General features: G+C 43.5%; 1 long non-coding RNA gene across 1 annotated transcript; it reads left to right on the top strand.

Annotated features, from left to right (window-relative positions):
* The first annotated feature begins 36629 nt into the window (after positions 1-36629).
* LOC126405298 (uncharacterized) lies at positions 36630-96065 on the top strand. Its single transcript, XR_007571566.1, has 4 exons — positions 36630-37250; positions 75744-75805; positions 93142-93206; positions 95207-96065. It is a non-coding gene; the product is annotated as an uncharacterized LOC126405298 (long non-coding RNA).
* Positions 96066-122691: the final 26626 nt, after the last annotated feature.

The raw sequence follows: 122691 nt of genomic DNA, 5'->3' as shown, positions 1-122691 counted from the left end.
CCCCCAATAAAAACATAAAAGGCCCCCTTTACACCCGGCATCAACATGTGTTTTTTGCGATAGGATTGCAATTGGATAGCGCTTGACCACACACACTTATACCGGGTATTGATATGCGTCTCTGGTGTCCACATTCAGATCCGTTTACTATCCAATCATGCTCTGTCCCGCTGACATCACATCCTCCTCTTCTCCTTCTGCAAACATTTCCAGCAGCAGACTACAACGAGGACTATTATTTTGATGACATTTCCACCATAGATTGAAGCATTAAAATCACCAGAATGCAGGAAATTAAGTGTTTGACGCTGAGAACTTCCTGGGAGGACCCCAGTGTGTCCACCCCAACGTTAAAACAAAACCTACACCCTTGCAAGCAGCTGCCCTACTGAAGTATCGTAGCACATTGACTTTTAGCATTAGCACTGGAGCTCCAAACAGGTTGCTTGCAGGTCAGTGTGTGTTGCAGCCACTCCAACTTTTGTAAATGCATCCCATGGGACCTATTAATAGACTTTTTCATTGAACACTTTTCTTGGACCTGTTTTATTGCACTTCTTTGTTGGATTTTTTTTCTTTTGCATTAGTATTGGACTTGCTGGAATATAGACCCCTTGTGTTTTCAGTTTATACTAGCTGTTACAACTTTATTCATTTTACACACGTATTTCTCTTTAAATTGCTTCCTCAAGAGATGTCTTTGACTTTATTCTTCCTTATGTGCTTTATTTAATTTTATTCAGTGGAACTAGTGACTTTGTGGGCGTTGCTAATAATAACAAGAGATAAAAGGTACACGTGTTGCACTGTGTTGTTTATACAGTTCACCACCCAGCTAATTCATAGTGCCGAGTCTACTCTCAAACCACCTCCATACTTGTTCCATGAGAAAAGGGTTGTTCCTAATGTGACCTATGGGTGGCACATGGTTGTATTTCTTCCACTCTGTCAGTGCTGCAGCTCAACTGTAGATATTTGTGCTGGATGACTCCAGAGAATATCACTTGGCACATACATACTGTACGATCACTGTTCCTTACTTTTTATTCAGACTCAGTCACTAGTTCACAATTCACACATTTAAAACTCTAAAAAGTTTGAATTTGGATTGTTATGTGAAACAAAATAATGAAGACATGCAGAAATCACTTACGCCTAAAGTTGTGAGTAATTTGCTGACAGTGGTCATAAAATGTGATGCAGACCAGAGTGCATGTTTTACATCAGCGTGTTCTGATCTCTACATAAACCATGTTTTTAACCCCAGTCATGTTCCATAGCTCAGCAGTAAAACCCATCTAAGCTCTACACACACTCACATGCACACATACATGCAGTCACACACACACACACACACACACACACACACACACACACACACACACAGTCCGCGCAACTTGTCTGCTCATCTGCTTCTGATTAGTGACGACATGAGCGATGCCAAATGGGAGATATGGATCTCATTCCTCTGCAGACAAAGCCTCATTCATTGGCAGAAAGCTCAGATGTGGGAAGACGATTCCTGTGACTTGGACCTGAGCCGCTCCGCTCCTTCTGGGTCTGATGTTGTCCTGCGAACAGGGGGTTGTACCACATGTGTTTGGACGGATCGAGGGATGTTGGATTGGACAGTGGGAAGGTGCACATTTACACAGTATACTGTATTCCTGTCTGAGGAGTGTAGACGGTGGGTAGTTTCCACAAGACGCATAAAGCCAAAGTTCATTTGACTTCTGACAAAGAAAGAGACACATTTTCCAGGAGGGACCAGACAAAGCAGATCCATCAGTCTCAACAATATATGTTACAAGGGGCAATTAGCTGCCTACATTATCTGCTCATGTACTTACAATGAATCTTTTCTATTAGCGTGTCAAGCAGATGTGTGTGTTTTGGATCATTTACAGGATCCCGCTAACCTTTTTATTCATCCTCCTGTTTGCTGATGTTGTGTTTGGCCAGCCAGTGGATATGTTCCATCCTCAAGCCAGGAGTCAGTGGCCTGCAGACAAATACCTGACAGCTCTAAAGGTGATGGCACACCTTGAGAGGACAGGCAACCTTTTGATGGCAGCTGTACCCACGAGCCCTCTTAACCGCTCTGTGTGACTCACTGTTGAGGAAAAAAACAGACCGGTGCCAAAGTTTGGGTGAAACTTCACCTTTGAGCTGCAATAAATATGACTAATACTCAAAACATTCAGAAAAAATCAAACACTGTCCTTCAAAAGCACACGTGTAGATACCAGAAGTGGGACCAAGTCATTGTTTTGCAACTCCCAAGTACGTCAAGTCTTTGCACTCCAGTCCCAAGTCCTAAACTTTGAGTTACAAGTCCTGAACAAGTCATAATGTGCTGTTAACCAAATGTCATGCCATTTTAACAACAGAGTACTTATACATTCAATTAACAAATGTCACGAAAGCTTTTAGAAATTAGTATTTATGTGTTAAAACAAGTTTGTTGGAAGCTGTGTCGCCATCTTTAACATTTGACCCAGGAACGTAATGTTAGTTCCTCATGGTTCTCTCCTATAACTTGATTGGATGCTGTAGGGTTGGTCCAAACAGTGTCGACAGTATTAATGTTAGTTGACTCAGGAAATGAAGGGATATGAATTGATTTGTGGCACATTTTTAAACAACATACTTTGTAATCTTAGGGCTTGGGAGAAGGAAGTATTTTCAAGTCAAAAGACTTTAGTCCAAGTGAAGTCATGAGTCATTGGTGTTAAAGTCCAAGTCGAGTTGCAGGTCTTTTTTTTTTACTTTATCAAGTCGAGTCTAAAGGGCCTGTCCCATTTCTACCCCTTAAATCTTCTACTTGGTATTGAGTGCCCTCGTCCCATTTCTACCCCTTAAATCTTCTACTTGGTATTGAGTGCCCTCGTTTGCGAGATAACCCTTGATAAGGGAAGTGAGAAATATTAGGGTAGAGATCTTTCCCTAAGAAATGGGACACCACTTCATGCAAATTGGCATGACCGACGTGTAGGCATATGTCACGTGTAGTAGCGACGCAAGATTCCAGTAGTCGTTGAAGTGTCAAGAATCGGTGCCTGGAAGTGGGCCTGTAGGCTCCCGACCTTGAACCTCTTGTCTCTTGTCAGTTGTCCTCAGATGTCGATTTGGTAAAGAAACACTGGAAACAGGCAAAGTCCGATGCAATCAAGTTTAATGTGTCAACAGGCTTTAACACATACAACTTAGTGAGTCAAACTCCGGAGTGTGACTGAAAAACTGTTCTCAGCGTCCTAGCTTATATGCTGGTGGAGATTCAAATGAGTCTCCACCTCTTTTTGCTAATCCTTCCTACTCAAGTCCAATTCTATTGGTGGTAAACTTTTCTTTGTGTCCAATTCTGATTGGGCCCGTTTTTAATGGTGTAATGCAGCCTGGAATTTCCCAAATCTTCTACCCTTATGTCTGGTTTTGCTTTCACTCTATTTTTAAAAAAACACGTGAATTTTGGGGACTTTCTTTATACAGTCCTCAGTGCTCTTATACAAAGTGAAACCAGAACACAATATGTGAATGTGTGTGCGTATTACAACATTTGAATGTGTGCTTCATACAATATGATTACATAGTCTGGTGTTATGAATACTTTGACATGTATAACAATGTTTTATCATATTCCGATGCAGATCAAGGTGTTTTATAGTGCCTTGCACATAAACATGATTATATGATCTTTGTCTCTTAATCAACTTATGTATCTTAACCTTGTTACTTGATTTGGACACAACTTTTACACTACATCGTTCAGGTTTGAAAATGCCGGCTACAACACTTATGTTGCGGCGTGCGCTATTTTCATTCTTCTCCCTCTGATGAATCAACGAAGAAGAAATGCTGGAAACAGTTCTGATCGATTTTGTTCGGGTAAGTCGATTTGTTTAAATATTTTGACGCTGTGTTCAACCGAGTTTCTGATGAGTTTACGCTAGTCAAACCATCTGTTGTTTGTATAGCCTACATTCCGATCGTACAGTAACAAATTGTTTTCCAAAACTTGCCAAAGTTGCTGACTTTGCAAGGTGTTCCGGGAAATTTCATTTTCTACTTTGTTGAAAGTGTGGGTCGGGGCTCCCTTGGAATCTAGGGTGTATTTTAAGTGTTGAAAACCACTTCCACTACCTCAATTCTGTTTTGGGACACCACTAGCCTAAACGTGAACACGCACAACCAAGTGCAAATGGGTATTTCTAGGGAGGTGTGGGTATTGGGACAGGCCCAAAGTCAGCAAAATTTTGACTCGAGTCCAAATCATGTTTCTTGAGTTTACACCTCTGTTTGATACAAACATGCAGTCTTTGTCCCTCATGGAATGATGTCACACATGAAGTCCACAGGGTGAGAAACGCAAACCAACACCCCAACACATTCCAGTGCAATGAAGTCCAATAAAGATCATATTCTGGAGTTTAAACAATGTTTATCACCTCAGCAGAACAAAGGCTGTAAAGCTCTTTACTGCAGTTGCCTGTGCTTTATAGTGTGCCCTGTCACTCTTGGTACAGTTGCTGAATACTACACTTTAGTCAAACAGGATTTTTCTCATGGAATTTAACACAATTTTTGAAAACATTTCCTTTTTAATCCACATGCTGTTCTCATTTCTCCGTTCCTAATTACACAATAGGATTATACTGTATGTTTGCAATTCAGTTTGTGGAGCCTGGCAGCATGTTCACCACGCTCAGGTTGTCGACCTGTTGTTCAACTCTGCGCTGGCGAAATACGTCATGAGTAATAATGTGTGTGATTGTTCTGTCTTTGTTCCTCACAGGTGTGCAGTGTCATCACTCTACAGAACTCCTAAACATTCTGATCTCAACAGTAACACTGCATCTGGACTCTATCGCTCCATCTCCTTCCCTCCTTTTTTTTCCTCCCCTCCTGTCTCTTGCCCTGAACCCAAAGAGCAATCTGCCCGCCAAAACGTTTGAGGGCAAACTAATCATAAAGTCATTTCCCCCGTCATATTAAGTGCACATTTTTTCAGGGGGATAAAAGGTCATTGGCAGATTTATTTCAGACCTGGGAGGCAGCTTGGGTGATTTTGGATCGTACTGCGAACCTCAACCACATTACACACTTGCCCAGAAACTCGCTCATGAGAATTGGTTGTGTGGGTTTTTGTGCATGTGCCTGTTTGTGTAGACACGGCCATGTGTTTTTACTGTCTTGATGGGTCCTGATCAACAAAACCAACAAAAGCGGTCAGAAGGAACTGCTGTCTAATGTTGAATGTCTTAACATGCAGTGTTACACAGTGTGTCATGTCATTCTAAGGTGTAATTCTTATTATGTTATTTCTGCAGTTAAGGGTTGGGCAAAATGATAGAATACGCGGTAAGTCAACAATGTTTGTCATCAGTCAAAGAATTTTCTGGAGCAAATATACTCAAGGATTCAAGGTTTCATTATTGTCATTACAATACAGGATTGAAATGTAGTTGTAGCCTTCTCCATGCTACACACATAGAAAATGTTTAAACAGATATTCAAAACATTTCAATTAAATTACAATAAAATTTCTGATATAATAGGTAATAACTTTAAAATAAATGTATCAACACATTTTTACCTTGAATGTCTTTTGCATTACATCTTTTAGCAGGACTGCTTCATGGCTATATTTTGCATCAGTATAATGAAATTGTTTTTTTGGGGTATTTATTAAACTAAATTAGTCGAAAACATCTCATCTTGTTTCATCTATAAGAGGTCTCTCAAAGAATTGTCTATAAAGAATAATAGACATTTTGAAACGTTAACTTTATCGGGATAAATCTGAATCACTGAATATGAAACTCAAAGTAATAAATAAATAAATATATAAATAAATAATGAAATAAAACTGAACAAATCTAACAAACGAACAAAAAAAAACAAAAACAAAAAGATTCTCAAGCACACAATGACATTAGCTTGACTTTGTTTAGAAGCCTTCATGCAAAAAGGTAATCAGCAATGGGCAATATTTATGTTACTTTATGGCATTAATTTATATTATTTTAATTACTTTTGAGTGTTTTGTAATTGATGTTGGACAGAAAATTAAAAAAATCAAATGTAATATGAAACAGGACGCTTGGATTGGAGTGTTTTTCTTTTTTCTTTTTCAAAATACTCAAAATACTTTATCCGTGATTCATTTAATACAAACAAGACTCTGTCCAAACCTAGTATACGGCTGGAATGTGTATGAATTGATAGAGAACTTTTAATTTGAAATGCAGGCTTTTGATTTGAAACAGGAAATGGCAGCATTTCACTCAGTCATGCGCTGTCTCAAATCGCATACTTCTGTACTTACACTTATATTTTGAGTGCATAAGTGCGTTCACACTGAGAAGTATGGAAAAATGCAGAGCACTATGAGTACCCGGATGGTGCACTCAAAACGGTCAAGAAGTTGAGTGTGGAACTATGGACACTTCTCGCCCTCAATGGTCGCCATCTTGGCTACGTAGTGGAAGGGGAGGCGGCTGGGGACTGTGTGACATTGAACGTCGCTGCATTGTAGCCTACAAATACATGTGTTTTTTGCACTAAGCACCACTATACTGTTGTCGGGTATAAGCCAGCAGTATGTTTATTGGGTTAATTTAGCAGTCTATGATTTGGTACCACGAACGATAATGCTAATGCTAATGCTAGTTTGCTAACTAACCAATTTGCAATCGTCATTTCTGGTAAGTGCCCAACGACCGTGTTTGGTTTGAGACGACACTACCCTGTCGAAATTTGTGCACTATGCCAATAAGTACATAGTGCACATAGTATACTACATGTAAGTGTACTAACGGAAGTTCGCGATTTGAGACACAGCAATGGACTCACAGACTTTTGCTCCTTTGCTTCAGTGCAATACCGGAAAAAAACCCATCTTGAAATAAACAACAATAAACTAGACACAGTCACACACCACGAGGGACCTGCTTTCTCCGGAGCTGTACCCACTGATCAGCTCCCTTCTGCTCAATTTAACACAATTCTGTCCTCTTCAGCTTCAGTTGGTGATGTACATCCCAGCATAAGTGGTAGAGGCAGCCATCAGCCACAATCAAAGCCAGGTCACGCTGACAATGATAGTTTGTAAAATGTCCTATTGGTGTAGATTAATTGACCAAACTGATAAAGTGGTCAACCTCTCATTAGGATGTATTGATGTCCCGATATGAGATTAGCTATACTGTAACAGAAACCCAAACAACCCACCCCTTATCATCACGTTATGCAGTCCTGAGTTGTTATGAATAATGCCACAGGGTTGCATTCTTAATTTGACTCTAGGGAAAAAAACACAACCAAAAAAAGAGCAACCAAGAAGGCGCGGTTATGGTTCTAAGACTGACAATCAAAGCTTGAGATTGAAACTAAGGTGTCATTAGGATGTCCCCCTAATTCCAACAGATACCTGCCGTATGTGTGAGTGTCTGTGCTTGTGCACATGGACTTTTCCTTCCTTCCTCACTGCAGTGCCAACCATCTGAGTCTTAGCAGGAACCTAGCGATGTAGCAAGTCAACTCGACAAGATCCGAGTACAGCACCACCAGGTTTTCTGTAATCTGCGAAAACAAGCAAATGTTTTGGGCTTTTCTCTCCTGGGCGCTCCCCTCCCTCTGCACCGCATGGAGCAGGGTTCATTTGAAAGGCGCTGTTTGTTAAGGCTTTAGCGGTTAGTAAGTGCTTCCTTTGTTTGGTGGGAGCGCAGAGACGGGGGGTTAATATCTCCCAGGGAGCGCATACAAAGAGGGCCTTCAGCTCCCCTGGCCGGAGAGGGGTGGCTAGATGAATGAGGCCGGGCCGTGGGGCAAAGGTGCCAGGGAGGGCACAGGAGGGTGGGGAAGTGCAGGGGGCAGGAGGCAGGGGCGAGTCCGGGAGGTCACGGGGGTATTAGAACAGTGGAGGGGGACGAAAAGGCTGCAGGGGGCAAGAGGCGGGAAGGAGGGTAGTTATCTTTTGGGTAGTGGCCATGAATAGAGAAGTGACTTGAAGGCTAGAGGTCACTATCAGTGTAAATGTAGGTTTAAAAAACCCCCTGCAAACTTGAGAAGAAGCATGGACAGATAAGACTGGGGTGATAACTACTTTTCCCACATTTCTCCTGTCTGTTTCCAGATAGTTTGATGCCCAGTGGTGCGGGTTTGGGGATATTATGTGTCCCTCTGGACCCCGTGGTCTATACTCCATTAGGCCAGGTGCCACAGGTGGCAGTTTGAGTGTAGTAGGGATAGTGGGAAGCAGCGATGCAATCACACAACTAGAAACCGGCAAGCTCTTTATGGCATCTAAACATCCCTGTGAGCCAGAGAGAGTAAGGTGGAATTTATACTTCTGTGTTGTATTGACACTGTACCTACGGCGTAGACTCTGTGTTGATGTAGAGCCTACGCCATAGCCTACGCCATAGCTTACACTGTAGCCTGACATGCACCTCCCCAGAAATGTAACTACACTTTGCGGTGAAGCAGACCTCCTGTCTTTTTTTGTAAGCTGAAACTATTTCCCTCAGTGGAAACAAAGCTTTTATTTACTTTTATTTCAGAGATAAACAATAAATTGTGTAGATACTAAAACCTCCACAAAAATAGCATTTTAAGTCTTGTGTGTAATTTATCCTTCGGGGATTTATATTTCATAAGAGTAGAGGAAATCTCCGCTTGTCACTAGGCTAATTTATACAATGTAAAATGCTAAACGCTTGTGCTAATAACGTTAGCATGTTGTATTCGTTTGGAAAACGTGTGAAGTATAAGACAGTTGTTTTGTTGGTGAACCTTTTGAGTTGTAATGGAGCTGAATATTGTAACGTTACCTTTGTCAAATGTTGCTGTTGTCCCTGGCTTCATATGAAAAGAGGAAAAGGTTGTTAGCTGCTAGGCTAATTTATACAATGTAAAATGCCAAATGCTAATAACATCAGCACGTTGTATTTGTGGGGAAATTGTGTCCGGATAAAGAGGCCGTTTGTGTACTTGTGTTTGAAATAGTCTCTATTAGGCAATATTTAATGTGTTTTTTTGGGTGTGTTTTGAATCAACTAAACTTTACAGCACTTCACAGAAACCTCCGCCGCCGACTAGTGTTTTGGAGGTGTAACTGCAGAGTGACACAGACACACCACTGCACAATTATAAATGCTCACAATGGCATAGTCGACGTGCCTAGGCTACGGTGTAGTGTGTGCCGCACAAGTATAAATCCTGCTGAATACATAAGGATGGTGACAAAGCTAGTGAGAACATTTAGAGAGTGAAAATTGGTTACATTTTTAAAATGTTAAAAATACCGTTAAAATGCTGTAGAAGTTATCATTTGAGAAATTATCTAAGTAAAAGTCAGATCATGTTCTTAAAAAAATCTTTAGGGCTACTAAAAAGTGCCTTTGTATTAAGTGTTGGTTTTCTAGTTTCATCGTCACTAAAGACCTCTTCTTTTTATTTTTGCTCCAAGTGTTTCTTTCTCTACTGTCCATTGCCCTCCACCTCCCTACATCTGCAAGTGTGTGCATGAGTGTTATTCAGTATTGTGTTTAACATGAGTGCAGAGTTTCCCAATAGAGCCTGATTGTGGAGGGTCAACGTTGCATGATGAAGAACAATGGGATTTCTGTAGTAGTCTTGGATCAGATTGATGCTTTTATTTCATGGGAATCGCTGTGTGCTTTGGATTGCAACATGTGTTGGCTCGGGTCATGATACAGATAAAATGAAAGGGGGAACTTGCCCATAGGGGTATAAGTCTCATTTTTTTTAGATTGGGATTTGGCAGAGGGAAACTTTTCAAGGTACTGATGTTGGATCAATAAGTCACAAGTCTCATTATATCCCTGGGTGCTTTATGCTTTTCTGTTATGTTTCTCCAACATTAGAGATAATGAACAAAACTCCATTAAAAGTGCATGTTAATAATTACAGATAATGTTTTCCAGAAGTACAGTTCATATTCTTCATAAATTATATGTGTTCATTACCTTGTATTTGATTAGTTTTACTCCCCCGCCAGCAGCACTGTAATGATGCGTATCTCATGTTGGATTGAAATAATGCCTGCACTGAATTATTGAGGGCTGCTTGTGAGGGCTTTGTTGATGTCTCCATCTCCTCTTCTCTGTCACAAACTCATTGAGAAGAGGGAGAGAGAGGGAGAGAGATCTGTCTCATTGAGCCCAACTCTTCCCACGGAACTCCAACTGAATTCCCGCTGCGTCTCGGGCCAAACCAATGGTCCCTTTGTGCCCGTCTATCAGAGTTCCTCTCTCCCCTAGACACTGCCCTCTCTGTGCCCTGCAACCCAGGACCAACTATCGCCTCTCCTCCTTGCAATGGGACTCTGTGGACTGTATCACCCCCATGACCACTTCAGCCAAATCTCAACAGGGTTCACTGCCCACCTCTGTCTACGGTATGGCTAATCTCGTGGGAAGATTTGTAGATGAAGTGGTGTGCAGCTACTGTGAGAGGTACTGTATCTTATGTAGCAGCGTGCTTTTATTTCATCAACAGTAAAAGGGTCGTAATGGCACTGATGAGTGGCTGTAAAGTTCCTTTCTTCCTGTAGCTGCTGTATGTATGCAACTTTTTGCCCAAAAGTTTACAACAAGCACTGTACAATTGTTGCTTTCTACACTAGGAATGCAGTATGTGTTTTGTCCACATACACAATATATTGTGAGACATGGTTTTACATCTATATCTGAATTTACGTTGTTGGCCAAAACACCATCGTCATATTACAGTTATCAGCCTTACATAGCCACAATAGATACATTACCTCATCACTATGCATCCTTCAAACAGCTGTGTATGAAAAATAAGTTGGCTTTTTCTTTCAGTTGCTTCCAACACAAATGTACACACTAGCCAGATCAAGATCTACGGTGGTAGTCTGGAAACACTTTCGCTTTTGTCCACAGTGGCCACTAAAATCAGCGCAAAATGAAAGTTCCTTGTAGATGCTTTAAGTCAAACCAGTCTCCAAAAATAACCTGCATTACAGGATTAAATGACTACGTGATCTGTTGTACCGATGTCTGTATCATGAAACAGAACATGCTGCCCCCCCCTCAAAGGACATACCCTGCTGCCATCAGCCTGTAACTGCACAACATCCTGCATCACCTTGACCGTCCATGAACTCTTTGGTCATGTCCAAAGCTATAGGGTTGGGCATTGTCAATCGTAGATGGCTGCCAGGCACAGGCACTAACCTCCAAGGCTGAGAAATGAAGACAGTGCAGGAGTGCTCAAAACTGCAGTTCATTGAATGGCCACTGAGTTTCCATATAACTCACCTATCCATCCATCCATTTTCATTTTTCAACACCTCTAACCGGAGGCGCCCAAGGAGCATCCTAATCAGATGTTGAACCCTCCAGATGTCTGTGCTCTGCACCCTATCTCTAAGGCTGAGCCCAGCCACTCCCCGGAGGAAACTCATTTTGGCCGCTTGTATCCGCAATCTTATTCTTTTGGTTACTACCCAAAGCTCATGACCATTGGTGAGGGACCAGTAAATTGAAAGCTTTGCCTTTCTACTCAGCTTCCTCTTAAACCATGACAGTCTGGTGCAGCGTCCACATCACTGTGTTCCTTCTCTCCTGTTTACATTTTAATAAGGCTTAAAATTATGGCTATTAAAGGGCAGGGCTACTTGAGTAACAGGCTGTCTGCGCCACTACAGTCCGATCCACCTCTCACTTATCCACAGCTCCACACTTTTGTGGAAACATGGCCACTTCTGGCTCCAAAAAACCCCCAATATGGCCATGGCAAATGCCAAATTCAAGGCTTCGTATAGTAGCCCACAAAGGAGTAGGAGACACTCGTGATGGCTATGTCTGTTATTTTACACAGCTTATGGTCAGTCGAAGGCCACTGTGCCCAACATCCTACTTTAAAAGCCCCTGCCCTCCCCGTCCACACCAACACTGGGGCATGGGTTTGCAGTGGTGCTAATGCCATTGATTATGTGCTTAAAAATGGACAAAAGATGAACTGTAGGATGTCCGATGGGCAAAGAGGAACCCTTTTTAACAACCAACTTTCTTGTCACCATCGTGCAGATTTGCCACTGCCACTGATCAGTACTGGCTCAATCCTGATTCTCTCTGTCCTTTTCTCAGTTCCTGACAGATGCTATTATAATGCATAAAGTTGGCAGTTTGAGGGTTGGCTCCAGTCTGGATAGTAGATGTCAAACAACGATGTCATCGTTCATCAGGGTGTTTCTGGTAGACATCACTCAACCCTACAATGAGCGAAATGACAGCTCTAAAATACTGGCCTTCCTTCACAGTCTTTCTTTAGTCACATTAATACTCGTAAAGTGAGACACGACAGAAAGTCCCAGTATAGGTTTCCGTCTTGAAATTACTTGAGCCAGAATCGCCCAGAAATTAAGTGTTTCTTTGATTCTGTTGGTCGCAAAGTATGATGTAACTCATTGTTAAGCTCAAATGCCCCAAAAGCTCAAAGTCATCAGGAAGTGATATAACTTATGTATCTCAGCATTATTCAAGACATCTCCACTCATAGATATTCCCAACCTGATTCCTCCTCAAGGCAACAAACCTGTCAAAGCACTTCTTCTGAAAGCTCCCAGTATCCCACCTTTGTGTCCCTTTCAGTTTCCCACCATGAATCTATTTTTATTGAAGTCTGTTTTTGCTCTAATCACCTTCTCTCCATTCCTGTTGACTTTCTTGTCTTTTTGTGAACTGTATTTTTTCCTTTTTTGTATGGGTCGCCATGGCAGCATTTCCCCCGCATGATCTCATCAAATCCATACAGCTTTAAATATGCTGTTCAACGCTGATTCAAAGCAGTTCTGTGAAAGAATAATATTTATTCTCTTTAATCCCCCTCTCCACCTCTACACATTCCCCCGCCTACAGAACTGCGGGAGTGTGCCAACAATAGCACCCCTCCCTTCTTCCCTCACTCCCTGCCGCCCACTCTGCTCACTCCCCTGGTCGTGCCGGCAGACTGGGGGGCAGGTGTTTGGGTTAAATGCCATGTCAGAGGGATAGGAAGTATGTATAGGAACCGGCTCAAAAGGGTGCAGAGACAGTTTAAAGTACTGGCATACCTGGATGGGAACATCTTTGCAGACAGATGCTCCGTCGTCTTCTAGATAACCAAAAGTTAGAGATATGCAAGCACTGATTCAGAGATATCACAGCTGTGGAGAGGTTGCACTGTGTAGTCTGCCAGATAAAACGGTGCTGAAGGATACCATAGGGTTTGACTGTTTTCCTTAGCTAAATTAATTTCCTCCAGGTGCACCAATGGAAATACTGAAGGGATTCAGTGAGTGATGTACCATAGATTTCTTTCCTTTTCAGTTACCGCACTCCTTATGTGGTGATGGCAGTAATAGATTAAGTTCTCTCGGCAAAGTGTGCAAAGTGTTTCGACATACGGCAACCCGCATACCAAATCCCCCAAAAGACATCTAGTGAAAAATGACTTTAGCAGTTCACATCAGAGTTATTTCATTAATCATTTCTACAATGTCGCACATTGTTAAAACTACTTTAATAGATGTTTTTTTATAATAAAAATGCGTCATAAATGCTAAACCGATATGACAACGTGGAAGGGCCCTGTTATCTGATGACCCTACAGAGTATTATCACCTGAAATCTGCAGCTCCCCTCAGCTTTACAGAGCTGTCTATCATTTTCAGCTCATTTTTGTTGTCTGGCCCACAATTTTAATGCTTTGGTTTACTCTCACCACTCGTATCGTCATTTTCGGCTGCAGCAGGCTGCTGTTTTCAGTGAAAAAAGCCACTGTACACTACCTGCACCGCACCGAACAGCAGACAGACCCAATTAGCGACTAGCAGGTGAAAATAATGGAGCATTTTGAAGCTATAAAGAACCAGATATCTTCCTCAGGAGTTGGTAGAGACTAAAAACAGAGGTAAAAGAGAGTGAATATTCGACTTTTTGGGCATTCATCAGGTGACCAGAAGAATAACTCTGAATAAATTATAATTTTGGTCCTGTATGCTGGATGTGTAAATGAGAAACTCTACAAAAAATTCCGCCATATTAACTTAAAGGAGCAGTGTGTAAGATTTAGGGGGATTTAGTGGCATCTAGTGGTGGAGATTGCAGATTGCAACTAGCTGAAACTTCTCCCAGTTAGAATTCCTTCAGTGTGCATTGTTCAGGAGGTTTTTACCTGGAGCCGCAGAGGTCGTCTCCTCACCAAAACAAATGGACTTGTGCCCTTTTTCCATTGTCACTCTTGGCTGTGCCAAGTAAAGCCATGCCACGTCGATTTGTGTTTTTTCTATCGTTAGTTTAGACGCGCTGTGCCACGCCAAGCCGCGCCCGAGATGGACCTTCTCCGAAGTAGGTCCAACAGTCAGGCCGCCTGTCCTCAAGCAGATAGTGATGACATTTCGCTGACCGCAGCCAACCCTGTTGACACCATCCCTCCTCCAAAGAAGCATTTGTGTTGCAACACTCTACTCAGCTCTGTCCGCAGGAGAACAGAGAAAGGCGTTTTTAAAAGTCTCTGTGTGTTCAGCTCTCAGTACAACTGAATCTCTGTGGTTTGGAGTTTAGTTTCTCTCCTGTGTCCTGTTTTTACTTTAGATATCTGCTTTATTTTACTGCTTCATGTTCGCTATCAGTCGTATTAGTTGTTTGAAGTTGCTGCTCAAAAAACTCAACATTTCCTTGTTTTGCTGCTTCACAATAAAAGTTTATCCATAACAAAATAACAAAGGACTTTTATTGGAAGAATCTGTAGGAAATTAAATGTGTTATTACTGAATTAGTGGAACTTTGTCAGCAGCTTCATTTCAGTAACAGCAATTCTAATAATAGGGCAGGGAGGAAATTGAAAGCAGAAACAGTCACAGTGAGATGTTGATGAAGAGCTGCAGACAACAGGCTCTTACCGCACCTTTGTAAACTTCTTATACCTGCCTTGCTGTGGAAAAACACAAGGAACAAAAATAACAGGGGACTTTAGCCGTGGATCAGCACTCTACTATTAAACGTCATCACTCAAGACAAGCCATCATCAGTTTAAGACACACCTTCAAGAAGGAAGCCCTGTTGTAATCGAAATGCAAATTCTTGCTGTGCTGAGCTAATGGCCCAAACCTAGCCAATCCATGACTGTTGAAAAGGGGTAAAGGTGAAACCAGTTAACACTTGAGTAAAGCAGTTTTACAGTACAAGTCGTGTTTATCCCGCTCTGTTTTAGCCCAGCACCTGCTAATGTGTGCTCACCTTTTTTCTGATCCAGATGTTACTATAAGCTGAAATTATCTGCAGAGGTCTCTTCCTCTCCGAACCAAATAGAAAAGGTGAGTAAAGAAAGTTAAACACCGAATAAAGCAGTTTCACATTTAAAAAATCAAAAAATGCTTTTTTGACACAGCTTGTTGCGGAGGGGCTGCTCACTAAAGGGGCTGAAGCAAAAATATGAAAACATTAATTTCGCTATGTAGAGCCAGTGTTTAGTTTGTCAAATCTGGGCTGCTGTAGAAACATGGTAGTGCAACATGGCAATCTCAGTGGATGAGGACCCACTCCCTATGGAGATATAAATGGCTCAGTCTGAGGTAACAAAAACACAACAATTCTTATTTTCTCATGAATATACTAAAAAACTCCATACTTATATGTTATATTGCATTTCTGCTAATGTATTTCCCTAAATCCTACGCAGTGGACCTTTAAAAGGTGTTGATAAGCCCATATTGATAATTTCTTTTATTTTGTAACCCCAAAAAATGGGCCAAAGAGCAAGCTTTGTTATGCTAGTAATGGCTAATTTGCCTTGAGCATCTAGTCCTATGCAAAAATTAGGAGTGAGCTACAGAGGTCTGACAATCTCACTTCTTTATAACTCCAGATTTTTGACTCAAATGACATCACCCAAGGCAATTTTACAGACTTCGCTCAGTTCCCTCTGGAGCCACAAAAAGGTTTATACAACGTTTTCACATAAACAGTAGCTCTCTCCAAGACCTGTAAACAAACTTTGATGTGTAAAGCCAGTACAGTTCCCCTTTGAGGTTAAATGACTAAAACACTTGGTAAGGTTAGAAAAAGATCTGTGTTCATGGCCATCCACCGCCACCTCCAAACTTCAGTTCACCACTTCCTGCAGAGCCACTGAATGTTTGCACTGGAGGTTAAATGTGCTGCAGAACTGTTCAGTAAGAATGCTCTTCCCAGAAAGTGTGCACTGAATACAGCCCTTAGTTTGATATTTCAACACACTGTCTTGTGAAGTCATTTTCTCTGCTCAGAGGGATGTTCTCTGGATGAAAATGGTTTTACAGAATAACTTTCCCTTCATTCTTGTGGTTAGAAATGCCTGGCACCATGAAATGGAGCATTATACCATGCATTATGATGGAGGAATCCAGCATGTCTCCAGAATGAAGTAAACAGCTTGGAAAAGCAAACACACATGCTCTCGTCCTTTCTCTCAATTTGAGGAAACTTTGCTCCCGTCAGGCAAACTGCGCTCGGGATCATTTTTCATCAGTGATACAAAAACTGAAGTTTGTTCAGGACTCCAAAAGGAGTGAGGTCATTGGCTGTGTGGTCAGGGAATGAAAGAGGAGATGAGGAGAGTGAGTTCATCATGACCTAGGTCTGCCCTGGAGCCCGGGACTTTGGTTTGAGGTTTGGACTGGGAGACAGGGAGAGAGGTCAGCCCTAGTGTAGTGGCACCACACTCTCCTCAGGTCTTGGCTCAGCTGTGGTGTACTAGTTGTGGTCCAGGTTGCTAACCTTCAGGAACTCTTGCTCAAGCTTTTCTTTATTCTCTTTGACTTACTGCTTAAGAAGGGGAGTTGCTCATACACTCGTCAGTTATAATGGTGGTAGTGTTATTGTAATTACATATGTATTTATTTGTTTTATTTTACATAATTGTGAATTAGAAAAGAGAAAAGTGCTTTCACTAAAGTGCAGGGCTCTGCCAGATGAGCTAATTGTAGCCACTCTAGACAGCTCTTGTAATTCCAGCAGACGCAACATAGCGTGTCTCAGAAGTGTCTCAGAAGCCAATAAAAATATGTCTCCTCTAATTTTGATTGGCAGCGGCATGTTGCACAGAGCAGATCATTTTTTCCTGCAAACAGGCACTGTATGTGAAGTATACATGTGATGTAATTATGAGAATAATGTATTTTCAATAACTTAAATACAACCAAAAATCTTCGATCAATGTCATTCAAAATTGGACTCTTAAAAGTATTAACTTTCACTGTAGGCTACAGCACAATCAAGTAGGAAATAAAAGTAAACACGATTAAGACAAACAAACAAAAAAAAGACCAAACCATTTAACTTCAGAGTCTGCCTACTTACTTATGGTAAAAGCACAACTATCAAGGAAAGTTGACCAAATCAACAAAATCTGCAAGTCTACAAAATCAGGCAGGCATGAATGCTGCCAGATGTATGACGGCATGTGAATGACAAAACAAAACTGGGACCATCGAGGGTTGCACCCAGTGGAATTATCCTATGCAGCTCCCTTACAGTTAAGATCCCAATGTCAAATCTTTTCTGTGGATTTCAGTTTTTAAGCCAAAATGTGGCATCAATTTCTTTAAAACCTGGGGCCCCTACCGGCCAGTTAAGAGGAGTGAGGAGTCTGCAGTCAGTGACGGTATAGAACAATCCTCTAAACAAGTTTTTTAACAATTATGAATCATTGCAACCACAAAAGGTCCTTGGGCATACAGTCCTAAATGTGCACACAGAACATGAGGCTGACTGGTCCAGTAGTTTGTGAGAGAACACATGATACCCTTCAGGAAAATGCCAGGCGGAGATCAAGGATACCTAAAAAATATGATTATTATGGGGCGTCCGTAGCGTAGTGGATAGTGCCGGCGCCCCATATACAAAGGCGTTGCCTTGCTGCAGCGGTCGCGGGTTCGACTCCAGCTTGCAACCATTTGTTGCATGTCATCCCCCCACTCTCTCTCACTCCCCTATTTCACTCTCTCCTGTCAATTAAAGGCAAAAGCCCAAAAAAATCATCTTTAAATATATATATATATATATGATGATCATCATGTCCTGAAGCTAACTTTTGGCTAAAACTAAAGCCAACTAATGTCCGGTCAAGACCAACACTGGCTTGACTGGGATAAAGTTATTCCGTCGTGTAGCTAGACTTTAGCGGACTGAATTGTTTAAATTCTGATAGTAAAAACACGTCATTTCATGGGGGTTGTGACGCTCAAAAAAATGTATCCACCACACAGAAGCAACAGAGTAGACTACAGCAGAGCCTATATGACGTCAGCACATGTTTAACTAACTTGTTGTGATTGGCCAGTGAGCTCACTCCTGGAAGTGAGGTTTCTTCTACACTGCCTTCCTCTGCCTCTGATTACCCTGATATTCTTACTCTAACCCTGCAGTCTCACTCCTCATGCTTACACCTAACCAACCCAACCAACGAAGGCACAAAGTACCAGCCAGTCAGAGAGAGGGCAGGGTGCCTTTGCTGTCCTTGATTAAAAAAAACTGGTGGCCTGGCATACACACACACGAATGCGCACCCCGAATGACAGGCACACACACAGAGTCGGTAAAGAGAAAGAGGGCCAGACGCGTGGTAAAAACTTTACAGATTTTTTGACGGTCCACCAGCCCACTGATGTGGCGGCCCACCGGGATTTGTCCCAAAATGCCAGATGGCCAGTACACCACCACTTTGTAGTTTATATAAGGAACCCTGCGCACGCTACATCACACTCAGTGAGGCACAACAATGGATTCACAGCACTGTCTGTTCAGGTGTCATCTCAAGACAGGAGATAGGTGTAATGTCTAGACCATAACCAAACAAAAGCTGAGTAATTAGCCATCCCTCACCCTCTCCAGGATTTGGCAGAGGTGTTGAGTATATAGAGCGCGATCACAGGTGGAGGAGAAAGGTGAGGTTGTGTGAGTTAAGTGGCTGTCAGAGCTGTCATGTGGACATTAGCTGGATTAGTGTGAAGAAATTCAACGAAGAATGCATCCAGTCATTGTACCCACTATGTTTTTACAACTATTATGAATGTTTATAAAGATTGAATTAATCTGTTTAATCTGTGTTTGGGCCCTCTTTGGATGACACAAACACTCAGAGTCACACACCTTTTACTCATACCTGCTCCCACTGCAACACAGCAGCTCCTCACCTTTGTTTTCTCCCCTCCCTCCCTTCTCTCCATCTTCCCTCTCCCACTCTATCCCTCTCTTTTGCTCTCTGCTGCTGTAAAGCCTTTCCGTGACTAGCTGTCATTAATCTTCCCTCTCTAGGGGCAGGATCTTGACTGCATGCCAGCAAGCGCTCATACAAAGCCAAGACAGCCATCCAAAAACAGAGCCGCTTTTCTTGTTTCCAGAGCACCACGTAGCTCACACTCACGCTGCTGCAGCCCTTGGGGCAACGCTGCTCCACACAACAATGGAATGACTCTGGATGCAGCTTCGCATATCACACCTCTGCTAATATCCATACATTTAAATACACATGCAGGCATGCAGGCTGGGCGTATAAACCCCCTTTTTTTTTTTCGCCTTCTCACACAGTACCTCTCTTAAAAACACTCACATGTCAAGTATTGTTTGTTTTTCCAAATCTAATTTTAATTTTTGGGGGTCTATATTTTCGCATACTTTCTCACTAATACAACCATCAGAGTCTTGTTTGATTGCACTCATCAGTACCTGCAGCCCGAACAGCACCTGCAGCAGCTTCCATGTGGGAAAAAATGATTATAGTTACTACAAGTACATGAGTCAGTCAACCACTGTTGACATTTAAGTCTGATATTATCAAACCATACACACCTATGTAGCATAATAATAGTGTTTACAAGAGGGAACTCGTAAAACCAGAATACATGGAATTCTTTCTCAGGACACATCAACGTTTTAGCAATCGCTGTTGAGCACGTATTTTTCTGCAACAAAAAGGAAGTTCATTTAGTTTTAATTAGTTTGTGTTGTGTTATATATTTGATAAGTTTGTTTGTACTTGTTCGCATACATGTTCAAGATCAGAGTCTGTGTGCCTAGTTGTTAATCTGCATTTGTCGGTCGCCTGGATGACTCTTTGACCCAGAGAAACCACGGGTCACCTGACTGTCGCGCTCTCCCAGCAGTTAGCTTTGACTGGTGTTCAGTAGGTGAACCAATCCTCTGCGTCATCCTCAGTGTGTTGGCAGCAGACTCTGGACTTTGTGTCACAGGCAGCACATCACACATCGCAGCGCTGTGGAGACGAATGGCTGGTGATTTCAATAGCTGCCCCTAATAAAAATGCAGATCCTTCGCCATCATAAAGAGCTACTGGGAGGTTAACAGTCTATTGTTTGCACTATAAATGTCAGTCAACGGAGAGAGATGAGAAGGAGAGTGGAAACCCAGCTGTGTAGCAACACCTTTTGTGTGAACGTTGTCTTTAGGGGGGGCTTAGTGTTGCTTATGAATGGGCTGGATCCTTCTTTGTTATCTTATCACAAGGCTGTTTTCAAACCTGGTCCCCTTGGTTTTTCCTTTCCTGTGAGAAGAGATACAGTGATCTGCCAAATAAAAATAAGGGGCCACCAGCAGTGGGTGTGCTGCAGGATCTCCTTTTAACAACAAGTGCCCCATTCAGCCCCCATCGACTACTCCAAAACACACACATACCTACCCCCCTTAGAACGCATCATGCAACCTCTACAAGCCACCACCACATACTACTTAACGTACCCACTTCCCTTTGCCCTCAGATCCTTTGTAGCTCCTTCGCTTCAATCTAGCCAGACCACCGTGCTTTCCCTCAAGAGTTCCCCACCTCTTCAGTGATCCAACCACAGGAACTATGCACGGTTTACACCTCTGACTAAATAAACATAAAGTGATTATAATGTCGATATGGTTCTGAAAAGCTTTCCACTCTTTATGGGTTTGCTTTTGCTCAAACCCACATTGTCTCGCTATACGGGTGCACAGTAACGTGCTGTGGGCATACTGCGGATGATGGGAAATATGTTGTGTAGTCGCAGCCACTGGCAGGCTTACAGATGTGTTTTAGGACATTTACTTTAAAGAATCCATAGATTGATAAAACACTGGCTGTAAGTGCAACATTTTTGGCACTGCTGTCGGCTTGAGACAATATTTGTCTTAAGACGTGTTACTTTCCGTAGCTTTGACAGCCGTCCAACAGACTCAAAGTGAACAGTTCCGCGACAGTGCGAGGAATGATTTAGACAGCTGCTGTTTGTCGCTTGTGCCCTTCAGTTTTATCTTTAGAAATCTGTATGCAGTGTGAGTCTGCACAAAGCTTTTGTTCTCTTGAATAACTCTGCAGCACAAAACCAACATTAGGCACGTCAAAAGTTGCCATTAACCCAGTTGAAAGAGCTGTCATTGTGTCAGTTGAGGAGCTGGATACCCATATCATGTTGAGTTAGTGGTGACATAAATGTTAGACACTCGCAGGGATTTCAGTCTATATGCTCAGGACAGGAAGGATTTACATTCACTTGTGGATTCAAATGGGATTGTAATGATCCTTTCCTAATATGTGCACTGATGTGCACACAATAAGTGTGGTATATCACAGTAATTGCTCCAACTCCTGAAACACAAAGACGAGATAAGCCCCATGTAATTACTTCTTTTTAAGCGAAGGACTCGCTAATAAAACCCCCCAAAATATTTTAAAAGGGATGTTTCTTTCCCCCGCACTCCGTGTCCTCAGCCTCAAGGCGTCAGTCAGTCAGCCGTATTTCATTGTGTTTGTCTGGAGGGGGAACACATTAACCTGCCTCGGCTGTCACGCTAGCTCCCAGTCGAGTGAGTCAGCGTCAGCAATCGTAGTTGGACCTCAGCATACCATTCTCACACATCAAAGGGAGGCTAAAGTGACTCCATACGCTGAGCCTGCGTGGTGTGGTATTCACATATTCAACGCTGCTCCCTGACCAGTTTAATTTAAGCTGCTCCTTGGTACAAATGCATTGTTGTGAAGTGTGACCTCACTGCGTTGCCAAGTAGAGTACAATAATGACAATATAAGAGTTAATGCTAATCATACTGGATTAGCCAGTCAGAGAATCCCTTTATTGTTTCTTTGAAGTGGTTGTTGGATGTGTTACCTGTGGGTGTTCCTTCATAGCAGGAAAAACAGAGATGACAATCCATTCAGATGTCACACAGCAGTAACTGGCATAAGCAGTTGATGACTGTTTTGCATACAAACAAACCGCAAACCAAAAGCTACCAACACTCTGGCCTGGTTGGAGCAGTTTTATGATTTCTGATAGTGATAAATCAGCCCAGATGTGAGGCTAAATAATGGCTTCTGTGGCTGAACTCTGTCTACTTCATTTTTGGGCAATGTTTGGTTCGGAGTATTTCTTATTGATGATCATGACACATTTGTTCCTCCAGCAATGTCACTGAGTTCTTGGATTTTACGGCTGAGCTGTGAGAGCCACTATAAACATGTTAAATGAGCCATACATGAGGAAGGTATTGTAATCATTATGGTATTGAAAGAATTAAAAAGAAAATTGTGTTTATTTGCTCAAATAAAGTAAATCAATACCACACCGATCTACGAAATGCTCCACAGGACCTGAGGACACTGCATGGCATGTGTATAAGTCCACCATTTCTCCTAAATAATATGCAGATGGATGGAATACGTCAAGCAATTTTTTAAAAAGACTATTTCACACTTTTGTTGCTGATGAACCTCTATTCATTTCAAAGCTGTTTTTTCCGTGCTGCTCTTTTCTCTGCTAGAGCGTGCCAGGAAGCTGCCATTGTATTCCAGCTCAACCCTGTCATTAGCTGGCTGGGCTGCGGGGTGTACTGTTTACAAACAGCTGCCTGGCATGACCAGAGCGAAAGTGACACACATGCTATGTACTACAACACACCCTAAACTTGTCTGTCTCTGCCTGCGTGACTCGATGACATTTCTCTGCTGATAACAAAAGCGATTGCATAAGACGATTGGAGCAAACATGTAGTGTCTGCTGCTGAATAAAATAACGGTTAACAAAATAGAAAAACTGTAACAAATAACATATATAATTGTAACATGTATTAATTATAAAATTACATCGGCCCTCCAACTTCCAAAAGGCATCATCTGTAATACACTGGAAATCACTTAGAGTGATCAGGGTTCCTAAACAAATGATAAATGACTCATGGTAATCAAATAGTGCGATGACAGTGGTCATTTTGTGTCCTTTCATACATGACAACATATAGAAAACAATGTTAAAAAACCTTGGTAATTCTGTTTTATTTACTTTTTGTACTTTACTCCTGTACTTTGCCAAAGTTGCAACCTCTGGGGCTGAACAATGAAGCCAACACAGGAAGTGTGAAATACTGCAGTTCCTCTAATGGCCACTTGAGGCTGGCTCCAGAAACCAGTCAATCCCCATTGACCCCCATGTTAAGATGCCCAGCTTTACAGCAAAAATAAACATGCATTTACATTTTATTAAGGCTTAAAGACTTATGACTTTGCCTTGCTGATACCCATTCTGTGGGGACAGCCCTCCATTCCGAAACCCCGCCGTTCCGAACCACCCCCGCTCCGAAACTGATTTTCAAGTCCATATCGAGTTTCCTGCGTCAAACACTGCCGCCCGCTCTCCGGCCATACAATTCTGAAATTCGTTGTACTACAAAAGCTTCCAATGAAAGTTCAACTCATTGTTTTTTATTGAAAATATGTCACTGTCTTCATTTATTATGTGTAATTTCGCTAGCAGCAAACACATTTAAAAGGAGACACTTGTCAAGTCTTTTTACGCTCGCTGTCCATGGTGCTGAAATCCCCGCTCCCGGGGATACGTGTTGTCCCCCCACTCTGGTCAGACAGACTACTGATAATCTGGCTTCTGGTTGGAGTAAATATATTAAATGCATTTATAAAACGGAAAGGTGAAATCAGTCAATCTGATTGTTTCTTAACTGTGATATAATGAGCATATACCCACGGCTACAATTTTAAAGCCTTATCACAGCATATCACCAGCTAGAAGCAACGATGTAGGCCTATCCATGACAACAATAAGCCGAGTGGAGCTGTAGTTGCAGGGGGAGGCTGGTCGGAGCGGATCTGTGATTGAGTGTGCGGCTGATTGGAGGTACCTCTTGACGAACTGGGGGCGTTGTCCCCAATATTCCGAATAGCGGGGCCTTTAGAAAAAATGGGAAACCCCGCCATTACGAAGAATGGAGGTCTATTTTCGGAAAGGCGGGGTGTAACCCCCTTCTGCTCCCAGCTGGCTACTTGAAGCTGGTGCTGCATGCACATTGAAGTCATGAGGAAAAAAGTTAAAAAATGTACTGTCCTCGAAGCTCATAACAAAATGCCAGAAAACAAACCAACAAAATGCAGCAGTCAGGGCCCATAGGAAAAGATCACTACTGACATGAAACAAAAAAAAACAACCTCCAGGGCTGAAAAATGAAGCTATCACAGGAAGTGTCAAAGACTGTAGTTCCTCTAATGGCCACTTGAGGGTGGCTCTAGAGGCCAGTCAATCCCCAAATACCCCCTATGTTAAAATTCCCAACTTTACAGTGAAAATGAACATGTTTACAACCTAGTAGCTAGTATTAAGTCTTAAAGACTTCTGACGTCGCCTTGCTGATACCCTTCTGCTTCCAGCTGGCTACCTGAAGCTGAAGCCACATGCACGGTGAAGTCATGACGGAATAAGAAAGCCATTTTTTATCAGTTAAAAAATGTAGTGTCCTGACAAACCACCAAAAAAAACGATCCAACTTGATGCAGCAGTGAAACTTGGTGTTCCTCAGGCTACCTTTTGTAACAACAGTCATAGCTGCTAGTGATGGAGACAGAAAACAAACGCGCACAGAGAAAGCACTTGTGTTTGAATCCGCACTCAGGTGGACTGATGATGGCCAGTCACGTAATGACTGTTTGAAACAGCTGTACTGTATTTTGAAACGGGTAATAAAATTCAGTTAAATAGCCAAGCTGTCAGTTTAATCACTTTATATTCTTGTAATAAATGTACACATGTCAATTAGATGGTAATCTGAATGAGAAATAAAGAAAAAAAATGTGGCTATTAGAATCTTCCGGATAGAGATGAATCACATGATCACTAAAAGCTGTTTCCACTGTACTGTGTTTTATGGCAACATGATCTCATTCCTGTCATATTTTAACACTTGGGCAAAAGCCCCAGGCATCACTATGATGATGTCAGGGTTTAGGTTTAAGCAACCTAACCCCTGGCACAAGGTGCTCAGTCTTAAGCACCAAAACTACTTGGTTAGGTTTAAGACACCATGAACCAACATCAAAGAACTAGTGCTGATGAAGGCCAATTGTTTGCGTCGCCCCACATCGATTGTGTCTTAGCTAAAAAGATAATGCTTGAGTCTGAGTGCTTGGCAAAGACTACAGCCAACAGTCGACTAGCACTTGAGTTCTGTGCGTTGTGGGAGAAAATAACTTTCCGTATGAGCAGGCGGCAGTAGTCTGTATTTGTCATTCAAAAAAAAAAACCAGAAGACTGACTTTAATGAGAGTGCATTCAAGGCGCTAGTTAGCCAGTTAGCACATTAACAAAACAATCAGGTGTTAAAGGAACAGATAATATTTAATGTGCACCAGCGAACAATAGCTCAAACACTTACGAACTGTGTCTGCTAAAGAGCTCAATGGAAGAAGTTGTGATTTTGAGTTTCACACAGGATCGCGTCCTGGTCTCCTGGGTCAAAGTCCTGTGCTTGTTGAATATCCATATCTGACACCAAGGGCCACTGCCTGAGCAGCAAGTTTTGATGGCCTGGGAGTGAGACCAGGCTGTTTATAGATACATACTGATGTTTTTTAACCATTTCAAGTAGGTAATGAAAAGAAGCAAAGGTTTCTTTATCACCCATGTGGTACGAATTTACAGAGAGAGCATTTTTCATTGTTACGTTGCCATGTTGTTGGTTCATCTCTAAGCTCACCTTGCGGTGTGAGGACGGACAATACAGCTCTTTCACAGCACTGACCTAACTGTCACACCTTATATCCAGGACATCCATTGGCTTCATGAACAAAAGCAATTGTTCCAAATGAGAGCAGCGAGTGACAGAGATTAACTGATCATGAAACAATAGACTCAAACAGGGCACAGCAAGTTTGAGCTGAAAGCTCAGAATACATGGAACAAGAGGGAAAGTGTGGCAAAGTTAAAATATAGGGAATTATAAAAAATTGGGTGAAATTGAGAGTTTCTATTGTCTGTATTTGGATGAGAGTGTTTGCGCCTGCATTTACGGGTCCAATGACAAACAGCGGAGACTGTAATAAATATCCCTTTATACTCCCACACCAATTGCTTCATATTCCCGATCAAACAGCCCCTTTGTCTCAGTGTTTCGTCCGCGCACGGGGAAACACTGCACTGCAATGACGAGACGCAGACAGATTATCTTGTTTGAATGGCTTTTCCAGAGCAGCAGAAGGCCAGCACAACAATAGGTAACTTGTTGTAGGCACAACAAATCTAATATTCATTTAACATAGCCTTACCCATGGGGGCTGCCCATGCTGGTACAGTAACTGTTTGTATTTGCATAATACACTCCACCTCAGCAGGGCTGCTAATTGGGCTGGTTGGAGGGAGCCAAAAGGCCCTGATGAAAGAGAGCAGTGGCCACAATTATCATAGGAGACACAACAATGTAGGGATTGAAATAATTTCTTTTATGCCTGCATGGGACTCTCTTCTCCTCTCTGACAGGCTGACTTTTCCAAATAAAGCGAACAGGAAGGACTCAGCTGAACTCCGAGCTTAGAAAGTAATCTTCTAAATCTATGCTTGTATGTGACTGAATCTTAATGAACTGCATACAGGGACAATGCAATATGTTTGGTAACCAAGCAATCTGAACTTGTCTGAAATCCCCACGCACTAACTTAACCCTCATGGGTTTGTCAATAGGCAGCACGTGGGTATTTGTGCAGACATGTATCCATGTGCGGGTGTGTGTTTGATATTGCTAACAAGCTACAAAGATCCTTCTCTGCCCATACATTCGTTAGAGGCTGATTGAAGTCATATGTGCTGCTGGTAACATTGGCAGAGAGGTTTGTATTTTTCTCTGCTTGGACATGATGGTCGCCCATGATGTGTCAGAACCAGTCAAACCTTCCCTCAGTCTCCGCAGTAAGAGCCTGAGAGCAGCTTGAGGGATGTGCGTGACTGAGATTGGCATTGGAAACAGAGCTGGAGTTCACAGACCAGATTTGGGCTTGTTTTATTACCTTCTCTCAGTGTTCAACATCTGTTAGATCACAATCATTCACACGCACCAATAAATATTTTGGATGTTATTCACACATATTGTCTTTGTGGGAGCTGTACTGAAAACCATGTAGCAACAACACGAGCAAATTAAAGGTTACATGTGATTGAGACGTGCTTTTATTGTTGTATGAAATGCATCAATAAAAAAGCTGAATGAAGCCAACATATTCTCATGGCTGTAAAGTATACTTTATTATACAAAGACTATACAGTATGCAGCACCATAAATTTACATTGTCATCAATACCAAATCCATTTTGTTAAGGTTTCTTGGAGGTAAGGAGGATGTTAGATGTCAAAAGCTCAGAAAAACTGTTAAGCGGACATTTGAGTTGAATTTCTTGTCTCACTGTTTCCAAGAACAAAACTGAACTCGGATGCTGAAGTTTATGGACCGTTTCTGACAGATTGTTTCCATTTTGTATCCTTGAGAGATGCAGCCCACCACACTTGATTTTACTCAAACCTTTCTTTTCCTTCGGAAGCATAATCACCGTAGGCAGCCTTTAAAATCTCAGAAATCTCTTGTCATATGTTGTTAACAAATTGGCCATGTTTAGGCCTATAATGTTTTTTGAAGGCTCCATTTTCACTATGAGACTTATAGTTTCATTATGGGTGAAAAGAATAAGCGGGAGCAGGGGAAATAAGAAACAAAAAAGCAGAAAACAAACAATGACACCCTCTAACTTTATACTGAGGGTGCTTTCAGCTCTAGAGTTGTCTTTCTTTGGTCCAAATCAGGGACTCATTTTGTTACAAAGTTGCGTAATTGCCTGGTGGTAAAAGACTCCACTTGAGTTTAACTTGGTATTCATGACTTGAGACTCGATTCGAGACAGATGAATCGAAAAGACTTAACTTTTTTGTATTAAATATTTGCATTTTTCTAGATATTGATAAGTTACGTTTTATTTTTGAAACATGATTGGGTAATTTAAAATGCAATGTGTGCAAACCTGGCACACCAACAGAGGCCAAGGCAGTCCAAAAATAATAAAAATTGAATCTAAGTATTATGTTGTTGATGCAGGTAGTAAGAAGAGAACCTTTGTATGCATGGTCTGCAGCACAAAAATAAGTGGTGTGACCACCAAAACATCCAACTTCGTCCATCACCACAACACCCTCGAAGAAAGGTACATGAACGTGTGTTTTTAGCTAACTTAGTAGCTTATTGGTTCGTCTAGAAAGCTGACGTTTGACCAGGTCATCAGAATTTCATTTGACTTGTCTTGCTTGACTTGTAGCAGAGACTCGACTTGACTTGCTTGATTCTCACCACAGTAACTTCAGAGTTGCTGAAGAGTTGCTGAAGAGTTTGAAGGCTGGGACTCCAGACTTGCTTGTGACTTGGACCTGTGTGACTTAAGCCTAGTTCACATTACACGATTTTCACAATGATTTTGCATCGCGGAGAGACTATCGTAATCTTTTGAGTGTTCATACCTGCCGACGTGTGTCTCTGTCAGCGGGAGTCTCGCCAACTGCGTTACGACCTGTGTGTGCACAACACAAGGTTTCTCCCCTGAGCCCTCGCCGACAGAGCCCCAGATAACGCGGTGACGTCACCAAACTTGGAGACGACACATCATAAAGGCATGGATATTCTTTATTATCCTGGGTCCAAACACAACGCGCTCCCCTTGATCCTGTGGATGCTGTCATTGTTGTTGTTGCTTGCCGACTGGCTTGTCAGTGTTGCCAGATCTTGGGAGAGAAACAAGCAACCAGGACTATGGAAACAAGCCCAAAACAAGCGACTGCAGTCAGACATACTATCATGCGTTTAAATAACTTATTAGACGGATATATATAGAGAAAGGTGATGTTTAGAGAGCAAGCCCAAATAAGCAACTCCACTTTAGAAACAAGCCCAAAGTCGCGACTAATAAGTGGACCTGGCAACCGTGCGGCTCATATTTCTTCTGTCCTCCTGCGTGCAGATGTGGGACGTATCCTGCTTCTCATTGGCTGATGCTCTTTGTCAGTCGTGTCACACTTCTCCAGTTTTCTAGCATGCCAGATATCCAGTCCCAGTCTCAGATGAGGGGGCGACTTGCTCGTAGGCTTGTTCACACAAGAGGACTCATTGTGGCAGATTATCTGCTGACTCACCTCCGACCCAAGGTGGCTCTCAAGGTCCTCTGCGACGTCAAAATCGCGGTTAAAATCGTGTTATGTGAACTAGGCTTTACTCTTACCTTTGAATGATGCCAAAGTGGAGATAAGGTTTGGTGTATATTAAGGGTGTAGCTAAATCACATTATTTTGGTCCTGGTAAGGTACAGGCTTTGGTCACAGGTTAATTTTATTCAGTTAAATGAAACATACTAGTTAATTTTGTGACAGAATAATAGCATTTATTTTTATTCAATTACACAGACATCCACACTTTTGCAGGACAAATATTACAAATGGTTCCAACCAGGTTTGAAAGTGCAGCAAAAACTCAGACGTTTAAGTTCACTAAGACAGGAAAAAGCATAACGATTAGAAGGTGCAAGTAAAGCCTGATGGTAGACCAGTGTTTCCAGTCAATCAAAAATTTGGTCAGTCACTGAGCGACAGAGAGAGAAATTTCATAACCTTCATAGGAAACAGGTGCTGAGTCAGTGAGGAGAGGAATGTTAGAAGAATGGGGAGGGAAGGATAGCGTGTCTGTGTGTGCATATGTGAGAGAAAGAGGTGTGTGTGTGTGTGTGTGTGTGAGAGCGAGTGTGAGTAACGCTGAGTGGAAGCCAGGGGAGGCGAGGAGAGAACAAGGGGAGGAGACTCTCTGGGGATTGCGTGCGGACATCAAATGTTTACCTGTAACAAAAAGAAAGGGGAAGGTGTAGAAGGAAAAAAAGGAGAGGAAAAAAAGGCCGTGGTTTACAGGAGTGGGCGGGGACCCAAAGCCTAAAGCATGAGCTTCGCACGCAACTTAACAATACTACCTTTATGAAGACTGTATTGCGTTAGTCAGTGAGCACACACACACACTCACACACGCTTATTCACGTATGATACCGCTGGTGTTGCACACACACACACACACACACACACACTGAACGATGGCACTTGCACTGCACTGAAACCCTGTAAAAGAGGTGTAGAAAGCGTTCGTGACTTCCAGATAATGGGATCAAAGAGGCTTGGACTCTTTTGCGGCCACACATTATACACCAAATGGGACCAAATAACCGACCCCATCTGTAGAACAGCTGGAGTTTCTGTTTGACAGAAGGGGTACTTGTGTGTCTATCCCAGCTCAACCCAGAAAGCAGAAACTTCTGAAAGCAGATGTTCAGCATTCCCTCTCGTTCCCCCACCCCGACCCTCTCTGCGGTTGCCCTGTTCATTTTTCAACATAATTGGCCAACAAATCAAGACAAAATGAGAGTCAGCCTTTGTTGTGGAAACCGCAGAGAGCCCCGGTGATTTACAGACGGTCGGCTTCTCTCTTGCTTTCTCTCGGGGTCTCTGTCTGACTGTCTGTCTCCCGCTGTCTCTACATCTACAGTATCTTGGCTCACCATCTCAAGGTTGCCTTATCTGTTCCAAGAACAAAAAGCCTGGAAAAGCCTGGGCTGGTGTACGGCTGAAAATAGATTACTTAACAATAGTCACAACATGGGTTTATATTTAAAGCTCTCTATTTCTACAGACCTTTACACATCTTAGCTACCTCTGTGTGCATGTGTAGAATACTATTATTCCTCATTATAAGCTTTTAAGTTCAATTATAATTAACAGTGATTAAATTGGGAATGTCATATATTGAATTTGACCAGTAATGACGTGCATGCAAGACAATTATAACCAAACACAACCTTTGTCCTTTTGCCAGCACTTTGCTTCTTCTCTTTGACTGGGAGTAAAATCTGTCAGTCACAGCTCTGATTGGCAGCTTGCGTGTAAAAGGCAGAGTTTTGGGGATTTAGCCTGGGGCGCCTGCGGTCAGCACAATATGTGTACTATAAATAATTTGACTCTGTATGTCGTGTGATTGTGTGAGCAGAGAGAAAGAGAAGGGAGAGGGAGAGAGCTACACACACACACTGGGCTCAGGGCTTCCTCTCCTGTGAGCGTCTGCAGTCAGAGCGCAGGTACAATAGGGAGCATTGTTCAGCTGGCAGGCCCCTGCGTGCCGGCTCCCCCTCCGTACCTGAGCACAGAGACAGGTGTATTTCTCCTAGTCACGCATAGCCCTGCCACACTCCCAGCTGCCTACACACAGGCTGCCACTGAGATCACACACACACACACCTAGGAGAGCATCTACAGACAAAAGCTGGCATATACCTACATGCTGACTACAGGCACTGCTTTTACTCCTCACAGTAGATCCCTTATGTGAACTCTTCATATTCACCTTTCCTAATTCAACGTACAATACAATGTACAAACTCCAGCTGCACACTCACTATGTGGTATTTCTCCTGCAGGAAATTATTGTTGTTATGTTTACAAGGTGTGCTCTTTGACACAGAAACCCAATAAACTGAGGCACCTGCAGGTCGAAAAATTCTCATGGTCGCACCAAAGGATCCAGGAAGGGTGTGTTTGTCCAAAGAAATTCCCCTTTTGCCCAGCGCAAGAGTGTGTGTGTGTTAGGGTGGAAGGAGGAATGAGTCACACATATGTCAGTGCTAACTGCACAGCCAGTCCAGGCCAAAAGTTCATTTAATTTCTCCGTAAGTGGGAAAACATGTTTGAGTAAACATGAGAACCCCTGTTAGTTTGACACCCTAATGCAGCGTGAGAGGGTGAAGGCGTGAAGGGAGCGAGGGATAAAGGAAGTGATTTTTATCAAAATCTTTACATTACATTTGAATGTGAAGAATTACATAGTAGTAAAGGGGGGTTATTGATTACATGGCTTCCTTTGAAAGAGCTGACTCCCTGAGGTGCTGGAAGGACTCCAGCCCTATCAGTCTCATAGCACAAGAGGATTAGCTCTTTATCCTGGGTGACTCTAAAGAAAAGAGGTACACGCCGCATTATGTCTTATTATATAGAGCAGGCACAAGCCATTTTTTCTTTTTACCCGTTTTCACATGAGTAATCTTTCCCCGCGTCACTCTGAAACCTTGCCGTGACCCCTGTTTAGCTTCTCTTCGCCCCGTTCCCACGGAGAGGCCAACAACCTGACGGAAGCCGGCACATTGGCCGTACATGAAATTGAGCTGCCAACATGGAATCCAACCTCAGGTTTCCTGGCTGATATTTACCAAATTAATTCCCAGGCGGATGTAGAAATAATAACACCCGTGAAAAGTGGGAAAACAAGGAGGGGAAACCAAGTGTGGTGGGCTAGTGAGCGTGCGGTGGGGGCCGTGCCTGTGAAAGGGCATGCTGTTATTGGGAAATACTGGTCATTTCTCATCTACCTCTCAGTTTTCATGACATCATCCAACCCCTGCACCTAATAATGCAGCTCACATCATACTATAAGATGGGCTGTGTAGGTAAATAACGGCAATACGGCTTGTATTATTGTAACCTTCTCTGTCTTTCGGTCTCATAGGCTCTTGCTCTCGATCCCGTCGCTGTAGCTCGGGCACTCAGAGCCACATAAGGAAACATTTGTTCCCAGTCTGGTTGAATAGAGCCTTGTGTTGGAGGTAGTCAAAGAGATACAAGGGGATAGGACATCCAAACAGTCCAACACAAGAGCTCTGCTCTGAAGCCCCTCTCTGTCTGAGCCGGGCCAGTAATGAATGTCCTCTAGTCTTAATCACTCTCAGAGCACACACTGGAGATATGACTGACTCCATTGTCCTCCTCGCTATGTTATGTATGTTGAAAGCAGAAGTCATAGAGGTCATCGCTTCCAGTAAATATTAGATTTGTTTCACCGCCACCAGGTGATCCCTGCGCCGCTTGCATGGCCTCTGTCCACAGAGTGCATTTCCACATGCATTTTTTTAATGCTGCATCACACATGTTACAGTTGTGCATCTTGATATGTACGCCAAGCAATTTTTTTTTTTTTACACAGCTTGAAGATTTACAAACCCTCTCTTTACTCAGTCAGCCTTGTTTCCCCTGGATTCTCTGATGCATTCCTCCTTTTCCTCCCATCTGTGCGAATGGTTTTGTGCTCTCTGGATATGATTATCCATGTCACACCAATCTGGAAAACATTTGTGTGCACATTAGCACATACCTACAGACACACACTGGCGTGAGTAGAGTCATGGAGGAGGAGGATGCAGAGTAGATACATGCACACATACATGCATGCCTGCAGACACACATGCATTATGCACATACACACATTGAGAAATAATGCATTTTCACTCCAGTTGCCTGTGGTTGTGAGGCGGAGTGATCGCTGAGCAGGAGGAACTGCCGTCTCCCTCCATTGTTTACATTCATGACATTGTTTCAGATAAGAGATCATTACCTCTTAATTACCTCTACAAGATAACTGCCCCTGCTAATACTTTAATTCAGCCTTGATTAATGATTAATGAGCCGAGGGTGCAGAACGGCTTTTGTGCAAGAAGCGAGGTCAGCACAGTGAACCAGATAAAAATGTGTAACCTTCCTTTTTCTTTCTTTCTTTTTTCTCAAAAGGAAAGAAAAAAACCCTTCACACAGCAGCGGTGGCTTAGGAATGCGAGACAGGAATGCTGTTGAGTTACTATAAAGGGGGTTTGATCACTGAAAACAATGTCTTTGTGTTTTCATCCCCAGCTCTAGTCACGCAATGCTGTGTGCGCAAACCTCCAGCAACTTTTCAACCCCGGCACACAAGAAAGCCATCAAGTACCTGCAATTGACAGAATCGCGTGCAATTCAGGTACTCCAGGATTGCACTGGAGCACGGCCAAATGGGGAGCGAAGGAAACGGTGGAGTGGAGCTTCACCTGCTTTAAAGTGTAATACACACTGTGTCCTGTGATTGGAGATCAGCAACAGTGGTGGAGTGGAGGGTAAAGCCACTTTATATAAATATTCATATATGGCATAAGTTACTACATACATGTAAATTATAGGGTGATAAAATGTAGTTTGTTGCATGCTCTGTAGGAAAAAATAAAGTAGATTTCTTAGATGAGGTACCCTTTAAATCGAAGTTTACCCACTTTACCAAAATATAAAGAGTGTTCTTTTTGATCACTGTCAGCCATACTACATCAATTTAAATGCAATAATTCACACAGTCATACAGTATGTTCACAATGGTTTTATCATAGTGGAATTTAAAATGACACACATGATCAGTTTAGTTAATTTCAGTTCTCTCTAAACAGTCTAACACATGACAGACCCATTAATTATGCCTTATATCACATTTAATGAGTGAAACTTAATTAAACTTTACTTCATTTGTACTGTGAGCTCACTGCTGTTCTAATTTTAGTCTTCAGGGCTGCACTCCGTTCCCAGAAATCCACTCCTTGTTTTGAGCTTTAAGGGAAGCTATGATCCCAGAAATACAAGCAAGCCTGGAGGTGGTTAGGACATGAAAGTGAGGTAAGAAAGACAAGAGATTCATTCATGGGAAGGTGATTCAAGGCACCGACATCCCTGTATCTCTGCATAGCGACAGAAGATCATTATTACTCACTCACACAGCTCACACAGGGCTCACACGCAAACCTGCGATCAAACTGACAGATGATGATTGATTGCAGCAAGATTATAACAGCCTGTATTCATGACATAACAACTTATGTGACAGTAACAGATAATAATACTAACAATAATGATAATAATAATAATAATAATAATAAAATGCTGTCTTTTTTTTCTCTTTTGATTTGTGTATTGCACCTTATTTGTGTTGTATGTTTTTAAAGAGTAAACAATAATAATAATAACTAATAAAATCGTAACTCTAGGACAAAAAAAAAAAAAAATTAAAATGATTGATATGCCAGTAGTTACTGAATGAGCACAGATCCAGGGTCCCCCCCCATGGCCTTTACATGCAAAATGCCACTCATAATATATATGCAATCATACAGCAAAAGACCTAAAAAAGACCACACAAAGACACAAAATAACTTAAGAAATGGGCAAAACAACCAAGAGACACTAAAATGACCAAAAAACCCCACAAAATTACCTCAGTATGACAAGAAATAACACCAGAGAGACCCAAACATCTACAAAATGACACAAAATAACCACAAAGAGACACAAAATGACTGAAAAAAAAAGACAAAATTACCCCAAAGAAGCACAAAACAACCACAGGGAGACACAAAATGACCACAAAAAGCTTCAAAGGAACTGCAAAGAGACATAAAAAAATTAAAAATGGGCAAAAAAACACACAAGGAGACACAAAGTGACTGTAAAGATACACAATATGACACAAAATTTCCTCAGTATGACAGAAAAATTACTCTAAAGAGACACAAAATGACAAAAAAATTACAGCAAAGAGACACATAACAACCACATAAAATGACCACAAAGAGATGCAAAGGAACTGCAAAGAGACACAAAATGACTAAAATGCACGAAACAACCACAAGGAGACACAAAGTGACTACAAAGAGACAAAAAAACAACCAAAAAAGAACCGAAATTACCTCAGTATGAACCCAAATTACCTTACAGAGACCCAAACATCTACAAAGAGACACAAAACAACCACAAGGAGACATAAAATGACCAGAAAGAGATGCAAAGAGAAACAAAATAACTAAAAATGGGCAAAATAAACACAAGGAGACACAAAGTGACCAAAAAAGACAAAAGAATTAGCTCACAGAGACCCAAACATTTACACAATGATACAATACAACCACAATGAGAAACAAAATGACCACAAAGACACACACAAACCACAAACAATGCATAACAACTACAGATGCAAAACCACGCGCACATCTGTGTGGCTTGTTTCTGTTTAAGAGAGGTGGTGGGGCCCTTTGCATATCTGTGCCCAGGGGCCCATTGTCTCATTATTGTCCCATGTTGCTGAATTGACTCAATGCATTTTAATGTAAGTGAAAAATTTCCAGTCACAGGCAAACATGTTTGAACCTCCAACGTGAGCAGAATTAATTAAACAGTACTTTCATATAATGCCACTATATTATAATATCATTCAATGCAGGCTTAAGCACAGTGTTTATATTTTGTCTTTTGTCTGTTTCAAAGTGTTTAGTCTGGCATTAATCTCCTCTTCTCAAATATTTGGTCGCAACAGCAATAAACTCCAAGTACCATCATGCTTTGCGCGCCTACGTTGGCTGAGAGCAGCATGTGCTCCGGCGCTCTGCTCCAACTATGGCTCAGTGCGGCTCAGGCTCCTCACAGGAGCGCATCGTATCGGCTGTGGAGACGCTGCTTGGAGCTCCAGCAGAGACCAGAGACCATCACTGCGCTGGACCACAGGGAGGAAGCAGCTTCTTTTATTGCTTATCGGAAATAATCACACTGATCGATCCGCTTTATTTGGTGAAGCGGAAGTCACTTTACGCACGGATTCTGTGGACGCATAAAGTGGATTAAACGCTGCCGTTACAGCGCTGACACACGTGGAGGAGTTATTATTATCATTATTAATATTATTATTACTGGGAAAACTTCATGATGGCGACAGCTGACGGATTCAACACCCCAGCTGTGAATCCTCCTGGAGGATATGAGGAAATACAGCCTCTCACACGGGATGAGTGGTGTCCATGCCTCCTGCTGCCCAGGTCCTGCTGCTGGACAAGCCGTCTGTCGGACACACGAGTCTCTTGGGATACTTCGCGCGTGTGGCCAGTGTCATAGATGGCGAGCACCATGATTGTTTTGGAAATTTCTAGCGGTGGATTTTGGCACAAGAAAAAAAGGAATATCCTGGAATATATTTTGAAATTGATGCTCAGCAGACGTGCAGCAGTTTGGATAATGACATCTCCGCATCCAGCAGGTATGTGAGAAAAGATAATTACTTAAGACTTCTGTCTGTTTGGCTGTAAAGTGTTTATCTGTCAGAAATGTAGGTTGTCATTTCTTTTTGTTTTTTCTTTTATTAGGGGGTTTGAAGCTTGCAGCATAGTCAGTGCGTCCTGGGGTTTTCCAAAAGGGTCCCAGTTGAGAATAAGTCAATTTCACTCAGTGTTATTTCACAAACAAAATGAAAACGTTCAACAATGGCTGTTTGGGCCAAAGGTTCTGTCGTTATCTCCCTACACACCCATTTGGCCTACATCTCCACTACCAAATTACACTCAGCAGTCAAACTCTCCCACATGGGGTTCCTTAGGACAGCTTTCACCAAGTTAGGGTCCCATCTGTGCCTAAAGAGGGGGGCGTGTTTGAGATAAGAAGCCTGGTCAAACCCCTGATGTGCTCCACATGTTATTCTCTGGGTTCATTAGGTGTACATCTCTCATCTTTAAACGTGACTCCAACTCACTGTATCCCCCCTTTATGACCTGACGTCACCATACACCTGCAGTGCCAGGTGTCCGCAGACCATTCACAGAGCCATGACCTGTCACAAGTCGTGAAAGACCAGGTGCAGCAGAGCAAACAAACAGTGTGGGCACAGTGACCATGCAGTCCACCCACCTCTCTCACAGTGACTCCATTCAGGTGAGAGTAAATCTGTCTCCAGAGCTGTGCCCCCGGGGGAGGGCTGCCATGTGAAGCGGCTGTCAGTAATGGCACATGGCATGTGTGAGAGATGGCTCTGGGCTGTGGCGAGTGCGTAGGAAGATTTGGATGAGGTGCAGATGCTGCATCTGAGCGGAACCTGCAGGTGCATGTGATCTCACTTGAAGAACAGTGTTTGTACCTGTTCTGCTTGTGACACAGAGGCATTGCATTCATAGTGGGGTGTGTGTTCATGCAAGTTATCTAATGAAGCTCCCACCTTCCTCTTCCTTCACCCCTCAGCTCCGTCCACTTCCTTAGCAATGAAGAATTCCATCTATTGTTGGGGCAGGGGACAGAGCCCCACTATATGTCTGCATACAGCGCAGAGCACAGATCGAGCACACCCCCTTCCCCTCCAACTCAGCAACCACCCCCCCCACACACCCCCTCCATTAAAAATCTTCTCCAAACAAGACCCCCTTTCTCCACTGAAGAGGGACCCTCTGTCTAATGCCAAGTGACTCTCATGGCCAGCATTGACGGTGGGACACTTGCTTCACAAAAGGAGCTGAAGTGTCAAATAAACTCGGTCAGAGCCCCCGACACACAAGAATTCCTTTATCTGGCACCCTGGGAGGCAGACAAAGACAGACTTTGTGTCAGTGAACAGGCCTTGACTAAACACTGGGGCTTTTTTTTTTTTTTTTACTCCTCTTCTCACAACTTCTGCCTCTTCTTCCTCCTCCTCCTTTTGTCATTTGAACGGCGGAGCGGGAGCATGTCTGTTGACGTGACCCCCGCTCGCCCAGCATCTGTCCTGCACACGGCCAACATCACCCCTGTGCTGCTGTGTAAGCGCCGTGCAAACACAGATACACCCCTGCACGCCCACTCCAACAACACCCGCTTCTCTCCCTCAGACATCAAAGCAGCCGGAATATTTCAGTAGATGTTTTTTGGATACTTTTGTTTATGTCTTGGGGGATAGCTGAGAATAGCAACGCAGGAATTCGCTTTCTCACAGGGCTGAGTGTGCTGGCTGAGCCGTCATATGATATGCTTGTGGTGAACCGCAGCAGAGAGCCATATACACACCAGGGTCAGACTCACTTAACAACCCTGTATTTACTCCACTCAACGTTTCCTAGGAACTTTCTCATCACTTGCAATTCTTTGGGTGCAGAATCAGCTGTATTGTCATCTGTTTGAAATGAAAACATAATGAGCTAATATCAGAGCTCCTCACACCTTCAGGTTTGATGTTGTTTTTCCACAAGTTCTTAGATGATTACCGCAAGTTTCCATTACCTTAAAATGTTACCTGGATGAATCAGGTGACACACACACTTCAGATAAAACAGATACACACTCTTTCCACACCATGCAGAGATTCTCTAGAGCTCTATAGTCTGCTCCTTGAAGTTCAAAACTAAATCTGTATGAAACTGAGCCCAAAGTGCTGGAAAATGACCTCAGACGACGTAGCAGTAGCACCGAGTTGTGGCCCAGAGCTGGAGCTGGAGCTGGCCCCTGTGATAGACATGTGCATCAGGCCCCCAGGCATGCTAATACAGGCCTGCCAGAGAGCGATAGTCCCCAGCACGGTGGTTAAGGTAAACAGATCGAGTTGCTGTGGTCGAGCGTGTTAATGGCGTGTTTATGAGCTTAAGTTGAGTGGTGATTTATCATGTCTAAACTCCAGGCTCACCTTGGGTCCTTGGCCTTGATCGAGCCCAGTTTCTGCTCTGTGTGTGTGTGTTTGTATGTGACATTGCACACAGGTGACAACGCAGACCGAGCAGCGTGACCTCCCGGTGAACCGCGTCTCGATGTCATGACCGTTTCTCGCCCGCTGAAGGGAAATGGAAAGCGATAGAAACATTTATTATGCATTAATTACACCTTGTTTTTACAGCGCAGTGTGCCCTCGGCGTTACCTCATCAGGTCTGCGGGGCTCGGGGCTCGAAGTGCAGGAAAATATCCCTCCATCATTAGTGTCAGATAACCTTTTAATGAGCTCCATGAGAAATATCAAGCTGTAAAAAAGCCGTTGTGTATCCTTTCATATAGAGCACCATTTACACTCAGCTTGTGTGTGTGTGTGTGTGTGTTTAGAATGGGCTCTAAAGTTTGTCTGAACAGGGGAACTGTCATTTATTAGTAGTGCAGGAACAATGGGGAGCTTGTCTCCGGGGTGGTGGGGGCCAGAGGGGGGCCAGAGGGGGCCGGTGGAGCCAGGGGAGGGTGGCCTGAGATTGGGCAGCAGCCTCTGACCAAGAACAAGCCCCTGTCTGATGGAGAGAACTGCTGACCCTTCCTGAGTAAAATGGCACCTTTGTTTCGAGGTGTATGTGTTTGTGCCTATGTGTTTATGTGTGTGTGTGTGAGAGAGGGAGAAGGAAAGAGGTTTTGAAAAGCTGGGAGCACTTTTTTTTCCTCAGCACTTTGGTGATTTTCCCTACGTTTGTGTTTTTCTCTCAGCTGCGAGTTTCGCGATACATTCTCAAGGAACGTGTGTGAGAAATAGGGGCAAAATTTAATTAGTCATTTGGCACAAAATCTACATCCTGACATGCAGAGAGGTGTCCAATCCTCCCATCACAGAGCAAGCGCCCTCAGCAGTGCACAACAGCGTAGCACGTCTGTCATGCTACACAATGCTACAGACCGATATGATGCTATGACACCAGACCACCGCTTCAGACTAATTAGCTATTTTGTGTTTTCCTCTGGCCTGTTGCCACAGTCTGTGTGGTGCTTTCTTCCGACTGGCCTCCAAACAATTGTCTCCACTCTCTAATGATGCTCATGAGGGAGAGATGCTTTGTTTAAACAGGGAGAGGGGGGGTAAAGGAATAGAAGGGAGGAGGGAGGAGGGAGGAGAGAGGAGGAGTAAATGCTGGTGGGTAATAGCAGCAGATTGCTGATTTCCTACAGGGAAACCACAGCTTGCATAGAGGGTGGCGTGTGTGTATGTGTGTGTGTGTGTGTTATACCGCTTTGGGAGTTATCAGGAAGTGGGAGGCTGAAAGAGACAGACAGCTTGTGCTTAAGTGAGAGTGTGGCAGGGTGCTTTAGAGGAAGTGGTGAACATGAGTGGGGGATTCTTCAAAAAAGATGCCTCTGGGTGCAACACTTGAAGCTTGTCCTCTTTGATAAACCTCCTTCTGCACCTGGTGTTTAGACCTTTTAACTGAACTCCCCCTCCGTATGTCCCGCCACTCCCGATTGGGTGATAAAATCTGGCACGCTTTCCCCTGACTTTCATTTAAATCCTGCTATCCCTCCTGTCCTTGACCTCCTGTGTAAGCACAGTCTCACCAAACTGAAGTGAATCAGAAGAAAGGAAGCATTGGGGAGATGGAGAGCGCAGAAAGGTGAAAGGAAGATGTGTGGAGGACAGGCTCTTTTCCCCTCCGCAGCACGCCTCTCGACACACACAGAGCAAACAGCAAAGACACACAGTGCAGCACAGGAGCATCTCTGTCGGCCCGGACGCAGACAGACAACACTCCATTCAAGCTCCACTCAGCCACAGGAAGGCTGCACGCACCACCCACCTCTCGACAAGGAGACTATGGATCTGCGGAAGAGTAGTGAACAAGAACAGAAAGTCTGCGAGCCACTGTGAGGATGTGCAGTGTAGAAATGTAGCACAGGGTTGACTCACATGCACAATACTGAGCAAGGGCATGAAATGAAGCTCACTAGCATGGATTTTTGTGTGTGTGTGCGTGTGTCTATGAAGTCCCCAGGTGTGTGATAGTGAATCTCAGGTGTCCTCTTGGTACAAAAAACAATTTTGGTTTTCCAATGCTTTAAATACCAAACATTCCTTCTCCCATTTTCTCTCAAACTGACCTCACTTCTTCTTTTCCATGCTCTCGTTTTGGAGGGAAAATTCCTCCCTTTGTGTCCCCCCTCTCACAAATGTCACATTCCACCGAACCTGTGACCATATTCGGCCTTTGCTTTGCTGGGTGTGGGTCTCCACGGCAACGCCAACGCGTTTCAACGAGTCACACCTACACAAGTAAGCCATCCTCATTCAGGGTCCCCTTTTTTTTTTCATTCGATCCACTCTTTCACTCCTCCTCCCTTTTCTTTCCTTCTCAGTGGGGAGGATAAAGGAGACATTTTCAGTGTGAAGAGGAGCGTGAAATTTCCTGTGTGACCTCCCCGGGACACGGCAGACCACCAGGCTCCTCAGACGACTGTGTGTGTGTGTGTTTGTGTGTGTGTGAGATCCGTGTGACGCATGCTGAGGGCCTTTAGTGGCGTGTCTGTTTTTATTTGCTTTGTTCAGAGGGGACTGAACGAGGTGGCGTTACACTCCTCTTCACATAAAACGTGCAATTAAGTTGGATTAAGTGTCCTGACATTTAGAAGGCACACACAGATGATCGTGTCACATAAAACTCTGTAGGCTGTGGTGACTGGGAGGCAGATGCTCCCGTGTTAAAGGCTCTCCCAGTAGGCCTGTGTGCTGTGTGGCTTCAGGCTGTCAGTGTCCCTGACCAGACGCACAGATAAGCACAGAGAGCCAAAGTGCTGTAATGACAGCTAAAATGACTGGAGGCTGTCCAGACGTCAGGCTGTCATCACAGGGCATCACTCATTCAACAGGCTGGGGAAAGAGACTCTCACGCTCCTCTGTGGGCTGTCGCTCATTGAATTTGTGTCAAATTAAAGATGATTAAATTGGTATGAGCAGCTGATGGGCTTTATGACAGTGAGTTATATAGTTTATAGATTCTGTATAAAGGAAATGGCAGTGAGTAACAGTGGCTGTTATAGTGCAGACTGTGGTTGTTTGTATGCATTTGTTAGACTCTCCTGCCCCCTTGTGGACAATATAAGCAATGACGGAATGAGAGTTTACTGGGCTGTAGTTCCTCTGTTGGCCACTAAAGATCTGTGGTGCTAATTGACAACTTTAGTGATTTGATTAAAAAAAATGTCACTAATGCCACCATTCATAGTAATACAGCAAATAAAAATTATGTATTGATACTAAATGTATTATACTGTGAACTTTTACATCCCCAACTACTGTAAATTGTCTTAATTCTATTTTATACAGTGTCTTTGTTTTTTTTGCACTGTGTTTAAATATAATGCACCAAATCATCATCAAGTCAAATTCCTTGTAAGCAGAAGTTACTTGGCAATAAAACAATTCTAATAACAATAGCTTATAGTTACTCAGAATATAATTAAAATTCCTATTTCAAGCTAAATTTACATGTTGGTGTCTTAGTGATCCATCCATCGTTTGTAACTGCTTATCCCAGGCATGTCCAAAGTCTTGGCCGGGGGCCAATTGAGGCCTGCGGGACGAATGTTAACGTTTTATAAAATATATTACATATGGTGGCCTTGGTGGGCGGCACAGTGGTGTGGTGGTTAGCACTGTCACCTCACAGCAAGAGGGTTTCTGGTTCGATCCTGGGTTGGGGAGCCCCTCTGTGCGGTGTTTGCATGTTCTCCCCGTGTCAGCGTGGGTACTCCAGGTACTCCAGCTTCCTCCCACAGTCCAAAGACATGCAGGTTAACTGGTGACTCTAAATTGTCCGTAGGTGTGAATGTGAGTGTGAATGGTTGTCTGTCTCTATGTGTCAGCCCTGCGAGAGTCTGGCGACCTGTCCAGGGTGTACCCTGCCTCTCACCCAGTGTCAGCTGGGCTTGCACAGAAAGATGATTTGTTGCACTTTTTGGATGTAATTTTTGTTGTTGTGGTGGTTTTAATAACCCATATGATGTGAGAAGCAGATGGCCCCCAGGTATTTTCACATTATCTAATATGGCCCCCATTCAAAATAGTTTGGACACTCCTGGCTTACCCTATTTTGGCTCGCAGAGGGCCAGAGCTGATCCTGACAATGGGCGAGAGGCAGGGTACACCTCGGACAGGTTCATCACAGAGCGAACACATAGAGACTGGCAGCTGTCACACTTACATTCACGCTTAAATTCACACCTAAGAGACAACCAGGAGAAACCCACGCTAACATGGGGGAGAACATGCAAACTCCACTCCCAGTGATATTGGAAATACAACATCCACAACTGTTGTTTTAATGAATTATCAGTGACTAACAAGAAATAATAATAATAAAAAACATAATCATCGTTTATTGAATAGGTGCAGATTTATCCCTCACACATATTTACACTTCAATGAGTCAGCTGCATATGAAAACATTAGAAAATATGTTATTTCCCTGTTGCTGCCATCTCTATATAAACCCTTACCTCACTCTGTTTCTAACACCAACTACTATAAGATGTCCCATAGATGTCCAGAGCACAGAAAATAAGAACATGATAAGAAAATACAGACAGAGGGCAGAGTCTCTGCTGGAAAAAAATACATCAGCACACACTTCTAGTGGGTCATAAGTGATGACTGAGAGGGATCACTTCCGTATGAATCTCTACATTTTTAGGAAAATCCTGCATAGTGTATCTTTATGTCTCACAAAGTTTTAAAACGTATCTATTAAATATCACTCACGTTTTCATTTTAAACCCATCTACTATTCTAAATGTTATTAACTATAATTAATTGTAGTTAACTCTTACATATTTGATCAGACTTTTGTTTCTCACCGTCTTCAATGAGGGAGGAAAATAGAGTTTTATTCTGACATGTACATACATTTCCAGTTATACTGAAAATAGAAAGTAAGCTGCTCGACTCAAACATGCACAGGATATTAAAACAGGTTCAGAAATTGAAATAATATTTATAGCAATGTAATAGTTATATTATGGGTAGGTTCATGTGTTCCCTTGTGAGGTGCATCAGTTTATAAAATACATAAAAAATGTCTAGATAGATGTATAGATACCACATATTTTATTAAGAGAAAAACATCTATCCAAAGTTTTCCACAGCATCACAGCCAAGCTTTTCCATCCCTCTCACTGCAAACCTATAGCAACAAAAGCATGTCATTGTCTTCAATCACCACTAGAGGTCAGAGTTTGATCCTTGTCTGGAAACACATAGGACTCCACTGCTTTACTGCAACAATACAGTGGTTGTCAGATCTTACAGTATATTATTTCCTTAGTGTCATGAAAGAACATTTTTTGTGTGTCACATCACAGTGAAAACAAATTTAGACCACACAAAGTTTTTTCATTTATGTTACCTGCCTGCTTTTTTTTCTGCCCTTGACCATTGAATGCAAATAACAGAGCTTCATTCTTGGTGTGTACACTACTGCACTACAGTTGACTACATTACCCACAAGGTGTCGCCCTTGCATAAGGCTGTGAGCAGGTAGAAAATGTCCTCCGCAGTACAGAGAGCAGGTTTCTGCTTTTGTTTCCTTAGATATCCACAGTGATGATTTGCATTTGCCCATTCAACTTGCCACTGTTTACAGTCTATTAGAATCTATTACTGACAGAATTTTGTAGAATTAGGGTGCCCACTCGCTCACCTAGTAGAGTGGGCCCCCTCATGTACAAAGGCCATGTCCTTGCCACAGAGGCTGCAGGTTCGATTTCAACTCTGGCCCTTTGCTGCACGTCTCCATTTCATGCTAGACTTTCCTATCAAAAATACCAAAAAAATAATCTTAAAAAAAAAAAAACAAGAAAGAAAGAAATTTGTAGAATCTCTCTTGCTTTGCTAAACTTACTTCACAGATTGCTTTATGGCCTTTTTTCTAATATGTTAAGCTGCCATCACAGGTACAGTTCAATCAGCATGTCTCGAAGTCTCTCCAGTGGACCAAAGGTTAGTTCCAACTTTACCCACTAGATGGCAATGTGGTAGCATGAACTACATTTCCCCCTCTTGAAAGTAAAAGCTACTTTGCATGTCGGGGTAACCCTGTGATCTCTGGAGTAATGGATGTAGATTGGCATTATTATCTTCTTATTGCCCCTCATTCTAGCTCATCTCCCTTTGAAGATCAAAGTGACCGTGTGCCTCTGTGTGCACCGACACTGATAAACCCCGAGTGAACTTCAATAAAGCCAACTGTTCACTCTGTACATCTGTCGCTCCTAACCCTTCTCTGGCCTTGCAAGCTGAAAACGCTGTTGAACCAGCAGAGGCAAACTGTTGTGGGGCACTTCGCGTTGATTGCTCAAAGTCAAAAGATTTCAGGATTATTTCAGCAAAGTTGGGGATGTGATTTTAAATGTATGGTGGTGTGGCTGAATGGCAATGTGAAGGACCATCAGCAACCAGGCTGGCCATTTGGATCATGATACGGAAACTTGGCAAGGCTTTTGGCTCACTGTTGGCTTCACTCCTCCTCTGTGAACTTCCGACGTTGCAGAACACAGAGAATGAATGAGAGAATGATACAGGTGACATGGTGAAGGAACAGGTGGGGCAGCTTATGACTGGTGACAGTAATAGCAGAGTGTAATGCCACTTAGAGTTTAGTTCCCACAGGTGTCCTGAATGTGTTTAAGGCACATGTTGGGCACATTATGTACAGGACGCAATTATTGTTTGTTGTTTTATACATGTGGTTGAATTTACAAAAGGTGCAAAAAGTTTTCTGTGTGTTCAGACCTTCACTGCAAATTCAGCTCTTCATATCCACTGTGAAATTTTGACGGTTGCATGTCGTCTACACCTGATTCAGCTCCCCTGAATGAATTTCCTCTTAAATATCGAATATCACAGTTTCTTGTAAGAGCTCTGTTGCTAATTTTGGAAGGCCCGCTCGTCCGTTTCCTGCCCGCGTGTGCACTACATTGTTGAACGCTGACCAATTCGTGTTCAGCAAATCAGATTGCAGACTATGTAGTTATTCAGGTTCTCATCAGGTGGAGATTATGGGAAAGAGTGTCATGGGAAGAAGTTGCAATCGCAGGTGAATCGTTCATCTGTGTGTTGCGTTACCGTGTGCACATCCGGTTTGTCTGATATAAATGTCTTCACCTCACACTCAGTTGTGCATCCATATCGCGTGTCATGTGTGCACATGTGCAGGAAGGCATTTGTGTATCAGTAAAGTGTGTATGTACTTTACACACGTAGCCACACCTCTTGCACTAGTACAAGTGTATGTCAACTTGTCCAATCTGCAGCTAATCAGATTGCTCCTTTTGGGTTTGTCACTAAGGCCACCTTGAAGAGCTGTGCTACCAAGTTGTGCACACACACACACACACACACACACACACACACACACACACACACACACACACACACACACAGCATAACCTTTGTAATATTTCATACGCTGTGTGCAGTTCCTCCGGATCCCTCTTATCTGCCTTCCTTTCTGACCAAAACCAAAATCAAATCCAAACTTTGCTCTTATCAGAGCTGCTGGCCCTTATTTGCTTCTGTTCCTGCTCTTTTTTTTTTTTTTCATTTCTATTTATTCTCAGTGAAAGTGCAAGCTTGCCTTTGTGGAGAGTGTGTTGACATTAGCACCTGCGTCAGATCTCATTCAGTGGCAATTGCTAAGCCGCAACAGAAATGCTTGCAACACTGCTCCAAGCTGCTTATCGTCTCCATCTCGTCGAAGCTTTTCAGAATTACTCATCTCTTCATAATAATCGATCTAAATCCTTCAGCAGGTTTTGATAACAGCTACCGCGGGCTAGCCGAGCTGAGAACCTGACCAGACGTGTCCAAGGCAAGCAGGCAGGCAGGCAGGCAGGTACTGTGGGAGTTCACTTGCCTCCAGGGAAGACGTCCATGTTTTTCCCAAGCTGTTGTTTATTGCAGGCAGTATGTGGAGGCATGGCAGAGCGGGTAGAGTGAGCAAGTCAAGGTGGCGCTTCGGCAGAGATACAGAGGAGGAAGTCTGAGTGTTTTATCTGTCTAGTCGATGTCTACTGTTCGTGTTAATCATCAACTCCAGATCCTGGCTTTCTGTACTTTGCAGGCAAGCGAGGCTTTAGGAAAATATTTGTTCATTAGCTGCATTTTTCACATTTCAAAACCTCAGAGTGCATACGCAGGCTGTTGTATTAACCACATTTTTGCAGCAGTGCAATAAAGCATTACATGGTGAGCCTTTCTCTATAACTGTTCCTTATGGCTCTGCGTCTTTGCTCCCTGTGGTTGATGTTAATGGGGTGTTGTTAGTGGCAGCAGCTCCTTTACAGGCCTTCTCAACGTACGTAGCACCCCCACCTCTCTCCACTCAACAGCTTCACCCTTCCACACTGGGTAACCTCTACTGTTACACTGGGCCTCTGTGGGTAACATTGGCAATACCTCAGTTAGAAACCAGGGGAAATCCTAGCACAATGAAAATGAATAACTACGTCTTCCCCTCGTGCCACCACCCCCAGTCGTAGCTGCAGCTCTCAATCAGCAGCGGGGTGCACGTGTATTGGGGCATGGGCAGCTGTGGAGAGGGAGTCTGGAGCCCGACTTGTAGAGTAGACACATAGACACATGTGCACCCACACACAAACACCAACTCACAAACACGAGGAGGACATTAGCAGCGGCGAGCGGCTGTTGTAAGCTCTGGTTTCACTGTGGTGCAAGGAGGGGAGCTTGTGTGAGGTGGGTACGTATGTTTGTGTGTGTTCCTCCGTTCCGTTTACAAAGCCTGCACTCCTCCACTGTAAACTTTGCCAACCTAGTCTCTTCCAGACATCTGTCTCTCCCTCTCATACACACTCACATATGCCTGCGCCACCTTCTCAGCTAATCCCCAAGTCCATACAAGCTGCAACTTGAAATCCAAACCCAATCTGTGCATATTAAAACGGCTAATCCACCTCCAAATATAATTACTTGTACAACTGTGACATTTCTAGAATCAGGATAAACTGCATAAAGTGTGTGTTATGTGCACTGTGTGGCCTGTTAAAGCAGGGAGGTGTGTGGAGGTAGCTGGTTTCACATGTTTACTGTTACTCAGAGGCTTGGTGTAGAGCCTGGTGGCCTTGAGGACAGGGCAAAGGTCGCTCAGGTGAGGTCGCACTTTTCCACTCCTTCCAGATTTGCGGCGCCATGCGTCAGACCAACTGGCCTGTGCTCTGGAGGGCCGAGTCCGGTCGAACCGGGGGGAAGAGGAGGGGAGCAGATTGAGAAAAGGTTTTGGAAAATGTGAGTGAAGTGGTCAGGGACCTGGTGGATACTGATGGCAAGTTTCCCTCCTGCTAGCTGCCAGCTTATCGACTTTAACGACGCGAGCGAGCGATGGCCAGTCCCTCTGCCCCCTGGGTCTCTGTGTCCTTCATGCCCGCCAAGGCAGCAAGAATGGCAGCAGCACACCAATAAAGCCCCACATGGTACTGATTGAGAGGTATTAAAGTTCCCCTTCCCTTGCTCCATTCACTGCATCATGACGATCAAAGAATTTGGAATGGCCCGGCACATTTGATAATCTTTGTGCCTCGAATGCCTCGGTGTACATTTCTTTAATCATCTAATAAACAGGTTTGCTGAAATAATATAAACGCCATCCTCGGGCTAAACTGCTTTTCCGATCAACAACTCTAATTTAACAATGAACTTTTTAACCCTTGTTTATGTGAGACCTTTACTATGGGGCACTGCAGGGCAAAATGATTTGCCAGTCCCCTTCTTACTGTAATTTTCATCCCACCTTCCCTATCACCTCCTTTCCTCCGCTCTGCGACGGAACTGTTATGGAAGGAGCTCCAGGGGCAGCATTCATTTAAGAGTCAGATATAAACAGGCATTAAAAGGCAGCGTGGTCTTAATTAGCAGAAGCTGCTCGTATGTTTGGCGTGATTGTGTAATGTTTATACTTCAGTATGTGTGTGTGTGTGTGTGCGAATGAGTGAGTGTGTGCAGTGCACGCTGTGTCAGGCCACCGTGCTAATCACCTAGCCTGAGTTTTATTGCCCTGTGCAATGTTGTAACGATGCTGAAGGGAGACGGACGCTTGTCACAGTGACATTGATGACTGATAACTGTTAATGTCACCAAGAAGTGTAACTTAAGCTCTTGTGGCGACTATTTGTGCAACATTACCTCACAAAAAATGTTAGAAATGAGAAATAAGTGTCACGTATTTGTCTTTTCTCACAAACATCTTGCAGATTTGCAGAGGCTGCCATAAGGGTTGCTTCAATGTGTAACTCGGTTTTCATATTGGATGCTTGTTTTGTAAAAGCAAACAAAAAACACATGAGCTGGCAGGGTTTGTGAGGCAATGTAGCGCAGTTTAAGCTGCGGTCTTTGAGTGCAAACTCTGTGCATGTGCGTGTGCCAAGCCCAGTAGTGTACCCATCAAGGCTTCCTCACCCTGACCACATTGTCTCAGGTCTATACCAGGGGTCCTACTGTGATTATGAAAATGAAATCCGCTCCTCTTCCATAGAACTACCTGCGGCTTTCCTGTACAGTAAAGCAATGACACTTGGCCCAGTCATAAAGGAGCTACAAGAGCCATAAAAACACCTTACGATGTCTGGGTTTCTGTAGCCAGGCCATTAAGCTGTAAAGCCCTATTGTAAAAATCTAGATTGAGCCGATATAGTTGAAGGGAGTGCAGCAAAGATGAAAAGGGCCTCGCTCTGCCATACTTTCATAACCCTACAGTGGGCTTGGTTTTACCGGTAAGCACACGGGAAAATTCTTTGAATTCCCCGGCCTCACACCCGCTCTCTACTTTTGCCGCCCTGCAGCCAATGCGTCTGGCTACATGGGCTTGTTTGTGGTGCGTTTGACGTCACGGAGAGATCAATTAGTTCCTCAAATGAGCGAGTTGTTGCCCCCTCCTCCCTGTTTAAAAATATATTTTACTTTATAGTTTGTACATTGGACTGAATATGTAGATAAGAAAAAGTATGTGGGGCATTGGGACATTTAACCTGACACACACACACTAATATCCAGCTACCACTGTCTAGGTGGGCCGGATCACACACCATACTGGAAGCCATCCACATGTGTAAGTTTGGACGCACCACCCTCCAGCTTTTCCTTTGTCCCTCGCCTCCTCTATCTATCTTTCTATAATTGTGTCCCAGACCCAGACATGTCCATAAATAAACGGGGTCTCCCTCTCCTCAACCAGACCCAAGCCATGTTTATGTTCAGGCCTGTGCTAAGGGGGGGCATCTGGACCACTGGGCCTGCCTCACCACCTCTCTCCAGGCTCAGGTGGATTCAAGATGTGCCACCAAACACCAGCATCTGCTCGGTGGACTAACATAGGCTTAAAACATTACCACAGGGTCCCTGGAGATATATTTTTTTAAACATTTATTGAGGATTAAACAATCCTTGACTCATAGGCTGCACGTTTTTCTTTTAACACTTTGCAGTCTTAGCACAGAATTTAAAAGCAAAACACACAAGAAATATAAAGATACAAGTGCTGTTAGGGTCTCTGCAGTTGTACAGTTATTTAGTCTGTACCCAGAGTACATTATTTAGTTTTGCAAATGCTCTCGCAAACATCTTTTCCTTTGCAATTACTCCAGAATACAAACTGTACCTCTTGGTGAGGAAGGCATAATCTTCCAGTTCCTGCTTCAGTCTTATGCAATCTGTAAAGAAAATGAGAGAAATCTGTCATGACAGACAGTGGAGGAGATTTGAGGTTTATTTACATTAGCTGGATGTGGTCTCCTGGTCTTCATTTCATTTGGTCCAGGAGCCAGGCTATTAAAACTAATGAACACTTATTACCCCGAGTTGGATCCTGAGCTCCCTGCTAAACATCCCTTCTGTAGCTGTTTGTTTTACTTGTACCTGATTATTCAAACAGAGCAGTAAAACATGTGGCTGAGCCTTTGCCTCTGGTCTTTACAGGTAGTCTCATAAACAGTCTGATCTATGATACGTGATTGGACATGAGAGCCACAGTTTTTATATGAGCAAACACGGGTGGTCTTCGTTTTTTTTTTTTCCTCACTAATCATCTTGGACCGGATCCAGCGTTTTATTTAAGGTGCAATCTGATGTTCTATGTGTCGAATGCTTGGGATATTATGTTGTTGTTCGAAAAGAAAAACACATTGCAGTTTTTTTTCACAAAGCTAAATGTCTGTGTGCATTTTCGTGTCCCTCGTCTTGTTGAGGGGATGACAGATTTTCTTGGAATGCACAAATGAAGACATCTGCTTTGCAAATGTGACGGCAAATGGAGACTCCTCAGAGCTCAGCTGAAACACAGTCTATTGTGTTGTGATGTTTAATAGTGCTGACAAATATCACAGTGTGTTTTTGTATCTGAGAATTTTATTGCAGATGTAAAAGAACATGTTTAAAGGTCCAGTGTGTAGGATTCAGGGGGATATATTGGCAGCAATGGAATGAAATATAATAAGTATGTTTTCTTTAGTGTAAAATCACCTGAAAATAAGAAGTGGTGTGTTTTTGTTACCTTAGAATGAGCGAGTCCTTGTCCACAGAGATTGCCATGAAGTGCAGCCATGTTTCTACAGTAGCCCAGAACGGACAAACACTGCATCCATCACTGTTATTAAAAGCAACTCTGCAACAAGAGCATCAGAAAACAGATTTTTTTAACATGAAACTGCTTTATTCGGCAATTATACTGATTTAAATCACCAAAGGTGAGCACACATTAGCACGTGCTGTGCTAGCAGCTCTTCTGCAGTATCCTAAAAAACTAAAACTAAAAACTAATTTATAATGTCAAACTGTTTTATTCAGTGTTTTTTGCTGATTTTAATCATCTGGTCTGGTTGTTTTGAAGAGGAAGACGCCTTTGCGGAAAATTCAGCTCATGGTTAATGGTGCGTTCGTTTTGTACTCTGAGGTCGGAAGTTGGAAGTGGGAATGACATCACCTCTGAGTTGACAACAGTTTTTGCATTCTAGTTGACAACAGTGGACAAGTCGGAAAAAAACATGGACGCCCGCAAGAAAGCCTTTGTTGCCCTTGCACTTTCGGAGTATAGACAGCTTCATAACCATCATGCACTCCAACTGATGAACGCAGCAGATGAGGATGACCTAATGTAAAACAAATAAGATGAAATTGCTATAAACAGTACTTTGTTTACTCACTATGTATGTGACCGGCAGCCATCTTTAATCCGTAAGTCAGGGTTGATGCGGTTGCTCCGAGTTTCCCAGTTGGAAATCCGATCTCAGGGTGCGTTCGAGTTTAAACTTCCGACTGGGAACTGGGAATTTCCGACCTCCGAGTACAAAATGAACGCACCATATTTCCTCCTGAGCAAAGAACACTGAAGGAAATCTAGCGTGAAGATATTTCAGCCGGTTGCAATCTGTAATCGTCACCTCTAGATGCCACAAAATCCCCTAAATCTGACACACTGTTCCTTTAAGTGTGCAACATTTACTCTGTTCAGGAGTAAAATACATGCCCCTGTTGGATAAGCTTACATTCTTATAAGTTTTTATTTTAAAAATGCACAGTGCTTCTAGTTTACAGTGTCAGATCTGCCACTAGTTTCACCTCATGGCCTTGTTATCATGGTTTCAACACCACCAGGATTTGCTTGCTTGATGGCTTTATAATTGTTTGCTGATCGCCAGGTGTCAGATTGAAGATTACAGCCACAACTGACAGATGTACTCGCTACTTTAAGTGTGTGTGTGCATACATCCACGTGTGTTTTTGTGTACATGACGGCTCCGATGTGTCACTGTGGATCATTAGTGGCATTAAAGAGTGTTAGTGAGTGACACATGGTGTGTGTGTGTGTGTGTGTGTGTATGTATGTCTCTCCCCTCGTTGGGACCTTTGTGCTGCATAAATCAGCCCCGAACAGCTTGGGTATTGTCGAGGGAAGGAAAGAGCCCTTTCTTCTGACTGCTCTCCCGACACTTGCGGTTTTTAATATGATACGTGCATACGGAAAGCATGGTCAAATAAACAGCGTGTTAAGTTTCCCCCGTGTCTGTACCAATCCGTCAAAAAGAGATGCAGCTCAACTTTCATCCTCCCTGCACCGAAACCCCTCCCACTGCCCCTGCAACCCCTGTCATCCTCAGCTGGAATTTCCCTGGAGTCAGAGTCGGCCATTTGTTTAAACCTAATAAAATATTGTTAGAAGGCATGCCACTTAATGGCACCTTTGTTTGTCAAGTACAAGATAAAAGAAATGTGCGCCTTTTGAGAGAAAGGGGAAGAGAAAGTGGACTTGGAGTGATAAGCCTGAAAATGAGAGGCAGATTGAGAGAAGGACAGAAAAAAACCCTTTCCTGTCTGCTTTTCTGCCAGTGACATTACCTCTGCACCCCTGAGGAGGAAGCATATCAGCCCTTTTTTTGCTGAAACCCTATATGGTGAAATTAAAAGGTAGGGCTTCACTGGCTGCTATGTCTAGGTCAAAGCATGCTAACACTGTTGTATTGCATTTCACTTAACATGCTATCATTGTAAAAAATCTGTAATTAGATATAGAACACAAGGCACCACACCTATAAATCTAGCACGATTATAAAGGCCTGTGTTGGCTTGATACTCGGACTCCACCTACGTCAGTGGCACAGCTGGCACTCTGTGACTCTGTGTGTGTGTGTGTGTACTCTCAGGTTATAGACTATATCAGTCCCTGTTGTACTTAGTCATTCTGCAGCTTTGCTCTAAAGAGTTTAGAGATCTCACAACAGCATGGAACCTCCTTTTACAGCCCGACCTTCCTTGTTTGTACCGAAAATCATCGAATATGCTGGCAACACTGCAAACAATGGAAAGAACAGATTAGAACATTATGGCATGACGTGATGACAAAATATTTAGTACACGAGTGGGCCCTGGGCAGCTGTGTAAAGTAACATAAAGAAACAGAGAGCAGGAGAGATATGGGCCAAACATTGTGAGAGAACATCGAAGGCATGCCTGTGGAAAGAGTTTCAGGTCCTCAGAGTGTCTTAACTGTAGCTACTGGTGGAGGAAATACTGGATCCTCGCTGCAGGGGCCTTCCTCTGTTCTCTCCTGGAGAGAGGGTGCCTCTGAGAGTGCCTGATAGCACACGTTTTTCTTGGATGCCTCACAAAGTCTTTCCTCCGTCTCCTCACACATCTGAAGACATATTTTTATCACAGGACAGATGACAGGGGTAATCCTTTGGTGTCGTGCCCCAACTGACCGTTAACTTCCTCTTTTTGTTTTGGTTTCCCTTTCTTTCTTTGCCCCCCTCTTATCAGCTAATCCGTCCCTGTATAGAACGGTCAATTAAGAAGCTTAGTTGATAGAAAACGAGACCATTTTGAATGCTTTGAATGTGTGAAAATGCAGTGAAAAGGGGGGTTGTGACTGGCCCTCCAGCCGAAGAAAAGGGGGAAATGGAGCCTTTTTGTTGGAATTCATTTACCAAAGGAGAGTGTGTGTGTGTCGCCTCCGAAAGGTTAGACACAGAGCGTTGAAAAGTGGCAAAAAAAAATAAAAAATGAGTTCAGAAATCTCACATCCCTGGCTGATTTTGTTGCACAAGTGGTTCAGATTAAGGATTTCGGACATCACAATCGCACACTTTGTAACTGTAGCATTGCTGACCCTATCATTCCTGAACTTTGTTGCAGAAAAAATAGCCCAGAAGCATCTTGCACACCAAACACACACACACACACACACACACACGGTTTCTGATCTGCTTACTAAGATTAGACACAAATGATCTGGCTTATGACGCAGCAAAAATGTGGTTAAGATCCATAGAATTATGGTTTTAAAGCTTGTAGCCATCTACTTTTGTCTCATTAAGGACAACACATTTCGCAAGACTACTTTAACTAGTTGAAGAGTTTTTTTCAATTAGTAGTAAATTACTTAGTTAAATATCCGGTGTGTAAGATTTAGGGGGATTTAGAGGCATCTAGTGCTGAGGATTGTAGATTTCAACCAGCTGAAACTTCTCGTGGTTAGAATTCCTTCAGTGTTTAATGTTCAGGATGTTTTTAACGCAAACCAAATTACCCGTAGAGGTCTCTTTCTCTCCCAAACCAATTGACAAAGTGATTTAACCCAGTAAAAACCCTGAATAAAGCAATTTGATGTTGCAAATCAGTGTTTTCCCTATGCTGTTTGGCATGTCGCAGACGGGCTGCTAGCCTAGCACTTGCTAATGAATGCTAACCTTTATTTTTGATGCAGATATTTGGGAGGTTTTTACCGAAAGCTGACATACTTTTTAACAAATGGACCTAATGTTTGTTTAAGCCGGTAAAAGACTCTAAGGGGCTGCTAACTTAGGGGGCCGATGTGAAACATGAAAATGCAGTTGACCCTATCTAGCGCCAGTGTTTAGTTTGTCCATTCAGGGCAACTGTAAAAACATGGTGGTGCATCATGGCGATCTCCGTGGATGAGGACCAGCTCCCTATGTAGATAAGGCTCATCTAAGGTAACGAAAACACTACGATTCTTATTTTCAGGCGATTATACACTACATAAAACATTTCTGTAACACTTGAAGGCATTTTAAAACCGCAGTCAGTTGTTCTGTGTGTTTTATCGAATGTATCTCAGTGATAGCTAGCCATGATTTGGGCTGGATCTTTTCTTATCCGTCTCAGACTTAGGAATTTATTCTCAGCACAGACTTTTTTTAGCAGTGCAGGTACATTTAATCCACCTTAAGTTGACTGACTGGCAGGCCATTTTTTGCTGTGAGGTTTTGAGATTCGGCTGGGGGTGAAAGAAATGCTTTCTGTGTACAAAACATAAGCGAGATGTGCTTTGGAACAGACTCCGTGCTGTGCTGCTGGGAGAGGAGAGAAGAGGTGAGGGAGAGGGGAGGGAAGGAGGGGGGTAATTGCCACATTAAGGGGAAGGAATTCAAAATAAATTTAATCTCCCAATCCCTTTCACCCCCCAAGAGGTTTACAGTGAGCATGCTCCATCTTGTTATGAGACACAAGGAGAGCACACAGAGAGTGAAATGGAGAAGGGGAGAAAGAGGGCGAGGTTCTGATCGAGGTAACCGACTGGCTCCTAACCAGCGTGAACTTGTGTGGGAAAGGTTCACACAGAAGAGGGCAACTTTGTATGCAAAAGCCGTGCAGCCATCTCTGAGCTGGTTGTGCCCGTGTTTGTGTATGTGTGAAGTGGCGCTGATGACCTTTGCTGCCAAAGCCGCATTTGCATTTACTCTTCTCTGTCGGCACCTTTCCCACAGTGCCTCACTCTGTAGCTGAATAGTGTCATCAAGACCAAGGGGCATGTTTTCTCCCTAACCAAACACACCACACTGGCTAATTGCGCTGACTGGCACATCTTCAAGAAAAGGAAGGAGAAGTGGAGGGAGTGTGGACATCATTAAAATCCGCTGCTAATGTGTTGGGTTGGTTTTAAAACTAGGGGGTCAGAGGATGATTGAAAACCAGACGTTAAGCTAACCGAAGGCTTTCTTAAGCACAAATTATCCCCTGTGATGTCTTTGGGTCCCATTTTTCCATCAACTAGGGACTTGCTGAATAAGCACTCTCTATCTTGGAAGTCACTCCATCCTGTTCTCTTTTCTGAAAATAACCTCAGGTGAGTGGATCGCTCCAAAGCCGCGGTGAGGCTGTGTCAGCTCGTGAGGTGCAGAAGCAGGGTTAAAGGCCCGCCGGATTCTACTGTATGTCATCATGTGGTTTGGGCTCTCACTAGGACATATGGTGCGGTGTATTTTTATAATGTAATCATTCCTCCTCTTGCAACAACACCGTTAAAACTTTCTGCATGCTGGGGCAAGAATTCAGTCAAGAGCCCTGCTGACCCAGACACAGCAGAGCATAAACAATGGAGCTAAGGCCTTGGCAACACACACAGCACACATGGACACACAACAGCACACACCTTGCAACTTTTGTTGCTGCCCAAAAGCGGCTTCACTTCCTGAGTGTCCAGAGTAGGTTTTGTCTTACCATCTTTTTCATCTCTTTATTTGTCAGTTATTAGTTCAATCACAGGTCAGTGGAGCATACATGTGGGCTCTGTCGAGTGGTTTTATTGGTGTGGTGTGTTTACCTGACCAAATGTAACCTGTGGTATTCTGAGTTGAGTCATCCGCTGTCAAGGAGGGACGGCGAGGTCAGCTGAAGTTCTTTCCTGCAGGAGCTGTTTAAGTGACACTGATTTGGCTCTCAGGTAGTAAAGATAATTAAGACAGGTTGCACAAGCCTATAATTATGGCCTCTCCCTATGCGTCACCCATGTATATTGTCTCTCTTTATCCTCATTATCGGCTGTAAATATCTATCTACTGTATGTTGCTGAAAACCAGTTTAGTGCTGCACTTAAGATATTGTTTGTTTCTGGTGTTGCTGCTGACATTCGTCTTCTCAAACTACCTCTTCAACTGAGACAGATTTAATTATCAGCCCCCCCTTTTCATAAATGCTTCCTGTAGAAAGAAATGTCACCTAACCTGCCACTGTGGCACTGAAGGATTGACAGCATGATTAAATGGGATTGTCTTCGCTCCAGCTCAACAGGGGAAACAACAGACTTAGTTTCAGGGTGCTGACAGGCTGATTCGGTGTGATGGGGTGCCCCGCGGATGAACATGCCATCCCCTCGGCTGCCGGGTGAACACTGTTCTCTGTGTTGATGGGGACGACGGGCACACAGATCACGTTTCCAGCAGAAGCAGGAAGTGAGAATTGGATGGTTCCTCTTACCAGGCCCCTTCTTTCCTCCCGGTCCTACACAGAGCCAAACTCAAACCATGTGTGTTCTCACCCTGTGGACCTCCGCATACAGCCAGCTTGGCTGGCTGGTTGGCAAGTGCTGTGGTCTTCTTAACAACATGTGATCTCAGGAAACATTCAGCCCCTCCCTTGTGCCATTGTTATTTGAATCCCTCCTCTGTGTAACTCCATTGGGCTCTCTTGGGGAAAGTGGTAAGCGATTCCTCTCTGTGTCCGGTCTCCAAAGACACACCCCTCCCTCCCGCTTGGAGCTTTCATTCAAGGTTAGGCACACGATGGATGTGATTGGGGAAGTACAGTAGTCTGTCCCCAGGGCCAAAGGTCATTTCCTGACACTCAAGCTGCTATGGGTTAACTAGGAGCAGATTAAGAAAAATAGCTTAAACTCACTGTGACAATAGAGGAATTAGCCACTGATGGTGATGTAGTTACACAGTCATTACATAAAACTGATCAGTATTTGTGTGTCTTAAGCCAGGGGAGACATTATCATTACAAAATATTTTTTTCATTTTACACACACATACATAGTAATATGAAAAAAAGGCTTTTTTGATGTCTTTATTTTTCTTTCCATGTTGGAAAAAGCACCTTTAGCTCTTGAATACCCTTTGAAACACATCACTCCTCACTCTCAATACACACGCATGAGATACACACCGAAGATACAGAGCACATGAGCAAAAACAGGCGGTGACCATCCCCTGCCGAGGTGATATTCGTGCTCAATGTAGGCAGTGCTGAATGTGACACACAAACGGTTGTATTTGTTAGATAGCTTGATAGCTCACTAGCTAGCAAATGAATGTTAGCCACCTTGCTAATAAATACAGCAAATTATGATGTCATCAGTACTTTCTTTTTCTTTTGTCCAATGTCTTTCTCTCGACTCATTGCCAGCCAGGAAGCATCTCTCATCTGGGCCAGTTTGAATTTTTCATGGCCAGTCATACAATATCGGCCAGTGTCTTCTCCATCCTGGCTCTACAGCCAATGACAGTCAAGCAGGGTCAACTACACACACTTCTTCAGCAAAGTTGAAGTCTGCCCAATGGGATTATGCAAATTTGCTCTGCCACTGAAAGCAAATGTTTTATTCGTCCCTTCGCTTGCATTAAATTGAAGTGACCAGGAGCTGAATACTCGGCAATGTTCATTTTTGCAGGTTTAGCCTTACGTGATTAGCAATTGTGAAGGATACAGGATCAAAACACCTCACCGACTTTGCCTTAGTGATCTGTTTCAGCACAAACACACTGTATCTTTGTCTGGTGACCATTTGTGCGCCGAAGCCCATTGCCTTGCGATACAAAGGTTATGTACAGTGTCGTTAAAGTCAGAATATTCTAGTCATTGGTGGCATGTTCTGGCATGTGAATACCCCTAAGATGAGGTATTTATGTTGATGGAAAGCGAGGCTGTATGAGGCTGATTAGGTGAAATACCTGTCTCTGCTCTCAATCCTTCCACTTCAAAACGGCTGTTTACAGAAAACAGCGACTGATGAGGGGATAATCTGTCAAAAATATACGTGCCACTTCTTTCTTTCTCTTGGTCTTTCTCTCGCTTACTAAGAAGAGAGTGGGAGAGAGTGTACATCCAAATTTACAAAGAAAAAACTTAAAAGATATATATTCATACAAGGGTACTGTGTAGGTATTTGTGCATCCTCTGTCAAGCCCTTTGTGAGGAATTGTTCAGGCCCTGCTCCTGCCGCGTTCCTCTCCCCTGTCTCATGTGAAAGTCACCCCTGACCCACCTCCCGCCACCCATTTTTTTCTAATGAGACACATTGTATGGACACCTGTGGGCTGCCATTTCCACTGGGGGTGGGGGGTTGAGGGATGGGGGCGTGGCAGCGTTGCCAGCTTTTAATCGAGACGCGTTGACTAATCGCCCAAGGATTAGCCTCTTAGACAAGGCCTCTTTCATTCTGACACTCCATATACCGCAAAGACTCTGCGTGGAGATGGAGAAGGCGGGGGAGAGTAAATTTTTGGGGGGCTGGGGGTAAGTACAGATGGCATACTGTACCTGGATGTGCTTTGTTTGATCATGCCTGAGCCCTCTGCATGTACACACACACATACACACACCCACACACACATACACACATATCCTGAGGCTGGATCTTTCCCCAAGTTCTCTTCCTGGAGACAGCTCTGCATATTTCTCACAGCAATCACATACTGTGCCTCTAACAGCCTCTGCCCTTGTGCTGTGTGTGACAGTAAGCAAAAACTGACAATAGCAGTGCTTAATTCATTTTGAGCAACAAAACCATTGTACCATCTCACTTTATGCCTCTAAAACATTCTCCTCCCCGTACTGAATGAAGATGACATGTTTTTCGGGAACGTTGCCCTTTCTTCAGCCCGCTTACAAACAAACACACATATGCGCACACACACACACTCGTGCACAGACGCTCTCTGAGTGAGATTGAGTTTAGCATGCCGTGAATGGTTTGTGTATGTGTGTTTGGGAGTGGGCTGTGGACCTGTATATTGTTGTATGTAAATGAAGCGGGGAGACACCGTCGGGGCTCTGCGCCGTAGCTCGAACCTGATGTTTCCCAGACCCCTCTGCTGTATATTCAAGGGTTTGATGAGGTCATTCATAACACACAGCACATAACACGCACATACAATTTTAGGCACAGAAATAAGGTAGACACAAAGAAGTAAGCTTTGTTTCGCACATGGACTGGGTATTGGTACTACTGACCAAAATAACCCAGTAGTATATCAACCTCTCCGGTCAAACTATACCTCCATTTGATCCTTCTTGTACCTAGATCTGGAAAGAAATGACTGTTTGTGGGGTTTTGCTTGCAGCCAATCACAGCAAGAGTTCTTTTTTGGGCTGTCCGTCTGTCCCATTCTCGTGAATGTAGTATCTTAAGAACACCTTGCAGGAATTTCTTCAAATGTGGCACAAATGTCAACTTGGACTCAACAATGAAATGATTAGAATTTGGTGGTCAAAGGTCATTGTGATCTCACAACCTAAGAATTGTTATACAAAGTATGACAAACATTCACATGAATGTCTAATTGGATGAAATGCTGAAGTGACAACATTTTAATTCCAAAAGGTCAAAGGTCATCCTGACATCATAATGCTCTGCAAAAACACTCCTCTAGCCATTATTCAAAACCATTACGTGCAGGAACATCCATATTTGGAGCGTTGTCTACTGTTATTGCTCCATCTGAGCCTGGACAGACACTGATGTAAACTGCAACTTGACTGGTTTGCAGAAGCATACAATCGCAAGGCGGTAGTCCTAGTTTCACACATGCACTACTCCTGGAGACCTTTAAACTGACTTTAAAGAGTAAAATTAGTAGAGTTCCCCTTTAAGACAGACTTTACAAATTGTGAAACTCTCACTTAACAGAGAAAAAGATGATGTCCAAAATCCGTTAGAAAGCAGAATTAAATTTCCAGTGAAAAGGGTCTCAGTTCTCTTTTTGTCCTCAAACTACTAATTTTATACATGCACATGCCATTGCAAAGCATGATGCAGTTACTAATTTCCAAGAAAAATCCTTCATGGTCAGGGTCCTTGTAGGAAAATTCACTGATATTCTAGATACCCTGCTTTTGTTCTCTGGGAATTGAAGCCTGTAAGGTGTGACATGCTGTTTTTCAGGATTCTCCATTTGCACAGTTTGCCTCTAAAGCCTGTTCAAGTTTCACACACCTATCAGAGGAACCTGCTACACACTAAGCCCTCTCTGAATAGAACATGGTGCAGAGCAAGCAGAGGCCCAAGACAACCTTGTAACATGACAAAGGAGGGCAAACACCACAGTGATTGTTGTCTTTTTCAAAGGCTTCTGTTGGGTAGCACGTCCCAATGGTTCCCCATTGTTCTGTCGATTGACTCTGACTGAAGTGTCTGTTTGCACTGAGCAGCCCTAAACCGGTGGGCGGAGATCATCCAAAGTTTTTCTTGTGTGTGATTTGTCGCGGTGACAGCGTTTTGTAAAGGTCACGCATGTGTGGCAGGCGGGCTGGGCTCAGGTGTGCAACGTCAGCCACATGTTTGCTCAGTGGTCTTATGTGTTCTTTCAACCGTTTACACTCTCAAGTTGCCCTCGCTCGAGCAAACAGAGATGAAGAAACATGCAAGGAGGAAGACATTGCGGTTGAATATCAAGCTCGTAGAATCATCCGCTGAGCCTGAAACTAGATTAAAACGTTCAATTTCTTTTTGCTGAATTTCACCGTTCAACTTCTCACGATTCATTTCTCCATACTGTGTTTGCTCTTGAATACATACTGTGGCCTGTTGTTTGTCTAGTCACAGGAGCAGCCTGGAAGCAGCTGCCAACCTGGCTCTGCAGGTTGTGTGCTGTTTCACTCAGCCGGTGAAGAAATGATAACAAAGGAAATAAATTAAATAGCACTAAAGCATTTGCGGTCAGGGAGATAGAAAAGTGAGACATACTTTACCGTGAATGGGAGGGGCAAGGTAGAAGCTGAGGCTGCAGGATATGAATAGGTGTGTGTGTGTGTGTGTGTGTGTGTGTTTAGATATATGTGTGTGTGCGTCTGTGTGTGTTAAAAGGCTGTGTTTACGAAGCTGGGAACTAAGTGTTTGGCCCTCCAGGTGTGTGTGCCGGTGGTTGTTGGGGCTTGTGAGGCCCGCTGCGGAGGTGGCTACGTGACAGCGGTAATGATAGGTTGTGGTGGGTGAAGACATGAGTGTGTGCGTTGCTGCAGGCAAGCGTTAGCTTTGCTCCTGATGACATACACACACACACACATTCATACACACACACACACCCGCGCACACAGTCAACAATGTACCTTATATCAGACTTCACATCCCACGCAGCGTGAGCAATTAGACACATGACATTAGGACGAGTGAGCACTTGCCAAGTGAGGAGGGCCAAGTTCTACAAGTCTGGGGTCAGATGATCCTCAGCCAACCAGCTCCGTCTAAAACGCAGGCTCTTAAATCAGGTGATGGAGGGGTCAAGTTCAGGTTGAGCTGTAATCTAGCAGAGGAGGTCAAGAGCCTGTGCCTGTCTGATTGCCTTTGACCTGTTGACTTAACAAGATAATCTGTGTTTCTAGCTCCTTGGGGTGCATTTACACCAAGTATGGACAATTTACTCAGTCTTTGCAACATGTACATAATGAGAACAATTCCATTTTGAGCACCAAGACTTCCTGAAAAAGTGCACCTTTGTCATCTTCTTTGTGGTGTGTACAGTCAGACTGACACTTAAAACACACCAATTCCACAACACAAACCCCATAATCAGTAAGTTGAAGTCTAAAAGAAAACTTCCCCCCAAAGAATGACCATTTGTACATGTATAACAACCATTCACCATGTAGTACCTTGAATTTGTAAGGAAAACTTTGTTTTTCTCGCATGGCTCCTTCATGAACGGAGAGTCCAAAAAAGGCAACCACTCTTCATGAATTGAAGTAAACTGGATCCACATTTAACAACAGCAAAACTATATCAAAACATTCCTTAACAAACTGTCACACAACTTGTGCAGTATCATCCAAGTCTCATTTATCCAGTCATATGCTCAGTAGTCTACTTTTTGGTAATACCTTATGAAACACTTCTGCATGCAAGTAGCATGTCCTGAGCGTGCTTCGGCATGAGACTGTTACTGTGCAAAAGTGTTTTACATCTTAATGTTTTAGTGAAAATGCACATGTTTGGGAAGTACTGAGCTTACGACACGATAAATGAGACTTGGATTATACTGCACACACTGTGTGATGACTCCATTTACCTCAATTCATGAAGAATGCTCTCTTTTTTTGGATTCTCCGTTCACTGTGGAGGCAGGCGAGGGAAAAAAGAGAAACTTTTTATCACATGCTGAACTTGTGGTGAGTTGTTAATATACAAATGGTCATTTCATGGGTGAAGTATTTCTTAAACGTGATTTCAAGACCATAAAGAACCCAGAAAAGTCCATAGTTAAAGTTTCCTAACTACCAGAAAGGCTGCCCAATTCTGTTCAATAAAAAAGTAACTTGTGCATCCATATAACCTTTGGTTTCAAGCCCTGTTTCAATTTTAATTGCAAACCCCTCAAAAAAATAAGAATATGGTGCAAAGTAAACATTCATATGTGGTTTGGCTCAATGAAAACCAGTGTGACTGCACCTTAAGATGAACAGTTTGAAATTTACATTTGCCTCCAGAGAATGGTGTTTTGAAAGATGACATTTAAAATAACTGATCAGATTTTATGGACTTAATTTCCTCAGAGCTAAAATGTCGAAAATTACTTTCCGTAGAAGCAGCTTCCAGATCAGCACTAACATGCTCTTAATAGACACTGAAGGCACATGAGCTCAGCTCTGCAGATGTTGAAATTAGTTTCTTGTTTTATGACAAGCACATACCTGGAGCTCATTAAATGGGATCTTCGACACACTACCCTCTCCTGTCATTTACAGTAATGTGCAAAGATAATAGTGGTGCTCGACAAAGATGCTCATTGTTGTGGCTTGCAGCGAGGCCTTGCATCTCAAGGAAACAGAACTCATTGCGGCTAGGCGCCCCACACAATAAAGCTCTCAGGAGGACCTTTTCAGTGCCGGGGCGTTCCACTATGGTCTCACCACTCCGGCCGCATCCGTTTGCCCGGTTCTGCGCTCCTCTGTTCTGTTACACCGCAACATTTAAAAACACACACACACACACACACACACACACACACACACACACACACACACACACACATTCACAGAGGAGGAGAGACAACAGATGAGCTATTGTCTTGTCTTACATAGGATGGACTCAGAACTACTCATGTCTGCACGTCTGATCTTAAAGTATGAGCTGTGGTTTGGTGTAAGACGGTTGAGTTGCTGCTGCTTTATGTCAAGATGACTCTTTAACGTGTCAGCTACCATTCAGCCTCTTAAAAGTAAGATGTGTAGAATAATGACTCGGGAGACAAACGATTTTTAGAGAGTCCCCAGTCATTTTGAACGTGGCAACTTGCCACATACCATGCACAGGAGCGAAGTAATAAAAATTGACTCAGTGACAGATGAACAGTAGGCAACCTCTCGGCCGCTTTTGTCCACAAAGATCAGACTCCATTGTGAGGTGCGTCTGTATAAATCCTTGTGAGATTATTTTTCTATTACATTTTATGTTTTGAATTGAACTCTAATGGGGCTGAGTTCAAAGACGTGAGGAGGATATTTCCTGCTGTCTCAGGGCTTAGTGCTAGTTCAAAGCCTTCCAACTGTTGACAGCAGCTGGTCTTCTCAGGATCTCTGACTTTGTCCTACTGTATAAAAAAAGCTACTACTCAGCTTTAGTCAATCCCCAACAGTACAACACTATACGTCCCCCCATGCACTGTAATAGAAAGCTTTATGATTTAGACAGTATTAAGCTGTCTGGAGAGGTATCAAAGCTTCCCTCTTCCATCTCTGACTCTTGTTGTTTCTCCTCAGTTCATTTCTTTTCCAGTCCCAGAGACGGCAGTGCCCAGAGGCAGTGTCAGTGCTTATATTTGTGATTTTGTTGGCAAAGGAACAATGGGTTAGTTTAGGCAGTGCATTCCTGATTATTGACACACTTTGGTATGGAGGAGGATTAGTGAGCGCCTTGGCTTTCTGATTCTTCTGCGCTGGCTCGTGAGCAACACCTGGGTGTATCCATGACAACAGGCATCACAATGAACAGTGATTTCGCCACCAACCGGTTCGACAGAGAGTCTGTGGCGATGCTTGTGCAAGGAGGGTCACTTGAGAGTGGAGGAGTGGGAAATGTTTTCTTGACGCAAAGCACAGAGTGAGTCCTTGCAGAAGTGCCCAGCTACCTTCAGGATTAATTTTCCTACTCTTAAATAAAAATCCTAAAATATTTTTATGCACAAGTTCCCTATCCTGTATGTTCAGTAGAAATACTTTTATAGGGTGGAGATGGCGGTTTATGGTTTCTGCAAGAGGAGCTGGTCCCATTCTGACAGCCCTGATTACCTGAGTCCGGCTAGCCCACATGTGGTCTGTGTTGAGATGGCCCGATAGCTGGGACTGAGGCAGCATTGTTAGCCAACAAGCAGTTTGCTGAGGGTCTCTTAATGACCTGCTCCTCAATCTTATCAGCAGGAGCCCACAGGACCCATATCAAGCATCCTGGTAAAAACTTCCACTGACATCACGGCTGCTAGGTTCTACCCCAGTTACGTTTTCACCTTTGAGAACCTGCTACTTGCTTTCACACAGAAGTATTAATGAAATGAAACCACATATTGTCTTGCATCATTCGTGGTTTGAATGGACTCTGTGGAAATGTGTTCACGTAAGGAACGTGTTTTGTAACATTACCGTTTCTCTTAAATCTGATAACTCTGTTTATGAATTGAAACCCAGGATGTGTAGTCTGAAGACCAGTTTCAAGATTACTGTTTAAAGCTCCTGGTCTTGTCTCGAAGTTGACCTAATTTTCTCTGTGTTGTCTCAGACAAAGACAACTGCGGATTTTATTTCAAGACCGGTCAAGAACATAATTGCTGGGATATCACTGAATTGCGTGTCCAAAAAGGATGTTGAATAAAGATGGTTAAGTTAATTTCAGTTCTTAACTAGAAAGCAATGGAGAATTCGCATACATAGAATTCACCTCTGCAATGCCTTTTAATGACTTTATCAACATTTCTCTTGGTACAGTTATACACATGTACTCTATATGGCAATACAAGAGGAGAATGATTTGTTTTCTGTGAGTGTTTTAATGGGAATGCGGATCTTTCAGATCACTTTGAGGAGTACCTATGGTTTGCATGTTCCACATTTTTATCATAAGTGTCTCGTGCAATTTGGGACTCACGCTGGTCTGTTCTTGGTCTTGACTTAGTCTGCCCTACCTTGGTCTTGGCCTTGACTTGGTCTCGGCTCCTCGAAGTCTTGATCTTGTCCTCTTCTGGATACGCTGATTTTGGTCTTGGTTTAGATGGTCTTGACTACAGCCCTGGATGCAAGTAATGTTGGATTTCGAATCACCAAGGCCTATCTCATTGTTAGCATGACACTTTTTTTTTTTGATGCATCGTAAATTATGTTTGCTTAAATTTAAAGAACATGCTCAGTGTATGTTCAGTCCTGGCATTTTTCCAGGAATATTTTGGCAAGAAACACTTAAGTTTGATTGACTACTGCAATATGTCGAGTGTGGTTGCATTCCGGAAGAATAGAATACCATTACATCGTTCTCATTTATGTCAATTTTTATGAGTAGTTAATTAAATTCTCCATTTTATTATCTTTCACATACCATGTAGTACAATATATGGGAAACATAAGCCTCTCGAGGAGCAGCTGCTGGGGTGTCATGTTCAGATTTCTCGTCACAGCATTTCTGCTCGGTGTCTAAACTTCCCTGCAGGGCTCAACGTTGGTTAGTTACTTGCAGTGGAATTAAAAAGAAGTTGTCTCATTCTGTATCCATCCCTGAGTGGAAGACAAACCTTGAGAATAAGCTGTACTGTAGATGTGATACTGTGGATACAACCACGTGTCCAGAAGAAAACAGTGTGTCCACATAAAGTTACTGTCCATATGTACCAGAGGTGACTGTAGTCTACAGCAGAAACTTTATCACAAACTTCTTAGACTGTGTTACTAACGAGCACTGATAAGTGAGGTATTTAGGGCATTTGACTACCCTGTCATGTGCAATCAGAGGTGATACTGCTTGGCAGGCCAGACAGCTGACAAATACACCAAGAGGGGGAAAACCCATCAGTTTGGAGCCCATTTGAGTGTTTCCAACCCACTCACTGTTAGCTCACCTGGTGTGAAGGAATAATGATTTCTAATGATGTTTTTAAAGATTAGAATTTTCCTGTACTTTTACCTTTCCGAAGTTTGGCCTCTCTACAAGACTGCCGAGTGTTGGTACAGGAGGCCCTGTTCAATAACACTATCCCATGAGCCTACAATAATCATGCACAACAATGAACATCATTGCTTCTTCTACGCCCTGAATGAGGACAATTTGCACAATAAACCTCAAGTAATTACAGGATTAATTACATGTCAATAATTGTATCCGCCAATACAAAACATTTAGTCCTACCTTCTGTCTACCTGCTTATTATTTCTGATGTTTACGATGGTCTTGTCAGTATGTCACAATGCAGCAGCAATAAAAGAAATTATAAACTAAGAGACTAACATAAACAAATACATCCTCCAAAGCATTCAAACACTGAGCAGATCACCTGAGAGTAAGCGTGGGTGGCTGCTGAAAATAGCGCCTGAGTTTGCGAAAGAAAAACAAACAAGAAATGTTCTTCCTGATAGCTGAGATGTCAAGGAGACATAGTGTAACTGGAAATGAAGGGCTGAGCAGAGTGGAACCAGACCTAGCCTGTTCAGGAGCCCTCTCACTCACAACAAGTGGTTTTGTTTGGCACTGTCCCTTTTGTTGACACTGTGAGGTTCTCATGCCTATTAGGTTGCTGTCTGCGAGCGGGCACCGTGATGACATGCCCCGCACAATGCCATTGGCTGGCACAGTGTCATTGTCACATTATCACCTGCTTGCTCGACTGGAATTGTTCTAGACGGCTCGAGCGGAGAGGTGCACAGGCTTTGTCTTTTTGCATTCTAGTGTTACAGTATCAGCGGATGACATACCTGTGCTGTTTAGTCATTGTATCGCTGTGACATCACTAACATACCACATTTTTTTGTGCAACTTAATGTAAAAAACACCTATTTTCTGTCTTCTCAGTCATCCTCCCCTCCTGGGTTTGTAATCGGTGTGTTAGCCTTGTCATGCCGATGAGGAAGTCTTGTAATTTTTTTTCTGATGGCTCATCCCTGTGTGGGCAATTGGGTGTTGGCCCTTTTTTGGAAACAAAATTCCCCTCCTGCCAATAATGAAGAGTGTTACAGGCTTTAACTGTGATCTTATGGTGAGAGGCAGCGTGGGAAGTTTGGTGAACTTCCTAACCCCACGCACCACCGCAGCACATTGACCCGCGTCACGTGACAAAGGAATGCTCCGCATCTTTTGTTTTAACACCCACCACACTCATGGAGTTGAGAGCAATTTTGCATACTATAGAATGATCACTAGCTTGGCATTTTGCCTCCCCATTCTCCTCCAGTGTTATTCCCAAACAGGATTTGCAGGCAGCTCTCTCCTGCATCTTTTAAATCACTTCAAGCGCTACTGAAGCCTTTTTCACCCAAAGCGGGCACCAATCTAATGGCATCATTTGGGCCTGCACACATCGAGAGAATCAACCCCTTTTTTTTCTATGCTTAAGGTTTTGTGAACAGAGGAAAACAAAAGGCCGGCCCAATGAAGCGCATCTTTGCTGGCAGGCTGAATAGAGGGGCCCCTTTCATGGCTGTTTATGAGCACCCCTCTTCAAAAACACACATACAAATCACATCCAGTTCTCCCAATGGCTCCTCTGATACGAGGATGATGGCAGGGAGGGGTGCTGGAATCTTGTGGTGCCTCTCTCCCCTTTCATATGTTCCAGTTGATGGATTTCCACCCAGCGTCACCCCAGCTTTACTATCGGATCCATCGGTTTGTTTTCATGGGTTGAATCACATGTTACATAAGAGCAAGATGAGCATCTCTGCCGAAAACATCATTAAAATGTTTCACGTAACAGATGCTGGACAGAAGGCAGGAAAAAAGGCAGAGTTATTAAACTGTCTGTTGCCTTCGGTGCTTCAGAATGTGAGATGCAGTTCATGGGGTAAAGTGTCTATCACAACACTGTGCAGCATTTTGACTACCATGGAAGTGTGCGTCAAAATATGAATAAGGGCTGCAATAGGTATTTTCACAATCAAGTCATTGGCAGCTTTTTTAATAATCTATTAATGTTTTAATTAACATTTAATGGTTCCAGCCTCTCAAACGTGAGCATGTGCTGCTTTTCCTTATCTCACATTATTAAATTGTGTTTGAGGTTTTGGACTGTTGGTCTGACAAAATAAACAAAATAAGTTAGGAAAAAAAGAGGAAGTAATCTCAGGGCTGGGCAATATATCAATATTATATCGATACTGTGATACAAAGCTGGATCTGTCCCAGATTTTGGATATTGTTGCATCATAAGTGTTGTCTTTTCCTGGTTTTAAAGGCTACATTGCAGTAGAGTGACGTAATTTTCTAAACTTACCAGACTGTTCTAGCTGTTCTATTTTTTGATTTCACCCTTTTAGTCTTGATTTCCTTATTACTGATTATTACGTATCAAAAATCCCATTGTTTAAATATTTTGTGAAATCACAAATTCTCATCCCTACAGTATTGTTGCAGTATCAATACTGAGGTACTTGGTCAAAAATATTTTGATATTTGATTTGTTCTATATTGTCCAGCCCTGAGTCACTGTATACTCTGGGGGATTATGACTGACATATATTTAAGTTTTCTCATGTTTTAAAGAATGATTCATAGAGCGATTTATTAAATAATTATTTTTTAAAAAAGAAAGAAAATCAGCATATTAAACAGTAATGAAAATACTGCAAGTGCTGCCCTAATCTGGTGATTATTTTTTTAAATTTAATGTAGAAAATGTTAAAATGCCATTCTCAGTTTCCCTGAGCTCAATGGGAAACTTTCGGACTAACTGTCCAAAGTCCAAAGCTATTAATCTTACAATGATGTAAAACAATGATGAAAAACACCATAATTAAGAAAATAAAATTAGCAAATTGCACATTTTTTGGTTGAAATTTGAAATGATTTAAACAATGAATCCAATATCAAAATAGATGCTATTTAATTTTATAATTTAGCTTTAATTATTGCAAGCAGTGCAAGCGCTTTAGATAATTTCTCCTCATATTTTGTCCTGTCTCGTCTGTAGGCCTGTTGATCAGTAGTAACCGGAGGGTTTGGACTTAATTCAGAAAGCCTCTCAGCATGAACAAAATATAGTTCAAATGCAGCTTTCAACCAACAGCAGCACATGAGACAATAGGTTTTATTGTGAGCGACGACTACGTGCTCTCAGTGTAGTTACATCTATGACTAAAGGCGCTTGCATTTCTTAATTATGCTGTTTCCAAACTGCCACATTGTTTCGCTGGCAAAATGTCATACAGTGCTGTCAACATGTGATTTACAGTGTTTCAGGGTCATTATAAAAGTCTTTTGCTCAAAGGTGTAATTAAGTCCAACTGTAGTGCTGTGTTTTTATTGGCTGAATTATATAATATTTTGTAAGGCTCATGATGCAACAGCTGCTCAAAAATTGAAATTAATTTCATCTATCCTTCCCTGAATTCTGTCAGACAGTGTTTATAAAATGAAATATATGAAATGTGTTCTGTGTTAGTGTGCACATGCTCATACTCACAAGAGTGAGCGAAAGAGCAGGCGAACTTGTGGATGCATGCCTCTTTCCTTGGGTCAAGTATGAAGGTCAGAGAGCTGACAACTTCTGAACAGATTGCAAGTCATCCCACCACGAAGTCGATCTTCTTGTAACTACCTTTTCCGCTCTGTGTCATATCTTGTTCAACAGGTAGAGGTTTGATGGACAGGAGGAATGCAGGCGGAGGGATTTGTTTTGTAATGGCAGTCTATTCTTTGGGTGTTCTTGAGCAAACAGAGCGACGCTATGTCCTGTTTTTACGGGTTTCACACGTCACTGTTCAAACTCTCAAACAGGCTGGTCCCCAAGAGTACATGCAAGAGAGCAAACAGTGCTCTAATACTTCACCACTCTGACCTTCTGCTAACTTGATTCACACATAGACAAACACACACACACCTTTTACTAATGCAGTCAAACCGCACTGTGCAAAAGGATCTGCGACATGTTCGTTTTAATCTTAGGTTTTTGTGGCTTATTTCTTGCGCAACTGAATGAAATAAAGCAACAGAGATGTGGATAACGTTGATGTGAACCAAATCTGACTTTTGTTTTCCGATCAGAGCACTTTAGCCTCGGAGGGTAAATAACATAATAGTGTGGATCCACCTGATGTACCAACAGTCCAGCTCCAGTTTACAACTTCAACAGTTTTTCCAAAATATTTAAAAATAATTGTATTTAATGAATGATTTTCCATATCCGGAAATAGCTTTGTTTTTTAATGCAGCACGGGTCTCATAAACATGGGTGGTGGGAGCTATATGTCACGTTTAAGTAGCGTACAAGTGGCACATTTCAGGCTTCGTGTGCCGTCCTAATTGAGTGCTACTTTAATGTGTTTGGGTCAAAAGCATGGAAAGAAAACAGTGGGAATTCTGTGGGAAAGTTTAAAAGCTCATAAAATGATGGATTTCCAAGTGCTCCCTTAATCCCAGCAAAATGTATTGAAACAGTACAATGTCTATTTTTGTTAATGGCATGGAAAAATATAGAGGAAACGTGTAGTGCTCCCTGGATGGTGCGTGCAACTGTGTGTCTCGGGCTGATTTAGTTTATGTAAGCATGTGTGGAATAGTTAGGTGCGTATGAGTCTGGACTTGTGTGTCACTGCAGTGCTGCCGAGCTCCCTGCCATGTTGTCCTTCTGTACAAACAGAGAGGGAACCAAACAACACCTACTGCTTCTTTAGATCCCTCTGCGATCCTCTCTTTACTGTTCTTTTCCTTTCCACTTGTTTTAAATCTGCCTCCGATATACGAGACATTCCTTTGTGGTTGTGTAACGTGATTTGAGGCGAACAGAGAGAGGGCGAAAGAGACAGACAGAGAGAGAGAGAATGAGAAAGAGCGAGAGGTTTGTCTTGCCGGGTTTCACGTCCTACTGTGCGCTCATATTTCTCAGCCCGCTTCACAGTTGTGGGTAGCTGGCTTATCGTTGGCCTCCCCAGCTCTTTCCGTCATGCGTGGCCTACGTTAATCTCTCTTGTGTACTGTAAACCGCCCCTAATAACCCTGCACACGATTAAAGCAAACATCTTAATAACGGCCTGCCTCATTATCAACTCACACTGGGAGAATGAGTGGTTCGACCTCACCTCTGTAATCACACATATGTGGCTCAGAAACAAGCTGGAGAACAAGACAGCCTGCTCATTTGGTATCTGATACAGAAAAAAAAAATAATCACAAGCCTGTGAGCTTGTCTGATTTTCTCATTTTCACAATTGATGTGATTAAATGAAGTAATCGTTGCTGATGAATCTGCCATGTGAGCATAATTTTATGCTGTTTATGACGAGACAGGCTGCAACAATGAAAGTGAGGCGCAGGATTGAATGTAGGGTGTTGCTCTAGAGGGTGCTGTTTACTGAGGAAATGTGCTTTCCTCCCCTTGAACCTGCTGCTCTCTCTAAATCTTAATCTTTTTACTCTGTGGAAAACATCATGTTTTTAAAATAGTGAAAACAGTGTTTGAAATTTTCTGTGCTATTATCAGATATTTTGTTAAAATTGATGCATCAGATTAGATTCAACTCTCAAGGGAAAGTGAGATATGAAATATAATAAAGTTTCTCAAAGGACAGATTTTTCAGTGTGTGGTATTGTGCTTCGAGGCCTCTCCGATATGACATTAGGCCATTGTAATCCCTCTGTGTGTGTGTGTTAGTCCTCCTCACCTGTGGCTCCCGCTCCACCCACACACACACACACACACAGACATACAAACGCTCGCAGATGTTTACACAAGCTTCACGCAGCCAACAAGAGCAGATGATGAGCTGTCACTCAGACCTCCACTGGCAGAACGGAGATGGGGAAGAATGTGTCCGTGGCGATGGTTACACCTGTGCTGTCTGTGGTTTCCTGCGGCGCTATTGCAGGGTGTAATCCCTAACATCGCCCGTGTTTATGCTTGTGTTTTAGTTACAGGCCTGATACTCGCATGCTTTAGAGCTTAGATGGGACTTCTGCTTCAGTTACTCCTCAGCCTGGCCCAGGGGCATCCTCCCCAGCCTGCCACACACAGGCTCATCCCCGGCATGTATGGATACAGTAAACAAACACGGTAGCTTTCTACATGTGTCATACATCCTGAGTTACCTCCCTGCACTGTACACACAGTCAAGTATCATAGAAACTCCAGTTAAAGGCTTTTTTTTAAATATCAAACTAGACACTGTGCTCTGTTTAAAGTTGTTGTGTAAAAAGTAATTTATGTTCAAACTCTGTTCTAAATTTAGAAAGTGCAAAACCATATTTTTCTGTTGATCTGGACTTGGATTGCCATAACAGGATCATTTACAGGGAACATTTAGTTGCGGTTGTTTCCTTATGTACTCGGAGTATTTGAGGAGGTCTTTTTTTGTTGTTTTATATGGTTTGTATTTCGTCATGAGTGACGCCGGCTGCACCACTGAGGTCATAAACGGGGAGGAGAAAGTTCTCAGTGCCAGCAGCTGAACTCACTTTTTATTTTAGTAAATATGCTAAATTTAGAGCTCAGCTGTGGCCAAAAGTTCGTCCCAAACTCCCTGAATGACACACCTTTCGAGAAGTGACTCTCAACATCTGCTATTTTTATCATAATCTCACTTTCCCCCCCTTTGTTTTTGTAACTTTCTCTCCTTTCTTTTTCTGACAGACGCACTATAAATGATGCAGTCCTGTTTTTCATTTATAAGATTTGTTGGGTGGATTATTACAGAGAGGATCCTAATTCCCACTAAAGGAAGGACATGCTTCAGCAGTGTTTATGAAAACACTGAGCTCTGACGTGAGTAGCAGTGGAGAACCAGTAACAGGTCCTCTCTGCTTACACACCCTCCTTACACCGCTGCCCAGTGAAAGGTCTGCTGTAATGTAATGGTGGCATTTCAACCCTTAAAAGCAAGATGGCCAATTGGATAATGGGATTCGGTTTGCCATTCTGGGGAGCAAACCAAGCCGTGACACTGCATAAAGTTCCCTGTGACGGCTTCTGCTGACTGAGACAAAACCTTACACTACATAAAGTCTGGCCTGTTATAAGTACAGTATGGAAGCCTTGTGGTTCTTCTTCTGTACAGCGTGACATTGATGAGATCCACCCGTCGTCTGTCTGTTATTTCTGTCCCTGACCCATTATTGTCAAACGGCGCTCTGCTCCACTGTAAAGTGGTCAGTGTTTTGGAAGCTGGTCCTGTGGGTTGAGGCTTTCAACCGTTTTCCATTCGTACCTCATATTACATGCTCTAACAGTGTTTTACCTAAATGAACCCAGCTGAACAAATGGAGAGTGAAGAGTTAAGCAGATATAGCAATGTAATACTATATACTGTAGGTGGTGTGTGAAGTGACGTTTGCCCTCTTTTGATTTTTTTTTTTTTTTTCTCTTTCACAGTGAAGGAATCCAAATTCTTGGAATGAGATGTCAACCTTTAATTGCTTCCAAGGGATCTTCTGGTGAGTATATATATGTTTCAAAAGACTGCAAATAGTCTCAGTGTGCTTTTGGTGCCACAGTGTTAAAGTTCTCTCCTGTTCATTTTTGCTATGTCCGTGTGCTTAACCATGTGTCCCTACTGGGCAAGCATAGCCTACGTTCACATTACAAGCAAATGTGGCCTAAACCTTTTTTTTTTTTTTTTTTTTTGCTCTCATGTGACACAGTTAGGATTTTTTCAGAGTGTGGACACAGAAATTGAGGTTAGCGTTAGTTCAGGCAGGACACCAAGCTCAGCTCACATCCCAGCTACATCAGCTGATCTCAAACAGCCCATAATAACTGATGGAGCAGTTGATTGATGGAAGGGAGTCAGCTGATAGATCACATGACTCCTTTCAATGCAACCAATTGGCGAATCTTATTCAGGGCGCCCTATTTAAACTGCTCTGGCCTCCCTACTGTTGCTGCTTCCTCCTTTGTAACCTGCCTCCGCCCCAGCTCCTCCTTTTCATGCTGTGTCTGACTTATCAATGTCATTTCTGTTTGTCATTGATGCTGCTCTGTTCTGTTCTTTGGGGTCTTTGCTGCTGCTCTCCCTGCCTTAGGCTTTCCAAGTAGGCGCATGGAAGGGCAGGGAGGTTTGCCCTCTCTGCCTGACGGCTTTCTACGTAAGCGCGTGGAAGTGTGGAGAGGTGTGGTCTCTCCTCCATGGGCTTTCCACAGTGGCGCATGGAAGAGGTTTTCTGCGTAGGTCTAGGAAAAGCGAAGAGGCCCCAGAACAGAGCCATACCGCCTAATATAATACCGCTACTACTACTACTATAATACCGCTGTGTTCCTGACTGAAATCCATTTTTTCCAATCAGATCTGGGCCACTTTCATTAGTGGTCCTAAACCCAGTACATATCTGCTGTAGCTATAGTGCTGCTGCGGTAGGCTGCCCCAATCTCCAGCCAATACTGAGGCTTACTGTCAGATCCTTGCGATCCTTGAGTTCTGCCTTGTCACGAGGTGGTGACAGCTATATTGTAATAGCCCTGGACATTGTTAAGTTCTGGGGATACTGTTCCTCTGTGAAACCCTCAACTACGCGGCCCCAGCACTCCCGATTCCTCCCGCACCGACTCTTTTTCCACAGAACTACCAGCAGTAGCTACTAATAGAGCTATACGGCTTTTGCATTCCCTCTGCTTCTCACCTTCATGCCATTGTTTTTACGGCTCATAATCCTGAAGCTTCAGTTGTTCGGAAAATGTCCCATTGGACCAAAAGCCCATTTTACTACAGCTGCATACCAAAAACAAATACATTCCTCCCAAAACTACAGATTCATTTTTCCAACCTTCGTCATTCTGCATAGTAATTAGCCATGTGTTTCTGTTTGGGAGATCGGCGTCTATGAACAACTGTCATTTGAAATCCGTAGCAATTTGTTCAGGAAATGAAGCTTGCATCGCTAATGTAATGTGTGTGATGTTATTGGTTGCATGTGAGGCGTTTCAGGGCATTAATCTCAGATATGTGTCACTTCAAACACAAATGTGAACAGCACAGGCAGAAGGATCGGATGTGGAGAAAAAATTGGAACTGAGCATCAAGCCTTGTAATGTGAATGTAGCCTTTGTTGTCATAGGGTGATGTTATGTCCTTATCTCCAAGCTTTTCTTACCAGCAGTGTTTTACTTTGCAGCTCTTGCGGCTGACCCAGATGTGCTGAATGTTTTCACTATCTGTAACAAAGCGGACGTATGCCAGAGACTTTTAGTGTTACTGTGGTTTAGCCTCATAAAACTGATGCAACTTTTAACCGTTGGCACAACTGGCAGCCAAATGTTAATTATTTAGCTTAACATGAAGAATTTAGACAGAATTTACTGCATGATATTTGTTGTGGTTTACTAAAGAGATTGTTCTCATCCTCGACATGGCATTTTAACACAAAGCATTTAATCACACTGCTTTTTAAAGCCACAGCCATTAATACTGTTTTGTGACTGTGCTGTAGCCTGCGGGACTCAGTGTACTTAGCCCCTCTCCCACATCCCATCAGCCCCGCTCCCTCCCCACTGGTGCCCCCTATCCCTTACTCCCTCATTCAGCTGGTCCACCCTCTACCAACCAGTGTGCGCCTGTCAGCGTGTCACCCCAGGGTGATGCCCCTCTCTCAGCCCCTTGGGGCCCTTTTGACTCCGCAGCACTCAGTGTTTGCCCAATCATTTGGGAGCCGGATACGGGGATGAATTGTTAACTACAGCAGGTCAGCCTGTGCCCCACAACCCCCGGCCCTCTCTGCTCCCCCCCGACCTGCTGTTGACTCATCTCCATGGCAATGGGGCAGGAATTTGTTTTCTCTCATGTGTCTGCTGCCAGCCAGCTACCCGCCACCACCGCCTCCCCCTCCACTTCTTCTCTTCATCCTCGCCGCCTCTGAGCGCCCAATCAAGAGGCAGCTGGAGGGAGTCACATGGTCAGGAAGTGTTGAGGGTGCATCCCACTGAGCGAAGCGGTGCTGTCACTGGAGCTTTGCTCTGCTCGGCTGGGAAAGAAGGCCTTAGGGGGAAAATGTGTGTGATTTGTTTGGTCGGAAAGTACAGTCATCAATGATTTCCTGAGCATACAGACGTTTTTAAACACAGGCGATCAGAAATGCACACACACATATACACATACATACACACACACACACGTTTTGAGGAGGCTATGTGCAGCCATGTGGTTTATAATGTGCAACTTATTACAAAATACATTATATGTAAGCCGTCTAAATCCTCCTCCTGCAGCCATCATGATGGCCTTAGTTAAAATAATTCAATTTCTGTTTATTTTTGCAGTGCAATGATTAAGAGAAACCCCAAACAGAGCGAGCCTGTCATATACATTATAGTTGTGTACCAGTCTATTTCCACGCTTCACATAGCACGGTAATACAGTACAAAGAGACACAGAGCCCCTGCATTCCTCTTTGCTATGATTTTGTTATGAAAAATGCTACATGTGGCTCTCTGAGATCAAACGTGGTCCCATCTTTTTTGCTAACACAGTTGTGAGCAGTTTAATTCCCACCATTGTCTCAAGGTATCGACGAGCTCAAGTGTGTACATGTGTGAGTGTGTTTGTGTGTTTGCCTCCACACGCGTTATTAGCTTAGGGCAGGTGAGTGTTTGCCTACCCGTCTCCCTTTATGAGGTGAGTGTTTGCCCAAGGAATGCACCACGTCCGATTTGTCATTGACTCTTATTGTTCGGCTCATCCAACTGGTGCCTTGAGGTTGAGTTGTGCTGTGCCCTGGCAAGTGAGAAATATGTGCTTTCCTTCCTCTTTTTTTTCTCTCTTGTATTTGCACACTTTCTTGGATGAAAATGTGACTTGGTGGAAAAGTATTAAGGATGGTAAATGCATTCAGAACGAAAATGAGAGGAGTCCAGACCTGCATCGAGCAAAAGTGGAAAGTGAATTATTAAACATCACGATCAAGTCGAATGTCACCGATTTCAGAGAATTTACAAAAGTTTTGATGAAAGCCAGAGTTTGAGCCTGGCTTCTGCTCCCCATCTGTAACTACATGGAACGTTCTTGTTCTGGACTTGGGTCAGTTGAGATAGAAAATTACACAAGTCGTCACTCTTCAATTATGCATTATGCAAACTGAAGTGAAAAAAAGAGACAAAGTGTGACGTTATTGAGGGGAATTACTTCTAACCAGGCACATCCTGTAGATACATATGAGCCCTGATGAGCAAAGTTGGCTCCCTCGCTTTGTGGTAATGAGGAAGCCTCAGCAAACTAATCCCTCCCACTGCACTCGAGTGGTTAACAGAGTCATAACAAATGGCATGTGCAGCTTTTTATGCTTATTTCCAGAGAGATTAAATATTCGACATCACAAATAACAAGATTTTTGTTTGCGTAGAAGTCGTTATGCGTGGAAGTGTGCGGATTCCTGTGGATATCTGTGTAAAAATGTACACATATAAGTATATTTGAGTTTGCGTGCATGTGTGCCTGCGTGTGTTTGTGCGGCTGTCGTCCTGTGCCACCATCTGGGTGGTCCTCACGGCTGGTTTGATGGTAATCCCCCTGTCCCATAAATCAGTGTCCGGGCTCGGGCCGGGAGCTGATGCTGTGTGACCAGTGGAGCGAGGGGCTTGAGGCACTAAGCCGAGACCCCAGCCGCTGCCCCGGCCTGGCCTGGCCACACGTCAGCTCTCCACACCACCTTTAAAATAACTCGTCATGCATGGCTGACTTCGGGAAATGGCCTCAGCTCCAAGAACATACGAGCCACCGGCAATATAAGCCGCAGTAGAAATGGAGGGCACTCTCATAAACTCTAGCAGCAGAAGATAAAGTTTCATGACTTATAACCTGAATAGTTTGTGACTCCAAAGCCTCTCCCTCAATATGCTGAACTTTGTCATTATGCATATTTTTTTTTTTGCAATTTTCAAATATTATAAAAATGTATTTACGAATAATACATTTGTTTGTTCCAACTGGTGGCTAACAACTCAAAGTGACTTTTGATAGCCTTCGAGAGAGCTGCTTTTAGTTCAAATGTTTCTGTCTGACTGAAAGTGCTAAGATTAAAGCCATATCTTAGTCTTTGTAGGGCCTGTACTTCTCTCTGAGAATGAGGAGGGAGGATGAAGGCCTGTCCGAGCTGTCTGGCTTGCATACAGCTCTCCGCTGAGCTTTTATCTAGGGAGATTGGTTGCAGCTCTGTCCAGACCCGACTCCCAGGGAGTGCACAGTCCTGAGACCTGTGGCATTAATAAAGATAATGCTGTTTGGAATAATAACAGTCAATTCCGCCCAATAGAGGGGAGAGACAACAGAGTGTAGCGGAATACAAAAGAAGCCAAGATGAAAGGCTGAAAGGTAGTCGTGTGTACCTCTCTGGCTCTCTCGTGGGAACTGATGGAACCGTTATCAACATGTTCGCACACAAACAGCACTGAGAGGGACCCTATGCCGATTTTGACCCTCAGGTGCCATGACGCAGAAATGCAATTTGTTCTTTTGTCTGCCAAGATCACAGAGGGAGAGCAGTGACTTGTCTTTCTTTCATTCTTACTTATTTTTTTTCTCCCTTACTCCCCTCCTTTTCATTCTCTCTGTTCCCCATTGCCTTCAGTGAGTGCAATTTAGTTTGATGAGCAGGTGGTCTTTTTTGAATCTCACAGTGCTTTTGGCTCCCACCTCTGGCGTGTGGGGCTTTCAGTTGGAGTCAGTCATGTAGGCCAGGATTAGAAGGGTGGAGGAGAAGGAGGAGGAGGTCCAGTAAGAGTCTTGGTATTGGCGACCTCAGCGCCCTGCAGTCAGAACCATGCAGAGTGCAGATTGAAAGAGTTATTTTGTTGCTAAAGCTCTCAGCCGCACCCCAGATGGCTTTTGTGCGGGCCAGGGACATGTTTGGGGACAGGGTTAAAGCAACAGAGTCCTTCAGGCTTGGTGAGTCTCTGGGCTCAGCAGGTAAAGCACTGTGGGCCAGACAGACTGAGAAGGCAAAACGTTGTGGTCTCGGCACTTTTCCACCTTGAATCTGAACAGTGGACCGAAACAAAATAAGTGGATTAGAGCAAAGGGAAGACATACTTCTCAGCACACCCACATACACACACACACACACCCATATACACAGTGAGATTAAGGCCTCCGAACATCCACCCAAGTTAAGATTTATTGGAGCATCTCATCTGAGTCACATAAGACAAAAGAGCTGGTAGAAAAGGGAGTGAAACGTGCTGCGTATGCATTTCCAGTGGAAGCCCTTTCTCCCCTTGCACACTATTTCCTGGTAGCAGAAAACAGCACCTACTAAATTACAACCTGCTTTCACTGCTTTACCTTTGATCTCAGTTTCATCACACGCTGCTAATTAACCAACCCTGTTAGTACTTAAAGGAATTTATGGCCCATTACTTTATCTGTCCAACATTCCTTTGCAATAATCTCCATGGTGACGCCTAGACAAGCAATCAATATTTTGTCAATAATGCTAAACAGGTGTGCTGCTCTGCTTTCTGTCTCATGTTGACTTCTTGTGTCGTAAAAGCCCTTCTGCCCTTGAGCATGAGGACTTGGGTATAAGCCTGTCATTGGTCGGTTATTTTAGACATTTTCAATCCCCATCGCTATCTGAAATGAGTCTTGCTTTGCCAGACGTACCTATGCACTGCGTTCATTTTAACGCCAGGCCTTACCTCTCCATACGCAAATGTTCCACCAAACAAGTTCCCATCCATTTTCCATCCATTTTCTAACTGCTTATCCTCTTGAGGGTTGCGGGGGGGCTGGAGCCTATCCCAGCTGACAATGGGCGAGAGGCGGGGTACACCCTGGACAGGTCACCAGACTATCGCAGGGCTGACACATAGAGACAAACAACCATTCACACCTACGGACAATTTAGAGTCACCAGACCCTCTGTCCAGACCCGGCTCCCAGGGAGTGCACAGTCCTGAGACCTGTGGCATTAATAAAGATAATGCTGTCTTTGGACTGTGGGAGGAAGCCGGAGTACCCGGAGAGAACCCACGCTGACACGGGGAGAACATGCAAACTTCACACAGAAGAGCTCCCACACCTGGGATCGAACTGGGAACCCTCTTGCTGTGAGGCGACAGTGCTAACCACCACACACACATTTTCCCAACCTATGCCGAAAACACACCAAGAAGCGACAAAGTTTGGCCTGTGGCAAGCTGCCATGTAGTGTCTATGGAAAGCTGTGGCCATGTGATTCTGCTGCAAAGTCTGTCCAAACTAAAAGTTGGGGCTAGTTTAACTTTTAGTGGTAAATTGCAGCCAAAGAATACCCGCAGCCAGTCCGTAAGTCCGTAAGTCCAGTGACTCATGTGACAATTTGACCTAAGTTACAAAGACATTTCTTCCCACCTTTAACACATGAACTCTCCTCTCAGTCGAAGAACAATGGAATTATCACGGTAAGCCACACTTTGCCGTGGCTTGGTGTGTTTTTTAGCATTAGTGCAGAATTATGATGGGTTCAGCCCAACCTTTCTCCAGCCCTGGCTCAGCAAGAGATAGAGCTGGCTGTACGAGACAGCTGACAAGTAGTTTAATCACTGCCCATGTTATATTAAACTGCATGTAATCATATAATAAATTCAAAGGTAACATTACCTTTTCAAAGAATGAGATGTTGTTTGTATTTTCTTAAAACAAGACCATTATTTAACCAGCATATTTCCTCTACATAAACAAGATATAATCTACTGTATATGTCTTTAATTTATGCTAACTGTTTGCTGGCTAACTCAGCATCACTGTTGACTCAAAGTTTTGTCAGAAGCAGCTGTATATGTGTCAGTCACTGGAAAATCAAATAGTCGCCCTACTGAATATGGCTAACAAGAAGTCAGTGTCAGAATGAGAAATGTTTTGGTCTGAATGTCAAGCAACAGACTTTGAGGTCTCAGCTGTAAATCAAAGTGTGAGGGGTGACTGGGTGGACTCTTCTGTTTGCCATTCTGGGTTTGTCCCCCGAGTGTTTGTCATGGAGGTTTCGCAAGTGGCCGTTTCTACTTGCACTGATAAACAGCAGGGATTGGATCCAGACCCTGCTGGGTTCTAGTTGGAGCCCCGGGGCCTGTAACCACACAGACCGGGAATGTTAGTCATTTGTTTATTATTGGTGATATTTGCCCGCTCCTAATCCCTGGCTGGATTAGCCTTGATGTGTTCCTCATCCCACCTTTTTCCACCGTTGCAGTCCCTGGCATTTACACAAGGAGTTTTGCATGTTTTGTTAATGTGTGCATTGACAATATGCACACACATGTGCATGCAACGGCGTGCTTCTAGGCTTGTGCGTTGATCCATGGATGTGTGTTTGAGTGTGTGTGCCATATCGCATGTGTCGCTGAAGGATGTTTGTAATCAAGGGAGTTTGACAGATATCCCCTCTAACTCCGACCCATGTAACTCTGTGATCAGTGTCAATAGGAAAACTCTGGTACTGTGGCTGACTTTTTATCCCATGCCAGGGCATCTTGCTCTATGGCCGTGCTCGCAGCTGAAGTGCGTGTTTGGATCAACAGGGCTCCAGAAAGTGTTTTCTGACATTTATTTTCAAACGGAAACACACAAAGAGCCTTATAGGAACCAATTAATCAAAGATGCTGAATGTCAGCGTGGCGTCATTGGAAATCGGAAATTACTGATGTCATGAGGCAGAAGAAAGTGATCAGAGTGGTGCTTATGTGTCTGTCCCGTGTGTTGTGAAACTATTGGCCGGGAGTCACCTGGATCCGGGAGGGAACAGGCTTTACTTAGCGGACCTAACTTGTTCGGCGTGACCTTTAAAGAGCTGATCCCTAACACTACATAAATCTGTTTCCAGTTTCAAAACACGACCACGCACATACACATTAACATGCCGTGCTCTTTTACCCGCAGTGTTTTTGTGGGTGTGAAAGTCCTGCAAATCTGCACAAACACTTAGGCCCTGCACAAAATCCCTTCTCCCCCATTCCTCCCACAAGCATACACAGAAGAAGATACGCCAACGCGAGAGTGACAGACTTATTCACGACATAGACATGTAATTATCTATGTTTATGTGTGTGGGCTTTGAGGCCAAGAGGTTAAGAATGACGCTTCATGAATTTTTAGAATACTTGACTCAAACTTGTCTGGGTGAGAGTCCCATCTCACTGCAGGGAGCAAAGTGTACTTGACATGATTTAGGGGGACTCAAGTTTCAAATGAGTTAGGGCACATCCAAGTCAAGTCACAAGTCTCTGTAAGCAAGAGTGAAGACACAAGTGGATGGCACAGCATTTGCACATTCTCATCTCCAACCTATAGTGATTTTATAGAGCTAGGTACAAGTCATTCTCAAGCCAAAACTTTAGGCCTTTGCACACCAAGCCTGTATTTTTTTATCTGATAAAATAGTTACACACAGAAACCTTGCACACTGAGTGTACTGAGTTATATTGTTATATTTGTTGCGACAATATGCATTACAAGACAAAATGTAAAAGCACCCTTGCTTCTCTTCACTGGAGGCAGCTCCTCTGCTGTTGCCTCTTGTTGCCTGCGTCTGGCATTCGGCACTGCGGCAAGGTGCTGACCTGTTTTCCCTTTCTGTTGCCACACTGTCGCTCCCTGTCCCTGGCTCCAACAACTCTGAACTTTCACCCAGGAGGCTGGTGTTCACTTCCCCTATGAATGTAGAGCCAAACCATAATATTTTTTTCTAAACTTAACTACATGTGTTTGTTGCACAATGAAATGAATGTAAATATGCGGCGTTTTATCGATGATGTAAGATTATTTTTGAAGAAGACTGTATGCATCTAATTAACGGTCCGATTTTTGAAAACCAGCTTGAATGAATCAAGCTCAGTAAACCCCAAAACAGTGTCTGACCCTCCCTCAACATCCTTTCTTTACCCTGCACAGAAAGTGTTTTTACTCCCTGCACATGGAAGCTGTCCAGCTGAAGCGGTCACAGCTGAGCTTCATGGGGTGTTGGTTAATTGGCAGTTTTTGGTAAGTGCAGTTATGCTCCACTATGCATATCTTCCTCAATGTCCCTTGCACTATTTGCCTTTTTAAAGTGTCCTTTAATTGGCTGCACAGTCACAGTCTCCTGCTCGAACTGTCCCCTGTGGTACCTGAATGTGGCCTATTTGACCCTGAGGCCCTGGGGTGAAAACCTCATATTTGGCAGCCAAACCCAATGAACGTTGACCAGATTTTTTTCTGCTTTTGTTTTCAGTCTCAATCTCTTTTTTTCTCAACATCTTTAATAAGAGTTTTGAAGGTGATCTCTTTGCATAGAGACAGTATTTGGGCCTCTGAAAAGCAAAATCCGCTCAGTTTCAACACCTCCTCATAATCCTTACCTAGCCTGTGTTTTTGTGAGAGTCTGCCAGCCTCAGTCAGGCAGTTCTGTCAACATGGTAACATGCCTGCCTCCTCAGCCCCAAAGAAAGGCCTCATATTTGGGCTCTAGAGGACCCTGACTTGTCCATCTGATAGATCTGGCCACAGCTTCTCCCTACACACCAGCCACTTCCAACTGGGCTGCATCAGCAGTACTGAAAGACCTGAGAGTACTGTGATCCCACCATGGGGTGTATGGCTGTGGCTCCGGCTGCACTACACTTTAATCCCCTTCCCTTTTAACCACAATGGGAAACATGTGCTTACTCTGTGTAGGGTACAGGCCCACCATGGGAGAGGCTGTTTACTTTCACTCTAAAACTAACATTTCACAGCTCCTGTGACCACTACCTCTACTGGGTTAAAAAGGTGATAGATGATCATTTGGTTGCATTTTTGTTTGTTGCTGCTGCTGAGTAGAACTGTTTTCTCACTTCTCATATAAAATCTGACACGCAAATGAGTTCTTTCCACATTATGGTCAAGAACAGAGGAGGGGTGAGCTGTCGAATTTGTCCTATTAAAGAGCGGCTTCGTGTAACTTTATTATCCACTTAAACTTCCATTTCCAAATGCAGCGTATGACACTGATGATTGCACCTTTGCCTCTTGGTGAGAGAATTTAGCAAAACTGGGAACTGTGCTTGTCAAAACTATACCCTAAACCAACATAATCCACCATGTAGGATTTTTCCAGATGTGGGGAGTGCATCTCATTGCTTTAGATTTCAACACCCAGAACAGGAGTCTAAGGTCACGGTATGCGTCCGTAAAGTTGTGTTCTGTTTCCAGTGGTAAGACAGTTGTTTCTGTGCAGGCAGGGAGCTACAACAGAGAGATGCAGTGGTGTAAAACAGCAACCAGTGGACATATGCCAACCCAGAGGACAGGAAATGCACTCCAGATGAAGATACTACATTGTGGTTTACTTTACCGGTGTGTGTGTGTTCAGGAATGTGTGCTATAGGACTGACCATATGTGTCTTGAGTGACATCACAGCATTTCCAAATCCTTTTACCCACTAGATTGGCAGTTTTTATTTTCATCTTTATCAATTCATTGATTGTTTATCTTAAACAAATGTCAAACACCCTCATTAGCAGAGCCCACATTGCTCCTCCTGACTAACAGAACATAAGGTATTTCATTTACAGTGATTCAAAACAGACTGTAAATCGTGTAACCAGGAAACGCTGCTGGTTTTACATAATTTCAGTCAGGTATAAAAATCAACCTGCAGAGACTTGAAACCTGCTTGTCTTGTTACTGTTGTCTGCAGCTGCTCCACAGCACTGCAGCTGTACAGTATAAAGACAGATACAAATTTCACATAGCGGCTGCCGGTGTTGCGTTATACTTTTTGAATAGATAGCTGCACAAGTAGGCAGAATCTGTAGGTGATGGGACAAGATCTTAGTATCAGAAGTGTTCTGATTTCTGTTTGTAGTCCAAGTTGTATCAACAAATCATGTTTGAACAGGAGGTAACAGTCTGTATAGAGAGGTGGATTGCAATCTTGGAACCAATCGGCTATTGTCTGATAAAGAGTTAGCTTTATATTATCTTTACATGCAGATATCCATTTAAAAAGATTAGCCAAAATGACTGGTGCATGAAAGAGGAAGTCTATGCCCGGATATCCACTGGCTACACCGGACAAGCCCGAAATATTGGTTCTCGCTTTTTTCTCACCAGGCGACAGCCGACAGGTTCTGAGATTGGTGTTGCATTCACTTGCTGTGCTGTCATAAACTCCTACCCACAATATACAAACATGGATGTGCAAAAAAGGAAAATAAACATCTGGTAATTTTTAGCATTAAAAAGTTGTTGTTCAAAAACCACTTTTCAAACCTCAGTTGTAAGGGTGGGACCTTGAAGGCACCAAGAAAAAAACCTTTGCACATAACAATGTTACTGTGTCAAAAAATGTTGAAATGATTACTTTGATGAATTACTCTGTCAAGCATATTGCAAGTCACTCTGCAAGTTGTGTATCTGCGCTGAAATTAATGGAAAACCAATGGCAGCCTGGAATGTCTTACAGCGTGGTGTGCTTTGGAAAATGTTTGCCAGCAGTGTTGAGTCGACACGTATTTGCCTTTCTTCGGCCAAAACACGTAAAACCAATTGTACAATAATTAACTGTACACAGTTGCTGTAGAAGTTACCATGCATCAGTGCAATCTGAGGCTGTGGTGACCAATTCCCAACTCCTGGCTGGTGGCACTGTGTGACTGAATCAGATTTTGGCCTCCACAGGTGTGGCAGGTGATCTGAGGGATGAGTGAGCCCTTCCTGGGGTAACAGTAGCCCCAGCCAGCTCCCCCTGTTGCCCTTCCCCAATCTGCCCTTTCCTGTCGCCTTATCTGAGCATCCAGTGCAATCTAACCCAGGGCGCGGCCCCTCTTCTCCTCCGTTTCCCGTTGCCGGCCTCCATTGCTGGTCCTCTCAGATGTCACTGTGAAGAGAGAATCAACCCGCTTGAGTTGAACTTGAGTTGGGCTGACTGACAGAGTCTTGACGCCCCATTGTAGGCACAACTGTCTCAGCTTCCTGCCACCCACAACTTCCCACACTCCGACCTCCATGGCACCAAGGGCAAAAGGAGCACAGACAACGAGCTACACGGCTGATCTATTTAGGATTTTTGTTCTTTGTGATGAACGCCGAGACAGCAGTGATTGATTTTCCAGACTCGATGGAGAAGTAATTCAAGTTTCCTTAAAAAGTTACGAAGACAAATGAGATTTGCTTGTCGGTTGGGCCAGAGGGACATGCTGATGTAGTTGAAGGGCTTTCTGATTAGCAGAGTGGAGACTTAATGTAGATCCTGTAGGGACAGAGACTTGTACTTCCTCCAACTGTCTGGGTTTAATTAAGCCCACCAGTCCACCAGCAGCCAGCCAACCAGCTTCTTTTACATTGTGACTTAAAGACTCAAAGCACAAAATAGCTGCGAATCTGATCACTGAAGCTAAAACGTGCAGAGACATCAGCACCAAAGACGCAAACAAGTATGAAAATATTTGCTTTCTCACCATGTTTTACCACTCTTATTGTGCTTAATCAACCATCCGTGTGCTTATTTATCCACTAACTCAATCAGTCAGTGGAATAATTACAAAACATCCAATAAAATCACCGACCCAGGGAAATGTGACACTAATTTAAGCAGAAGAAACCAGTGTGATTTCCCTGCACATTAGTTCTTGGTAACCTGAATAGGACTTGAATCATTTGCGAATTATCTATCAGTTGCATTCCTGCCAAACACACTATAAACATGTTTCCACATGTGCTCATTCCATAGCGGAGCTGCCAAACAGCAGTCGAGCGCTGCTGAAAGGAGGCTTATCACAGCCCTCTATGATTTTCCTTGACAAAGAAATTGTTTTGTTTTGTTCCTATTCAAGGGAATCTGAGGCCTTAGTTACACTCACTATAGACGTGCTGTATATTTACTGTATCCTGCAAATTTATATGCACATTTTGAGCCAGTTATTTCCGGGCATGGCTGATACTTGCAGGTTGGGTACATTAATAAAGACGAGAAGGTTTGTGTGACAAAATCTGATTAAGCTGGGTGTGTGTGTGTGTGTTGCATGGACCTGAGCCCTGGGCTTTAAATGTGTGTGTGGACTTGCAGACCTCAGCTTGGAGATGTAATCTGATTTGCAGAAATGAACGGGTCGTTTCACATGACTGGTTTAAAGGACCACTGGCGCAAGGTTGTGCCAGTGTCCCTAACTGGGGTGTGTGTGTGTGTGTGTGTTTGTGTGTGTGTGAGAGAGAGGGGTGGGGGGTGCATGCATGTGTGCTTGCATGCTTGTGTGTACACACCTACAAGTAGTTTTATTTTTTTGGTTTTGCAAAGTGCACTGCAGAAATATGAGCATTTGTTAGTCCAGGCTTCTAAACAGTAGAAATAAAAAGGTGTTGAAGTTTGCTGTGCGGGTGAACAAACCAGAATGCCGCACTTATTCCGTTGTTCTTGGTTTTAAATAAGATTTATTTGGGAAAAGGTTACATGAAAGTAAGGCCACTGCTAATTAACAGTCGATTACACATCTGGAAAAAAGTACAGCTCTGCTTTAGACGCTGATGCAGGTTTTGTTTGCAACTTTCTGTTTACACATCTCTTATAATCAGAGCTTTATTTTGAACTAATGGACCATCAGAAATTATATCAAATAATTGAAATCATCCTATAGCCTCAGCCCTCTTTAGAGGACTGCTGGGATCAAATCCCCTGAAAGCTTTGCCTCTGAATCCTCTCTGTTTTTTAACATTGTTTGTTGATGTTTTTTCGGGGTGGAGATTCTCTGCTGGATGTGGTCCATCATGTGATTTTCATTGGAGAGTGGCCGGAGGAGACGACCACAGTAAAAGCAAGTGAGCGTGTGTTTGTGTGTCATCTGGCCTCGTTAATAAATGCAGGTTGTTTTCCATCTGGGGGTCATCAGTTGTGGTCATCACATACACAAGTGGAGGAGCGGGGGCCCTAGGAGGTGACGTTTGCCGCCACGTGCGTGCTTGTTGGTGTGTCCGTGTACATACTTATTTACACGTAATCATTGTGTGTTGTGTGTGTGATGTCCCGGTGTTCATGCCTGTCTCTTCTGAGAGGTTCAAGAGTGTGTGTTGGTGTTTGGTTGTGTCTTTTCTCTCCTGTGTGTACGGAGAGCTCATAAGCAGGACGATGCAGCGGGCAGGAAGCTCTGATCCCATCAGGCGTGTCAGCAGGGGCACTTTTTCATAAGGTTGTAATCTCACCACACAAAGGGGTGTCCAATATAAGAGAGAGCCCCTACCCCTGAGCTAATCAAGACCTGACCAACCCTTCTCCCGGCTCGCCAACCCTCTAAACATTACCTCATCTGGAGGCTTAGCCTAGCCACATGCTGCTCCAGCCTGCTGGTGTACATGATAACTCACTTAGCTCAGTACGATAGCTAGAAAAAACGGAAATATAAGAAGGGATATAAAAGAAATGGGACCAGCACACAACTACCTATGGTGCCTGGTGCCAGGGAAAGGTATTTTAAAAGGGAGAGGAAAGAAAGAATCATTTTACCATGTCCTCCAGAAACTCTGGGAAGCAATTTGCCGGTATTCAGTTTCTCTCCCCGCCGTCCTGTTACTGCTGTTTTCCCCTCAACTCTTGGAGCCTTCAACCTGAAAGGAGGTTCTTTAGTTCAGGCTTTGTGTCACTCGGAAACAGTGCATTTGTTGCCAAGGTAACAGGTCTGGGACAGTGAAACTCAGAAGCAGAGAGCACCTTTGTCCGTGAATGGATGAAGAGGGGCCGGAGCTTTCATCAGTCCAGAGAGCACAGCTTCAGTCCTAAACACGTCCGTATGAAAAAGTCTGTGAACAAGAGAAGTTTCTTGATCCAATATCTACCTGAACCTGTTAACCTTATAAAATATAACCAGCACACCATGCAATTTAAAATGGTACAATGGAAAAGCCACTGTGACTGCCTCCCTTCTCTTAACCTGCCAGCTTCTGCACAGCTCCCCTGAAACCTCAGATTTACATAGAACAGAGTGGGGTGATCTGTCGCTTCTCCAGGTTTGGCTTTTTAAATGTTCTGTGAAGATACTGGAGAAGGTCTTGAGTCATGTGGTTATTGCAAAACCAGGTTAGGTTGGCCAAGAGCCTAAAAAATAATGCAACAGGAAGGTGGTCGGGGTAGCTGAGTGATAACCTAAGCCTGAGAGGGTTTTTCTCAGGTTTTTAATGATGGAGTGACGTCTTTTGTCATTTTTTGCATTTGTGCAGTTATTGTGTGGATTATGATTACGAAAAAGTCTTTTTTAATTTATAGAACTGTGTCCATGCTAGAGAAAGGTCTAGAAGCACACATTACCATTCTGCTATAGGGGAAAAATGCTCTGGCTTGTTTGTATTTCTTTGAACCAATCACAGTCGTCCTGGGCAGCTCTAACCCAGTGTGCAGAGATGGTGTCCTTGCAAAATATGGTCAGGGGGCAACATTGGTGGGACACTTGCACGGACTTTAATTAAAATGGCTCGGCAAATGAAAACAAAACAGAAACAGACATATGTCGACGGCGTGATAAAAAAGAGAAATGGAATTTGACAGTCGGTGCCCTAGAGATTAAGGGTGAATCCAAATTCTCATTCTTTTTCAACTTTTGTTGGCCGTCTATTTGCTGGTTACGCGGTGGATGATATGAAATTCCTCATAGCCCTCTCTTTCAAGTGTGGTCCTCTGGAATCTTCATTTTAAGGGCTATGTAGCCCTCGGTCTTGGCCCTAGCCCTTACTCCAAATGAGAATTGATACACCTCTACCCCTCACGTGAACGCGCAAAACCAAGGGGAAGGGGGAAGGGGTGGAAATGAAATGCATCCTTAGTCTAACTATACTTAAGCTCTGGAGCACCTCACTGGACCTGTGAAAACCACAAGTGATTTGCTAGTTGTATGCAGCTCCTGTACAACATTATTACAACAATATCGCAGAAGCTTATGTGAAGTGTAACAGATCGATAAATTGGTGAGGTCAACTGCAGGGTAAAAAGATGTGGCAAATAAATTCCGACTGGCTGTGTCAGAAAATGGGGTCCTGCATGTTTTTTAGTTTTGACAAGACCATAGTGGCTAGAAAACTGCACACATCACAACCATCTGTAGCTGGTCGCTACCATGACTCACTGTCGCCTTTCGAGGTACAAATGACATTACAAGACAGGATAGCTAAGGGCTAGCTGGTTAGCATGTGCAATACGCAATACATAGACGTCTTTGACATCATGTTAAATCTGTTCCTTCTTCACCTTCTGTCGATTTTGTTAGTTCATTTTTTAAGATGTTTTTAAACTAAAATCATGTCCATATCTTACATATTGTACCTTTAAGACATATGATACAGCTATTCATGTCCAGCTGCTGGAACTCCATACAAGTGGTTCCCAGCTTTCTTGACTTACCTTTTAAACTGAAGCATTGTGTGCATGTGGCCCATCATCACTGGTTGCAAACACATTGCATATGAGTGATTGTTTCCCCCTGTTTTGTTTGACTAATGTTTATAGGCATTGAGAGGTAAAAATTTCCAGTACAATTAGAGGAATGTCAGAAAAAAAATCTATGAAATTTTATGTAGCATACATGTTTTTTTCCTATCTTGCTAATCATCTGATTCCTCAAATTTATTTTGAGACTCAGTGTTTGGAAAGCACTGTGCTATAACCTCATCATACCTATGCAAACAGAGGAAGGAACTGATTGCTCTCCCATCGTACTGTAGGAAAATGAATATTTCTCAGAGTGTTGATGCAAGTTTGGGCAGAGTTGGACCGAATTACATCTGATTCCTCTGTTTCTTGACGACTTTTGTGTTTACTCTTGAGTGAGCTTCTCTCTGAATCATTTTATTCCCCCATCCTTTATCTTTTTCAGATGATCTCAGGTGAGCACCCAGAAGAGGCTGAGTCATGGAAACATGATCTCAAGAGATTCAACAGGTAGGGATGACTCCGTTTTTTTCTCATGTTTGATGTTCATTCAGTGGAATATGTGATCACACACAGTGCAGACGTATTTTGAAGTGACAGTTGCTATAAACAACCAGAGTTTGGTACATCCAGTGATCAAACAGAGGTAGCACCAGTTCACATGTATGTGAGACATGATCAGGGTGGTGGCACTGGCTTTATGCCCGTGATCTTGCTTTTTTTTTAAATTGTGTAACTGAAGTCATGACAGCACAGTAAAGAATGCAGTGGCACAGAGATATCACTTCAAACACGGCGTCTCTCAGGAGCCTCAGATCCTTTCAGGGGAACTGAATGAAGATATGCTTTGATGGCCCACCACAGAGTCGGTGGCCTTCAAAGAAACCTGTTGATGGGCTTGTGCGGGGCAGCCAGCAGGCTGAATGAGTGGCACTGTATACGTGCGCCTCTCAGGGTAGCCGTGGGTGTTCTCAGTGGAGGTCAAACATGCTTGACCCCAACATGAGTAGTCTTTTTCTATAGATTTTAGGCCTGCATTATCTTTTTTTCTCCTTCTACCAGGTTCTCTGGGTAAATGAAGGGGAACTGTGTGTGTGGATGGCAGGGTGCCAGCAGACAGGTACAGTAGATGTGCTGATGAGGGAGGGCGATAGGGGCCGGCCTCAGTCGCAGCCCCAGGCACAGACAGGCGTACACGGGCAGGCTGAGACTCAGAGGCAGGTTGGGACCTGGTTCTGTATGCTGATGCTGCTTTACTGGCTCCGCTCCAAGGTGAGGCATAGGAGAGAAACGTGGGAAGGGAAAAACCAGAATAAAGGGCACAGGGAGCGATAGAGAAAATCAGGTGAAAGGATGATTGTTGAGTGGTGAAGCTGAAAAAGCACACAAGCAAAAAATGAGGGTAGATAATAACAGAGAGTGTTAACAAAAAGGCAAGAGAGTGGTTGTGGCCGAGGTTAGGGGAAGCAGGCTGGAGAGAGATGAGGATGTGTGAGGCCCAGGGGAGGGAGAGAGAAGCGAGGGAGGAGGAGATGAAGAAAGAGTGTGCAAGTGAGGCCACATCCTGTGCGCTGGTGGAACGTGACTCCTCGCAGGTAAACCAGCTCAGAGGTGCAGACAGGCAGAAAGAAGATGAGAAACACTGATTGATGACTACTTACTCTCTGACACGTTGCTTCCCTGGGCAAAGACGGGCCGGTCCCGCCATTTTGGCTGAGTGGATGGTGCGTGGGGACAGACGACGTAATGTTTTGCGGGAGGTTAAAAGCGCAAGCACAGGTAAAGCAGAGCACAGGTTGTCAAGAGGCCACCTACCTGCATTACCTCACCTGGGGGTGTTCTGACAGGAAAAAAGCAGATGTTGTTTGCATAAGACAACAACATCCAACTGTTTATCCGGATATGAAACAATTTCCTCATCATCTTCTTTTACTGTTCACACACTTATGTTCTAGATAAAAGTGATATTTTATCTCTCGAGACATATCGTTTTTTTAAATCAAGCCTTTTCTGGGCCTGGAGCGATACTAGATTTGACATCTTAATTCTGGTATTGGACTGAAAAGTAGACAGTTCCAGCTGCACCGTGAGAAGGCTCGGTGATTTGTATCCACACTGCTGGAAGCAAAACGCTCACCCTCGATTTTTGCCACCACTCATAATGTGATAATTTCAGCTGTGGATGAGGCTCTGGGTGGTTCATCTGCAACTTCTTTATGCCAGTTTGAACCCTCGAGTCCTTGTGTGGAAAGTTTGCGAAAGCAGCCAAATCTGCTCAAGGCATCAGCGGAGAAGAACTTAGTGTTGATTAATTCTGGGTGTTTTATAAATCTCTGGTTGTTTTAAGTAACATTGCTGAACAGTTACTTTTAACACTGAAAAAGAATGTTGCCAAAAAGATTAAGACGTCTAATTTTCTGTAGTATGCGTATGAGAAACATGTGTCAGTGTTCAAGCTTCAAGTGGTTTTTGGCTTCAGTCAATCATTAGTTTCTGTATTATGTTTCTAGGATCATATTAAATCCTGGTTTGGACTTCGGACCAGCATCCCCTGCAGCAGATGTTTGCTCCTGGCGTGGCTGCGAACAGCGTGAGCTCCATCGCTGACAATCTCGCTCTCAGGGATCCAGCGCCAGCAGCTTGGACTTGGAGAAGCCTTGACGTAAACTCAGCGGGACAGTGGAGTGCACTCTGCCGCTCAGACATTATGGAACAGATCAGTCAACCCTGTGCGGAGAGGCGCGCGATAGGAAAGTCAACTCGATGAATGTCCGTTTACCGTAGTTACCACAATGGATCTACACATTGTTTGACTTTTTCTAAATTGAACCTGGATTAATATTTTCCCATGTATACATCTGCTTTTCATATTCTGTGTTTATTCACGCTGTTGCTCATACACAGCAGTTGTGACATATACTGTGTTATTCTGGATACAGTATCAACAAGCGCTGGAACCGTAAATGGAAAATAATCAGATGTTATTTTCATTTTTAGCTCTATTTTTACAGACTGACGGCAGCGCTCACACCACTGCAGTCACATCCACAGTTTAACTTGTGAAGAGAAATGTTTCTTGTTGTGTAAAATGAGTTAACGGACCTACTATCGAAATATCTCAGCAGCATTACTCAGTCTCGGAAATGTAACATTCCCATTTGACATCTTCTAATTGCGATCACAAAGAGGCCATTGTAATCAAGGTGCTTATGAATGCAAACCAAAACCTCGGCTATTGACACTACATTTCACTTTGACACATTGGCAGCTTTTGCTGTTATTACCGTCAGGCTGTTTATTCTCATGATGATTAATAGCTCCATAACTTTTGTTGTGTCTCTGAAACCCTATTAACAGAAATAAAGAGAGTGTATCCAAGCTGCTGTCTGTTTTGTCATTGCAGCTGCAGATCTCTGAGATTAATAACTGATAAGATGCTTTCACAGTGATCGTTATATGTTTACATATGCGCCTGCTTTAATTATTAGTCATGCTGGCTTCATTACCAGTTGGGCCAGTATGTGCCAGTCTGCAAATCAGGAGTTGTGTCACTTTTTTTTTTTTTTTTTGCCTCTCCTGTTGAGGTGATGAGAAGCAGAGTGAAAGTGAAGTTTAAAGTGAAAATGGAAAAGTGTGACATTTAAATGTTGATCCGCTGAATTGCTATTGGAAATCACAGGGTTTTACTTCACTAATACCAGTGTGAATAATAGGTCAATTTTGAAGCGGTGTAAAAAAGATAATTTACTTTTATCACAAGGTCTTTCTAGAAGTGAGAGTTTTCCTGAGAACGATGACCCCATGGAAAATGCGTTTTCCAGCTGAGTTTAGTGTCTGTAAACCTTGTACATATATTGTTGACAGAGAAGTGCTCAGTGTAGGTGAACGTGAGTCAAGCTGCAGGGAGTTTCTATCGTTTCGTGGATAAAAAAAATCCCCACACACACTCATCCAGCGAACACAACAAATGCATTTATTGTTTTAAATTAGTTTGAGTGAGTTCAACAATTCAGCAATGACTTCCCATTCAACTGTCTTTCACTGTCAATTTCAGCTGTGATTCAATAAGGTTTGGCTCTGGAAGGGGGAGCTACGGGCCCTGCGGGGGATGGGACATGGGTGCAGGGAGCGCGGGGAAGCGGAGTTGCTAAAGGGGGTAATTATTCCTCAAGGGGTTGCTTATTGTTGTCTTTCTCTCTGCGATAAAACAAAGCAGGCCGGGTTAGGGTCCACTGCAGTGTGCTCGGGCTTTTCTTCTGGCGCTTGACAATGTTCTGACAAGTTGTTCAAAGCATCATAGGGATCATATTAAGAATCAGATTTGCGGGGGACGAGGTCATCCCCATCTGTAGCAGAAAAGGGGTGTGAAGGCCCCGGCACTGATGTTTTGGAAGTTGAGCTTCATGACATCTTTATGGCCCTGCTTATGGTCAACAACATTAGCATGTCCACAATGGACTTCCCTACTTCGCCTGCCTCCCCCTCCTTTTTTTTTTTTTGCTCCCCCGCTTTTTCTCACACACATACACAGCTCAGGGGAAAAATGACCTCTCTGCAGCTCTCAATTCACTGCACTTCTATAGCCCTGAATGGACCGGCTCAACAAAAGGTGACATAATTTTCTCAGGGTTTGATTGGCCCCCTCCATGCCACAGGATGACATCATGCAAACCCGCCCCCCCCCCGCACTACCCCAACGCATCACAACCAGCACCAGCACACAACCAACACCTCCCCTCCATGTTCTTGGATGCTGGGTTGCCAAGACAACAGAGCTAGGCCCAGGCTGCGGGGCAGGACTTGGCAGTATATCGTGGCTTGGCTGTCCATAATGAGCATTGCTCTTGTGTTTGCGGTAAACAATCTTGGGAAATGATAGAAGGAGACGGGAAGGAGGGGAGGGACGAGGAACGCGGCCGTGGATATAATGGCGGCCTCCCACTTTATTCCACGTCTCCTCTATAGGGAGCGTTGATGTAACTTAATGCAATAAGAGAAGTATTCCAGCAAGAAGTGTCAAGCCACAAACCTTTAATGTCAAGCACAAGCTTTGTGTCGGCCGTCGAGCTCTCACTTGAAGCGCCGCCAAGTTTTGGTGCAAGTTTCATTGTGTCTCACTTTCTCTCTTATGAGGTTCAAGGAGGGAGTGAGTGTGTGTGTGTGTGTGCGTGCATGTGTGTGTGTTTGTGGGATGGAAGAGGGGGGCATTTGAAGAGGGATGTGGGCTAGTGCACAGCCCACAAGCCATGATTACTTTTCTTTAATTAATGAAGACAGAGGATTCGACATACTATTTGTAAAGTTTTATTTTGACTCTCCAAGTGTGGAAATTAGAAATTAAATTTTTAAAAGATGCACATTTTTGCAGATAAACTCTCTTTTCCCCTCTTTTTCTGTGTACCCACAATATGAAAAAGTAATTGGGGTGTTCCTCCATTTGTCGGTCCATGACGTCAAGTAACAAACCCTCGGGTTCTCCCACAGTATCAGAGCCAGAGGAGCTGCTATTGGCTGCCTGGCTCAGCCTGAACCAACCTGTGACCCCGACTAATAAATGCCACTTTTCATGCTGGTGTGCATCCAGGACTATTACAGGCCCTGTACACCAGAGTATCACACATATACAAATGGCCGTTTCCCCTTGGAATTGTCGTTAATGAGGATAATTTGAAGTGAGGTTGACACGCAGCCCCGAGCCAAACCTTGTTGGTTCCAAACACTCCTGCAGCATAGACGCCTTGAAGCACACTCCAAACCATTTCCTCAAATTGGAGCTGCATCCGAAGAAAAAATGACACAATTACTACTTGGTCTTGGAAAATATCCACATTTCTCGTTGAACGTTACATATTGCAATAAAGTCTCATGTATGACGCATGTCAGTGCTGGTACATACTGGTTTGAATGGAAAAAATAGGATCATTTTCTCTTTTTGCTCCTCCATACAGCTTTCTGTCTTTATCTTATCCATCATGCCAAGTCTCTTACCCACTTTAAAGTGCACCTCTTTATAGTTTTCATGCTTACTCTTTCTTGCTGTTCCTTGTGGTGTGATGTGATTAACTGTGGTGTGCTGGGTTGGCCCTTCCTTGGACTTTGTTGGAAGTGAGCATGACTTTAGTGGGTTTTCGAGCTTGGATGAGCGCTGACTGGGTATCGGTTACCTCTGGCATGCTGAGGGTGCGTGGGCTCCCAGTGACTATGACGTCGATGCACTCAGCTCTGCTTGCACAGGAGAAATGGTGGGAATCCACTGCTTCGCCTTTTCTCTGTATTTTCCACAATTGTTCTTTATAGAGGTAACCTATTTTCCAACAGGTTTTCACTTTCTAAATGTGTCATGGGATTTACCTTGAGTATGTTATGACCGTATTTTCCTAAGTAAGAACTTTATCAAAACATCAACAGCAAATTGATAGTGACATTAAGGTCATGTGCTTCCCAAAAATCATAAAATACGCAGCGGCGTTTCTGGTTTATTCGTGGTGACAGCCTTGATTGGCAAGGTGACATAGATGAGGCAGTTGCATGGGAAACCATCCCTCAGTCTGGGCAAGCACCCTCTCTCACCCTCTCCATCCCGCGCCTCTCTCCCACTCTCTTAATCCCCATTGAGAAGAGGGAAGGGGAGACTCGGGAAGCAGGAGAGGATGAAGAGGAGGAGGGGAGCGACAGAACAGGCCAAAGGCTTCACTGACATCCATGGGAATCTGCAGATCCATTCACTCGTAATTATTAGCATCAATGCAGAGAGGCAGTGGCAAGGCGAGGGGCGGGGGCAAGGGGGTGTGGGAGAGTTTTGGGGGTGGGGTTGGGTGGGAGGGAGAAGGAGGGGGGGGTCAGTCCGAGATGGAAATCAATCACCAGAAGAGGTTGTAATGAGAGCGAGAGAGGTGGTGAGGTGGAGGTTTACTTTTAAGGCAAAGATGATGTGAGCTTGACCTTATGAGCGAGCACATTTTGATTCAGCGCAGCATTTCCCTTTCCGTCTTCTCTGGAGAAGTGATTACTAGAAAATCATATATTTATAGACAGGGGGAACTATACAGTGCATCATCGAATGTGAAGCCAGTGGTCATGAACATTTGATCTCTGATTAAATCATTTGCCATTTAGTTTTTATGTTTTAGGTCACGCATGACTGGGTGAGTGCTTTTTAACGAATTGCAGTTGGTGCTGATTAGCAGCAAATCCTCAAACTTTAAGACTCCAGCTTAACATTGTTTTTGAATTGTTTGCCTCCTATGACACATTTGTCCTGCGAGTACATTTTTCACACGGATGTGTGAGACCGTAAAATAATTCATGTGTGCATGTGTGCTTCCTGCCCATCTGCGTGAAATGAAGGGGCATGGTGGACGTTCTCAAGTCTAGGATGCCAGCCCTCTGTCCCCTCTACATCATACATCACCCTGACAGGCCATTTCACTCCTGGATTCAGAATTCCGGCGGAGAGACCACCTCAAACACTCTGGGTTGTCCCCGCTTGGTGAGAACGTCACTCCCAGCCTGCTGAACACCCCGTTTGAACTTTTGCCGACTGGCCACAGAGCCAAGTCTGTCCGACGGGGGAAATTATGACAAATGATTTTTTATTTTCTCTCTCTCTTTTTTTTTTAACCACTCAAAAATCTGAAAATTTTCCAGCAGAGGGTGATTCAGCTCAGAGGCTTTAGTGGCCTGACCTTTTACTGATTGGCAAAGAGGAAGGATCACATTTAAATGGAAGACACTAAAAAAATTTTATTGAGGTGCATTTTCAGTGTTGCTCATTTCTTCTCTATGTGAAAGAAAGGCTGAGTCAAAGGTCAGGTCAGTACTTGTCCTCTTCGTTAGAAGGACTGGTGATACTCTGGAGTTTACCTTGGGAAACACAGTCAGATAGAGACGTCTCATTATGCCTCTGGTGAATTTAGACAGAGGGTGTCAAGCTGTCAGCTGCAGGGATAAATGATGTCTTCATGTGAAGCTGTCAGAAAGAAATGTCAAAATAAATTGGCCACATTTTTAGTTTTCATGCAGCGTCACAGCCTCTGAAATAAAAACACTATATATATACTTCTACAGCATACTGAAACATCAAATTATGTCTTATGTTTTTTTTAGATTTTTTTTTTAGATTTTTTTTATAGGGGTCACTGCAATTCTTGGGGTGGCACACCAAAACCAAAAACCATAACTGAATTTCAGGAATTGTTTTTAGGCTAGTTGAAAACTGTGTTAGTGTGAAAGCTCAGGGATCACATGCTGATATACTTTGGTTTCTTGTTTTACAGTTAACGTTCCTAATTATCTGATGTTCATATACTAACACTGGTACAGTTCACATTTTAAGGTCATATATCTGTATGTGTTAGATGATGCATTGGTCCTCATATAGCTGAGTTGTCCTGTTCCTTAAAAAGACAAATGTGTCTTGTGCTATCATTTCCAGTCACCAGAGCCAGTCATTTTACATTTTATTCACGTTTGGAATGAAAGGATTCTTTGATTTCTAATGACATCAGTTTTGTTTCTTGTTATCCGAATGGTAAGCCGAGTTTGTCACAGTACTTACTGACTGTCACTGAGTAATGATTTTGACAAAAAAGATCTTCAAAGTTTGCAGAAGTATGACACAGGCCACTGGACTTCCAAAGAGGGAGCGCAGACTCCAGGGGCTGTCCCAGGGTGACATATCTACAGAAAAACACTTTTATTTTGTAGCCAGCAAAGTAAAAATAAGAAAAACAAAAAACACCCAACAACAAGAGGAGAAAGACAAAGAAATATCATTTTTCTTTTGAAGAATGATGTTAGCGTACAGTTAGCCATGGACTTGACAAGACAGTTTTCTCCATTGGGATTCATTTTGTTAAGCCCTATATTGATTGGTGGACCCTTACGGACTAAAGAAATATAAATAATCAAGGAATGGACACATAATTGGACTTTAGGAATGCTTCAAAGGTAGGGAGTATTTTTTGGTGAACTGAGTGATTGAATTGTGGAGAATCTAACCAAGCTAACACTATGTAGCATGTCCACATTGACAAAAGTTTTAATATCTAATGCCATTGTGATGTCGCACACTCACACGGTCGGGTACAGAGGGAAGGCAGACGATTTAACGCTGTACAATATTTATTATCTTGTAGGCTACACAGCACATGCATATACACACGAGCCGGTTCCAGCTGCAGCTCCGGCTCGCACTCTTGCTCTCTCGCTCTCTTGCTCTCGCTGGCCCTACTGTCCGCTCTCTTCCATACCCAGCATACTGCAAGAGAGAACCAGAACCAAGTTACCAGCATGCTTTTATGTTTTTACTGTGATTACCTGATTCTGTCCAGCTGTCTGATCGCCGGCTGAGACACTCCCCCTCCCTCCTCCAGCAGCCGGCAACTCAACCACACCCCGCCGCCACAGTCATATTTTGACGCACGATTTTAAGCCACTTGGAACTAGCTCAAGCAGGTCGCCAACGGTTACCTGCTGGGTCTTAAAAGATATTAATATTCTGAGAGCAACAACTTTGTTTAGTTGAAATCAGACGAAAACCCATTGTCCTGGGCCCTGCCTTGTTACCATAAGCCTGTCATTCCTAAAAATAAAGGTAGGGGGAGATAGTGGTGATGAGTAGAACCACAGTGCAGTTGACAAGTGTTCGCTGCTAGCTTGTCGATACAGGGTTCATATTCTGAAAGCCAAGGCTGTATTTATTTTAAGTCAAACAAAACCCTAAATGGCCAAACATCGAGGTGCTGTTGCTACATATTTAGCTTTAGTTTGAATTAGTACATGGGTTATATGGAATCAAACTACTGTTGACTAGCCTACACAAGTTTAAAAACACCACACAGAGGCTTATGATTATTTTTCATTATTTTACCTGGTAGAGAAGGCGAGCAAGTAGCTGTGTCCTTGCCGCAGCGTCTGTGGGTTCAATTCCAACCCACGGCCCTTTGCTGCGTGTCATTCCTCCCCCCCCCCACACTATATGTGTCCTATCGAATAAAAGGCAGAAAGCCACAAAAAATATCCAAGAACCAGAGTTCCTGGTTCAAACCTGGGGTGGGGGAGCCCCTCTGTGCGGAGTTTGCATGTTCTTCCCATGTCAGTGTGGGTTTCTCAGGGTACTCCAGCTTCCTCCCACAGTCCAAAGACATGCAGGTTAATTGGTGACTCTAAATTGCCCGTAGGTGTGAATGTGAGTGCGAATGGTTGTTTGTCTCTATGTGTCAGCCCTGTGATAGTCTGGCGACCTGTCCAGGGTTTACCCCACCTCTCGCCCAGTGTCAGCTGGGATAGGCTCCAGCCCCCCTGCTACACCTAACAGGATAAGCGGTTACAGAAAATGAATGAATGAATGAATGAATGAATGGGTAGGTGGAGCCAGCAATTGAACTGAGGTGGTTGTTGCCACCCTGGCCACCCCTTGCAGCGCCACTGCTAAAAAGCAGATGTGAAAATCATATGCTGACGTGAAATGCCCAGAAACAAGATACTGATTTATACATTTATGACGCTTGTTTCACATGTGATTAATCCCTCTGAAGTCTTTCACACTTCCTGTGTATGCTCAGACATTGGTCTTGCTTTACTGTTTTTTTTTTTTTTTTTTGTCCAGAAATAACTTCTTTATCTGTTGGTCATCTTGTCTTGTCTGCCTTCTTGCACACTACTGAAAAAATCCTTTCCTTTTTTAAATCAATATTGTAAAAGGAGTAGCTGATGTTGGAAAGGAATCATGCATATGCAGAGAACTCCTGCATACAGTACTGTACAGTGACTGATAAAAAGGTAGTGTATCAACGCTGCCTCCAGAACCAGTACACCTCATGGCTATGGGCGATATTGATCTCTTAATCTTAAATTTCCTACTGAAGTAGGTGAGAATTATACCTTTAAACCACTCCTAATTTGATTTGCTTTTGCATTGTATTGAGAGTTTTGAGTTGTGATTTCACTGTACGTCAAAATCGTATTATTTTTCCTCTACAGATCTGGCAGCTTCTTGCCTCCCACACTCTGGTCGGAGAAAGGAGTGACCCCTTGACCCACACACACAAAGTTCCTTTTTACATGTGGCACTTGAATTTCGTTTCCTGATGTGTAGAGCTGGCAGAGGGGTGAGGAACAACGAGAACTCACACAGCCATTTATCACAATCTTAGCACGGACAAGATAGTAGTGGTGCGTCACTCATGCGGCGGCATTGTGCGCAACGTGGGTATTTCTTCCATGTCTTTCTGCACAAAAGTCTGAACCCGTTCTATCAAAGATTTAAACAGAGTATGCAAAACACACTGTCGGTATTGTGCACTCACTGACACACATAGACATGTATCTCACATAGCCAATCCAAGTTCTAGATAAGACCTGTCATTCCTGGGTCTGGGATGGTCGATAGCCATCAGCTCTCAGGGTAGTCAGGCCCTGTTTACACAGTCGGTGAGGCCCTCGCCGCCAACACACACTTCTGTTTCCCTTGCTTTCCCCCTGTCACACATGTGCATACACCAGGATAACTGTTGGACACCCCTATTTGCACACAGTCAAGGACATAACAAAGATACGGACAAAATCGACACCATCTACTCCTTTCCCACCTTCTGTCGTGGACCATGGCGCACTCTCAATCTACTGGTGTTCATGCTAAAAAGTAAATGAGCTACAGGCCAAATTAAATATTCCAGCTGCCACACAAACTGCTGCTATGGCTCTAGACATTAATGAGTTTATATTTAGGCTGCTAATGGTTGATAATGATCCCAAAGAGGGTAAAGGTTAAACCCAGCATGCATCCTGCAGGCAGAAATCGGAGGAATCCAAGACAAAATTAGGGCTTGCTTTTTATCTCGAAGCAGAGGGTGATCAAAATACTGCAGACTCAGGGTTTTTCTTCACTTGTGTTTGTATTTCAAAGGCAGCTTTGTCTTCCTGTTCATCCTGCCTGAAATGTAGCCCAGAAAGTTGACGTTGTGTGATCTTATCAGCAAGCCCCAAAATGTTCTTGTGCCAGAAATTTAAAACTCTTCCTACTTCATCGAAAGCTCTGGAGTCAACACCATTCATAATTCTTTGGACTATATCAGGTTTAATCCATTTTGGGTTCAATGACTTGACTTGAGAAAGAAGAGTAACACGTTGCATAATTATCACATTCACAACTGAAAGTCAGTTTATGTAAATGTTTTTAACATTGGCTTTTTCTGTATGTGTCAAATAAAAATCTGATTTTAGCTCATTAAAAGCTACCAAAAATGAATAAGGATTAAGTTAAGTTCAGATGTAGTTCATCCATGGGTGGATAATGAGACAATGGGCCCCTGGGCACAGAGTTGCACAAGGCCCCCCTCCCCTACACAGAAGTGAGACACATAGACTTTGTGGTTTTGTCTCTTTTTTTGTTGTTTTTTCCATCTTTTTGTAGTTGTGTGTCTCTTTGTGGTGGTTTTGCCCATTTTTGTAGTTATTTTGTGTCTGTTTGCAGTTCCTTTGCATCTCTTTGTGGTATTTTTGAGTCTCCTCTTGGGTGGTGCCTGTCACCTGGGTGGCATTTTGCCAGTGGAGGCCAGGGGGGGCCCTGACACTTTGGTTCCCTGGACCTTTGCCCAGTCGGCCTCTTCAGTAATCCATTAGTGAGTTCATTATTTTAGCCCAATCTTACTATATAATGGCGAAAACTCTGTCAGTGGGTGTGTCTGTCTGTGTGTCTGTTCCACGTTTTTCTCCTCACTGACTTGGTCAATCCATGTGAAATTTGGCACAGTGGTAGAGGGTCATGGGAGGATGTGAATGAAGCAATATTACATCAATTGGCCAAAGGGGGGCGCTATAGCAACCGATTGAAATTGCAAAATTTGAATGGGCATAAGTCATGCCCCTTATGTCGTAGAGACATGACACTTTGCACAGAGATGCCTCTCCTCATGGGGAACAAATCTGCCTCAAGAACCCATAACTTCCGGTTATATAGATTTTCCGCCATTTTGAATTTTTTGAAAAACACTTCAAATGGATCTCTTCCTAGGAAGTTTGAGCGATCTGCATGAAACTGGGTGAACATAATCTAGGGACCAATATCTAAAGTTCCCTCTTGGCAAAAGTTGGAAAACTTACTAAAACTGAGCTTCTATAAGGCAATGAATATTGCGGAGGGCGTGGCTCATCACATAAAGGTGTATAACATCTCAAGGGTTTCACCCATCACCACGCAACTTTGTAGGCATATGACCACACATAATCTGAGGGGACCCCTCCATTATTGACCCCATCAAACAAAATGGGGGCGCTAGAGAGCACCATATTGATTTTTACTAAACTTGGTAGATAATTTTTACTAAACTTGGTAGATATGTAGAACAGGACGCCTCAAGGTGACTGGAGAAATTTAACTCCCCCTTGTTTTTCTTTTTCTAATTTTTGGTATGACTAAGTCATGGTGTGGTATGCTGTACATAATCACGGAAACTGTCAGTGTGTCATTCTGTCAGTCAGTCATTCTGTCTGTCCCACGTTTTTCTCCTCACTGACGTGGTCAATCTATGTGAAACTGCACATAGGCATTGAGGATTGGCATAGGTAGAAGGTGACAAAGCTACCAATGGGCGTGGACTAGTATACATATAATAAGTAGCACAAATTACATGTGTGATGTCTATTTGTTTTTGTTTTTTTTGTTTTTTTGGTGGACCTGTGGGGGTTTCTTGCAAACAAAATTTACTAACTCAACAAAGGCACATTTTGTAGCATGCTTATCCTCGATGCTTAACAAACATGATGAATGCCAACGCATTCTTACTCCGCAATGTCACATATGCATTTGGTCATGGACTCTCCACGTCCAGATACGACGTGAAAGGTACCCTGGGTGCGCTGGTTGTTGAGGTTCTGGGATGCCATGTCAAGTTCTGCCTGTTCTGCCCATTGTCTTCTTTCAAGATACACTTCCTTTTTTACAGGAAATTTATGGTTTACATACAGTCTCTTTCAAAATAAGTGCACTACGTCGGAACAACACCGCAAATTGACGTTTTTTCCTTCAACAGCAAATGGATGTGGTTGGGTTTAGGCAACAAAAACACGGTTAGATTTAGGCAACAAAAGTATGTGGATAGGTTAAGGAAAAAAGAAGGTTTGGCTTTATAATCTCACGGGACACGAACACCGCTCTCCAAGGTGACAGTTGGTGTTTGTTGGACCCTTCCACCACTGCCCCCGCCTGCTCAAGTCGGACTTTCGCCGCCTTATTTTCGTTCTCATCCCGCCGCGTTTCCGTCTGACACCGTTGGGCACCGTTAAACTACAACAGTGACCGGCCGCATATCATGCCGACATTAAAGGACGGCTTATTTTGTTGGTGTCTGACGCTGCAAGTCACTGCCCAGGCACTGGAATTCACGACTTTCAGAGAGAGATGGGGTTGTAAATGCATGTCCTTCCTCACAAAACATTCCCAAAGCCGATTTTTGAAACTTGCATTGCTTACATCCATCTTTCCTGGACAGCTGTCGTCTTCTTCCTTACTTCTGTTGGCACATTGCTGCATTTCTTGTTGCACCTGTAGATCAATGCAACAGAATGAAGGCACTGGCAAGAATGTGTATTGCATGTGGAGAGCTTTGCATGTGCATGTACACTGTTACACACAAACAAACAAAACGGGTACCCACTCGTAAAAACATTGCTCTATAGTGCTACTAGTGGACAAAACTCCACAGAGTACCTTTGAGTCAGGAAAAAAAGGAAAGTGTTTCAGGAAGTTTAAGGTTTTTAAACCAGTAAATGGTGGAACTGAACAATTTATTTGTGGTGCATAGAAAGGTAACCCAGGAGGAAGGTTTTATATTGGTCATTTCTTCAACGGTGACACTTTAATGTCCTTTAAATGATGATGCTAATTCCAAAGCCAATCAAATCATGAATCATTGTATGAACATTTTCGAAACATCTGTCGAGTATTTCGAGAATTCAAGCCCTGTGCATTTTAGTTCAAAAGTTACTGGACACGACTCAGCAAGTCCATTTGCTAAAACAACACAGTAATTGAGCCGAGCTACTCCCCAGAGTTTACTTTCACTGTGCTCAGAAACAAACATGAATTCACTCAGTTATGGAGATTTTTATTTGGATGGAGAAATGAGTTGCGCTGGCCTTTGTCCAGTCAGTGAGAGTTCTGAGTAAAGTGCAGCAGTTGCGTGTGGCAACATAGTACATATAATAAAACCAGATCAGGCAATGTGGAGCACTAACCCCCCTCTTTTTCAGTCCAAAAGGCCAGACCCTCTGAATATGGATGTTTTATGTGACACGCTCATATGCTGAGGCACGTTTTGATTTTCTGTGACCACATCAATCGCTGACAGTGAGTGGTGTTTTAGGGTGGGTGCCTGGTGTGACTAAGTCAAGACTGCTCAAAATTTTCCAGCAGTTGGCTCCGTGTGTCTTTTCTCTAGGGACGTGTTTGTGTGGGAGAGCAGGACCAGGGTCTTTGCAGCCTCCCAGCCTCCTCTAAAAATCTGGTTGCAAGACTCCTGTGCCAAAATGCTGCCTACACACACTGTTGATTCTGTATATTGTTCAGCTTGAGAAAATGCAGGAACTTCTAATTGTGAATTTGTTGCTTTGTTTGTGTGCTTCTGTCAGGTGTGTTTAGTATAACTTCTTAACAAATGCCTGCGTGGTGTGATTCAGCTCTTTCCGTGAATGCAAATGTGAGAAGTTTCATTGTTCTCACTGGAGGATAGAAGACATTCCCACGTTGAATCCTCCTGAGAACGACCATTAGCAAATCGTCCCATCTACACCTGATGCAGTTTTAGTGACATTGTCATCTTTGCAGGTGAGTGTAATTTGGCACCTGTTGGGCTCAGGCTCAGTTTCTCATGGAATATAATGTGAAGATCTTCTGCTCTAATTAGAAATCACAATTACTGTATGAAGATACTCAAGCTGAGCTGTGAGAAAGCAGCATACTTGACATCAAATTAACCCATTCTCACAGTACCCAGTTACACAACCTTTGTTTAGACTACATCTAAAAGCCCAGTCACACCAATACTACTGTAATAATCAACCCTTATATAACAGGTTTGTTTTGATCTCCCACCCTCTTGACTTTTCTCTTCTTTCCTCACTTCCGTTCTCTCCTTGGCACTGAGCTGAAGTGCCGATCAGTGATTACATTCACAGATGGGCTCCACTGTCTCCAGTGCCCATTGAACGTGCTGAATTGGTCGGCAGAAAGCAGACAAGGGCCGACTGGTGCCAACAGTGTTGGGGACACAGCCAAGCTAGGGTGACAGATGCTCGCCAATGGGTGGACATTGACTGTCGGCTGACCAAGGTCAATGCCCCCTACCCAAGTCAAGCTGTCCTTCCTGTTTTGGTACAACTTCTCAAATTTTACCCACTGCATTCATTTGAAGCACCTGGGAATCCCCCTGACAGAGGGAAAGCAAGAGAGGGACTTCTTCAGTAAAATAGACAGAGGGAAATGACAGTGACTTTGTGGTGCAGGATGGGGAAACATTCAGCTCAGCTATCTAAAGAATCCCTTCAGCATAGCAATGTGCTGGCCTCTTGTTTATCTGTTTACAACCAGGGCATGTTGGAGTCACTCAGCGAGCCGATGGACATGGGTGTGAAGCTGTGGCTTCACAGCTGGAGCCAAGCTTCGCATATCACATGATTAGAGCACTTGTGATGGCCATAATGACAGCGGTGGTGGTGGGGTTACCGAGAGGTTACGACCGGCTGAGGAAGAGCCACAGTTTATTTCGACTGGGGGGACCAATTAACTGTGACGCCGCAGTGTTTTTTTCGGGTTTCATATCCAGAACTTCCTCAGAAATTGGTGTCATTGAAAGACATTTATCAGCATTATTTATAGCTGTCTTATAAGAATACATAAAAATTTTAAAACGGGGGAAATAGTTTTAAATGATTGTAGAAAGTGCTTAGTATGATTGATAACAAACACAGAGTGTGGGATGGATGGATGGGAGTGAAAGAGTGTCTTGGGACTGGTTCACATCCTGTCAGCTGAGCTCCCTCTCTACCTCTCCCTCCCTCCTTCCCTCCGTTGCTCCTCTTAACAGCTGGTTCTCCCAACTGCATGCAGGGTGATGTGTGGGTTGAAGGGGTCTCTCCTCAGGGTGTCCAGCTGAATCTAGGCTCGGCCTGGAGTAGTGCTCTGGGGGTTACGTGACCTTTTGATCCCTGGGTTAACCTCTCAACTTCATCTCGCCCCTGGGCCAAACGCATAGCCATACTGAACGCATTAACCCACTGACCCCCCTCTGTCCTGCTTATTGATACACAGAACACTTCATCCTCACTCAGTAGTAACAATAGCTATTATTACACGCCTCAAGGCACTCATTTGCAAATAGTACAAAACTTTAAATGTGAGATATGATGAAGTGTTTGAGGCGACCAGGAGATGAAAGCTCTGCATGCGAACAAAAATGTAGAACATGCTAATGCTGAGTGGACAGGGGCAGTTTAGGACACAATCACGCCAACAGCAGGCTCAAAGTCTGTTTAGCCAGACTTAGCCGTAAATGTTCAGCAGTTCCTGATGGAAGTTGAGGGCTGAGTCTCTGGGCTCGCAGGCTGCAGGGCTGCCAGGCTGGTCAGGTGAAAGGCTCGGGGCTGGGTGACTGCCACAGGGTAGCACCACTCCCCCCTCAGTCCCTGATCTGCCCAGCGTGCACAGGACTTAGGGCAAAAGCTGGGGATTATCTCCACTGCACTTCCACCCCTACCACCCACTGCCTCCTCGCGACGCGACACAACGCCATGCAATACTTCACCTCCTCCCTCCCTACTTCCTGCCCTGCACCTGCACGACTTGGGACACGACAACCACATGCACGTACACATTTATCTACAAGCCTGACAAGTTTTTCTTGAAACGCATCGCCGTCCTCTGTGTGGATGCTTATTTCATCATTTTGCATATCGCTCCCTTTCTCGGATCTGATTGACAGGTGGCCTCCGTAGCCAAACACTTTCTGCGAAATGAATGGCTGTTTGCCAAAGTTGCATGAACGGAAATGCTTCATTGTTATTTTTGTAAATGCAAAACTCACCAGTGACAGGTAACACAACTTGTTTATCCTGTTCTCCCTACTTGGTTACTCACCCACACAGTCAGTCATCACTCATTAATCAGCTCAGGTGACATTTGCAATGAGACATATAATGTAAGATTGACATGTCAAGATAAGAACTTGCTTTTTTTTTTAGCTTTTAAATATATAAATGTTTGAAAACAACCCCAAACTGAACACTTATTTTATGTTGGTGATGCCTTAATATAACTTTAATGGAGTTATTTTGAGATTAGCAGTGCAGCCTTTCAATGTGGTTTGCATGATCAGACAGATCTTTGTATTTGCTAAGGGTTAAGGTTTGATTCTTGTTGTGAAAGAGATGACACAGGGCACCAAATACCTCTACCTTGTACTCTGTAGGGCTCCTCTCCACAGGACATGCCTTTAAAGGGGATCTTGTGTTTCATTTCCCCATAACTCACTGCCTACTGCGTGCTCTACCTTCCTCCTTTTTCTCTCACTCTGCATCTCTCGCTCCTTTCTCTGTCTTACATGCAAATAACACACCTAACTCGCACCCTAATGAGCTGCCTCTCACTCATGATGTCATGTGTGAGTGCTGACAAGAATCTTGCCTCCGTGTGGGTTGAAAAGCAAACAGTAGCTGAAAAAGATGGCTACTGATAGAAAGCCCACAAAAAAAAAGAATCAGCCTTCACAATCGGATGACATCAGCTAACCTGTGGCTAACCCTGTAATGCAGCAACAAAAGACGCGGAGAGATAAAAAACCCAGAGGATTCATCAAACACAAGATGAAGTGATGCAGTCCTGGTTAGACAGTAAGGCGTAAAAAGATAAAGGGAATTACCTCATTATGTTGGAACAGAGATGTGTCTCTTGCAATGATTCAATTTTATTCTTGTTTTGGGTGGGTGGGAGGGCGGGGGGATTTCTGTGATGGTTTTTGAGGGTTTGCACAGTGGATGTGCATCTATGCCTCCATTACAGGCCAAGAGCTGTAGCGTTGCAGCTGTGGGGTGGGATCTGCTTGGCACACTGACATAACTTTTGTGTTAAAGCTGAAGCAGAGAGATGTATATTCCCTGTGCATTTCATCGCATGGTGTTGCTGATGTCAAATGACATCAGAATGTCGTACTGGAAGATGAATGTGCTACAGCTTCATACCGTCTCCTCCGCTTAGGCTTAGACAAACCAAACAAGCTAAAATGGCCTCCAAGAAAGTGGATGTGCGAGGACATGTTCTCACGGCGCTGCCTGCTGCAGGCTTTGGCTCCGACTCCAGGGTAGAGGTGGCAATGTGTGTGTACGCATGTGTGTGTGCGTACTCGCTTGTGTGTTTTAGTGGGGCAATGGGTGGAGGAGAGAGTGGCAGGGAGCACACAGGCAACAAAACATGGGCCCGATGCCAGGTGAGATAATGACACTGACGAACAGGATTTTGGGTAATGGTGGGGTGATAGTAGCTGTGGAAAAAATGATGTCATCAAGCTGTTTTGGCTGCTATCTAGAAGCGCTGGTTTCATTGAAGGTGGCAGCTTTAACTTGAGGAGAAGACGAAAGGGGGAGGAAGGAGAGATAAGGGTTGGAAGGGGCTCAAGGAGGATGTAGGTGAGGTGGAGGGGAGTTTATACGAGTGTATGCACATAGGGAGGGCTGTGATGGATGTGATATGGAGGGGATTAAGTGTTATTTAGCTTGTTCTCTGTAGCACTTGTGCATAATGCGTATGGCGTATCTATATGCAGAGCATGGCGGTAGAGCCTTGTGTGCTGCATAGGAGATTTATCATAGTGCATCCTGTCCTTCTCCCTCCCCTGTCCCCTTAATCTGGCCCCTGTAAAACCGTTTTGCAGGCATGTCGCCACAGCGCCCCTCCCTTTACCTGTGTCTGCAACCACATTGTCCGCACACACTGCTGGAAGAAGGCAATGGAGGTCATGTGCACACCATGTTTGCCTGTAAGGCCGAACACCCCGAGCTGACCGACTGTTAAGGCACAACAGCATGTGCATCTGTTGATCCATGTTTAATATGTAGACAGCATTCAGACTAGAAACCCAAAAGAAAAGTTAGTTCTGCCTCTTAATTTTTTATCAACCAGACACATGCAGTACACCTCAAACAGAAACAGGAAGTATTGTGGGTAATACAGGAAGTTCAGACAGAGACCTTAGCTCTGTGCTGGTTCAGCAAGATCAGGATTAACCAAATACAACAAATATATCAAGGTTTGAAAGAGCCTGCTTGGTTTCAGGTTTGGCATCCCTTAATCTTTTATTTACTGCCCTGCTGGTTGGCAGGGAGCATTGAGCAATCCCTTTTGTTCAAAGCTTACAGAAGGCTTAACAAGAGCAAACAACCTTAGTCCATATAACTTAGAAATGTGATTGAGATTCATCGTCCATGATGGAAATGCAGATGGATTTATAATGCATCGTGGGACGTGCTTGCACAAGGGCTAGACCGATTTAGCCGCAGCGCTTTTATGATACAGTTTGGATCTTTGAGAGAGGGCTGCCTGTGGTTTGAGGTGAAACCCAAGGCCTCGCAGTCTAGGTGGGCCTACTGTGTTAGCCTAGCTCTGACAGCACCTGGGACTGGTTAGCATCCTGGCTAGAGCTAGATAGAGCTGCTGGACAAAGTTCAGCTCTGTGGGAGAGGAATAAAAGTTACAAAGAGAGAAAGAGCTCTATAATGTAAGCATGACGTGGATGCTGCCACACGTCCCATGCACATTCTCAAGCTTACAAATCAATTTACACGTGCGCAACCTAATCTCTCTGTCTCTGTACTTACATCCAGAATGCACTCTGCAGCTGCATCACATATCTCAAAACCACTGCAAGTGCAAGTAATATACAAACCAAAAAAACAAGATACAGCATTGCGGTTATATAATTAACAGGATAATTTAATCAGGCAAAAAATGCTGATGTTATATGTTTGTACGATATTAGTACGAGATAGGAGTGCACAAATCAGATGTCACTGTATCTGCTTACTGCTTGTTAGCTTGCTAACAAACTCACATAAGCACACAAACTTTATCAGCTGTAAATTAGCAGTTGCAACTCAAGAAGTGGAACAAAAACTAGGTCTACTGAGTCATGGTGTCTATTGAATTTCACCAAGATGGCTACCTGCTACCCTGAGACCCTCACTGTAGGTAGGACAGGATTTAAAATTGAAGCGCCTTTACCCTGCCCGGCACATATCCTGCTCATTTCTCAGCCATTTATGCCTCATCATTTTTCTTCTTCTCCATTTGTATCTCAGCAGGATGTATTCTATCACCACTTCAGTTTATCCACTGAGGGTACTGTGCCCTAATCCCAAAATGGTCCTTCCCCTTGCTCTCACATACAGCCTTACTTTTCACATTAGTGCAGGGTTAGAGCAGTGGTTCCACCTCTATTGCCAGTTGGCTGCGATCCTTGTTCCGGCTCCAGCATCTGCACCAGTACAGCAGCATGGCAGCTCAGTCCAAAGGGGTTGCACAGACTAAGGTCCTGGGTCAGAGAGAGGAGCTTCTCTCTCTTGTGACGCAGTCATCACAGGCAGCCAGGGTAAGCCCTCTTTGCTGGATGGATGGGGCGATGTTTTGCCCTGGCCGGGGTTGACCTGACTAGACGACCACAAGCACTTGGCTGGCTCCGGCTCATTTTTGGGCGGCCAGCCCACCTCCATGTTCTGTGCTCCATTTGGGCTTTCTTGATCCGTCCCAAACAAAACCACAAAAGTGGAGGGGCTAATGCAGTGAGGTTGCTGAGCAGCTCTACCCAGCCGCAGAGCAGTGAGGTCATAGACTGTATGCCCCAGCCTAATGCTTGGCATGATGCATGGGAACTGTCTTTGAATCTCTCTCAGCACCCGTACCTCCTATCCACTCTCCGTTTTCTTCTCCATCTCTTTCCTCCCCTCCCCTCTATCACCCAGCTTTCTGAGTGTCAAGGATCTGACGTCCTAGCACCTCATCACCCTCCAACCTACGAACATATGGTATCTATATCACGGTCATATATTACTCATCTTTGAATCTCTCAAGATCCCCATCCATGAACGCTGCACCAGCTTTCCCACACAGCACAAATCATTAGTGTCTCTGCATCTTGGCATTACAAAATGGTCCTATGACGTGATATGTTAGCATAACAGCAGTGCTGCCAAAACAGGGCTATATGGTAGGGCAGACAGGATTTCATATTCAGATACTGTTACATGTCACAGAAGGGTATCAACTCTTGAGCCAAACCTATAGTTTTCTCAGAAGGCAATGTATCCCTTACGTTTAGTAATTGCCGTGTTGTTAAACTGGACATAAAGCATTTTTTACGAGACAGGCATAAAGACACAGAGATTTACTGTGGTTGGTGAGGGTGTTGGTTTACATGTTCAGAGACACAGGGACTTCTCTCAGGGGACAAAAGGGAAGCTGATAAGTGGCAACGGGGTACAATAAAATAGCTGAATCCTGAAAATTAGATATCATGCATGCTGGATCCTGCTTTCTAGTATTTGGTCTGACGGTGTTGGCGAGTGCAACAACATAATGCCAAGCAATTGTAAATAGGAAAGAGGAGAGCTTTAGATTTCCTTCCATGTCTGATCTGCAGTGACTTGCACACAGAAGACTGTAACACTTCCACAGCTCGATTACTGCCTGGGCAAGCTCCAAGGGCAATTTTGTTGTACCATACAGTGTTGAATGGTAATATCCCTCTGTTGTACAAACTGTGCTGCGCTTTTACACGTGATGAGACATGCACAGCTTGGGAACATATTGCTTGTCAGTCATACATTACCTTGTTCTAACACCTTCACAGACACAAAGGTGCCAGTATTGTTTCTATAATGCTCCCTCTTCCCAGGGTTTAATTCTTTATTTTACAGTGGTAGGGAAAAAAAAGAAAAGCCTCACTTCCTGTATCAGAACGTGTCATGTTTCTGTCTCACACAAACAGCCCCTTGTCTCGCAGTGCAATTTACCTGTCCCATAGCCATGAGGGCTGTTGTTCCCCTTCGCTTCGTCAGAGCAGAGAGCACAGTTCACTGGGAGGACAGGCTTATATAGATGTTGTCTTGGTGATACACAAACCACTTGAAAATGAGACAGGATTCAAATTATGGGATGTCACGTATGGCTGTTGTTAGCATGAGGGAATGGCGTCGTTCCTTGTGAAACGTTTCTCAAAAGTACGCTGTCTTGAGTTATGCAAGCTTTTCAAGGATTTGGGATTCAGGTATTTTTGTCATGGAGCATGAAGCTATTGAACCTTCACCTCCAAGCACAAAATAATACAGAGCTGTTAAAATAATCACAGTTAAGATTGGCTCGGACAAAGTACTCATGTGTGCTAACTCGAAAAGACTCCACTGTTTACCGCCCAGCAGTGTGAGTATTGTGCTGCCTTGCCAGGTCTGGTGCCACAGTAAAAGGTACATGAGCCCCACCCTGCTGCGACTACCTACTGTGTCGAAGGCCTCGGGCCAAGGCTAATGAAAAGTGTATGAATATACACTGCTCAGACTTGTTTGGCCTGTCACCGTAGCTGGAGAGTATAAGTCCAAAGTCACTGTCAGCAGCTCTGTATCTGATGGTTCTGTGCATGGTGTGTGTGTGTTTGCACACTTGCATGTATCTGCATGCATGTGTGTGAGCTGGTTGAGAGAGCAAAGGTGAGCGATCAAGAGGAATAAAAGTGTGTGTTGCCCCACATTTATATGTTGGCACAGCACAACATATACTGCTCCTCGTCCAGTATTTAGACAGTCGTGGCTCGTTAACAGATTGGATCCAGCGAGGTTTCCAAACTCCATTCATGCCTTGAAATGTAACAATTTCATTGTGCGTCACTTGAAAAGCCTCTTCCTAAATTCACCATGAATCTGTCATCAGATTGCAGCCGTTCCAATTCTTACTTGTTACTTTATTACCACGCGGCTTAAAAATTAAGAGGAAAATTAAGGGGGGGGAGAGGAGAGTGAGATGAAAGAACTTGGGTGGGGGTGCCAAAGTTTTATGATATTATCCTGCTTGTAAAAGCTCACTGGTGATGATTTCACATTGGTGGAAAATTATTCATAAATCACGTAGCTGCACTATGACAAATCTCTCAGAGGCTCCCTTTTGCATGACGATTACTTGCAAATGGACCAGGATGTCAAAGCATATTAAAAAAGAACTATGCAAAGCTTGAGAAGAGAAAACAAACATATATGGATCACAAAAATACCATCCTGCCAACAAGCACAAACATCAAACTGTGACTTCCTCTGGTGTTTGATCAGTCACAGCACATCAGATATAGATAAGCAGCTTATGGACATGCATTGTCTGTACAGGCTGTGTTTACAGTGAGGTACAGCTCTGCTCTTAATCCCCACGTATGCATCAGTCCCAAATAAATATAATACTGTCTGAGTCAAAGGAAGGATGTCTGTATGGATGTTGCAAGCATCATATGTATTGAGGAATATAATCCAAACTGAGCCCACTGAGCTTTCCTCCCACCTTAACTTACATGAGACTGTGCAGTTTGACAAGCTTGCCCACTGAGAGGGGGGTGAAGCCTCGTCATCTTTCACTGAGGTGACACGTCAACACATCTGCAGGTGCAATACAGTGTTTCCTTTTGCATTGTGGTAACTACAACAAACTTCAAATGAAGCGAAACAATGAACTTTAGCTGGTATTCTGAACTTGGTGCTTTTCCACTTTAATGTTTGGGTGTGCTGAACGCATAGTTACGATGAAATATACACAGCGTTTAACTCTGTGTTGTATCAAAAATATCACGCAAGGGAGAACACTAGGCAAACAATTTGATGGTAGATTAAACATTATACCACAACATACATACATGCCTCATTTTCCTATTGTGTTATACTGGGAATTGCAGCCTAACCAAGCATGCAGAGAAAACACTACCTAGTTTGCCAATATATTACAGGGCTCATATGTAGACGGACATGCATTAGCCAGATCCTGCTGCGAGGTGACACTTTTAATGCCTCAAGTTCTATTTCTACAATTATAAAATGAGCAAAGCAAAATCAAAAATACATATTTTCCCTCTTACCTGTAGTGCTATTAATCAAGCTAGATTATTTTTGTGTGAGTTGCCGAGTGTTGGAGATATCAGCTGTAGAGATGTCTGCCTTCTCTCTAATATAATGGAACTAGATGTCACTCAGCTTGTGGTGCTCAAAGTGCCAAAAATACATTTGAAAATCTCAACAGCAATGTCTCTTTCCAGAAATCATGACCTGGTTATTCAAGTTGTTGTGAGCAGTTTTTTATGTAGGAACTATTTTCTTTCTACCGAAACTACACCCACTGACTGTATCACTGCACAGAAGGAAGTGTGCATCTACCCACTGATGAGTGGCTCGTGCCCATGACAGGGTCTGTGGGTTGTCCTGAGTTACTGCATTAATGATGTGACATTCGCGAACGAGCAGAGTCTTTGAACCGGCTCTTTGAAGTGAACGAGTGAACCGGCTCTTTAGAGTGAACTAGCCAGTTCCTAATTTCTTTGTTTTTTGCTTTAATTTACTCTGTATCCATTAATTTCAGATTATTTGATCCGTAACAAGTCGAGAGAGACTAGTTTGTGAGGGAGAAAGACAGTGCAGCTGCTCACTCGTTCACTTCAAAGAGCCGGTTCAAAGACTCAGCTCACATCACTAAAGCTAACCCACTATCCGCTAGCACTTGCTTGTATTGACAGGCTTGTTGTTTATAACAACCCCCCCCCCTCCCCACACACACACACACACACACACAGAGCAAAAAAATAACCAAAAATGAACGAATGATCCGCATCTTTGAACCGGCTCTTCAAAGAAAATGAGAGACAAAATACCGGCTCTCACAAGTGAACGATAAATCCCATCATGATTTCTGTAAAGAGACATTGCTGTTGAGTTTCGTATTTTTGGTGCTTTGAGCACCACAAGCCGAGTGCCATCTAGTTTCAATATATTCAACAGAAGACAGACGTCTCCACAGCTGATATCTCCAATCTTCTGCAACTCACAACAGAACAATCTCAATTGGTAAATAGCGCCTCATCTAAGAGGTAAAATATATGGGGTGAGCTGTCCCTTTAAGAAAGAGACAAACATGTGATGCACACATAAATTACGATCAGTTTTGATGTCACAAGTTAAAGGTGATTGTCACTGACCGTAGTTTGAACCTTCATTTTTATTAAATCATTCCTTTCATGTCAGCATGCCACTGGTTATCCTTCAGCCCCATTTGTTTCTTGTTGCGCTGTATCTATGCAAACAGGCCACTAATCAGAAAATCTGAGTCATGCAGAACACATAAGCTGACAGCTTGTGCCCAGTAAACTGCACTGGGTGGGTGAGACACATAAACCGGTATGTGCTACTTTTGTGCCACACTCACACAAGCAACTTCAGCCTCCATTATTCATCTACTTAAAAAACACCACAGTGACTGACAGTGTCAATACAGGGCTATACCTGCCCAGCTCAACACTGAGAGAATGCAACATACTGTATGCATTCTGTACCATCTCATTGTTTCTCAGGTAGTCACACATTTTGTGCAGGAACACTTAAATAGCTGCTTCAGATTTCCTTCGCAGGATCGTCCGTATGACTACAGTTGTACATCTGTGTTACTTTCAGGCACAAACTTGTTTCCCTTGTTTCGGATCTGTGGAGACGGATGGAGATGACAGCTCTGTTTAATGTGAAATAATGGGACTGTATGGTAAATATGAAGACACGGTAGTTGCCCGGGGTACAGTGCGAAAACCGAGGCAGCTCTGCCTGCCGCTGCCTGTCTCTCAAGAACTAATTGAGGTGTGTGTATTAGAGACTGGGGAGCTGCCAAGGAGAGCCTATATGGACAGAGGGGAGCGCGGTGAAAAATGACAACATGTGTAGGGGTAGGAGGGAGATGAGAGCAAAGAAAAGTAGTATTAGAGAAAGCTTCAGTGTTTTGACAAAAGAAATGTCAAGAAGGGTGGAGAGATGGAGTGATCCTTAATGGCGGGGTGGAAATTCTGCTCTGACACAGGCCTGTCAGCACTCCCAGCAGTCATCTCAGAGCGCTGCCATCGCTATGGTGACTGAGTGTTTTCTTTAATAATAGGCAACTGTGAGCCCGTGAGCGTCCCCGTGCACAGATACACTTACTCATACTTTAACGACACCTGTCAGAGGAGCCGTCTCCTCCAAACCTGATGAGCTCAACAGCTACTGCAAGGAAATGTGCATGCTTATATATGGTCATGCACACACTCACACACACACACACACACACAGACACACACTCACACAGATCCCTTACAGATGAATGGAGTCATCAGTGCAGTCAACAGATTGGAAGTCAAACTCTTAGTGAAAAAGGCCTGAAGGAAAAGAGTTTTGACAAGGAATCTGTCTCGCTGTCTCCGCTTGACAAAACAAAAGCTTACGTACACTCAGTGGAACTCTGGGGAAGTGAGAGAGGAACAAATTAGTGATATTGTTTGCGGAGGGATGTTTGGGGGCCTGCATCTGATGCTATCGCTACCGCCTGATGGTATCTCACCTTGAAGTGATCCTGGGAGATGTGCGCCAGGGAGGGAGGCTCGGTCACGTCTCATTGCCGTGAGCTTGATAACATGCAGCTGTTTACAGCCCAAAATCCCAGCGTTGGGTCCTCTGTTGTATCTGCTCGCTTTGTTTTTTTTTTTTTTTATTGCGATGAAGTTCCCTCACTTCCGATGTCAGTTCACAAACGTGTTTTGTACTGTGCTGAGATAAATATGATTGCTGAAAGACGTGATTCACCTACATTCATATAAACTGTTCTGTCATTATCAAAGTATAAATCTGCCACCGGCTGACTTCACGTCGGCCTTACAATAACAACCGCAATCATAAAATGCATTTTTTCAAGTTCATGTAAGGGAGACACCGAGATGATAGCTGGTGATTCTGCTTATTAACCTTGAGTACAGAAAGGTGCTCATTAAAACTGAAATTGATCTGGCTCTCTATCTCCAGTTGCTTGACGCTTTTGTTTGCTATGGGAATGGCACTATAACCCAGAGTGCTTGGCAGTGGAGCAGCGGGTCGTTTTGGCTCTGTGGCCCGTTGTGTCTTTGTCAATCACCTGGGCCTGGGAGGAAATGGCTGTCTGTTGCATGGGCCAGCAACATCCTGGCAGGCACCTAGGACAGCTGAAACCATGGGAATGTCTATCGAATAGAAACTCAGGGCACTTCTATTATTGCCTCGCACTGTATTGTTGAGTGTACATTGTTGAAGAGGTTTTCTTATGGGAAAGAGGGACCTGTTAGAGCTGTCTTTGTTTAATGATTTGATTACTTGCAGGATTTGTAGGTTGTTGTGATCTGTGCTTTAATCATTTGTTCTTTCTATTAAACTCTTCCTGAGGTCCTGCACCGGCTGAATCATTTGACAGTCACATGCCAGCAGATTTGTTGCTGGACGGTGCAGCTGATGATCCAAAGTGGAAGCCTCATTGTTCCTGAAATGACATGCATTGATAAAGCCAGAAACGTCATGCTGCATTTACTGCTGCGCCTCAATAACTGTTTTGTTTTGTGCCAAAACTATGAGGGCAAGAAGGAAAGAAAGAAAGAAAGACTAGTGCAGCTGAAAGAAATTCAACCCATAAGAACAGAAATATAAAGGACGCTGTACTTTTTTTATGACTGTATCATATTTGAAAATGTATCATGCTTGGCTACATGACAGCAAATATTATTCTTGAACAGAGTAAGATGATATAACATAGAGCATCTTAATTGATATGTTTGGCCCTCTGTAGTTCTCTGATGACATTAAATGCTGGAAATTGAATTCTGAGGTGACGCACTGGCTGTGAAAAGTGAATCTGTCATGGTTGTCAGCCAGCGTCTCCTCGCAGGCTATTATCGCTTTGCAATAAAGATACTCACCTTCAAACAGAGTGCATGTGTGCATGTGCATGTCTGTGAAAGCTACAGTTGGTAACTTTATGAGAATAAAAAAGTACATGAGACACATAATCTGTGAAAAAGAAATCATGTCCCTTCTCTGCTTCCTACTGCTTCTACCACGGCACACCAAAAACAAACCTCAATCATGACAATCATGCTCCTGAACTGTGGCTAAAATGTCAAACTGGGTGGCGCTGATCAATAGGAATCAATATTCTGTTACTGCATTGCCTATTTCTCACCTCACATGTTTGCAGAATCATATTTTAGTATACTGTTTAGCTGTAAAATGAGAACATATACGACCCAGCCACCAAAAGCAAGTACCACCCACCTGCTGGAGCACACTCTCTCATTTTACAGCTAAACAGTACAATAAAAAGTGTTTCTGAAAACATTTTAGGTGAGAAATAGGCCATGCAGTGACAGAATCTTGATCCATATTTGATCAGTGCTGCCTAGTATGACAGTTTGACTGCAGTTTATGTAGTGATTAAAGGGCCAGTGTGTAAAATGGGTTGAAAACAGTGACATCAGTGGTCAAATTCTAGATTGCAGGGCTCACTCGCTCACCCCTCCCGTCGGGTAAATGACGGTGGCCTCGTAGGGACAAAGTTTATTTGAGCACTCCAAAAACTCCGGTAACACTCCAGGGGGTAAAAGACTCTGTCCCAAACTCTGACTCTTCTAGCGAACAAACACAACTTCATACACACATACTCGTTTACCATACTGAGTGGGGACCCCCTCCCCTCTCTGCTCCACCAATCACCCGCCTGCACACTGACTGACAGCGTAGCCTGTAAACAGAGCTCAGCTGTTTATTTAGCCTAGCAATATCTCCGGACTATAGTAGCTGCAATGGACGACTTTGAACGCGATTTTGAAGAGTTTCTTGTAGTGGACACAGACCCAGAGCCATACCTGTTTGAGCCGGAGCATACAGATGAGGAACT

Source organism: Epinephelus moara, chromosome 18 (assembly GCF_006386435.1).
Source record: "Epinephelus moara isolate mb chromosome 18, YSFRI_EMoa_1.0, whole genome shotgun sequence".
NCBI classification, from domain to species: domain Eukaryota; kingdom Metazoa; phylum Chordata; class Actinopteri; order Perciformes; family Serranidae; genus Epinephelus; species Epinephelus moara.
Note: the sequence above shows the minus strand (reverse complement) of the source record. Positions and strands in the feature narration are given on the sequence as shown.